This window comes from Hirsutella rhossiliensis (assembly GCF_020360975.1).
Source record: "Hirsutella rhossiliensis strain HR02 chromosome Unknown scaffold00011, whole genome shotgun sequence".
NCBI lineage: Eukaryota > Fungi > Ascomycota > Sordariomycetes > Hypocreales > Ophiocordycipitaceae > Hirsutella > Hirsutella rhossiliensis.
In genome coordinates, this window is record NW_025408677.1 from 439,365 (window position 1) to 574,681 (window position 135,317).

General features: G+C 56.1%; 28 protein-coding genes across 28 annotated transcripts; 7 read left to right on the forward strand and 21 right to left on the reverse strand.

Moving 5' to 3' along the window:
• Window positions 1–1,370: 1,370 nt before the first annotated feature.
• Window positions 1,371–3,340, reverse strand: HRG_08861 (reverse transcriptase (RNA-dependent DNA polymerase) domain-containing protein; the record flags this gene model as incomplete). Its single annotated transcript, XM_044867332.1, has 3 exons — window positions 1,371–1,654; window positions 1,738–2,467; window positions 2,534–3,340. 3 exons carry the CDS (start codon window positions 3,338–3,340, stop codon window positions 1,371–1,373), a joined length of 1,821 nt encoding a protein of 606 aa, XP_044717353.1.
• Window positions 3,341–3,388: 48 nt separating this feature from the next.
• Window positions 3,389–4,639, reverse strand: HRG_08862 (retrotransposon gag protein; the record flags this gene model as incomplete). The annotated part of the gene is made up of 1 exon (XM_044867333.1): window positions 3,389–4,639. One exon carries the CDS (start codon window positions 4,637–4,639, stop codon window positions 3,389–3,391), a length of 1,251 nt encoding a protein of 416 aa, XP_044717354.1.
• Window positions 4,640–8,110: 3,471 nt separating this feature from the next.
• On the forward strand, window positions 8,111–8,797 carry HRG_08863 (chromo (CHRromatin organization MOdifier) domain-containing protein; the record flags this gene model as incomplete). Its single annotated transcript, XM_044867334.1, has 1 exon — window positions 8,111–8,797. One exon carries the CDS (start codon window positions 8,111–8,113, stop codon window positions 8,795–8,797), a length of 687 nt encoding a protein of 228 aa, XP_044717355.1.
• Window positions 8,798–15,241: 6,444 nt separating this feature from the next.
• HRG_08864 (PIF1-like helicase domain-containing protein) lies at window positions 15,242–19,662 on the reverse strand (the record flags this gene model as incomplete). The annotated part of the gene is made up of 10 exons (XM_044867335.1): window positions 15,242–16,153; window positions 16,218–16,508; window positions 16,550–16,740; window positions 16,817–16,895; window positions 16,961–17,273; window positions 17,344–18,221; window positions 18,274–18,435; window positions 18,525–18,626; window positions 18,680–18,985; window positions 19,075–19,662. The coding sequence occupies 10 exons, from the start codon at window positions 19,660–19,662 to the stop codon at window positions 15,242–15,244; spliced, it is 3,822 nt and encodes a 1,273-aa protein (XP_044717356.1).
• Window positions 19,663–19,708: 46 nt separating this feature from the next.
• On the reverse strand, window positions 19,709–20,362 carry HRG_08865 (Arrestin-lik; the record flags this gene model as incomplete). Its single annotated transcript, XM_044867336.1, has 1 exon — window positions 19,709–20,362. One exon carries the CDS (start codon window positions 20,360–20,362, stop codon window positions 19,709–19,711), a length of 654 nt encoding a protein of 217 aa, XP_044717357.1.
• Window positions 20,363–21,049: 687 nt separating this feature from the next.
• On the reverse strand, window positions 21,050–21,601 carry HRG_08866 (uncharacterized protein; the record flags this gene model as incomplete). The annotated part of the gene is made up of 1 exon (XM_044867337.1): window positions 21,050–21,601. One exon carries the CDS (start codon window positions 21,599–21,601, stop codon window positions 21,050–21,052), a length of 552 nt encoding a protein of 183 aa, XP_044717358.1.
• Window positions 21,602–22,662: 1,061 nt separating this feature from the next.
• Window positions 22,663–23,812, forward strand: HRG_08867 (uncharacterized protein; the record flags this gene model as incomplete). The annotated part of the gene is made up of 4 exons (XM_044867338.1): window positions 22,663–22,896; window positions 22,958–23,127; window positions 23,189–23,452; window positions 23,527–23,812. 4 exons carry the CDS (start codon window positions 22,663–22,665, stop codon window positions 23,810–23,812), a joined length of 954 nt encoding a protein of 317 aa, XP_044717359.1.
• Window positions 23,813–26,143: 2,331 nt separating this feature from the next.
• On the reverse strand, window positions 26,144–30,897 carry HRG_08868 (PIF1-like helicase domain-containing protein; the record flags this gene model as incomplete). Its single annotated transcript, XM_044867339.1, has 8 exons — window positions 26,144–26,178; window positions 26,244–28,099; window positions 28,160–28,254; window positions 28,536–28,560; window positions 28,618–29,213; window positions 29,296–30,119; window positions 30,190–30,217; window positions 30,301–30,897. The coding sequence occupies 8 exons, from the start codon at window positions 30,895–30,897 to the stop codon at window positions 26,144–26,146; spliced, it is 4,056 nt and encodes a 1,351-aa protein (XP_044717360.1).
• Window positions 30,898–33,456: 2,559 nt separating this feature from the next.
• Window positions 33,457–34,733, forward strand: HRG_08869 (uncharacterized protein; the record flags this gene model as incomplete). Its single annotated transcript, XM_044867340.1, has 3 exons — window positions 33,457–33,836; window positions 33,901–34,362; window positions 34,427–34,733. 3 exons carry the CDS (start codon window positions 33,457–33,459, stop codon window positions 34,731–34,733), a joined length of 1,149 nt encoding a protein of 382 aa, XP_044717361.1.
• Window positions 34,734–36,914: 2,181 nt separating this feature from the next.
• Window positions 36,915–38,013, reverse strand: HRG_08870 (retrotransposon polyprotein; the record flags this gene model as incomplete). The annotated part of the gene is made up of 4 exons (XM_044867341.1): window positions 36,915–37,623; window positions 37,751–37,829; window positions 37,895–37,925; window positions 37,966–38,013. The coding sequence occupies 4 exons, from the start codon at window positions 38,011–38,013 to the stop codon at window positions 36,915–36,917; spliced, it is 867 nt and encodes a 288-aa protein (XP_044717362.1).
• Window positions 38,014–41,997: 3,984 nt separating this feature from the next.
• HRG_08871 (AAA domain-containing protein) lies at window positions 41,998–46,317 on the reverse strand (the record flags this gene model as incomplete). The annotated part of the gene is made up of 10 exons (XM_044867342.1): window positions 41,998–42,399; window positions 42,454–42,930; window positions 42,993–43,084; window positions 43,183–43,742; window positions 43,921–44,344; window positions 44,404–44,441; window positions 44,503–44,907; window positions 45,392–45,562; window positions 45,631–45,953; window positions 46,003–46,317. 10 exons carry the CDS (start codon window positions 46,315–46,317, stop codon window positions 41,998–42,000), a joined length of 3,207 nt encoding a protein of 1,068 aa, XP_044717363.1.
• A 510-nt stretch (window positions 46,318–46,827) lies between these two features.
• Window positions 46,828–47,226, reverse strand: HRG_08872 (ATP-dependent DNA helicase PIF1; the record flags this gene model as incomplete). The annotated part of the gene is made up of 1 exon (XM_044867343.1): window positions 46,828–47,226. One exon carries the CDS (start codon window positions 47,224–47,226, stop codon window positions 46,828–46,830), a length of 399 nt encoding a protein of 132 aa, XP_044717364.1.
• A 4,052-nt stretch (window positions 47,227–51,278) lies between these two features.
• On the reverse strand, window positions 51,279–56,943 carry HRG_08873 (PIF1-like helicase domain-containing protein; the record flags this gene model as incomplete). The annotated part of the gene is made up of 12 exons (XM_044867344.1): window positions 51,279–51,842; window positions 51,911–52,420; window positions 52,540–52,584; window positions 52,627–53,538; window positions 53,597–53,729; window positions 53,800–54,857; window positions 54,921–55,575; window positions 56,000–56,004; window positions 56,064–56,351; window positions 56,437–56,592; window positions 56,647–56,748; window positions 56,806–56,943. 12 exons carry the CDS (start codon window positions 56,941–56,943, stop codon window positions 51,279–51,281), a joined length of 4,566 nt encoding a protein of 1,521 aa, XP_044717365.1.
• A 6,020-nt stretch (window positions 56,944–62,963) lies between these two features.
• HRG_08874 (ATP-dependent DNA helicase PIF1) lies at window positions 62,964–63,817 on the reverse strand (the record flags this gene model as incomplete). Its single annotated transcript, XM_044867345.1, has 2 exons — window positions 62,964–63,637; window positions 63,697–63,817. The coding sequence occupies 2 exons, from the start codon at window positions 63,815–63,817 to the stop codon at window positions 62,964–62,966; spliced, it is 795 nt and encodes a 264-aa protein (XP_044717366.1).
• Window positions 63,818–69,116: 5,299 nt separating this feature from the next.
• HRG_08875 (reverse transcriptase (RNA-dependent DNA polymerase) domain-containing protein) lies at window positions 69,117–69,725 on the reverse strand (the record flags this gene model as incomplete). The annotated part of the gene is made up of 2 exons (XM_044867346.1): window positions 69,117–69,353; window positions 69,447–69,725. 2 exons carry the CDS (start codon window positions 69,723–69,725, stop codon window positions 69,117–69,119), a joined length of 516 nt encoding a protein of 171 aa, XP_044717367.1.
• Window positions 69,726–70,733: 1,008 nt separating this feature from the next.
• Window positions 70,734–74,195, reverse strand: HRG_08876 (reverse transcriptase (RNA-dependent DNA polymerase) domain-containing protein; the record flags this gene model as incomplete). The annotated part of the gene is made up of 7 exons (XM_044867347.1): window positions 70,734–71,799; window positions 72,335–72,761; window positions 72,845–72,980; window positions 73,073–73,339; window positions 73,501–73,572; window positions 73,639–73,884; window positions 74,076–74,195. The coding sequence occupies 7 exons, from the start codon at window positions 74,193–74,195 to the stop codon at window positions 70,734–70,736; spliced, it is 2,334 nt and encodes a 777-aa protein (XP_044717368.1).
• A 291-nt stretch (window positions 74,196–74,486) lies between these two features.
• On the reverse strand, window positions 74,487–75,740 carry HRG_08877 (retrotransposon gag protein; the record flags this gene model as incomplete). Its single annotated transcript, XM_044867348.1, has 1 exon — window positions 74,487–75,740. One exon carries the CDS (start codon window positions 75,738–75,740, stop codon window positions 74,487–74,489), a length of 1,254 nt encoding a protein of 417 aa, XP_044717369.1.
• A 400-nt stretch (window positions 75,741–76,140) lies between these two features.
• On the reverse strand, window positions 76,141–77,529 carry HRG_08878 (transposase-like protein; the record flags this gene model as incomplete). Its single annotated transcript, XM_044867349.1, has 3 exons — window positions 76,141–76,837; window positions 77,040–77,104; window positions 77,275–77,529. 3 exons carry the CDS (start codon window positions 77,527–77,529, stop codon window positions 76,141–76,143), a joined length of 1,017 nt encoding a protein of 338 aa, XP_044717370.1.
• A 1,670-nt stretch (window positions 77,530–79,199) lies between these two features.
• HRG_08879 (cysteine-rich secretory protein family domain-containing protein) lies at window positions 79,200–80,321 on the reverse strand (the record flags this gene model as incomplete). The annotated part of the gene is made up of 5 exons (XM_044867350.1): window positions 79,200–79,267; window positions 79,329–79,527; window positions 79,591–79,630; window positions 79,696–79,907; window positions 80,004–80,321. The coding sequence occupies 5 exons, from the start codon at window positions 80,319–80,321 to the stop codon at window positions 79,200–79,202; spliced, it is 837 nt and encodes a 278-aa protein (XP_044717371.1).
• A 916-nt stretch (window positions 80,322–81,237) lies between these two features.
• Window positions 81,238–82,071, forward strand: HRG_08880 (transposase-like protein; the record flags this gene model as incomplete). Its single annotated transcript, XM_044867351.1, has 2 exons — window positions 81,238–81,253; window positions 81,317–82,071. 2 exons carry the CDS (start codon window positions 81,238–81,240, stop codon window positions 82,069–82,071), a joined length of 771 nt encoding a protein of 256 aa, XP_044717372.1.
• A 1,380-nt stretch (window positions 82,072–83,451) lies between these two features.
• HRG_08881 (amidase domain-containing protein) lies at window positions 83,452–85,101 on the forward strand (the record flags this gene model as incomplete). The annotated part of the gene is made up of 1 exon (XM_044867352.1): window positions 83,452–85,101. The coding sequence occupies one exon, from the start codon at window positions 83,452–83,454 to the stop codon at window positions 85,099–85,101; it is 1,650 nt and encodes a 549-aa protein (XP_044717373.1).
• A 1,778-nt stretch (window positions 85,102–86,879) lies between these two features.
• On the reverse strand, window positions 86,880–90,783 carry HRG_08882 (PIF1-like helicase domain-containing protein; the record flags this gene model as incomplete). Its single annotated transcript, XM_044867353.1, has 5 exons — window positions 86,880–87,075; window positions 87,282–87,645; window positions 87,699–89,197; window positions 89,249–89,367; window positions 89,422–90,783. The coding sequence occupies 5 exons, from the start codon at window positions 90,781–90,783 to the stop codon at window positions 86,880–86,882; spliced, it is 3,540 nt and encodes a 1,179-aa protein (XP_044717374.1).
• A 9,427-nt stretch (window positions 90,784–100,210) lies between these two features.
• Window positions 100,211–100,896, reverse strand: HRG_08883 (reverse transcriptase (RNA-dependent DNA polymerase) domain-containing protein; the record flags this gene model as incomplete). The annotated part of the gene is made up of 3 exons (XM_044867354.1): window positions 100,211–100,238; window positions 100,307–100,484; window positions 100,533–100,896. The coding sequence occupies 3 exons, from the start codon at window positions 100,894–100,896 to the stop codon at window positions 100,211–100,213; spliced, it is 570 nt and encodes a 189-aa protein (XP_044717375.1).
• Window positions 100,897–102,745: 1,849 nt separating this feature from the next.
• HRG_08884 (uncharacterized protein) lies at window positions 102,746–103,704 on the reverse strand (the record flags this gene model as incomplete). Its single annotated transcript, XM_044867355.1, has 4 exons — window positions 102,746–102,755; window positions 102,811–103,010; window positions 103,096–103,430; window positions 103,488–103,704. 4 exons carry the CDS (start codon window positions 103,702–103,704, stop codon window positions 102,746–102,748), a joined length of 762 nt encoding a protein of 253 aa, XP_044717376.1.
• A 6,345-nt stretch (window positions 103,705–110,049) lies between these two features.
• On the forward strand, window positions 110,050–112,590 carry HRG_08885 (reverse transcriptase (RNA-dependent DNA polymerase) domain-containing protein; the record flags this gene model as incomplete). Its single annotated transcript, XM_044867356.1, has 8 exons — window positions 110,050–110,674; window positions 110,725–110,855; window positions 110,922–110,975; window positions 111,026–111,421; window positions 111,514–111,649; window positions 111,733–112,268; window positions 112,350–112,477; window positions 112,548–112,590. 8 exons carry the CDS (start codon window positions 110,050–110,052, stop codon window positions 112,588–112,590), a joined length of 2,049 nt encoding a protein of 682 aa, XP_044717377.1.
• Window positions 112,591–118,147: 5,557 nt separating this feature from the next.
• HRG_08886 (endonuclease-reverse transcriptase domain-containing protein) lies at window positions 118,148–119,128 on the reverse strand (the record flags this gene model as incomplete). The annotated part of the gene is made up of 2 exons (XM_044867357.1): window positions 118,148–118,768; window positions 118,877–119,128. 2 exons carry the CDS (start codon window positions 119,126–119,128, stop codon window positions 118,148–118,150), a joined length of 873 nt encoding a protein of 290 aa, XP_044717378.1.
• A 356-nt stretch (window positions 119,129–119,484) lies between these two features.
• On the reverse strand, window positions 119,485–120,555 carry HRG_08887 (Ribonuclease H-like protein; the record flags this gene model as incomplete). Its single annotated transcript, XM_044867358.1, has 2 exons — window positions 119,485–120,370; window positions 120,458–120,555. The coding sequence occupies 2 exons, from the start codon at window positions 120,553–120,555 to the stop codon at window positions 119,485–119,487; spliced, it is 984 nt and encodes a 327-aa protein (XP_044717379.1).
• A 10,900-nt stretch (window positions 120,556–131,455) lies between these two features.
• Window positions 131,456–132,085, forward strand: HRG_08888 (reverse transcriptase; the record flags this gene model as incomplete). The annotated part of the gene is made up of 1 exon (XM_044867359.1): window positions 131,456–132,085. The coding sequence occupies one exon, from the start codon at window positions 131,456–131,458 to the stop codon at window positions 132,083–132,085; it is 630 nt and encodes a 209-aa protein (XP_044717380.1).
• Between the last annotated feature and the right edge of the window lie 3,232 nt (window positions 132,086–135,317).

Here is a 135,317-nt window from a genome sequence, read left to right on the forward strand (position 1 = left end):
GAGTAGGTCGACGTGAAAGACTGGATGGATGCGCCCAGGCACATCCAACCTGTAGGCATGTGGGCTAACTTCCGCGAGCACTTGATATTTGGCATGTAGCCAATCGAGCTTCTTGCAGGGTCGCGATGTTTTGACATTTCTCGTTGAGGTATACCCAATCCCCAGGCTCGTATCTCGGTGCGGCTGTCCTGTGCTTGTTGGCTTGCGCTTGCTGTATTTCCTGGGCCATAGCTATCGCTGCTTGCGCAAACTCCGTGGCGTCCTGTAGTCTCTGAATAAAATCCTCCGCTGTCGCTTCCCCCTGCGTCGTGTCTTCCGTTCTTCGATGCTCAACTAACTGGATTGGCTCGTTGTGGTAGCCGTGCATGAAGAAGAACGGACTCAGTCCGGTGGAGGTTGCTTCCTCTCGTTAATAGTCGCCATCGCGATTGGAAGCAAGTCTAACCAGTTCTCCTGCAGATAATTCGTCCATATCCGAAGAATCCTCTCTACCTCTTGGTTCATTCGTTCTGTTGCACCGTCGGTTTGTGGATGGTACGCCGTCGACAACCGCTGCTCGATCCCTAGCATCTGACAGAAACTTTTCCACATACCACTGACAAACTGGGGACCCTGATCACTGGTGATAGCCGTTGGGATGCCATGGACAGGGTAGTGTCGTTCGAAGAGTCTTCTTGCAACCGCTTCTGTGGAAATATCGTTCAATCCTTCGAGTTCGACGCCTTTGGTGAGTCGGTCCGTGACCACCATGCAGTTCGTCGCGCCATCTTTCCCCGACGGTGGGAGGTCAGTAATAAAGTCAATGGTAATTTCGCTCCATATGCGTTGCGGAATAGGAGCGGCTTTAGGAGTCCTTTCTTTGTATCCTCCAGATGGTGTTTCGTCCGCAAACCTCGCAGTTGCGCACAAACCGACGTACATCGCTAGCGGCACCCGGCCAGAAGAAGCGTCTCGACAGAGTCGAGTACGTGAGGTCCCTTCCAGGATGTCCGGTGATATGAGAGTCGTGAGTTTCCTGGATGATCCTCGTACGTAGCGGCTCCGAACCGGGTATCCAGACGCGTTCTCTAAAGCACAGCAGGCCTCTATTGTCTAATGAGCATTCTGAAATGCTGACAACCTTCTCCTTCTGTAACTCTGTTGGCAAACTCTTCGCTCCATCTGCTACCAGCTTCGTGAGTTCTTGATAAAGCTTGTCTTCTTGGCGTGCGGCGTGCCACAGCTGCTGTAACTCCTCATCTTCAAATATCCTCATCTCTTTTCCGAAGTTGATTTCCTGGGCACCCTCGGTGTTGGTAGACAATGTCGATATTGGGATCCTTCTAAGGTGATCATCTTGGAATAGCCTCATAATGCGTCCCTTTAGTCGTTCATCGGAGTAGTTGGCCGGCATGTCCTGGTCCCGTCGAGAGTGCGTCAGGCAATCCGCCCTTGCGGCCCGGCCTCCATTCGAGCTCGAACTGGAACCTGGACAGGAACTCCGACCACCGCACTTGTCTCTCTGTCAACCTCCTTTCCGAGTAGAAGTATCTCAGGTTCTTGTGGTCCGTTAGGACCTTGAAGTGCTCTACTGCCCGTAGCTCCGGTTCCCACTGCTCCAAACATCTGAGAATGGCGAGTAGCTCCTTGTCATGGATAGCGTAGTTCGCTTCGGCTGCCGAATGTTTCTTCGAGAAGTATGCGACAGGTCGTACCAGTCCATCCTTATCATCTCTCTGCAAGAGCACGCCTCCCGACGCGAATCCTGAAGCGTCTGCTTCCACGATGGTCTCCTTTCTGGATGGAAGTGCGCAAGGATCGGGGCCGTGATCAACAGGTCCTTGAGCTTCTCGAAGGCTTCTTCGCACAGTCCATCCCAACGGAATGGCACGTCCTTCTTCGTTAGCCGCGTTAGCGGCTCCGCTATCACCGAGAAGTCTGGCATAAATATCCTGTAGAAGTTCGCGAATCCGATAAAACTCCTCACGGATTTAACATTCGTCGGGGTTGTCCATTCCTTCACAGCCTCAACCTTCTCTGGGTCGACTCGGATCCCACACTCCGCCTCGATGATAAACCCAAGGTATTTCACAGCCTTGACTTCGAATTCGCTCTTGTTGATGTCCAGTTGCAGCCCAGCGTCCATCAGTCGTTGGAGGACCTTGCCGACTTTGTCGCGGTGGTCTTGCAGGCTTCCAGAGGAGAAGATCAGGACGTCGTCGATGTACGCTGACACAAAATCATCTAGGTAATCCTGGAGCACGCTGTTAATGTACCGCTGAAAGGCTGCTGGTGCGCCTGTCAGGCCGAATGGAACTACCAGCCATTCGAAGGATCCATAGCGCGTTCTGAAAGCTGTCTTTTCTTCGTCGCCGGGGGCGACCCTGATCTTATGGAACGCTGCTATAACATCTACCTTGGTGAACCACCTTGCCTTGGCTATCGTTCGCAAGGTCTCGCTCAGTAAGGGCAAGGGATAGCGGTCCCTCTTCGTTATATGGTTCAAACCTCTGTAATCCACGCAGAAGCGGATGCCTCCACCGGGCTTCTTCACCATAAGGACTGGTGCTGCGGCTGGCGAGCTGCTGACTCTAATAAATCCCTTGTCGAGTAGTTCTGTGAGGGTCTTTCGTAGCACCAATAGCTCCTCGCGGGACATGCTGTAAAGCGGTCCCCAGGGTAGGGGCTTCTCTCGGCCATGCTCGTCTTTCAGCACTTCAATCTTCAGGTCCACACCTGGCCGATGAGGGGGCAGCTGGTCGGCCAGTTGCTGAGAGAAAGCTCGAGACCACTTGTGGTACTGTGGTGGCAGCTTCTCCATTACGTCAGTCTTCGGTTTCGGTCTTAGGGCCTTGTCAATATCCGCCATTGTGACCGAGTGAACTCCAAGGCCGCCTTTGCGTTTGTCACGGCGTGCTTCCGCTAAAAAGGTTGCGGCCATGACATTAGAGACGTCTAGCTGGGGAGGCTGGTAACGTCGTCGGTCTCGTACTTGAACTCCACTGGACCCGATCTCGAGATATCCTTCCTTCGCGTGGATGTGAACATCCTGGTCTTCCATCCATCGTTTACCCAGGATCATGTCCCAGTTAAGATCGTCGATGACGTACATGAAAACACGATGCTGCTGATGTCCATCGAGGTCGATCGACACATACGTGATCTTGTCGATTTTGACCTCCTTGCCGTCTCCCGCTGCATTCTCCAAGATGCGCGGCTGAACGCGTATATGTGGCAACTGGAGAGAGTGAAATGTGCGCTTGCTAACCGCGCCGTAGCAGAGGCAGCCATAGTCGACAAGAGATGGCACAAAGTCTGTGCCGTTCACCCTGACGTCTGCTATGAACGGTTCCCCGTCCATTTTTGCTTTTCCGCTCACATCCCATTCTCTCACAGCCGCCGCGTGTCCCTAGTCTGAATCTTCATCGCTATGAGACGAAGCTTCGTCTTCGGCGATCTCGGCATTAGTGACCGCTGGTCGTGTTGGAGCCACGGCATTGACCCGAGTGCGACGGGTCGCGTTTGCGGGTCGGATAGGCGCAGCCAATGGGCAGCGCTCGATCCTGCAGTTGTCTCTTCCACAACGAAGGCAACGCCCTTCACGGTAACGGGCGTCCATCTCGGTCTGATCGACCCACTTTGCACGCTTGCCCAACAGCGCTTGGTCTTCTGGTCGGTTGGATTGGTGACCATATGTGTTCTTATCACTGCGGGTGCGCGCAGCGTTCACTTTCGCGGATGCTTGTAGAGTTGGCTCCCATTCCATCATGTCCTCTCGTCTAACTTCAGTTTTCTGGCCGGACTGTTTCTGGGCGGCCTGGCCTCCATGGTTCTGGTGGTTGTCATAGTTGTCTGAACTCTTTGTGTTGCCTCGGGGCCTTTTCCACTGACCCAACAGTTCCATCTGGCTGCTCAGCGAATCGCACCTCCTCGCCAGCCCAACGTAGCTGCTGATGGCAGAGGGGTCAGAGCCTATAAGGGCTGCTTTCATTTTGTCGTTTAGTGCCTCCTGGAGGTAGGAAATCTTGCTGTCGTCTGGCCAATACTCGGCGTTGGCATTGGCGATCTCCCTCTCAAAGCGGGGGTAAAACGACGTGAATGGTTCATTCTCCCCTTGCTTAATCGAATGCAAGTTGCGTGTAGCTCTCTGCTTGCGATCCCTCTCCCCGTACAACAACTCGAGGCGGTTGAGTAGTTCAGCAACATTGAACGTTTTCTTCTCGGTTTGCATCTCCACAAATGTGGTCACGTTGTCTTTAGCCTTGCCTTCTAGGCTCATGAAGATGTACATAAAGTGGCCCTCTGCATCTCCAAGGGCTTCTTTATCGACTCGTAGTTTTCCTTCGGTTTCTAGTTTCCAGCTTCGCCACTGGGCCTTGTCGCCGCCGAATTTCGGGATGTCTCGTAATTTGGGGCGCTTGGTTGGATGAGGGCTGTGAGTGGCGACTACATGGATGTCCTCGATGGGGACAGCCGGGGTGACAGATGGCGTCGGCTCTGGGAGTTCAGACGAACGGGATTGCTGGTGTTGCTGGAGTTCCAGGGCAATAAACCGTTCTTCAAACTGGGTATTTCTTCGGGAATTCTCTTCTCTCAAACTTCGTATCTCGGCAACCAGGGCGCTGAGGACGTCCGGCTGCATGTTGTTATCTTCGGCCATCGCGACTTCGCTGAACGTTAATAGTTCCGGCGGGACTCAGTTACTTTGGTGTCTTCAGTGTCTTCAGTGTCTTCAGTGTCTTCAGTGTCTTCAGTGTCTTCAGTGTCTTCAGTGTCTTCAGTGTCTTCAGTGATCTTGATAGTATGTGAAAGGCCTCTAGTGAGTTGATACAACTAACTAGTCCCTATGCTGTTTACTATCAAGATAGAGAAGAAAGAAAGAAAGAAAAAGAATCTACTACATGAGAGCACAATAGCATTTTATAGCTTCGAGCCAATGGAAGGTTCTAGAAGCTAGGCGGCGCAGCCGCCGTTAAAGCGGCTTGCCCGTTACAACGTGAAGGAAACCAAGGGGTTGTGGTCCTTGACCCGGGGCATCAGGGCCTTCCCAATCTGGGCAAAAGACTCGCTCTTCTTTTCCGACTTGGAGCAGTATTTGGCTGCGTAATCGATCACCTGCTGTAGGCTCGTACAGGCGACACATCCGTATTGGCTAGCCACGCGACGGTAAGCAGGCGGTTATAGTGATTGATCTGACCATCATTCCGCTCCCCCCTGAAGCTCCAGTGCTTAGAATTAGGAACCTTCTCAAGGGAGGCCAGTAGGCGCTGCGCGTGAGGAAAACCAAAACGGCACTCGACCTGCTTGGTATGCTTGTTGAGCTGCATGCAGTAGTTGTTGCAGCGGTGGCGTTGCACGCGGTTGACTACCATCGACAGGAACTGAATGGAAAGAGGATGCTCCAGTAGATTATTGATCAGAGGATTCCCTTCCCCAGGCGTCTGTACCCGCCGAGGCTCTGGGTTAACAGCAGATACGTGATATCCCCAGATTCGAGCGAATTGCTCGCGAGACTGACCGTTGTCAGGATCCAAGTCTGGGTGGCCGTTTAACGGTCGGAGTACTTAGACCGCAACAGGCCAAAGGCGACACTGAAACAACACCCCACTTAGATCCACTCAGACCAACCCAGACCGACTCAGACCGACCCAGACCGACTAACCGGTCCGGTCTGTCGGTCTGATGACAATGGCCGGTCTGTCGGTCTGCAGTCTGACAGACCGACTCAGTCGGTCTGTCAGACGGTCTGTCTGTTAGCCACACTGGTTTAACCAATATAGGCCATGGTGATGGCTGGATCCCCTGCCCTGCCACTCGTAGCGGCCCCAGAAGTCCGTTAGGTTAAACTTCTGCTTCAGGACAATAGTCCTAAGGAGCGTATAACGCTTATGGAAGTGGTAAGCGGCGATGTCGGCGTTGTCTCGCAGTAGATCCCGGGATAGGGCCATCTGCACCGCCTCAGGAGCTGCTTTCCACTCTTGAAATCGAGGCATATGACGGTATAGGGATTCCCAGTGGTAATCAGCAGCGCTTACAGTAACGAAAAGGTCAGGCCTGCCCAGATTATAAGCATATGCCTCCAATTCCTTCCTCTGCTTATACCAGTACGGCCGAGTGCCCCTAACTGCGGCGGATTGGCGCGTGATCGACTGAATCAGAGCCTGAGCCTCTGGCTCGTCAGGCATAGCCATCGCTTCCTCTAGGTCAGCACGCCTAAGGGGTTGATGGCGGCCTTCGTGTTGCCTGACGAAGTATTCGCTTCGCCTTTTGACCTGCGCACGCAACAGCGTGTTGAGGGCGACGAAAGGCCATGTCTTGTGGCGGGCAAAACGTCCGTCTTGCCATCTCATTGCATGTGCAAGATAGTCCTGGTACGTGATGCTCCGCAAGCGAGGCTCCACAAAGTCCGCCTTACCGTCAGGATAGAGGGTAGGGAACGCGAGCGTTAACAACGGCTGAGAACGGTTGAATTCGTCGATAGGAGTCCTGCGAATGGAAGGGAGTGGTATTTGGTGTTGAGCCTGCGCACTGGGAGGCATAGGCTCAAGATCGGCCATGTGTTCAGGATCGGCGGCGCCATCAAGGAGTCGGGACTGTAGGGCGTTCAATTCTGTATCAGTAACCTGCAAATTCGGGATTGCTGATGCGTCGGCGTCGCTAGGATCCTCTTCCACAGCCTCCCCAACAGGGCCTTGGGGGACCTCGCCGCCAGGTATTTCAGCCACTTGGCTAGCAACTGAAGCAACTATACTGCCGTCCAGGGGAAGTCGTTGTAGGCGATCCTGCCTCACGACGATGTCGCGATAGCCCGGGTGGTGGCGCCGTAGGTAATGCAGCCAGGTAAGCAGGCATGAGCGGCGTACCCGGAAATCGCGAGCAAACTGCTGCTGGAAGCGAGGTCCTTCCTCCATATTAGGAGGCCGCAGGAGCACGATATCTAGCTCTTCAGGAAGGACTGGGAGCTCTTCAAACAGCCTGCCAACGTTGCGAAGAAAGTGGACAACATGTCCGCGGTACTTATATTGAGCGCCACGTACCTGTAGGACCTTCACGTGTACATGCACCCTAGCAATCAGCATCTCCTCAACCATAGTTAGATCAGGTAGGTTGCCGGGGACTTCCCCGAAGTCAAGGCTATTCGCGGCGCTGAAGAAGTAGGGCTCGTTGGGTCCTCTTTTCCCGTCTCGACTAATGCAGCGGCTGCAAATTTTCAAGCCATTCAACTTCATATCGAACCAACGTTCCTTGCAGCGGATGCAACTATGCATTTTGTCTTCAGTCAGGGCAGTGTGGAACTCCCGCACAAGGACCTGATCTTCTTCACTAAGGGCAGGCAGGCTAAGATCCCCTGTAAAAGGTGGATCAATTATCTGGTCAAACTGTCGCTCTGGGGCCTGTGCAACTTGACGTGCATAGCGGCCGCGACGATGACCCTGTGGCAGTAATGAAGGAGTGGTAGGAAGCGATTGCTCCGGTATAGGCGTGCCTAACACAACAGGAGCCGTAGGAAGAGAGTCTCGAGGAATCGGCGTGCCCAGAACAACTGTTGGAAGGTCAAGGGTAGGAGTGGCAAGGGGTTGTAAGTCGTTCACAGACGAGGCTGCTGGCGCAGTCCGCCTTGGAGGCGTCAGGTTAGCTACCAAACCAGTCCTCTTTGTGGCTCTATGTGGCGATAGCCTCAAGGCCATATTCCGCATTGTGGCAACGGCAGCTCGGGATTCGGCAGCTCGTTCCCTTCGGCGTGCCCTGCAGCCAGCACAGTCTCCTGTAAACTTCATAGGGTCCTTCAAGCTTCGAAATTCGACTTCAGGCAGGCTTTGCTTGCAGGTGCGGCAGTGTCGAACTGCCTGAGGTATATCGTCCTCCATCTGGCCGCATATATGTCCACCTCTTACCCAGCTATGCTGCTAGATATCGCTCGGTCGGGGAGGTTTTGCGACGGCTTACGTCTAATACCGTGACAGGTTTCGATGCGGAGGCTGTCTTTGATGTAGTTGCGGAGGTAATGTGAATATCTAGTTACCGTTAGCAACCTAATGGGTTTGATCAAACTTCTGACTGTATAGAACGCCCTTCGGGCTGAATTAACGAGCGGGAAGCAATCTCCACCGGACTGAGTCCGTTCTTCTTCATGCATGGCTACCACAATGAGCCAATCCAGTTAGTTGAGCATCGAAGAACGGAAGACACGACACAGGGAGAAGCTGCAGCGGAGGATTTCATTCAGAGACTACAGGATGCCACGGAGTTTGCGCAAGCAGCGATAGCAATGGCCCAGGAAATACAGCAAGCGCAAGCCAACAAGCACAGGACAGCCGCACCGAGATACAAGCCTGGGGATTGGGTATACCTCAACTTGAGAAATGTCAAAACATCGCGACCCTGCAAGAAGCTCGATTGGTTACATGCCAAATATCAAGTGCTCGCGGAAGTCAGCCCACATGCCTACAGGTTGGATGTGCCTGGACGCATCCATCCAGTCTTTCACGTCGATCTACTCCGGCCAGTCCCTAGAGACCCATTGCCTTCGCAGAAAATCAATCAAGAGAGTGCCCCGCCGGTGCTGGTGGACGGCCAAGAGATGTACCAGGTCGAAAGAATTCTGGATGAAAGAATGGAAGGTACGCATAAGAAGGTGCTCGTAAAATGGCATGATTACTCGCAGCCTACGTGGGAGCCCCTTGCCACTATTCGACACACTGATGCATGGAAGCAATGGAAGAAACATCAAAAGAGTGTCACCTTCTCAAGTCATCTTCACACAGATTGCCACGATCCCACGGAAGAGGAAACGTTGGAAGGGAGGGAGGTAATGTAACGGGCAAGCCGCTTTAACGGCGGCTGCGCCGCCTAGCTTCTAGAACCTTCCATTGGCTCGAAGCTATAAAATGCCGTTATGCTCTTATGTAGTAGATCCTCTTTCTTTCTTCCTTTCTTCTGTATCTTGATAGTAAACAGCATAGGGACTAGTCAGTTGAATCAACTCACTAGAGGCCTTTCACAAGTCGGAAATAGACTGTTGAGGTATGTCGTACTTTTGAGCGGCGCGATACTGCGAAAAGACGTTGTTTGTGATTTAAGATATGACAATTGCATTCTCCTCCTCAGAATAGACACGTCGAGGCCGTTTTAAGGTCATTTTGGACATGTGGTGGAGGAATAATGAGAATAATCATCGTCGGGAGGGAAAGAAAGATTACGCGGCTGAATGGCAATTTCGCGCGCAATGTTGACACAGACCACAGCGCCCTGTACAAACATCCAATCTCCTAAAAGTATAATTCGGTCAATTCTCTATCTGTTCCAAGTAACTGCTTGCGAATATCTTTACAGTTGGCTGCAATCGGTGTAAGTGAAATGGTAGACTTTTGGTGGAGTTTTTTTCAATTGCGCTACCGAAAGGGGGGTGGGGTATGGTATACGATATCGGATATCGCCAACTGGCGTATCGCGTATCAGAAACAACCCTGACTAGGTGGTATCGTCAGATCAAGAATGTGGCCCAGCTGCATTACGTCTGGCAATACATCGACCCCAACTCAAACATCATCCCCAGAAAGCCTCAAAGGCCAGTCTTCAACGAAGGAGCGGCCCTGACGGAGCATAAGGGGGGGGGTAAGCATGGTACTGCATTTTCGAGCAGCATCCTCTCCACCCCCACAGTGGGGTAGAATAACGAACCGTACCCCGTACCCCGCACGTGCTGCATGCTTGATTGAGTCGGGTGCCTGAATTCGGCCGCAGCTGACAGGACGATTAATGCACCTTAAAGCAGGAATGCGGGGGTTTCCCAAGATGTTTTATGTCGGACCCACTTATGTCACGATCATTCACAGCTTGATCTCCACTTTTCTGGGCTATGACCTACCTTGCAAAGGTTAATTAATTGTTTCGTATTCGACAGAATGCAATGCGGCCTACGGATAGAGAGAAAGGGGTTGAATGTGTGCTTATTTCTTTTTCTTCCGTTTTTCATCCCGTCTGCAGCCCTGCCTAGCTACCTGTCACAGTTATGTGGATGCGCACATTAGGAGTCTTGTGGTGTATATTGAAAGCTCTGCCCCGTCCATCTAAAGAGGGGTGCAGCCGGGACCTTAAGTAGGTACCGGCGCAGGCTAGGAAAACTCTTTTGTTTACAAAACGCGTAGGGGTCTGTTACGCGTCACGGTAAAGTGACTTGTGCAGTGTCGTGACCGTTCCTAGCGTACGTAGACTCCGCACTCCTAGGTGTGGAAGCCACATTCCTGCATCAACGCCGCAGGCTAATATTCCTACCCCTGACGCACACGTACCTCGTGACACTACCCTTTACTCCGCACCGACCTTGATGCCTGATTGGGACCTGGCTTCGCAACAAGAGGAGCATGAATGAGGCGCGGACAGCCCGACTCCGACTCGGGCCCCCTCTAGTTGGCACCAAAACCCTGTGACGCGGCCCCCCAAAGCGATTATGCTTAAATAACGGCGGTATCGCCAGCCCGTCAAACTTCTCTCTTTAGTTTCCAATTTTTTGTTCTTTCAACGAGACAACAAAACCTCTCCATCTAAAGTAAACAACTCTTCTGAGTGTGAACATAAACCAATACAACAAACAAGCAACAGTCACAATGTTGTTCACTATCTCCTTTGTTGTACTCTTGTTTACAATATACGTACGCGGCGCTACCTCTGTAGCCTGGGGTGATATTGAGGATATTAAGAACGAGTTGAAAGAAGGCTTTAAGATCGACGAAACGAACCGTCCCTATGGCATCAAGCATCAGGACAAGGTCGGAGCGTTTCGGTCCTGTGGGACCTTTCCAAGCTGGAACCCGTCGACCTGGAATTTTAACGCAAACATGCTTTACCGCGATACCCTGCTGCACGCCAACGACGTCGATATCAAATATACAACGCATAATAATTTAAAGGAGCCTATAATCAACAAACAATGTCATACAATACCATACAAATCACAAAAATCGAAGGCTACTCTAGTTTCCGTAACGGAAGGCTGGAAAATCGGGGGAACTGTCGAAGGAGAAGTAGGGGGCCATGAGGGAGCCCCTAAGGCGAAATTGACTGTCTCTGGCGAATATTCTAAGACCTTGACCACGTCGGAGACAGTTACCGAATTAGAAGAGGCCACTGGCAGCTGTGACCCTGGGCAAGAGTGTTTTATGGTGGCGCTAATATTTCACGCCGAAGTTAGGGGCACTTGCAAGAGGGAGCCGGTATTGGAATGCGCTGACAATCTGTACTCTTGCGAAAGGAAGGAGATCTGGGACAACGATCCTGATACGGCAAGATACTGGCTTGATTATTGCCCCAAAGGCGATATTGAAGTTGGATGCAACGTCACGTTTCGGATCTTCGAAAACGACACGCCAATGGTCCGGAACATACCTTACTTCAAAGATAGAACCGAAACCGGTACTAGACCGCGATGTTTAAAAAATTCACCAAGAAGATAGCCGCCTTGCCGACGAACGAAGAGTACTTGTGGGAATTGTTCAGCCGTAGGCTGGATTTACCCGTTGGTCTAAGCGTGGTGGGGCCACGGCAGCCCACTAAAGGTCTTACGCCCTTTAGTTGGCACAAAAAATCCGTGACATCACAAAAATTCCGTGACAGTCGCCTCCCTAAATTTTGGGCATGAAAATGAGTGCATCTCAACGAACTACATCACACTACCGTACACAATAAGTTATCATTCGGAATACACATTAGATTCGACTTCTGGGGCTCTTCTTTAGTCTCTGACGTGAAGAAGAAGTTAAATATAGCTTTACAGGCGACCATTCGAGCTCGCCGGCAGACTGGTTTCGAGACAGTCGGGTTATCTCAACTGCCCAAGAATGGCTACGTATACGGTAATCCCGTATGTTTCTTGCTCTATTCGGCATTTTCGCACCTCACGAAAGTCTCGTAGCATCTCTTGTATGTTATCGTAGGGCCGAGTGTGATGTTGTGGGCATGGAGTATCTGCGAGAGATTCAGCCATGACAACTGGAGGCGATGAAGGCATCCACGATTCCCCCAATGCTATGTCTTCCTCTATAGATCGCTGGAGCATTTCGTCATCATTGTACTCTTCTTCGTCGTCTTCGTCGTCGCTGTTGAAGGGGCCGAGACCGTGAAAGTGAACTGTATCCTCACTACCAGGTAAAGACGACATATCCTCTAGGGGATGCGGCCGCCTAACTGCGCGGGCGAGGATATCGCTTGCAGTGTTATTCGCCTTTGTAGTGTCTACAAAGAATGGGTCTGCTTTAGGTTCTTTCAGGGCCTTTGTGAATGTCTCGTGGGACTCTTGGAGTGTGTAGAACTCAATATCACGCCCCGTATGTTGTAGCCAAGGCTTGAAATTCATCGTCTTGAGTTTCCCGTTGACTTCCTGCTTCTTGCTAGCGCTGTAATCCGCCCTTATACCCGCCATCTCGTCGCGAATTCGTTTGAGATGCATCCGTAGCTCTCGCCGGGTTTGCCGCTTGGTATGCTGCTCGAGACTGCATTCGTATTCGCGCTGGATGTCCTCGATGTTGCAGCTCGTGATGAATTGACCGGACGGCTTAACGATCTTGCCTCGCTTCTTCCTGCTTGCCCACGCTTCTATACGGCTATTTCGGTCCTTTATAAAGGATTGGACTTGAGATTGCAGGATGAGGGCTTCTGTCACCACCTTAGCAGTCTGACGCAAACCCTCACGAGTTGGTGAACTCAGTACGTCATGGTACCGCTGCCTAATCCTGTTCGTAGTATCCGCAGCGATCTGGAAACGGGCTTCATTAGGCAAAAGTGAGTTATAAGCCGGGTTCACAAGTCTCTGCTGCCGAAGCTGCTCGTTGAGAAGCCTTGCAACAACGGGTTTTGGTGTCACGGGGTAAAGACCTGTTTTTTCGAAGCCCGCAATGATGTTATGGCGCGTGAACCCAGCCTCGTAGACTTTTTGAAAAGCGTTGAGGAAGTCAACCCGCGAGAAAGCAAGGTGGCCCTCTGCGAGCGTTTTTCGTAGAGCTTTCTGGTGTGCCGCTTTCAGTGGTTGGAAAACACCAACATCTAGCGGCTGCATGATGTGTGTGGAATGAGGGGGGAGAATGGCGATGATGATATCAAATTTGATGCAGTATTCAGCGAATTCGAGAGTCGTGCCCTGTGAAGCCATCTACAACGAGCAACCGGAAAATCCTATCTTTCTCGTCCCGTTGGGTCGGAGGTGCCTCAACCGTCGTCATCCCAAGGTTTGGAACACGAAGATGCTCATCACAGCCAAACCATTGTTCTAGTGACTTCCCAGAGCGTTGTGCTTGCGCTGAGGATTCCCAGGACCAGCGATTGAAGTGCCTCGCCCATTCGAGATGTATCTGAGCGTTGCTGAAGCCGGTTGGTGATTGAGCAAAGCGGACGCCACTATCAATAGCGATACCGGCCCAATTCGTGGTAGGAAATGCGCGAAGATGATCCAGGAGGAAGAGAGTCCCTGCAGCATTGATCGTGCCAATAACTGTACAGGATTCTCGATTCGCCGGATCGAGAACTTCCCGACTCTTCACGCGTGTGGTGCGGGTCACGAGAACGTGTACGCGTTCTCGCAAGCAGCCGATCCGAATGCCGGCTTCATCTTCATTCCAAATCTCCGATGCCCCAATGCGAAACTTCTTGATAGTCTCGTCGAGGTTAGAGAAGAAGTCATTCACTTCCTCAACACTCTGCGCTTCAAAAGACTTCCGTGCTCTCTCGACGGCCTTCAAGACTTCAAGTAAGTCTTCTTGACCTCAGGGTGACTTTGGCGCCAGCCTGCGAGCCAGTTCTGAGACATAGGTCTTGATGATGGATCTCGTCGCTGCCTGATTGTATTTGCGGCAGCCTCAAGCTGCTCCTTTCCCGCTGGAATACCAGTACGCTCCATCCACTGTATGTACGCCACAAGGGCGTTATCTTCATCCTCAGTCAACGCAGTTGGGCGCCCCTGACCTCGGGCAAATGGGCTTTCCAAAGAACGGATGGCCCTCTCGACAGCGCCTCTATTGACTTTGTACCTAGAAGCCGCTTTGCGGATAGAAAGGGGGGTTCGTTGTGGTGTTGTGGCACGACGTAGGGCCGCTCTAGGCGGCCGGCGAGAGGCGATGACGGCTCGCGCGGCGGCTAGGGCATGCCTTGAGGAACGAAAGGATTTCTATGCCTTGAGGAACGAAAGGATTTCTATGCCGCGCTTTGCCTTGAGGAACGTTAGTGCCTTGAGGAACGTTAGTGCCTTGAGGAACGAAAGGATTTCTATGCCTTGAGGAACGAAAGGATGCCTTGAGGAACGAAAGGCTTCTTCTTACCCTGCGAGCCCTCTCCCCCCCCACCAAAGTTTTGCCTTGAGGAACGAAAGGATTTGCCTTGAGGAACGAAAGGCTTCTTCTTACCCTGCGAGACCACTCTTTGCCTTGAGGAACGAGGAACGAGTGACGAAAGGTGCCTTGAGGAACGAGGAACGAGTGACGAAAGGTTCTTAGGGTTCCTCCCCGGGGAGAAAAAAAATTCGCCATCGATTTCCCCCCCGCAAATGCCGCCCTCTGATTCGCTGGCGTTCTCGCTTTTGATTCGTCGGTTGTTCTTTTCTCGCTTTTGATTCGTCGATGTTCTCGCTTTTCATTCGTTAATAAATAAAAATAATAAATAATGCCCTGCCCCTTGCTGCCTTTTTAGTTCCAGCTGCGCAGTTCGCTTCCAACGCCTCCGTAGACCATACGCCGCCGCAGACCACATAGAGGAAGGTGCCCAAGCCGGCCCGGCTTCTAACCCCGCCATAGACCACACGCCTCCACAGACCACCCCCTTCGCCCGTCCTCCTGGCCCTTAACCTACACTCCTTTTACGTCGGAAGTGTGGAAAATGCAGGGCGCCTGCGTTACCTGCGGAGCCAGTCGGCCGCCTCCTGTGTTGTCTGCCTGCTAAGCTCCTCTAGCCGGGCCTGCGCTGCCGTCATCTCCTCAGGCACCCGGTTCCCCACTAGGTCCCGCTCCCGCACCTCTGATACGAGCATGATGCCGTCGAGCGTCGGGCACCGCGACAGCTGCACGTATAGGCTATACGGGTCGCACGACGACGGCACCGCCCTCCCCTCGACCGTCGTCATCCTCGCCCCCCGCAGCTCCAGCGCCACGCGCTCTGCGTCCCGCCCTGCACCTTATAGTCGGTGCAGGCGAAGGCCGCGGCGCACGGCAGGCCCTCCGGCTGACGTCGTTGCGCTGCCATGGCCGCTTCCGCTGCGCTGTGATCTTGACGCTGATGGGCGTTAGCAGGATCGTCCCGGCAGGCATCCCGACGAAGTGGAAGTCCTTGGTCGTCTCCGAGGCCAGCACGATGCCCGCCGGCGGCCGAAGTGCATGATGAGCTCCGCCGAGACGCGGTGGCCGGGGAAGGCGCGGTCGGGGATGACGTCCACCGCCGTGTACCCGGCCCCGTTCACAAGCTTCAGCCCCTGGTGCGTGTTCTGGTTCACGACGACCGGCATGCCCGGCACGAAGAGGAAGACGGCCGGCACCGGGGTCGCGCTGTCGTCGCCCTGGCCTAGCATTAGCACCGCCTCCTCTTCCGTCGGCACGCCGTCCCTCCACTTATGCTCGGAGAGGAAGACGCGCGCCGCCGTCCGCCGCCTCTCCCGGAACGCGAGCGCCGCCTCTAGGTTGAGGTTCCAGCGGTTCCGGTTGAGCGGCGTCACCACCGTCAGGCCCGTCTCCCACGGGATCCGCCTGCCCGGCCGGTAGCATCTCGAGTTGAGCAGCTCTAGGTCCGACCGGTCCTGCTCGCCCCGGCGGATCCGCCCGAGCAGCCGCCGCAGCTCCGGGTCGCCGGCGGCCCGCATCTGCTCGTCTAGCATGACGACCGTCGTGAAGCGCCGCCACAGCGCGTGCGCCTTGTCGTGCTGCCGCCGCTGCTCGGCCGCGAACGCCCCGTCCTCGTCCCACGCCACCGCCGCGCTCGGCAGCAGGATCGACCGTTCCTGCACCGGCCGGAACTGGTGGAAGTCGCCGCAGAGGATCACTACCGGGATGCCGCCGAAGTCCCGCGCCGACCCCCGCAGCCGGCAGAGCTGCTCGTTGGCGGCGTGCAGCGTCCGCGCCCCGAGCATGCTGACCTCGTCGATCACCAGCACCTCCTTCTCCTGCCAGTCCATCCGCGACCGGCCGTCGACGAAGCGCTCGCCCTGGCCCGCCAGCCGTACGCCGTCAATGTCCTCGTCGCCCTCCCGCCCGGCCGCCCTGGCCGACCGTAAGGCCGCAGGCCGAGTGCAGCGTGATGCCGTTGATCCGCGCTGCCGCCGTCCCCGACGTCGCCGTAACCAGCAGCCGGCTCGATAGGTCCCTCCGGGCGAGCAGCTCGACGAGCGCCTCGATGACGCGCGACTTGCCGGTGCCGCCCTCGCCGCCGATGAATAGGCAGAGCTGGCCACCACCGTCGCCGCCTGCGTCGTCGCCCTGCCGGATTCGGTCGAGTTGCCGGCACACGATTAGGAGGGCGATGGCCTGCTTCTCGTTGAGCGTGAGCTGGCCCGCCAGCTCCTGCCGGCGGCGACGAACGAGCTCGACGGGCCGAGCCGCACGCGCATCCCCGCCGCCGTGCCTGCGTCTGCGTCGCCGTCGGCCGCCGTTACGTCGATGTCGTCCTCGCCGAAGCCCCCCATCACCCCGCGAAGGGCCGCGCCGCGGTCGGCCCCGACGCCCGCCGCCGCCCCGCCGCCCTGGATGCCCTGGATCGCCCGCTCCCGCCCCGCGCCGCGCTCCTCTGCTGCGACTTGATGGCCCGCACCTCTTCTTGCCGCGGCAGTGCCGCCCCGACAGCGCCGAGCCCGGTAGGTTCACCCGCCTGCCTGCCCTCTCGTCCGCCACCACCGTCGCCGCGAGCTCGGCCGCCGACCCGAGCGCCGACTGCTGGAACCGGCAGAGCTGCTGCGTCATCGCTAGCAGCTCTGTTGACTGCGCCGTGACTTGTCCCGCGCTGGCGGCGTTCCGACGACGTCGATGAGCCGAGCCGCGTCGCCCGCCCCGCCGGCGCGGTATGCCTCCTCGCCCCTTCGGCCGCCCCTGCCTTCGTCGTCGGCCTGCGGCGCCGTCATACCGCCCTCCTCGGCCGTGGCGGCCCACTGCTTGGCGTCGCGCTTCGCGTCCTCCGCCGACCGCCGGAGGAGCTGCACGTTGTCTGCGAGCCGCGCGACCCTCGGCGCCAGCGACTCCGGCGCCCGTGCCCAGATGTTGTTAATGTCGCCTGCCTCCTCGCCGAGGAAGGACTCCCACGGCACGAATAGGGCCAGGTGCTGCACCGCCGCCCTAGATGCTGTTAGCCGATGCCCCTAGCTGCTCTGCCTTCCTCTTAGGCGCCCCGTCTTATAGTACGCACCTCCGGTGGCACGACTCGTCGTCTTCCTCGCTGAACTCCTTGCTGAGGTATCCGTCGACGCATACAGTCGCCCCGCAACCCGGCCGCCTAAGCGCCTGCACCCAGCCCTTCCCCGACGCCCAGCTCTCCGCGAAGGGTACCTCACCCCAGCCCGCCATACCGTCGGCGCCGCTGCCGTTTTGCTTTAACCTTACAAGCGATGCGTAGTCATAAAGGCAGAGGCCCCGCAGGAGCTCGCCCCGGTGCCGGTAGGCCTCGACGAGAGGGATCCTCAGGCCAGCCTCCTCGACGACGACCGTCTCGTCCGGCGCGTCGCCCGTCGCCTCGGCGCCGCTCGCCCGTCGGAGGTGCCGCCACCGGCGGAAGACGGCCCAGTAGAGCTGGTTTGCGTTTATATACGCCCACGCTGAGCCGCTGCTAAACTCCGCCGGGTACCCTAGGAGGTGCGCGATCACCTCGACCTGCGACAGCGGCCGCTCCGTAAAGACTCGATTCGCCGCCTTAAGCAGGAACGTTCTCGTCTTATTCCCCCCTACGGGGTCCGCCGCCGTCGCTACCCCTTCGGCCCCGCCCTCCCGGCCGGCGTCGCGGTCGGCGCCACTTCTGTTGCCCTCTCCCGTCGGCTCTAGCACAGGAAGGAACTCGGCCGCGGCGGCCACACGCTTCCACACCGGGTCCTCTACCTTCGTCGCATAGTTAGTAATATAGTAGATTAGGGCCATGGTCTTGCGCTGCGTCGCGATGAACGAGATGTCGTGGTTGTGTCGTAGCCCCACTGCCATCGCCCTGTTCCACCGGTTCACCATGCTATGCGTCCGCCGGATCTCGAGCACCCCGTCCGCCGTCAGCGCCGTCCTCTCCACCAACCTCCACGGCGCCTTAAACCGGCAGAGGTCCCCTTCCGCGCCCCACGCCGAGCGAGTATTTTACGCAGGTCGCGCTATGCGTATGGATCTGCGTCGCGCCCGCGCAGAAGTTGGCCTCCTCGTCGAAGGTGTCCGTGAAGCGCGCGACGTCGTCGAGCCGCGACGATATGTCCGCCGTGGCCGACCGCTCTGCCTGCATGGCACAGTAACCTTCTGCGTCTAGCTCCTGCGGCCTCGGTTCAGCTTAGGCCCCTCAGCCTGCCCCAGATAGGGGGCATCGGGGGGGGGGGGTTTGTGTTAAGGCGGCCGCCTTACCTCAGAGAAGACGCTATCTACGTAGCGGACGATGCGCTCCCGGTACGCCGCCTGCTCCTCCGCGTCCGGGCCGGCGAGCGCGTCGCCAATGCCCGCGTTGCCCTTAGCCAGAGGAGCCCGTGGATGTGGAGGGCGCCTCGCTCGTTGGTCTCTACCGCCCCGTAGTATGCGCCGACGTGGCCGAACACCGACTCCTCCCCGACGTTGACGTAGTGCTCGAAGAAGAGCGTCATCTCCCGGTGGAAGAAGACGGCCGAGCTCATCGGGTCCGATATGGCCAGCCGCGTCCGCTTATACGCGGTCCCTAGGTCACTTAGGAAGGCCTCGGCCTCGTCGGGGTCGCGGCCGCGGTGCGCCGCTAGCCGTAACTTTACTAGGTTCGTAATGTCGTTCGGGTTCAGCGTGAACCAGATAGCCGGCACCCCGTACCTAACGATGAGGATAGTATCTTCTTCCGCATACTAAGGCGGCTCTCCTCGACATTGGCTGCCGGTAGCCGAACACGGAGAGGGACCGGAGGAGCTCTTTACCCCGTCGTCGCTAGTCTTACCTGTGGCCTCGAGCTCGGCCTGGCCGCCTCGAGCCTCTGCGCCGTTAACGACTTTAGTAGGCCCTCGACCCTTGCGAAGTTCTTCCTCGCTACGCCTAGCATGCTGGCCTGGCGGTTCTTAGACCGCACGCCCATGTTAAAGACAAGGAAGGCGAAGATAGGGTGCGTCGCGAACCGGCCGCCGTGACGCCGCAGCACGACGTCGGCCCATGCCTGGAGCTTCATGTTCCGCGTCGACATAAGGCCCTCTGCAACCCGCTCCGCCTGGGCGCCCTGGTTCCCGACGCTAGGGCCCGCGCTCTCTCCCGCGGCGTCCTCGTCGGCGAGCCTCGGCCCGCCTAAGCCAAAGGGGAACAGGGTCGGAAAGGCCTTTGCAAAGAAGGAGGCGTCCGCCGAGTCGGCGAAATCCTCGCCGCGTCGCACCTGTATGTACGGCTCGCCGTCGCCGCCGTCGCCCGCCGCCCCTCTGGCCGCCGTCCCTACCCACGTCCTCGGGCCGGCGCGCGCTCCCTCGGGCCCGACCGCGTCGCGGGCGAAGCGAATCTTCTCGGCGTCGGCCACATCTGGCGCCCCATCTAACGGGAACATGCCGGAAGACGTTACCTCATTGATTACGTCCCCGTCCTCTTCGGGCCTAGCGCCGTCCCTGTCGTCGTCCTCGCACGTGAGCCCGACGTCGCGGCTCCTCGGCGGGGTCCTGGCCCTGCCTTAGCATCGCGAGGATTTCCTCGATCTCGGCCGCGCCTCCGTCGTCCATGGCCCGCTCCGACGGCGGCACCACCTGCGCCGTCTGCGTCCTCTCCCGCGCCGACGGCTCGTTTCGCTCCGGCCGCTCGCACACCACCGGCGGCACCCCGTGCGGCGGCGCCCCCCAGCTGGCTATCTCCGCCGCGTCGATCTCGACCTCGCCGTAGAGCGGGTTGTTCTCCTTGAGCCAGGCCAGCGCCCTCTCGACCGCCGACCGCCTTACCGACAGCAGGCCTGATAGGTCCCGCGGCCCGGGCCTCTCAGCGCCCTGCCACGAGACGTGGATCTCGTCCATGACCCGGACCAGCGGGTGCGGGAGCACCTTGGCAGCCAGGCCCTGCACGTCGTTCGGGAACACCGTGATATGGCCCTTGACGTGCCTCGGGTACCTCACGCTCTGCCTCTGGCCGCCGGGGATGCTATACTTCGTCACGAAGCCGTAGCACGAGTTGAGCGAGATGAGCTTCTCCTCGAGCGGCGTGAGGTCCTTTAGCTCGTCGGGGTACGCGTGCTCGCAGCCGAGCCGCCCATGGAGGTGCATGGCCGGCGACGCCCCCTCACGCCCGGCCCATCGCGCGCACTCTGCGCAGACCGCCACCGGCCTGCCCTCCGGGAAGCAGGCTTGGCACCCGAACGGGGACCGCCCGCCCCCCGCAACACCGCTCCGCGACCACCCCTCCCACCCCTCCCACGCCATCTCCCTCAGCTCCCCCTTGGCCCGCTTCCGGTAGCATAGCGTGCAGGTCGCGATCGGCAGCGTGCCAGCGTCGTGGAACGCCCGGTAGAACTTCCGCACCGTCCTCACCTGCCTCTCGCGCGGCACCGGCGCACACCACGTCTGCTCGTTAGCCAGCCTCTCGCCCGCCTCGAACTCCTCGTCGAGGTGCCGCAGCGCGCTGGCTAGGTCCTCGGCCTGCAGCTCCCTTGGTCTCGGCACCTTTCACCGACCCGGCGCGTTTCCGCTCGGCCTGCCCACTACTAAGATGGCGTTTCCTCTTCTGCTCTTCCCTCGCCTGCCGTCTTATCGCCGATCTACCTGCGTCCGGTTAGCTATCACCGCTACACGCCTTTACCTCGCTCTACGACCGTACCTGCCGAGGCGCTATCTCTGCCGCCAACAAGCAGCCCGGCTGCGGCCGGAGTTGTGGCGGGGATCTCGGCCCTGCTGGCCGGCCGGGACTGGATGGCTCGCGGCGAGTGCTGGCTTCCGATCGAGACTACGGCCGAGCTAGTCCCGCTTGACGGCGGCGAAGGGCCGGCGGCCCTCCAAGTCGGTTGTGGCCGAATATCCCGCGGAACGTCCGAACTTCTCGTCGGCGGCGGCGAGGCCCGGCGGCCTCCACCGTCGGCAGAGGCCGGATTTCCCTCGGTGCGCGCTGGCTTTTCCTGAGGCCGAGACGGCGCTAGGCCCGCCTTGCGGCAGCCGGCGCCCTGCCGCCGTCGGTGTCGACAGAGCCTGGATATCCCGCGGCGCGTCCGAACTTCTCGTCGGCGGCGAAGGGCCGGCGGCCCTCCATGTCGGCTGTGGCCGAATGTCCCGCGGAACGTCCGAACTTCTCGTCGGCGGCGGCGAAGGACCGGCGGCCTCTACTGTCGGCAGAGGCCGGATTTCTCTTGGTGCGCGCTGGCTTTTCCTGAGGCCGAGACGGCGCTGGGCACGCCTTGCGGCAGCCAGTGCCCTGCCGCCCTCGGTGTCGGCGGCAGCCAAGTTGCCGCCGCGCTTGGTGTCGGCCGAGGCTGGATATCCCGCGGCATGACTCGGCCTGCGCTGATCCTCCATCTCCTAGTCCTGGCGGTCTTCCCGCCCTCGCCTCGGAGGCGCCTCCCTTGACGCCTCTTCTTGCTCTCTCCGAGGGGCGCCGCTAGCAAGTGCCGGCGCTGCTGTGGTCGGCTGGAACTCTGGTCCTGTGTACGGCGCTGCGCAGGCTTCTGGCGCCGGGCTTGCCCCGTCCCCCGCTCCGGACTGGTCCCTTCCGTTGGCTGGCTTCATTGCGACACCGGTCTACCAAAGCCCCCACGGACGTCTTGTCTTCCTCTTTTGCACCTGCCCTCTTTGGCCCTGCCTACTTATGGTGCCACTAGGCCCCTGGCGTAAATCCTCGTAAGTGTAATAACAGCGTATAAATCCTTGCCTCGATTATTCGCCCTGCACTTATCTTGCTGACTGGCACCCTCTTGCGCATATAGGATCCTCTACAAAAGTCTATATATCTTACTCGTAGCTCTCTACTATGTCTATATGCGTGCTGCTGCTCTTGCATTATACCGGCGCCGCCTTTCTATTAAGCCCGCCCGCCATTGCCTGCTGCCATATGCGATAGGCTAGACGGCCTCGGCCGATCCTTATATGTACGTCGCCGCGACGGCTTCTTCTTGCCTATGCTTTGCATGCTACGCTTTTCCTTCTTGTCATCCAGCTCTTATCAGTCAAAGCTTCCGTATGCCCCTAGACACTTGCCCGCTGAAGTTTAAAACCATGTCTTACACGTGTTGCGAATAGGGCTGCCTGCTTCTCCTCGAATATAGCTTCGCGCGTCCTGCTTGTCTTAAAACTCTCAACATCTTACTAGACCGCCTTTAAAGTTCTCCTTCTCTTATTGCACTCTCCTCTATACGCATCTTATAACCCTCTTTACAAAGGCTCCTTATATAACCTACCACTAACGCCATGTTGCGTCTTTGTTTAGAATCCTTTGACTTCTCTTACACACCATCGCCACTGGCCCTTCTCTTTACACTAAACTCGTAAGACGGTATATAGGTAGGGAGCACTCCTGCCTATCTTTCTCGCCGCTTTTAGCTTTGCCCCAGCAACGTTGCTCTTTACTACACGGCCGAGCCATGTCTTCGTCTCCGTCGGCGGACAGCTCTGCCCCGCACCTCCGCAAGCCCCTTGGCTCTAGCAAGGGCGCGGGCAGCGATATGTCCATGATGTTCTTCGCCCAGCCCGACTGCCCCGCGAGGTTCGCCCACCACGACGAGCACCGCATTAGGGGCCTCAACGCTGAGGCTATCGCCCGCGTCCTCCTGCCGGTGCCCTCGTGGCTGCTCGAGGCCGACTACGCACCCCTCCGGGCCGAGGGCGACGACCTGGGCCCTCTCTCTCTTTAGCCTAAACCTCTCTATCTACGGCCAGCCAATCGTCGACACGGACTGGTCCGAGCAATGGTTCCTTATGAGCGGCCGCGTTCACCCCTACGCCCTCGCCTGGGAGGTGGAGCGCCGCGACGGTCTTGAGGCCGGCCCAGACGATACCGTCCTCTACACAGTGCCCGCCCTTATCGTCCGCGACCAAGGCTACCAGCCGTGCGCCCCCTTCTTTTTTTTTTGCCCCTTCACCGGCCGCCTCGCTGACTTCTCTCCCTAGCGTCCTCCCACGCTCCTTGGCCTCTGGCGGCCAGTTCCCGTCTACGCCTCCTGTTGTCTCCTTCCATGGCGTCATCGCCGGGCCTGGCCTTGACCTCCTGCGTGGAGACTTCCTGCCAGGTCTCGGGCCCGACCAGCTCCGCTGCTGCGGCTTCGTCCGGCTCACTACCTACATCACCCCTGGCCTGCCGGACCGGATTCCCTTTAAGGGCTACCACCCTTCCAGGTCTTTGTTATCTTTCCCATCTATGCTAACCCTTGGGCCGTGCTATGCAAGAAAATTGCTGAAAGGCCTAACTCTTCCTTCCTGCCCGGCGTCCCTTTACCTGCACTGGAAAGGTCGTCGGCCTTCTCGACCACCGTCTTATGCTCTGCCCCGGGCTCAGAGCGCGATTACGTCTTTATCGTCGTCCCGGACAGCTGGAACTTTGTCGACAGGCCCTCGGCGGCCGCCTCCGCCTCGGCTTCCCCCCTTGCTACGCCCCTTAAACGTCAGACCCTATCCGCCTCCTCTACCTTTGATTCCGTCCGCGCCGCCTTGTACTCCGTTGCTGCGCCGGCCTCGGCTGCGTCGGCTCCCCCCCTCGGCCCCGACCGCCCTCGACCCCGTCACACCACCGCCTAAGCGCTCCCACCCGGCCCTTGCCGATACGCCCATGAAGAGGGCGCGCTTGCTGCAGCAGCAGAATTCGCCGCCTTCCTCGTCTTCGGACACCGTCAGCTCCGCCGCCCCCTCCTCCTCTCCCCGCCGGCCGCTTCTTCGTCTCGACCGAGCGGCGTCCCGCCCGTTCCGCTCCGGCAGCCAAGCCGGGTTCCTCTTGACTCTATTGTCGCGAGCACCTCCGACCCGCCCGCTCGACCTATCCGCTATCGCATGCAGAAATGAGCTGCCTACTATAAACCTATCGCTCTCTTACGCCTCTTGCCTTTACCAAAATAAACCGTTCTCCTCTCGAGACGCTATTCCTAACGAAACTTATCGCTGCAAAATTACCATTACTCTACACATTACAACGTTTATCTCTTTTTGAAACAACAACTTTAGCTTGCGACCTATTTCTTACGATAGTGCCTGCCTCTATTTGTTCTCCGTGACCTTGTTTATGTCCTGCGCGTTATGCCTTGTCCCTTTACTTTCCTTCCTCCTCTCCCTAGCTCCTAGCTTGCCTTTGGCTTGCATCCCTTCTTGTGCACCTTCCAGTCCTCCTTTGGTGTTGCCTGCTGCAGTACGCCACCGTCAGGCATCGGCTGCACCTCCTCGCCCCGCCATCTCTCCACAAACCCGGCAGACCTTCCTCTGTGCTCTGCGCATCCTGCCCTTGCATTTGCGTCGCGCCCTTGTTTCCGCCCGCCTGCCCCGCCTCTGCCATCGTGTCCTGCATTTCCTGCCTCGTCCTAATTTCGCATCCTTCTTTGCCGCAGAACGACGACACGACCACGAGCACAAACGGCCTCTCTGCGTGTAGGTACGATATCGGGCTCTGTAGAATCTCCTTTGCGAGTCCGCCGCAGCTCTCGCAGCGCACCCTGCTGCCTTCCGACACGCTGCCTCGTGCTCCCGTAGGATCGGCCTTATCCACTGTAGGAACAGTGCACTGGCTGCGTGGTTCGGCCTCGCCTGGCCTACCTGCGTCACGAGCGTCTTCGGGATGCTATGCTTGTACTTCAGCTCCGTGGCCCGAATTCGCACCAGAACTCCACGGAAACGTTGCAAGTGGCCATGCTGTAGTTGTTTTCCTAACTGCTCGATCGGTAGCTAGGGTAGACGCTTCTGCTCTCCTATTCGTGCCTTGGTGCCTCTCTTATACTCCTTCCTCTCTCTTACCCCGCAACCGTTATCATCGCTGTATTTGCCTTCTTGCTTTTGTCTCCTCTTCCCGCTGCGGGATGGTGCCCGAATGGCCGATTTATTTGCCTACCTTCTTGCATGCATTAGTTCCTGGCGCTACCGCCTGCTTGCGTTCTTTGCTCTCGCCCTCTGTCTTCGTCTTGTTTGTCTCAATCCTCAGTCTTCGTTCCTCAAGGCTTTTTGCGCAACCCATGAGGGGTTGCCTTACCTGTTGCCTTGAGGAACGAAAGGCTTCTTCTTGCCTTGAGGAACGATGCCTTGAGGAACGAAAGGATTTCTATGCCGCGCTTTTTTGCCCCCCGAATCCGCGCCTCTGATTCGCTAGCTTTCTCGGCTTCCCGTTGGCTAGAAAAATTGCCTCTTTGCCTTGAGGAACGAAAGGCTCTTCTGGACGCGAAAAAAAAACCCAAAAACTTCAAAACTCATTCACCCTCGAAAACCTCGGCTTCTAATTGGCCCAAGATTTCCTTCTTTCGTCTTAGCCCCTCCTTGCAAGCTTCCTTCTTTTATTGGTTGTTTGGTTGTGCTGCTTTAGCACGTTGGCCGAGGTCCGAACCGCGACCTCTCCCGCATCCCTACTTAATACGAGCACGATGCTGTCGAGCGTCCGGCATCACCATGGCTGCACATATATGCCCCTGGAGCTTAAAGAGTCGACGTCTAGCCATCCCGAGGCCTCGCGAACAGTCTTGTCGCTCAGCTCACCCAGTCTCGCTTGTGCGGCGGTCATCTCCTCTGGAACTCTATTGCCCACCAAATCTCTATCCCGCACTTTAGAGACGAGCATGATGCCATCCAACGTCGGGCAGCGGGACAGCTGCACGTACAGGCTGTACGGGTCGCACTGCGAGGATACGGCGCGTCCATCGATGTTTGACGTCCGCGTCCCCCGCAGCTCCAGAGCTACACGCTCGAGCGTCCTGCCCTGCACTTTATAGTCTGTGCACGCGAAGGCCGCCGTACAGGGCAGACCCTTTCGGCTGACGTCGTTCTGCTGCCACGGCCTCTTTCGCTGGCATTGTATCTTGACGGTCATGGGCGTCAACAAGATCGTTCCTGGCGGCATCCCGACGGAGTGAATGTCTTTCGTTGTCTCGGACTCCAGCATTATCCCGCCGGCGGCCCGAAATGGACCGTCATGTCTGCCGAGATGCGATGCCCGGGTACGACTTGTCGAGGATAACCTCCAGCGCCGTGTAGCTGGCACCGTTCACCAGCTTTAGCCCCTGATGGGTGTTGTGGTTCACGACGACCGGCATCCCCGGCACGAACATGAAGACGGCCGGCACCGGTATTGCGCTATCGTCGCCCTGGTTCAGCATCATGATGGCCTCCTCCTCCGTCGGCAAGCCCTCCTTCCATTTATGGCCGGATATGAAGATGCGCAGCGTCGACCGGTGCTGGATCTGGAACGCCAAGCTGGCCTCCATGTTGAGGTTCCACCGGTTCCTATTCAGCGGCGTCACCACAGTGATGCCTGATGCCCACGGGATCCGCCTACCTTCCTGGTAGCATCTTGAGTTGAGGAGGTCCAGATCCGTGCGGTCCTGCGCGCCCAGTCGGATTCGCTTTAACAGCCTCTGCAGCTCTGGGTCGCCAGCGGCGCGCACTTGCTCGTCGAGCATGACGACGGTCGTGAACCTCTTCCACAGCGCGTGCGCCTTGTCGTGCTGGTGCCGTTGCTCGGCCTTGAAAGAGTTGTCCATGTCCCACGAGACGGCCGTGCTGGGGAGGAGGATCGACCGCTCTTGGACCGGGCGGAACTGGTGGAAGTCTCCGCAGAAGAGGACAATGGGGATCCCTCCAAAATCCTGGTGCGACCCGCGCAGCCGGCAGAGCTGCTCGTTGACCGCGTGGAGCGTCCGCGCACCGAGCATGCTAACCTCGTCGACGACAAGCACGTCCTTCTCCTGCCAGTCCATCCGGGATTGCCCGTGGACGAACCGCTCCGCCTGGTTCGGCATTCGCAACCCGTCGAGATCCCTGGCCATATTTGCGACTGCCGCGAGATCTTTGGAGAACCCGCAGGCGGAGTGGATCGTGATGCCATTGATCCGTGCTGCTGCCGTCCCTGACGTCGCCGTTATTATCAGGCGATTCGATTGATCCTTGGACGCGAAGAGTTCGACGAGCGCCTCGATGACTCGCGACTTGCCCGTTCCGCCCTCTCCGCCGACGAATTGGCATAGCTGACACCCGTTGCCTTTCTCCCTGCGCCGTATGAGGTCAAGCTGACGGCATATGATTAGGAAGGCAATCGCCTGCTTCTTGTTCAGCGTGAACCTCGCTACCAGGGCCTTACCCGCCTCGATAAAGGAGGTTGAGGCGCCGAGCCGGATCTCCATTCCCGCGCTGGCCTCTACCGTTTCCTCGAGGTCCGCCGCCGTCATCAGGATATCGTCATCCCCGAAACCCGTGAGCACGCTGCGCACCGCCGCCCGACGATCAGTCACCTCTGCCGGGGGCACGCTTTGTATTCCCCGGATCATCTTCTCCCTCTCCCTGGACGCACAGGTTTGCTGCGACTTTATGGCCCTAACCTGACTCTGCGGCGGTATGGTGGCTCCGGAGGATGCCCGCCCCGGGATGTTGATTCGTCTCGGGCCCCGTTCGGATAGTATTGCGGCCTGGAACTCGGAAGACGACGAAAACGCCAGTTGCTGGAAGCGGCTGAGCTCCTGCATCATCGCTATGAGCTCTGGCGAGCCGGCCGTGATTTGGTTCGCCCCGATCGAGCTTCTGACAACGTCGATTAGACGCGTCGTGTTTCCGGTACTGTCGGCCTGGTATACCGATCCGGGCTCGACACCCGCCTCCGCGGTGCCATCCTCGTCTAGATAGACTGCCGTGGAGTCACCGTCACCGGATGAGGCTGCCCACTGCTTGGCGTCCCGCTTTGCATCTTCGGCCGACCGTCGCAGCAACTGCACGTTATCGACGTAACATGATATCCTCGGGACCAGAGCTGCTCGTTCCCTCCCCCATATGCGGTTGATGTCGCCGCTTTCTTCCCCTAAGAAGAGCTCCCAAGGCACGAACAGCGCAAGATGCTGCACAGCCGCTCTTCGACGTGGAAATTAGCCTCCTCGACCCGGCGCCCTGGTCCGTCAACGACAAACGCACCTTCGGTAGCATGATCCTTCGTCGTCTTCGTCGAAATCCTTGCTCAAATACCCGTCGAGGCAGACCATGGCCTGCTTGCCCGGTCGCCTGAGCACCTGCACCCAACGGCTTCCTGGAGCCCAGCCGCTCTCAAGCGGGACCTCGCCCCAGGCGGCGGGCCTCGTCCCCGTCGTTGCGCTTCAGCCTGACTAGCGAAATGTAATCGTAGAGACATAGCCCTCGAAGGACATCTCCCCGGTGACGATATGCCTCGACGCGGCAAATCCTCTGGCCTGCTTCCTCGACGAGTATTGACTCGTCCACGGAACCATCTGCAGTGGCTGCGCCGCTTTCGTCGAAGGTGCGGCCATTGTCGGAAGACGTGCCAGTAGAGCACCGAAACGTTCAGGAACGCCCAGGTACTGTTATTCGTCAGTTCAGTCGGGTATCCCAGAAGATCCGCAATAACCTCGACCTGCGATAACGGCCTCTCCGTAAACACGCGATTCGCCACCTTCATTAAGAATTTTCGTGTCTTATTTTGCCTGCCATCGTCCCCGGCACCTTCGCCTCCACGAACCTCCGCGCCGTCGGCCATTTCGTCGCCTGCTCTGGGAGGCAAGAGGTCCGCGGCCGCGACGACGCGCTTCCACACGGGGTCCTCTACCTTGGTCGCATAGTTGGTGACGTAAAAGACGAGGGCCATGGTCTTGCGCTGTGTGGCGATGAAGGATATGTCATGGTTGTGGCGAAGCCCCACGGCAATCGCCTTGTTCCACCGATTCACCATGCTGTGCGACCTCCGAATCCGCAGCACGCCGTCTCCCGTGAAGGCCGTCTCGTCGACCAGTCCCCATGGCGCCTTGAAGCGGCATAAATCACCCTTGCGCCCCTTTCCCAGCGAGTACTTGACACAGGTCGGGCTATGGGTATGGATTTGCGTCGCGCCGGCACAGAAGTTCGCTTCTTCGTCGAACGAGGCTGAGAATTGCCGTTCATCGCCTAGCAATTGCGATATATCTAACGTCACCGATCGCTCTGCCTGGATTGCGCAGAAACCTTCCTGGTCGAGATCCTGTCCCATTCGTCAGCATTCCTCTCGCTCGGGTTTAACTGAACGGGGGACATGGGCCAACACGCGGCCCCCTGCACCATACCTCGGAAAAGACGCTGTCGACGTATCTGACGATGCGTTCTCGGTATGCCGCTTGATCCTCGCCGTGGATATCGACAAGCATCGAGCTTAGATGCGCGTTTCCCTGCAGCCAGAGCAGTCCGTGAACATGAAGCGCCCCTCGCTCGTTGGTCTCAACGGCGCCGTAATAGTGGCTGATGCGCCCGAATACCGACTCCTCGCCCACTCTGACGTAATTTTCGAAGAACAACGTCATCTCTCGGTGGAAGAATTCGGCCGAGCTCAACGGGTCCGAGATGGCCAGCCGCGCACGTTTGAATGCCATGTCGAGGCTTCTCAGAAATGCCTCGGCCGCTTCAGGATCACGTGTGCGGTACGCCGCCAGTCTCAGCTTCACCGGGTTCGTGATGTCGTTCGGGTTGAGCGTGAACCATATTGCAGGCACGCCACGACACAAGATGAGTGACTGGATCTTGCGTCGCATGCTCAGACGGAGTTCCCTCGACATGGGCTGCCGGTAGCCGTATAGCGAAAGGCATCTTAGGAGCTCCTTCACGCCATCATCGGTGGTCTTGCCCAGGCTCTCCAACTCCAGCCTGGCCGCCGCCAACCTATCTGCGGTCAGCGACTGTACGATGCGCTCTACCTCGGGGAAGTTCTTCCGCGTCACGCTGAGCATGCTGACACGACGATTCCTCGACCGCACGTCCATGTTGAAAACGAGAAACGAGAAGATGGCATGCGTCGCGAATCGGCCACCATGGCGCCGCAGCACGATGCCGGCCCACGTCCGAAGGCTCATGTTCCGAGACGACAGGAGATCTCGCGCGGCCGTCTCGTCTCCGACTGCCGTAGCGCGCGAATTGACCGTCCTCCGACCCTAGGATGACTTCCTCCGCCAGCCGTGGTCCTCCACATCCGAACGGCAATAGGGTGGGAAAGGTCTTCGCGAAGAACGAGGCGTCCAGCGAGTCGGCGAATTCATCTCCACGACCGACGTGAATGTACGGCTCACGGACATCCATACCCCCTCGACCCGCCCCGCCGACCTTATCCATGCCCTCAGGCCCGGCCGGTCGTCCTCGGCCCCGTCGCCGCCCACGGCATTGCAAGCAAAGCGGACCTTCTCCGCATCCGACACGCCCGGCGGTCCGTCCAACGCAAACATGCCGGAAGAGGTTATCTCGTTGATCATTTTGGCCCCGTCTTCGGGCACGGCATCATTAGCCCCGTCCGCTCCGCCCCCCTCAAATTCTCGACTCGGCTTGTCCGATACGTCTTGTCCCTGGCGGAGCCGAGCAAGGACTTCCTCGATCTCTGCCGGACCATCGTCGTCCATGGCCCGCTCTGCGGGCGGCACAACCTGTGCCGTTCGCGTCTTCTCCCACGCAGACGGTTCGTTCCGCTCCATGCGTCCGTACACCATCGACGGCACGCCGTGCGACGGGGTTCCCCAACTATCCATTTCCGCCTTGTCGATCTCAATGTCGGCGTAATGGGGATTGTTCTTCTTCAACCAGACAAGCGCTCTCTCGACGACTTGACGCCTCACCGACAAGAGACCCGACAAATCGCTCGGTGCTGGCTTCTCCGCGCCCTGCCACGAGACATGGATCTCGTCCATTGTTTGCAAGAGCGGGTGCGGAGCACCTTCTCGCCAGCTCCTGCACGTTGTTTGGGAACACCGTGATGTGGCCTTGACGTGTCTCGGATACCTCACGGCCTGCCGCTGCCCGCCCGGAATGCTATACCTCGTCACAAAGCCATAACACGAGTTCAGCGAGATGAGCTTTTCTTCGACCGGCGTCAGGCCCTTGAGCTCGTCGGGGAACATGTGCTCACAGCCGAGGCGACTGTGAAGGTGGACCGCCGGCGACAGGCTCCCGCGCCCCAAACATCGAGCGCACTCCACACAAACCGAGACGGCCTCGCCTCGGGAAAGCAACTTCGACACCCAAATGGCGACCGGCCGCCTTTGGAACGCTGCTTGACCTCCATTGGTCCCATGTGCTCTCCCTCAACTCCTTCCTTGTGCACTTGCGGTAGCACAGCATGCAGGTCATTATCGGCAAGGTGCTCACATCGTGGAACGCCCGATAGAACTTTCCCACCGTCGATACCTTCCTCTCATGCGGTACTGGTGTGCACCAAGTTTGCTCGTTGGACAGCCTCTCCTTCACGGCGAATTCCTCTTCAAGGTACCGCAAGGCACTGGCCAAATCCTCCGCCTGCAATTCCTTCCTCCTCTGTCCCGGATGGCCGCCCCGTATGCGTTTCGTCAGAGACCCGTCACGGCCGGGGTGGCGCCTCCTCTTTCTCTGCTCCACGGGCCGCGAAGGTCTCGCCGCCTCGTCTCGTCTCGGCCGACCCTGTTCTCCACCTGTGGTCTGGCGTGATGGCCGCGCTGACAACAGTCCGAATGACTGCCCATCTCCTGCTGCCTCGCCCTCTCTTTGGGCTGGATTGGCCGAACCGGGTACTCCTGATATTCCCAGACGGACGCCTGACAGCGGTTGCTGGCCGACCTTCTCTTCCGGGCTACCTTGGTCTCCTCCGGCCCTTCCGCATTCTCCATTTCTTTAGGTCTGATTGGCCTTGGCGAATGCTGACTCCCGTTTCCAGCCGAAATCTCATCATCATTGTTGATCCTCCATCCTGGCGCTTTCTCCCCACACCAAGTGTCCGCTCAATAGGACCGTTCGGCCTCACCAGTACGTCCCCGCTAGATTGCCTAGGCCCAACGGTCTCAGGTCCACTTACGGCCACGACAGACGCTCTCCCACTGTCTAGGTCGTCGTCTCGCCCGACCAAGGCCTTCGGGGGACTTGGTGCTTGCATACCAACGGTGGCCGCTGCGCTCCTCCCATCACCCCCAATCCTCCTCCTCTTGGGCAAAATGTGCCGGTACGAGATCGAGTCGTTACCCTCGCACTGCAATACACCGCCGACGGGTGGCTCCAGACTCCCTCCACACGGCTTCGTACCCAGCCCCGGCATCGCAGCGTCCGTGTCCATACTCACGGGCTCGTCACGCACGTTTATCGGTGCTAAACGTCGTGCTGGCCGCACCTTCGAAATGCCATCGTTCAGATCTGATGTTCCCCTTCGCCGCCGACCGCCTCGCCGACTGCCCCTGGGCGACGCTCCTTTGAGTGCTTCCGCTTGTTCTCCCCGGGAGACCTCCTCGGCCGGCGCCTGCTTGGCCTGGATAGGCTGAAACCTGGATACCACGTTCGCCTGTCTTTCATATTCCGGCACCCGCTTCAACCCTTCATCCATTGCACTCAATCTCGCCTCCGCGGTACCCCCCGTTGCAGCAACGGCCGCTGCTGCCGTCACTATCTCGCCTTCTCCCCCCACCGATTGAACCTTGCGCCTAGGATTCTCCCCCATGATGATGCTGTCTTAACGCCGAAGATCTGCAAACGGACGATGGATCGCAAAGCTTTCGCCCGGAAGATTCTCCCAGGTTGTCTCGCTTTCTGGTAATGGTGCGCTCCGCCGTATCTGGCATTCTTCCTACCAGCGGTTTCCCAAAGCCCTATTGTCTTTATATCACCGAGGCAACACGGTAATGCTTGTCTGAGAGGGCCCCCTTCCCCCTTTTCGGACGGCCTCGACCAGCCCATGCGCAGGAACTGACACCGCAACCTATCCTGAGCGACCTTCAACCGCTCTGCCCCCGCTTCCTCCGATTCCATCGTCGCAAGTGCGCGTTTGAACAAACGTCGTATTAGACTTTCTTTTTCTCCACTGTCCATGCTGCAGCAGGCAAAGGGGTAACCCTGCCATTTGGCTCAGCTCACCCGGACGATAGCTTCCAACACCGTCATCCCCAGCTTTCCCCTCAATCCTAACAGCAACGTTCCCCAGGCCGCCTCTTCGTTTCACTCATTCGTGGCGTTGAGCACCATGTGCACCATTCTTCTCCTCATGCTTGTCATGACAAAGTTGCTCGCCCCTCCCGTCCTTTCCGTAATCCCTTCAAAATACAATAAGCTCGTTCACTCTCCGCTTCCTACTTTCCTGCTCCACGGTTGCAACAGTCGTTTGCGTGCGGGACAAAACACTGATCAACCCCACGTAGATGCAGTGATACACCATGTCTTCCTCTTCACCTCTGCCCCCACCACACCTTCGAAGGCCGCTCGACAGCCAGAGAGACGCTGGCGGTGAAATGTCCATGATGTTCTTCGTCCAGCCGGATTGCCCCTCCAGATTCGCCCACCAAGACGAGCATCGCATCAGAGGCCTCAACGCCGAGACCATGGCCCGCGTCTTCCTGCCTCCTCCGTCGTGGTTGCTCACTGCGGAATATGCGCCTCTCCGATCGGATACCGACGACTCCGCGACATCCATCTTCTTCAGCCTCAATCTCTCAATTTACAATCAGCCAGTTGTCGCCTCCGAATGGACCGAAGAGTGGTTTTTCATGAATGGCCGCGTCCATCCCTACGCCCTTGCGTGGGAGGTCGAGCAACGAGACGGTCTTGAGTCTGACGCCGGAGGCATCCTTCTCTACACTATGCCCGCCCTTATCATCCGCGACCAAGGCTACCAGCCGTAAGGACTACCAATTCCTCCGCGCACACCTCGAGCACTAAATTTAGCTGAAATGGGCCTCAAGCGTTCTTCCTAGGCTCTTTGCCTCCATGGACAGCTTCCCCCGTATCCCCCCCATCGTTTCCTTCACCGGGCTCATTGTTGGCCCCGGCCACTCCCTGCTACGACAGGACCTTCTGCCAGGTCTGGACGCCACCCAGCTGAGGTGCTGCGGCTTCCTCCAGCTTTCGACCTATATCACTCCCGGGATCCCTGACAAGATCCCTCTCAGGGGCTTCCACCCGTTTCAGGTCTTCGTCATCTTCCCCATCCGCGCCAACCCGTGGGCCATCCTTTGCAAGAAGATGGCCGAGAGGCGGGACTCTCAATTTCAGACTAATATCTCCTTCACCTGCACGGGCAAGGTCGCTGGCCTCCTCGATCACCGCGTCATGGTCCACCAGCCGAGCTCCGACAGAGACTACGTCTTCATCGTCGTCCCGGATTCTTGGACTTTTCTCGACAAGACCGCCACCACCGCAGCCGCGTCGGCCTTAGCCCTCACATCGCCACCGAAGCGGCAACCGTCCTCCGCTTCGGCGGCCTTCCAGGATGCCCGCGCTGCCTCTTTCTCTGTCGCTACACCTGGCGCCCTCCGCCGAGTCCTCCGCCTTCGGCTTCGACTTCGGCTTCGGCCGATCCCGTTACACCGCTGCAGAAGCGTCCTTGTCCCGAGCCCGCCGACACGCCAACGAAGAAACCGCGCCTGTTGCAGCTGGCCTCAAAACCTTCCTCATCGGCCGCCACTGGAAGCTCTGCCACTCAATCGTTCTCGCTTTCCGCTGCCTCTTCTTCCTTCGAGCCGGAGACGATGAGACAGAGTCCTGCCTCGGGAACCGTCTTGGGACCCGCCGTTGATTCGATCGTTGCCTACACGTCAGACTCATCGGCCCGGCCGCTCAGAAACCGCCACCCAGGCAAAAGGACAATGGAAACAGAGTAACTGCTTGATATAATAGTCTACCGATATAAGTTACAACATTCACAGAAAAGTGATTCAGTTCCATGCTTTATCTTGCTTCTTAGTGTTACGGCCAGGCACATACGAGCCTTGACGGCTATAAAGATGTATTGGCACTATGAACAAAGACTCAAAGCTAAGGAGCAAGAAAGGAAGACTAGACTACACGACCGAGCGGGCCCTTATATAGACACGAGGTCGCGCGTGGGCACGTGATGCTGCTTGGGCACGTGACACTGGTGAGGTTCTGCGCTGGCTCTCTACGCCGGCGCCCAGGGTCGTGACACTACCCCCCGTCTAAGGCCTTGATATGCGTATCAAGGTAGTCAGTCGTGGCGGCGGGTTCTTGGTTTCACGGCTTTCTGCTGTGTCGTCATCGTCTCGTTCCTCGCAGCCCTCCTCCGCTGCAGCACATTCGATCCAGTATTGCAGGTTGACGGGTGGGCCTGCTGCGTCCGGATGTTCATCGTGGAAAATCTTCAATGCCATTGGTGCGTTACGGAAATTCCTAGCCGGGTACCAGGTCTCATCAGGGTCACATCCCTTCCATAAGACCTGGTATTCCAGTCGTCGACTCCTACCGGTTACTCGAGACTGCTGGACTTGATCAACCTCCCACTCGGTTCTCCGTTGATCTCCTCGGGTGGCGGAGGTGACTGGATCTGCTGGGGCAAGGGGTTATCGGCTGCTTTTCGAAGACGGTCGGCGTGGAATAGGTTCTTCATTTTGTACGACTCGGGCAGCTGCAGTACGTAGCTATGACCGCGTTCTTCCAGGATTACGAACGGACCTGACCATTGGTTATCTAGCCGAGTAGTCGGAGCGTTCGTGGCGAAGCCTTTCCTGCTGAGAAAACTCGGTCACCGATGGCAAAGTCGGTTGGTCGTCGTTTCCTATTAGCCTGTTCCTTCTGACGTTCTTGAGCGGCGGTGGCAGCATTCCTGGCGTCTTCCTGGGTTTCCTGGGCGGTCTGCACAAGTTCCCTAGCTCTGGCGGCGGGTCCGGTGGCAGCGGTCTTGTCAGTCGGGGCAGTGACAGGGGGTCCGGATATCTCGGCCTAGGGCTACTTTTAACGGTGCCATGTCGATGGAAGAGTGCCAAGACGAGTTATGGGCGAAGTCGAGGGCGGGCAGCAGGGAACTCCAGTTATCTTGATGCTTCGTCACGTAGAATCGTAGCTTTTGATCTAGGTATTGATTTGTAACTTCTACACCCCCTTGGGTCTGAGGGTGTAGGGAGCTTCCATGACGATGCTTCGTTCCCGTGAGCCGGTTAATCTCTGCGAGGAAGGCAGAAATAAACTGTCCAGCGTTGTCAGAAATCCATACGAGGGGCATACCGAAGAAACGATAGAGGTAGCGGAAGTAGCGGCTAGCTAAGACTTCTGCCGTATCGTTTTTCTTTCCTGGGAGCGTGGCGATAATCCGGCTTAGCTTGCAGACGAAGGTCCAAACATAGTCATATCCGTAACGGTCTTTCGGCATATCCTTCCCGTCACATTCGACGTGCTCCCAAACAGAGGTCGGTACGGGCAGTGGATGGAGCAGTCCAGGGGTCTTGTCTCGAGGGGTTTTGTTGCGGCGGCAGTCGTGGCAGTTCCGAATATAACGACGGATATCCTCCTTCATCCTTGGCCAGTAGAAGTCTCGTTGGAGCAGCTTGATCACCTTGTTCTGTCCGGCGTGAGCGAAGATCTGGGGTTCGTGGGCTTCGCGAATGAGCGCGGTCTGAAGAAACGTCTGCTTGTCTGAGGTCTGGGCTGGTACGACCAGGTGTGTTCCATGGGTACCGAGGTCTTGGAGGAGGTTCTCTTGGCGGATCAACGAAACGAGTTCGGCTCCCTTCGGGACCGAGTTCGGGTCTAGTTCTGGGCGGTCTTGATCGGGCGTCTGCTGTATCCTCGGTCTTCTGGGGTCTGTAGGGCACTCGTGGCCCTCAGAACTAATGGTCTAGTAGGCTTAGGTTCGGGACTAAAGTTCTGAGGGGCAGGTTGCCGGCGGCCGTAGGGTCTAGAGAGTCGGTCGCGAAGCCTAGCCTTTCCGGAGGGATCACCGTGCGTTCCTCGGCTTCCCGGGCCTTTACGGTAGGGAGCTCCGCTGTCTTCCTGAGAGGGCATCGGCGACTACGTTCAGTCGACCGGGGCGGTAGAGGAAACGGATGTCGAACTGGGCGAGAAAGTCGGACCATCTGATCTGTCGTACCGAGAGCAGGCGCTTCGTAGAGAAATGGACTAAGGCTTCGTGATCGGTGATCACATCGAACTTCTGGCCTAAGAGCTCTGGGTAGAAGTGCTCTAGACTCTGTACGACGGCGAGGAGCTCTCGATCTTGGATTGGGTAGGCTCGCTCGGCCGGGGTCATGGTCTTAGAGAAGAATCCAACGGGCTTCCAGGTCTGATCAGGCTGTTCCTGCCATAGAACACCAGCTGTGGCATTCCGGGAGGCATCGGTCTCCAGTCGGGTCGGCAGTTCTGGTCTAAAGAAGGCGAGGACCGGGGCTTCGATAGCCAGGCGCTTGAGTTGATCAAATGCTTCGCGTTGCTCCGGGCCCATCACAAAGGCAACATCCTTCTTAAGCAACCGGTTCAAGGGTTCTGCCACTCCGGAGGCGTGGTAGCAGAAAACACGGATGAAGTTGCATAGGCCAACGAATGATCGGATCGCGGTGCGGTCTCGGAGGTCTTCAAACTTCCAGTCTTGTATCGATCGAACTTTCCGAGGGTCGACACTAAGGCCCACACCGGCTTCAAGCAGAACGCCGAGGTAGTCAACCTTGGTCACGTTAAATCTAGACTTCTTGATGTCTCCTGAGGTTGGCCTGATGGAGTCGCCAGATCACTTCTTGACAGTCTTTCCAGTGGTCTTCTTCTTTATCCGAGTAGATCAGGACGTCATCTGCGTAGGCGCTGGCGCACCGGTCGAGGAGATCGTGAAGCTGCGCGTTGATAAACTGCTGGAACCAGGCGGGACCTACCTTCAGACCGAACGGGAGGACTTTCCAGCGGAAAGTTCCGAAACGGTGCGAAAGGCGGTCAAATACTCGGAGTCAGGGTCCATGCGGAGACGGTGGAAGGCCTGGATCACATCGATCTTCGTGAAGCGTTGAGCTTCACGGCAACCAAAGCAGTACCTTCGAGGACGGAGCGGGCGTGATGCGACTTTTAAGATGATCGTTCATCCAACGGTAGTCGATGCAGAAGCGGCGGGCGGTCGTGTTCGGTTTCGGAGCGAAGAGGACAGAAGCGGCGTGCGGACTCGGATCGGGCTCGATGAAGTCTATCTCCGGAGGTGATCGACAGTCTCTTTCTAGAGGCAGATACTTAACGGGCGTGCGGTACGATGGGGTCCTGTCGGCGAAAGAGGCTTCTCAAGCTCTAGGACTACATCGTGACCGGGTCGGCTCGAAGGTAGGTGTGGGCCTCTTTCTTCGAGAAGAATCCTCTAGATGGGTGAGCTGGGGCGGTAGACGACTACGGACACAAGCAACATGCTCAGGGTCTTCTCCTGAGGGAACGGAATGCTTTGTCCCTGGTAGGTCTTCTGATCCGGGAGACTTTAGCAACGGTTCGAGCACTAGGGACGGTCTGGTCAAGGCCGGAGCTTGGCTCGAGCTGGACTGGATCCCGGGCATCAACGGTTCGAGTTCGTTCCACTGTTCGAATCTCTCGTGAGACTCTACTTGGCAGACCAGGGCGTTAATCAGGGCTTGATCTTCGGAGGCTTGGACCGAGGCGACGGAGACGAAGTCGGTAGCAGGGGCGGTCGTGAGCTGAAAACGGACAGACTTCTTGGCAGACGGAGACTTGGACTGAAACGACGGAGACGGAGTCGGTAACGGGTCGGGACAGAGGCCGGAGGAGCTTGATCAGAGCGGCGCCAGTTCTTGTGGAGGATCCGGTAGCGTTTCTCCTCTTTCTCGAGCAGGCGGTTCCGCCTCTCAGCGTCGGCCTGGATCTTAGGGTCGATCCGACCCGAGAGCGGGGCTTGACGAGAGAGCTGGATCGTCGGGAGATTCTGGCCAGATGATCTGTCGGGCGGCGCAGTCAAGCAGGAGGCGCTTCTCCGCATCCAGAAAAGACCGATAAAGATATCATGGCCACACTCAGCTATATCAAATGTCTCGTTTGCGAACGAACGGCCATCGATGACGAAAGTGGCGACCAGCTGTTTCTGGATATAGCCGGCTGGCTTTCCACGGAAGTCTTGGAGGGGAATCCGACTCGGGAGCTCCTTAATCTGGGCTCCGAGTCTTTGGGCGGCGGACTGGGCGAAGGTTGGGCTAACCAGCAAACGGGTTTCGGCTCCGGTATCACAGAGGGAGCGGGCAGGTAAGCTCACACCATCCACTTGGACTTGACTTGGCAGAGTGAATGACTTGCTAGACCTACTCGCTATCTGTGACACCTTAGGGACCATCAAGGAGTCTTGTGATGGTCCTATTCGTTTCCGAATCTTGATCAGAGTCGTTGGCAGGGACAGGGACGGAGGCGACACGGGAGACAGCATGGGTGCGGTCGGGACAGTCGCGAGAGAGTGCCCTGTTTTCCACAAATAAAGCAGGTGCCATTATCCCAATGGACCCTTTCTCATCGTCGGTCAAGGCTCTGCCAGCATCACGCGAGGTGATAGGGTCGAGCCGGTCTTGTTCGGAGTCTTGGCGGTAGTCGGAGCAGTCTTAGTCGGCGCGCGGCGAGATCGGTCGGAAGAGCGGGAGTCCTGTGTCTGCCTCATACTCCTCTTCTGGCAGTGGACAGCGTCCTTAATGAACCCACAGAAAACCTCGTAGGTCACGGACTCGTCACGGGTCTTGGTCAAGAGGCTGTTATCTAGGTTGGCCGGGATGTGCTGCCACAAGGTATGCTTCATCTGGTCCTCGGGCACACGACCGGTCGCAGTTAAGTAGTCAAATTCCGCAAGGAAGTCCACAATGTCGGTCTTCCCATTCACGGTAAACTGGAGGCGTTGCAGGCGGTCAAGAGCCTCGGAAAGCTCATTCGGATTGCCATAGGCGGACTCGAGGGCTTGATCATCTCTGCCACTCCAGAGAAGGGTCGAGTGTCAGAGGAGAAGCGGGTTTCAAGTGCTCGGCGGGCTTTTCCTCGAGCAGGTTATACAGACAGACCATCCGGCTGTTCTCAGTCCGGAAGGTTCGTACGTCTTCGTCAAATTTGTTCTTTATGCTCAGGATGAAGGAATGGAACTCGTCCTTCTTTCCTGAGAACGTCGCGGAGGCCTTGATGCGCGATTTGGCGGCGTCGCTGTACTCGGGGTTCTTGCCCTCTGGGAAGGGGGCAAAAACAGGCCAGGCAGCTTTGCCTGTTGGTCGGAAGGCCGGGCCATTTGGGCCGGCAAAAGCAGTCGAGGGCTCCCGGTGCTGTCGATTTGATTCAACAGACAGAGAGCGTTCATTTAGACGGGCCGTTAAGGCCGCAATCTGTTCCTCATCTCGCGGATGAGAGCGTCTTGGGGCTCGGGGCAGCCATGGCTACTATTTCGGATTCAGTGGCTTGGCCAGCAAGCCGGGTGGAACGGCGAGGCTGATCAGAGGCAGGGCTTCCTCGGATATCATAGTCGCGAGGTGATAGGTGTCGGAAATGATACCACGCGGAATCACGGTCAGATGCCTGCACGAGCAGGGACGGTCGGAGGTCAGACGGGACGAATCCCTTGGTCGGAACGGTTGGTCGGACGGCTACACACACGCGTAGTCTTGGTCGGAACGGACGTGATCTCAGCCTTGAGGATCACTTGGTCGGTGGTCGGAGTCTTGGTCGGAACGGTCAGAACGGATGCGCTGGATTTACGTCAGGCGCGTGTGACGTGAAAGCTCGGTGCCTATTTGCTTAATCGCTGGCAAGCGATCTTATTGAGCTTTGAGTAGTGTTACGGCCAGGCACATACGAGCCTTGACGGCTATAAAGATGTATTGGCACTATGAACAAAGACTCAAAGCTAAGGAGCAAGAAAGGAAGACTAGACTACACGACCGAGCGGGCCCTTATATAGACACGAGGTCGCGCGTGGGCACGTGATGCTGCTTGGGCACGTGACACTGGTGAGGTTCTGCGCTGGCTCTCTACGCCGGCGCCCAGGGTCGTGACACTTAGCAAATATCTACACCGAGCTGCAATCTTACAACACTCCGTCCACAACTTCGGATCTCGTCATCATTCCCTTCCGGACCTTCCCTCTCTAGTGATCTTCTCTCGGCACGCATGCCTTTTTGTGAACCTTCCAGTCCGCCTTTTGGTGTTCTTTCCGCAGTATGCCACTGCATGACATCTGCCGCAGCGACTCACGCCCGCGGTCGTCCCGCATACTTTGCACAACGTGGCCTCCGTGCAACCAGTGCGTCCTAAGAACCCGTCGCGTGTTTCGTGCTCTTGCCGCATTTCCCATCATCAGTTGCATTTCCTGTCTCATTTCCACCTCGCACTGCCCGCTTCCGCATAAAGATGTGACCCAAACTATAATGCGAGCTTCGTCCGCGTGCAGCAAAGATATTGGACTCTGTAGGATATCTGTCGCAAACCGCCCGCAGCATTCGCAGAAAGCCCCCGACGCGCTGCGACATCTTGATTCATGCTCCTTCATGAGAGGCATCATGGCCTGTGCAAATTGTTCCTTGTATTCAGCATCCTCTCCGGCGCGGTTTGCGCCGGTGATGAGGCTCCGGGCAATGCCGTGGCTGCGTATGAATTGCTTGGCACCGATTTGGCACATGAATTCGAATCGAACCGTGGACGTTGCCATAACTGACTTGGCCGTGATTTAGATGCTATGGGTGATAATGCGTAGGTAGGTACGTGCCTTGAGGAACGAAAAGGCTCTTCTGGACGCGAAAAAAACCCCAAAAACCCCCAAACCTACTTTACCCTCGAAACCCTTGGCTTCTGATTGGAGAACCCATCTTGGCTGCTGATTGGAGAGCTTTTAAATCCCGGCTTCCCTTGGTCGCTTAATGATTACTTACCCTTTCGTCCTAGCCCCTTTGTTTCGCCTTCCGGCGCAGTTCGCCCTCCGGTCCTGCCAGCGACCTAACCTCGCGACTAGGACTCAGCTCCTCGTGAAACCGGTTTTTGGCCTTTTCCGACCAAACCCCTCTCCGCACCCCTGACACGAGCATGGTGCCGTCCAGCGCCTGCGCCCGGCATCGCGATAGCTACACGTCCAGGCCCGTGCCTTTAGAGTCCAGGGAATCAACGTCTAGCCATCCCGAGGCCTCGCGGACAGTCTTGTCGCTCAGCTGGCCCAGCCTCGCTTCTGCGTCTGTCATCTCGTCTGGCACCTTGTTGCCCACCAGGTCCCTCTCCCGCAATTTCGAGACCAGCATAATGCCGTCCAGCGTCGGGCAGCGAGACAGCTGCACGTACAGGCTGTACGGGTCGCACTGCGAGGACACGGCGCGTCCGTCGATGTTTGACGTCCGCGTTCCCCGCAGCTCCAGAGCTACACGCTCGAGCGTCCTGCCCTGCACTTTATAGTCTGTGCACGCGAAGGCTGCCGTACAGGGCAGGCCCTTTCGGCTGACGTCGTTCTGCTGCCACGGCCTCTTTCGCTGGCACTGTATTTTGACCGTCATGGGCGTCAACAGGACCGTGCCTGGCGGCATCCCGACGAAGTGAACGTCGTTCGTCGTCTCCGACTCCAGCATTATCCCCGCCGGCGGCCCGAAATGGACCGTCGTGTCTGCCGTGATACGATGCCCCGGGTACGACTTGTCGAGGACGACCTCCAGCGCCGTGTAGCCGGCGCCGTTCACCAGCTTTAGCCCCTGATGGGTGTTATGGTTCACGACGACCGGCATCCCCGGCACGAACATGAAGACGGCCGGCACCGGGATCGCGCTGTCGTCGCCCTGGTTCAGCATCATGATGGCCTCTTCCTCCGTCGGCAGGGCCTCCTTCCACGTATGATCCGAGATGAAGATGCGCATCACTGACCGCTGCTGGGCCCGGAACGCCAAGCTGGCCTCCATGTTGAGGTTCCACCGGTTCCTGTTCAGCGGCGTCACCACGGTGATGCACGTCTCCCACGGGATCCGCCTGCCTTCCCGGTAGCATCTTGAGTTGAGGAGGTCCAGATCCGAGCGGTCCTGCACGCCCAGTCGAATCCGCCTTAGCAGCCTCTGCAATTCCGGATCTCCGCGGCGCGCACCTGCTCGTCCAGCATGACCGTGGTCGTGAATCTCTTCCACAACGCGTGCGCCTTGTCGTGCTGGTGCCGTGTCTCGGCCTTGAAGGAGCTGTCTACGTCCCACGAGACGGCGGTGCTGGGAGGAGGATCGAGCGTTCTTGGACGGGGCGGAATTGGTGGAAGTCTCCGCAGAAGAGGACGATCGGAATACCTCCAAAATCCTGGTGCGACCCGCGCAGCCGGCAGAGCTGCTCGTTCACCGCGTGTAGCGTCCGCGCCCCGAGCATGCTCACCTCGTCGATGACGAGCACGTCCTTCTCCTGCCAGTCCATCCGGGATTGCCCGTCGACGAACCGCTCCGCCTGTTTCGGCAGTCGCACCCCGTCGAGATCCTTGGCCGCGTTTGCGGCTGCCGCGAGATCTTTCGAGAACCCGCAGGCGGAGTGGATCGTAATGCCGTTGATCCGCGCTGCTGCCGTCCCCGACGTCGCCGTTATCATCAGACGATTCGATTGATCCTTGGACGCGAAGAGCTCGACGAGCGCCTCGATGACTCGTGACTTGCCCGTTCCGCCCTCTCCACCGACGAACTGGCACAGCTGGCGTACGTTGCTTTTCTCCCCGCGCCGTATCAGGTCAAGCTGGCGGCATATAATTAGGAAGGCGATCGCCTGCTTCTTGTTTAGCGTGAGCCGCGCTGCCAGGGCCTTGCCCGCCTCGAGGAAGGAGGTTGAGGCACCGAACCGGATCTCCATTCCCGCGCTGGCCCCGCTACTCCTTCCTCGAGCTCCGCTGCCGTCATCTGGACGTCGTCATCCCCGAAACCCGTGAGCACGCCCCGCACGCCGCGCGGCGACCAGTCACCGGTGCCGTGGACAGGCTTTGTATGCCCCGTATCATCTTCTCCTCTCCTGGATGCGCGGATTTGCTGCGACTTTATGGCCCTAACCTCACTTTGCGGCGGTATGGTGGCTCCGGAGAATGCCCGCCCCGGATGTTGATTCGTCTTGGGCCCCGTTCGGGTAGTATTGTGGCCTGGACCTCGGAAGAAGAGGACAGCGCCGATTGCTGAAATCGGCTGAGCTCCTGCATCATCGCCGTGAGCTCCGGCGAGCCGGCCGTGATTTGGTTCGGCCCGATCGAGCTTCTGACAACGTCGATTAGGCGATTCGTGCTTCCCGCACTGTCGGCCTGGTATCCCGATCCGGGCTCGACACCCACCTCCCCGGTGCCGTCCTCGTCCGGACGTACTGCCGTGGGGTCGCCGTCACCGGACGAGGCCGCCCACTGCCGTGCGTCCCGCTTTGCATCTTCGGCCGACCGTCGCAGCAACTGCACGTTATCGACGAAACATGATATCCTCGGGGCCAGGGCTGCTCGTTGCCGCCCCCATATGCAGTTGATGTCGCCCCTTTCTTCGTCTAAGAAAGACTCCACGGCACGAACAGCGCAAGATGCTGCACAGCCGCTCTTCGCCATGGAAATTAGCCTTCTCGACCCGGCGCCTCCGGCCCGTCGACGACAAACGCACCTTCGGTAGCACGACCCTTCGTCGTCTTCGTCGAAATCCTTGCTCAAATACCCGTCGAGGCAGACCGTGGCCTGCTTGCCCGGTCGCCTGAGCACCTGCGCCCAACGGCCTCCCGGAGCCCAGCCGCTCTCGAACGGGACCTCCCCCCAGCCGGCGGGCCCCTCGTCCCTTTCGTTGCGCTTCAGCCTGACCAGCGAAACGTAGTCGTAGAGACACAGCCCTCGAAGGACGTCTCCCCGATGACGGTATGCCTCGACACGGCAAATCCTCTGGCCTGCTTCTTCGACGAGTATTGACTCGTCCACAGAGCCATCTGCAACGGCTGCGCCGCTTTCTCGTCGAAGGTGCGGCCATTGTCGGAAGACTTGCCAGTAGAGCAACGATACGTTCAGGAACGCCCAAGCACTGCCATTCGTCAGTTCAGTCGCGCATCCCAGGAGGTCCGCGACGACCTCGACCTGCGATAACGGCCTCCGTAAACACGCGATTCGCCACCTTCATCAGGAACTGCCGTGTCTTATTCTGCCTGCCATCGTCACCGGCACCACTGTCTCCACGAACCTCCGCGCCGTCGGCCATTCCGTCACCTGCCCTGGGAGGCAAGAGATCCGCGGCGGCGGCGACGCGCTTCCATACAGGGTCCTCCACCTTGGTCGCATAGTTTGTGACGTAAAGATGAGGGCCATCGTCTTACGCTGTGTGGCGATGAAAGATATGTCATGGTTGTGGCGAAGCCCCACGGCAATGGCCTTGTTCCACCGATTCACCATGCTGTGCGACCTCCGAATCCGCAGCACGCCGTCTCCCGTGAAGGCCGTCTCGTCGACCAGTCCCCACGGCGCCTTGAAACGACATAAATCGCCCTTGCGCCCCCTTGCCCAGCGAGTACTTGACGCAGGTCGGGCTGTGGGTATGGATCTGCGTCGCGCCGGCACAGAAGTTCGCTTCCTCGTCGAACGAGGCTGAAAATTGCCGTTCGTCGCCCAGAAATTGCGATATATCTGACGTCACCGATCGCTCGGCCTGCATTGCGCAGAAGCCTTCCTGGTCCAGATCCTGTCTTGTTCGTCAGCTTTCTCGGCTTTGACAGACGGAGGACGCAGGTCAACACGCCGGCCCCGCTCATACCTCGGAAAGACACTGTCGACGTATCTGACGATGCGTTCTCGGTATGCCGCTTGATCCTCGCCGTCGATATCGGCAAGCATCGAGCTTAGATGCACGTTGCCCTGCAGCCAGAGCAGTCCGTGAACATGGAGCGCTCCACGCTCGTTGGTCTCGACGGCACCGTAATAGTGGCTGATGCGCCCGAACACCGACTCCTCGCCCACTCTCACGTAATGTTCGAAGAACAACGTCATTTCTCGGTGGAAGAATTCGGCCGAGCTTAACGGGTCCGAGATGGCCAGCCGCGCACGTTTGAACGCCTTGTCGAGGCCTTGCAGGAATGCCTCGGCCGCTGCGGGATCACGTGCGGTATGCCGCCAGTCTCAGCTTCACCGGGTTCGTGATGTCGTTCGGGTTGAGCGTGAACCAGATTGCAGGCACGCCACGACATAAGATGAGTGACTGGATCTTGCGCCGCATGCTCAGACGGAGCTCCCTCGACATGGGCTGCCGATAGCCGTACAGCGAAAGGCATCTTAGAAGCTCCTTGACGCCATCGTCGGTAGTCTTGCCCGACGTCTCCAGCTCCGCCCTGGCGGCCGCTAACCTATCCGCTGTCAGCGACCGTACGATGCGCTCCACCTCGGCGAAGTTCTTCCGCGTCGCGCTGAGCATGCTGACCCGACGATTCTTCGACCGCACATCCATATTGAAAACGAGAAACGAGAAGATGGTATGCGTCGCGAATCGGCCACCATGGCGCCGCAGCACAATGCCGGCCCAGGTCCGAAGGCTTATGTTCCGAGACGACAGAAGATCTCGCGCCGCCGTCTCTTCTCCAGCAGCCGTACCCGCCAATTGACCGGCCCCTCGGGTCCTAAGATGACTTCCTCCGCGAGCCGTGGTCCTCCAAATCCGAACGGCAGTAGGGTGGGAAAGGTCTTGGCGAAGAACGAGGCGTCGAGCGAGTCGGCGAATTCGTCTCCGCGACAAACGTGGATGTATGGCTCGCGGACATCCGTGCCTTCTTGACCCGCCTCCGCCGACCTTATCCATGCCCTCGGCCCTTGCGGTCGTTCTCGGCCCCATCGCCACCCACGGCATTGCACGCAAAGCGGAGCTTCTGCGTCCGACACTTCCGGCGGTCCGTCCAATGCAAACATGCCGGAAGAGGTGATCTCGTTGATCGTTTTGGCTCTGTCATCGGGCTCAGCATCGTCAGTCCCGTCCGCTCCACTCCTCGGATTCTCGACTCCCCCTGTCCAATACGTCTTGTCCTTGGAGGAGCTGGGCGAGGACTCCTTCGATCTCCGCCGGACTATCGTCGTCCATGGCCCGCTCTGCGGGCGGCACGACCTGCGCCGTTCGCGTCTTCTCCCACGCAGACGGCTCGTTCCGCTCCATGCGGTCGTAGACCACCCGCGGCACACCGTGTGATGGTGTTCCCCAGCTATCCATTTCCGCCCTATCAATCTCAATATCGGCGTAATGGGGGTTATTCTTCTTCAACCAGATAAGCGCTCTCTCGACGACTTGACGCCTCACCGACAAGAGACCCGATAAGTCGCACGGTGCTGGCTTCTCCGCGCCCTGCCACGAGACGTGGATCTCGTCCATTGTTTGCCAGAGCGGGTGCGGGAGCACCCTTCTCGCCAGCTCCTGCACGTTGTTTGGAAACACCGTGATGTGGCCCTTGACATGTCTCGGATACCTCACTGCCTGCGTCTGCCCGCCCGGAATGTTATACCTCGTCACAAAGCCGTAACACGAGTTCAACGAGATGAGCTTCTCTTCGACCGGCGTCAGCCCTTCAGCTCGTCGGGAACATGTGCTCGCATCCGAGGCGACTGTGAAGGTGGACCGCCGACGACAGGCTCCCGCGCCCCAAGCATCGGGCACACTCCACACAAACCGAGACGGGCTCACCCCGGAAAGCAGCTTCGGCACGCAAATGGTGAGCGCTCACCCCGAGGAACGGGACTTGATAGCCACTGATCCCACGGAATCTCCCTCAACTCCTTCCTTGTACGCTTGCGGTAACACAGCCTGCAGGTCATTATCGGCAAGGTGCTCACATCGTGGAACGCCCGATAAAACTTTCGCACCGTCGATACCTTCCTCTCATGCGGTATTGGTGTGCACCAGGTTTGCTCCTTAGACAGCCTTTCCTTCGCGACGAATTCCCCTTCGAGGTAAAGCAAGACACTGGCCAAATCCTCTGCCTGCAGCTCACTCCTCCTCTGCCTCGGATGGCTTCCTCGAGTACGTTTCGTCGGGGTCTGGTCTCGGTCACGCTGGCGGTTCCTCTTTCTCTGTTCTACGGCCTGCGAGGATCTTTCCGCTGCCTCGTCTCGCCACGGCCGATCTTGTTCTCCCGCCGCCGCCTGGCGTGATGGCCGTGGTGGCAACCATCCGGATGACTGCGTATCTCCTGCCCTGCCTTGCATCTCTCTGGGTTGGGTTGGCTGAACGAGGGCTCCTGACGACTCCAGACGACATCGTGACAGCGGTTGCCGGCCAATCCTGTCCCGCCTGGCATCCGGATGACTGTATATCTCCCGCTCTATCTTCTATTGCTCTAGGTTGGATTGGCCGAATGAGGCGCTCCCTGACGGCTGTAGACGAAATCCCGACACTGTTTGCCGGCCGACCCTGTCCTTTCTGGCGTGATGGCGGCGGTGGCCACCGTCCGGATGACTGCGTATCTCCTGCGCCATCATCCATCTCTTGAGGTCGGATTGGCCGAACCAGAAGCTCCCTGACGACTCTAGGCGAGTTCCCGACAGGGCTTGCCGGCCGATCCTGTCCTCCTGGGCGGCAGGTGTCCTCGGAGCCCATTGGCCCTGTCCGCGCACCACGGCTTCGCCTTCCAGACGTGCCCTCTGGACGCCCTCCACGAGCCCTCCTTCGAGGAGGAACTATCGACGTTAGTCGTCCTTTCCGCGGCCAGCCGCCTCGCCGACTTCCCTTGGGCAACGCTCTTTTGAGTGCCTCTGCCTGCTCTCTTCGTGAGGCATCGTCGGCCGCCGCGGCCGGCTTGGCCTCAATAGGCCGGAACCTGGGTGCCGCGTTTCCTTGACTTTTGTGGCCCGACGCCCGCTTCGGCCCTTCGTCCATTGCGATCGGTCTCGCCGCCGCGATACTCCTCGTCGCAGCAGCGGCCGCTGCTGCTGTCCCCGTTTCGCACTCTCCTGCCACCGATCTTACCTCGCGGCTACGATTCTCCCCCATGCTGGTGCTGTCTTATCGGCAAGGCTCCGCAAACGAACGATAGATTAGGAAGCCTTCGCCCGGGATATACCCCGAGATTGTCTCGCTTCCTGGCAATGGCGTTCCGCCGCGTTGGCATTCTTCTTGCTAACGGTTATATCCTTCCTTGTTAATATCCCTTTCTGCATTAGACCTCTCTCTCGGACCTGCCGGGCTTCCTTTGTGCCTATCGACAGGCCTATCTGCCGACAGCCCTAGTTTTCGCCATCCTATGCCGGTAGCCCTGCCGGACACTTTAATCCGCGTCGCCCTTGCTGCCCGATCAGTACCCAGCTCCGCAACACCACGACGCATCTCTTTGACGTCTGCTTACTTACAGCGGCAAGGCTCCTCGCTCTTCCCGGCGAATCCATACCACTATTGATCTACTATAAGTGCGTCTACGCTCGACTTCTTCCCTACTCCTTTCTTGACGCTGAGAACCCGTCCTTTTAGTGCGTGCAAGTGGCCTATCGACCTGCGCAGATGCACTATGTCTTCCTCTCTACTTCGTACCGATATGCCCGCACCGCACCTTCGAAAGCCGCTCGATAGCCAAAGGGGCGCTGGCGGTGAGATGTCTATGATGTCTTTTGTCCAGCCGGACTGTCCTGCTAGATTTTCCCACCAGGACGACCACCGCATCAGGGGTCTTAACGCCGAGGCCATGGCCCGCGTCTTCCTGCCTCCTCCCGCCTGGCTGCTCGCGACGGAATATGCGCCCTCCGATCGGATGCCGATGATTCCCCGACATCCGTCTTTTAGCCTCAACCTCTCCATCTACGGCCAGCCTATTGATCCTCCGACTGGACCGAAGAGTGGTTTTCATGCATGCCCGCGTCCACCCCTACGCGCTCGCATGGGAGGTTGAGCAACGCGACGGCCTCGAGTCTGACACGGGCCGCACCTTTCTATACGATGCCCGCCCTTGTCGTCCGCGATCAGGGCTACCAGCCGTAAGCCGTGCCCTGACCCTTCGCGAGTGCCGACGAAACGGTATATGGCTAAGATGGGCTTGAAGTGTTCTCCTAGGCTCTTTGCCTCCATGGGCGACTTCCTGCATCCCGCCTATTGTTTCCTTTACCGGCCTTATCGTCGGCACCGGCCACTCGCTGCGGCGGGACCTACTGCCCGGTCCAGGCGCCGCCCAACTTAACTGTTGCGGATTTGTCCGCCTTTCTACCTATGTCGCTCCTGGGATGCCTAATAAGGTCCCCTTCAAGGGCTTCCACCCGTTCCAGGTCTTCGTTATCTTCCCTGTTCGCGCTAACCCCTGGGCCATCTTGTGTAGGAAGATGGCCGAGAGGCAGGACTCTCAATTTCAGCCTAACGTCCCCTTTACCTGCACAGGCAAGGTCGCTGGCCTGCTCCGTCATGATGTCATGCTCTACCCCCCGGGCTCGGACCGGGACAACGTCTTTATCGTCGTCCCGGATTCCTGGACTTTTCTCGACAAGGCCGCCGCCGCCGTCACCACGATGGCACCGCTTCTCTCTACGCCACAGAGGCAACAAGCTTCCTCCGCTTCCGCGGCCTTCCGGGACGTGCGCGCTGCCTCTTTGTCTTTGATCACCCCTGGCACCCTCCCGCTCAGTCCTCCACCCTTGGCTTCGGCTTCGCCTCGACCGGCCACCTTACGCCGCCCGAAACGATATTGCCCTGAGCCTGCCGATCCGCCGACGAAGCGACCGTGTCTGCTGCATAAGGCCCCGGTGATCTCGTCTTCCCTAAGCCCGCCTCCTCTGCTACCCACTCGTTCTCTGTTTCGGCTGCCTCCGCCGCTCATGAGCCGGACAACCTAAGCCGGGTCCTGACTTACGGGACTCTTCCCTCGATTCCATTGTCGCCCATGGCTTGGGCTCGCCGGCCCGTCCGCTTCGAAACCGCCACCTATCTAAGAAAGCTACGGAAATGGAATAGCGTACGCTGCTATAACTCCTTAAATGGGAAGTGTTTTTCGTCCAGCCTGGCTGCCCCTTGGTCGTCGTTACCTTTCTGCCTCTGTACATCTGTCTGCCCCTTGTCTAGACGTTTTTTTCGTTCCTCAAGGCTCTTTGCGCAACCCTGTTGGGTTGCCTCTCCCGTATGCCCCACCCCCGGTTTTGCCCCTCGAAATCCCCGCTTCTGATTCGCTCGGTCGATTGGCTACGGTCATTTCGCCTTCGGTTGGGCCTTTCGCCTTCTGTTTGTCATGTCCTGGGGCATCTGATTCGCTTGTCCGTGCCCTGAGACTTCTGATTGCCCAGAATAATAAACCGCTTTCGCTTCTGGCCCGTTGAAAACCCCTTCCCATTCGCTTGTGCCGCCTGCTCCACCGGTCGCCCCGACCCAATTTTTCCCATTAGTAATGAAGTCCTTGCAAGGGTCGGGGGTGGGGCATAGCTAAGTTATTGGTGTCGCGCCCTCTTGGGTTAAGTTACCTACTGCTCACCGTCTCTGTCCCCCGCGCTCTCACCGAGCCTGTTGCACATCGCTTCCCGAACAGTTCTATCGCTCAGTTCCTCCAGCCTCGCTTGTGCGGCGGTCATCTCCCCGGGGACCCGGTTTCCCACTAGGTCTCTCTCTCGCACTTTCGACACGAGCATGATGCCGTCCAGCGTCGGGCACCGTGACAGCTGCACGTATAGGCTGTACGGGTCGCACTGCGACGGGACGGCGCGTCCGCCGACGTTTGTCGTCCTCGTCCCCCGCAGCTCGAGCGCCACGCGCTCCAGCGTCCCCCCCTGCACCTTGTAATCCGTGCACGCGAAAGCGGCGGCGCACGGCAGGCCCTTTCGGCTGACGTCGTTCTGCTGCCACGGTCGCTTCCGTTGACACTGGATCCTGACGCTCATGGGCGTCAGCAGGATCGTGCCGGGCGGCATCCCGACGAAGTGGAAGTCCTTGGTCGTCTTCGACCCCAGTATTATCGCCGCCGGCGGCCCGAAGTGGATCGTCATGTCGGCCGAGATCCGATGCCCCGGGTGCGCCTTGTCGACGATGACCTCCACCGCCGTGTAGCTAGCACCGTTCACCAGCTTCAGCCCCTGGTGGTGTTGTGGTTCACGACGACCGGCATCCCCGGCACGAACATGAAGACGGCCGGCACCGGGATCGCGCTGTCGTCGCCCTGGTTCAGCATCATGATGGCCTCTTCCTCGGTCGGCAGGCCGTCCTTCCACTTGTGCTCGGAGAGGAAGATGCGCACCGTCGACCGCTGCTGGATCTGGAACGCCAGGCTCGCCTCCATGTTGAGGTTCCACCGATTCCTGTTGAGCGGCGTCACCACGGTGATGCCCGTCTCCCACGGGATCCGCCTGCCTTCCCGGTGGCACCTCGAGTTGAGGAGATCCAGGTCCGTGTGGTCCTGCACGCCCCCGCGGATCCGCTTCAGCAGCCGCTGCAGCTCCGGGTCGCCGGCGGCGCGCATCTGCTCGTCCAGCATGACGGCCGTCGTGAACCGCCTCCACAGCGCGTGCGCCTTGTCGTGCTGGTGGCGCTGCTCGGCCCTGAACGAGTTGTCCTCGTCCCACGAGACGGCCGCGCTCGGCAGCAGGATCGACCTCTCCTGGACCGGGCGGAACTGGTGGAAGTCCCCGCAGAAGAGGACGATGGGGATCCGCCGAAGTCCCGCTGCGATCCCCGCAGCTGGCAGATCCGCTCGTTGACGGCGTGCAGCGTCCGCGCGCCGAGCATGCTCACCTCGTCGATGACGAGCATGTCCTTATCCTGCCAGTCCATCCGAGACTGGCCGTTGACGAACCGCTCCGCCTGCCTCGGCAACCGCACGCCGTCGACGTCCCTCGCCGTGTTCGCGCCCGGCCCTTGGTCCTGGGTGAAGCCGCAGGCCGAGTGGATGGTGATGCCGTTGACCCGCGCGGCGGCGGTCCCCGACGTCGCCGTGATCAGCAGGCGATGCGAGAGGTCCTTCGCGGCGAAGAGGCCCACGAGTGCTTCGATGACGCGCGACTTGCCGGTGCCGCCCTCGCCGCCGACGAACTGACAGAGCTGGCTGACGTCGCCTCCGTCTCCTTGCCGCATCGAGTCCAGGTGGCGGCATATTATGGAGAAGGCAATCGCCTGCTTCTTGTTTAGCGTCAATCGTCTTGTCAAGTCTTTCCCGGCCTCGTGAAAGGAGGTGGATGGGCCGAGGCGGACTTCCATGCCGGCCTCCGCGTTACCTGCCCTCTCCTCGGTTTCCACTCGCGTCACCTGGATGTCTTCCTCCCCGAAGCCGGCGAGCACGCTCCGCTCCGCTGCGCCGCGATCGGTACCGTGGGCCGGGGCCATGCTTTGTATGCCCTGGATCATCTTCACCCTCTCTCTGGAGGCGCATGTCTGCTGCGACTTGATGGCCTTGACCTGATCCTGCGGCGGCACTGCAGCCCCGAGAACACCTGCCCGGGCATGTTGATGTGCCCCACCCCGTTCGGTCACGACGGTGGCCCGGAGCTCGGCCGTCGAGGCTAGCGCTGATTGCTGGAAGCGGGAGAGCTGCTGCATCATTCCCGAAAGCTCCCGCGACCCCGCCGTGATCTGGTTCGCGCCGGTCGCGCTTCTAACGACATCGATCAGTCGCGTTGCGTTTCCGACGTTGTCGGACTGGTACGCGGATCCCGCCTCGCGGTCCGCCTCGCCCGGCCCTCCCCATCCTCCCCCAATCGCCAGGTGCGCCGGCCGGATCCCCGTCGCCGGACGACGCTGCCCATTGCTTGGCGTCTCGCTTTGCGTCCTCGGCGGACCGCCGGAGTAGTTGAACGTTATCGACGAGGCACGAGGTTCTTGGCGGAAGCCGCTCTCGTGCGCGCCTCCATATCTCGTTGATGTCGCCTCGCTCTTCGCTAAGAAAGGTCTCCCACGGCGCGAATAGGGCAAGATGCTGCACGGCTGCTCTGTAGCGGCACGGTTAGTCACCGCGCGTTGGGACCGCTTTTCGACCGGCCATCCACCGCACCTACTTACCGGCGGTGGCATTGTTCCTCGTCGTCTTGCTCGAAATCCTTGCTAAGGTGGCCGTCAAGGCAGACGACGGCGTGCTTTCCTGGCCGCCTCAATACCTGCACCCAGTCTTTGCCGGCCACCCAGCCGCTCTCGAGGCACCTCTCCCAGGCACCGGAGCACCCGTCCTTGCCGACGCGTTGGAGCCTGACGAGCGAAACATAGTCATATAGGCACAAGCCTCGTAGGACGTGTCCGCGATGATGGTACGCCTCGGCGAAGCTGATCCTCTCGCCTGCTTCCTCCACGGCGACCGACTCGTCCACGGACACGTCTGCGACCGCGGTGCCGCTCTCCTGCCGAAGGTGTCGCCAGCGCCTGGAGACGTGCCAGTAGAGCACCGACACGTTCAGGTACGCCCAGGCGCTGCTGCTCGTGAACTCGCTCGGGTATCCCAGGAGATGGGCGACGACCTCGACTTGCGACAGGGCGCGCTCCGTGAATATCCTGTTCGCCACTCTCATCAGAAACTGCCGCGTCTTATTATTCTTGGTTCCGTCGTCGCCGCCGACGACGCCATTTCCGGCATCCTCCCTGGCACCCGGCTGGCCACCTGCTGCGACGACGGGCAGCAGTTCCGCGGCCGCGGCGACGCGCTTCCACGTCGGGTCCTCTACCTTGGTCGCGTAATTCGTCACGTAATAGACGAGAGCCATGGTCTTCCGCTGCGTCGCTATGAAGGAGATGTCGTGGTTGTGGCGGAGCCCCACGGCGATGGCCTTGTTCCACCGATTCACCATGGGATGCGTCCTGCGGATCCGCAGCACGCCGTCCTGTGAGCGTCGTCTCCTCGACCAGCTTCCATGGCGCCTTGAAGCGACAGAGGTCGCCCTTCGCCCCTTGTTGCCCAGGGAGTACTTGACGCATGTCGGGCTGTGGGTGTGGATCTGCGTCGCGCCGGCGCAGAAGTTGGCTTCTTCGAATCCGGCCGAGAACTGCTCGGCACTGTCCAGCAGGGATGAGACGTCAGACGTCACCGAACGCTCCGCCTGCACGGCGCAGAAGCCTTCCTGGTCCAAGTCCTGCCTTCCGCGTCAGCCTGCGTCTTCTCGGCCCATGACAGCAACGCCCTTGCTGTTACCTACCTCACAGAAGACGCTATCGACATAGCGGATGATTCGCTCACGGTACGCCGCCTGCTCCTCCCCGTGGGCGTCGGAAAGCATGGAGCTCAGGTGCGCGTTTCCGTGTAACCAGAGCAGCCCGTGGACGTGAAGGGATCCTCGTTCGTTGGTCTCCACGGCACCGTAGTAGTGGCCGATGCGCCCGAACACCGACTCCCCTGCATTTACGTAATGCTCGAAGAACAGCGTCATCTCCCGGTGGAAGAACATGGCTGAGCTCATCGGGTCGGAGACGGACAGCCTCACCCGTTTGAACGACATATCGAGGCTCCGCAGGAACTCCTCGGCCGCCTCAGGGTCGCGCGTGCGGTACGCTGCCAGTCGGAGCTTCACCGGGTTCGTGATGTCGTTTGGGTTGATCGTGAACCAGATCGCAGGCACGCCGTAGCGGACGATGAGCGCCAGGATCTTGTGCCGCATACTGAGACGGAGCTCTCTCGACATGGGCTGACGATAGCCATAGAGCGAGAGGCTCCTGAGAAGCTCTTTCACGCCGTCGTCGGTCGTCTTGCCTGTGCTCTCCAGCTCGGCTCTAGCTGCCGCTAACCCGTCTGCGGTCAGCGACCGTACGATGCGCTCCACCTTGCGGAAGTTCTTCCTCGTCACGCTCAGCATGCTGACGCGGCGGTTCCTCGACCGCACGCCCATGTTGAAGACGAGGAATGCGAAGATGTGGTGCGTCGCGAACCGGCCGCCGTGGCGTCGCAACACCGTGTCGGCCCACGTACGAAGGCTCATGTTCCGGGATGACAGGAGGTCCTGCGCCCCGCCTCCGCCGCCGCGCGCGTGTTGACCGAGCCTCTGCCCAACTGCGAGCTTGCTTCCTCGACCGGCCGCGGCCCTCCGACACCGAATGGTAATAGCGTGGAAAGGTCTTTGCGAAGAAAGAAGCTTCGAACGAGTCGGCGAATTCATCCCCGCGGCGGACATGGATGAATGGTTCAGGACCATCGACGTGCCCCCTTGCCGAGGATTCGACCCACGTCCTCGGGCCCGTACCGTCGTCGGCTGCGCCTTGGCGAACGGAATCGCATGCGAACCGCAGCTTGTCGACGTCGGCCACGTCGGGCGGTCCGTCCAACGCAAACATCCTGACGAGGTCACCTCGTTGACCGTCTTCGCATTATCATCGGCCTCGCCGCAGCTCTGACCACGCACCTCGTCCACCTCGCTTGCCTCTGGCTCGCCGGCCTCGCGACTCGTCGTGCTTTCCCCTTGGTTGAGCATGGCGAGGACTTCTTCGATCTCCACCGCCCCTCGTCGTCCATGGCCCGCTCCGTGGGCGGCACGACGCGCCGTCCGCGTCTTCTCCCACGCCGACGGCTCGTTCCGCTCCAGGCGCTCGTACACCAACGGCGGCACCCGTGGGCCGGGTCTCCCAGCTCTCCATCTCTGCCGCGTCGATCTCGATCGCGGCGTAGTGGGGGTTGTTCCTCTTCAACCAGACAAGGGCTCTCTCGACGACTCGCCGCCTCACCGATAGGAGACTCGACAGATCGCTCGGTGTCGGCCTTAGCGCCCCCTGCCACGAGACGTGGATCTCGTCCATTACCTGGAAGAGAGGGTGCGGCAGCACGTCCGTCGCCAGCTCTTGTACGTTGTTTGGGAACACCGTGATGTGGCCCTTGACGTGCTTGGGATACCTTAGCGTCTGCTTCTGGCCGCCTGAGACGTTGTACCTGGTTACGAATCCGTAGCACGAGTTCAGCGCGATCAGCTTCTCCTCCACCGGCGTCAGGCCCTTGAGCTCATCCGGGAACGTGTGCTCACAACCGAGACGTCTATGAAGCTGCGCCGCTGGCGACAGCACACCGCACGCCAAGCGTCGAGAACACTCTGCGCAAACCGGGACAGGCTCGCCCTCGCGGAAGCAACTCCGGCACGCAAATGGCGACCACCCAGCCTTAGGGATAGGACTTGACAACCACTGGTCCCATGCCACCTCCCTCAGCTCTTTTCTCGTGCGCTTCCGGTAGCACAGCATGCACGTCCGTATCGGCAGCGTGTCCACGTCGTGGAACGCCCGGTAGAAGCTCCGCACCGTTGATACCTTCCTCTCGTGCGGCACTGGTGTGCACCACGTTTGCTCGTTGGACAGCCTCTCCTTCGCGGCGAATTCCTCCCCAAGGTGACGTAAGACGCCGGCCAAATCCTCCGCCTGTGACTCACGGCTCCTCTGCCTCCGATGGCCGCCTCGACTACGTTTCGCCTGGGGCTGGTCTCGGTCGGGCAGGCGGTTCCTCTTTCTCTGTTCCACGGGCTGCGCAGATATTGCCGCTGCCTCGTCTCGCCTCGGCCGATCTTGTTCTCCCGCCGCCGCCTGACGTGATGGCCGTGGTGTCAACTGTCCGGATGACTGCAAATATCCGGCTCCATCCTCCATCTCTCTAGCTTCGATTGGCTGGAGGATGCCCTGACGACTCGGGCCAAGTCCCGACACTGGTTGCCGGCCGACCCGGTCCCGCCTGGCGTCCGCATCGCTGCAAATCTCCTGTCCCATCTTCTATTTCTCTAGGTTGGATTGGCCGAACGAGGACTCCCCGACAACTCGAGACGAGATCCCGACCCTGGTTGCCGGCCGATTCCGTCCTGCCTGGCGTGGTGGCCGTGGTGGCAGCCGTCCGGATGACTGCACATCTCCTGCTCCATCCCCACCTCCTAGATTGGCCGCCTCGAGTACGTTTCGTCAGTGGCTCGTCTCGGTCGGGTTGCCGGTTCCTCTTTCTCTGTTCCGCTGGCCGCGAAGATCTTGCCGCAGCCTCGTCTCGCCTCGGCCGGTCTTGTTCTCCCGCCGCTGCCTCCCCTGATGGCCGTGGTGGCAACCGTCCGGATGAGTGTGTATCTCCGGCTCCCTCTTCCATCTCTTTCGGTTGGATCGGCTGAACGACGTACTCCCTGACGACTACTCTGGGCGAGGTCCCGACCCTGATTGCCGGCCGACCCTGTCCCGCCTGGCGTCCGGGTGACTGCAAATCTCCGCTCTGTATTTTATTTCTTTAGGTTGGATTGGCCTAATGAGGCGCTCCTGACAACTCGAGACGAAACCCCGACACTGGTTGCCGGCCGATCCTGTGCTCCTGGGCGGCTTGAGTGTCCGTCGGGGCCCTTGGGCCTCGTCTGCGCACCACCCCTTCGCTTTCTAGTCGTGCCCCTCTGGACGCCCTCCACGACCCGGACGCACGATCCGCCCTCGTCCGAGGGAGGTATGTGTCCGGCCGCGCCCCTGATCCCTTTCGGCTGGATGGGTTGTTGCGGCAAGCGCTGGCTTACGTCCTCTGGCCGAGATCTTGTTAAACGTCGCGCTGCCTCTCCCTTTGCAGAGGCACCATCAACGCGCGCCGTATTTTTCGCGACCGACTGCCTCGCCGACTTCCCTGAGGCGACGCTCTTTCGGGTGCTTCCGCGCTCTCCTCCTGAGACCTCCCCGGACATCGGCGCTTGCTTCGCCTCGATAGGCCGCAACCCAGGTGCCGGGCCCGCTTGACTTTCGCGGCCCAACGCCCGCTTCGGTCCTTCGTCCGTCGCGCTCGGTCTCGCCTTCGCAGTATTCCTCCTCGTAGCAGCGGCCGCTGCCCGATGCACGACCCGGCCTCGCCAGAAGGACGATTGTGCCCGGCCACGTCCTGATCCCTTTGGGCTGGATGGGCCGGGGCGACTGCAGGCTCGCCTCTCCCAGCCGAAATCCCATCCTGCTTGTCGGTCTCCCCCTCCTCTGTTCCCCCCCGGCACCAGTTGTCCGCCTAACAAGACCCTTCAGAGTCATCCGTACGCCACCGATGAGTTGCCCAGGCCGAACGATCTCGTGGCCACCTCCGGCCGCGACGGAAGATCCCCTGCCGCTTAGGCATTCGTTTCGCCCAACCAAGACCCCTGGGGCGGGTGGTGCTTGCAGAGCAACTATGCCTGGTGCGCCTCTCGCCACTCCTAGCCCTCATCTCCTTCGCCAACGTGTGCCGCTGCGGTACGAGGTTGTCGGCCGCTCCCTCCAACACAGCGCCAACGGACGGCGTAAGACCCCGCCTAGCCGGCTCAGCAACTACCGACCCTATTGTGGCAGCGTCTGCTTCTATGCTTGGACACCTATCACGCGCGTTTATCGCTTCTGAGCGTCGCGCCCGCCCTCCCTTCGAGGAGGCGCCATTGACGTGCGTCGTCTTTTCCGCGGCCAACCGCCTCGCCGACTTCCCTTGGGCAACGCTCTTTTGAGTGCCTCTGCTTGTTCTCTTCGTGAGGCCTCCTCAGCCAGCGTTGCCTGCTTGGCTTCGATAGGCCGGAACCTAGGTACCGTATTAGCTTGGCTTTCATGGTCCGAGGCCCGCTTCGGCCCTTCGTCCGTTGCACTCAGTCTCCCCGCCGTAATGCTCCTCGTCGCAGCAGCGGCCGCTGCCACCGTCGCTATTTCGCACCCTCTTGCCACCAACCTAGCCTCGCGGCTAGGATTCTCCCCCATGCTGGTGCTTTCTTGACGGCTAGGCTCTGCAACCGTACGATGGATAGGGAAGCTTTCGCTCGCGATATACGCTGGGATTGCCTTGCTTCCCGGCGATGGCGTTCCGCCGTATCGCCATTCTTCCTACCAGCGGTCTGTCTCCAGCAACCTTATAGTCTTTATAACTCGGGGACAACGCGGCAGTGCTTGTCCGGGACAGACCCCCTCCCTTCTCCCCCGCGGTTCCTAACTCCGCCGCCACGCGTCTTCCCGGCGGACGGCCTCGACTAGCCCATGCGCAGGAGCTGACACCATAAAAATCTGCCTGGCGAGGTCTTCTCCTCCCTCCTCGGTTCTCCTCCGCATCTTTCTATTTGGCCGTTGCAAATAGGCGGCCAAAGGAACATTGTGCTAATCTTTCTTTTTCCTCGGTATCTCTTAGTATTCCTGCTGCACCGAAAGTAGGAATGGCCCTCCCTTCAGCTCGCCCTCACCTATAACGGTTGCTTCCGGTCCCCTCTTTCCCGACCTTCCCTATCAAGTGTAACCACGACCTTCCCTGCAACACCTCCCGTGCGCTTTGTACGTGTTATATATTAGGTCGGTCTCTACCCCGCGAGGAGGGCAAACTAATTGGTGTACAACAGGGCGTGGAAAGGTATGACAAGGTTCCTGTGCTGATCTTGCCTGCTTCATCCCCGCCCCTTATCTTCAGCCTTCTAAAACGCCCCCTGTTTATGTCCTTCCTTATTGATGTCCTCCTTTTGCATCAGGCCTCTGCTCTCCCAGGCCTGCTGGGCTTCCTCTGGACCTATCGGCAGGCTTATCTGCCGACAGCCCTAGCTTTCGGCCTCCCATGCCGCCAGCCCTGCCGGACACTTTAGTCCGCGCCGCCCTTGGTGCCTGATCGGAACCCAGCTACACGACACCACTACGCATCTCTTCAACGTCCGTTTACTTACAGCGGCAAGGCTCCTCGCCCTTCCCGGCGAATCTATGTCACCATTGATCTATCCCAAGTGCTTTCACGCTCGACTTCTTCCCTACTCCTTTCTTTCTTGACACTGAGCACTGGTCATTTTCGTGCGCGCGACTGGCCTATCGACCTGCGTTGCTGCACCATGTCTTCCTCTCTACCTCCCATCGATGTGCCCGCACCACACCTTCGAAAGCCGCTCGATAGCCAGAGGGCGCTGGCGGCGAGATGTCCATGGTGTTTTTCGTCCAGCCGGATTGCCCGTTAGATTTGCCCACCAGGACGAGCACCGCATCAAGGGTCTTAACGCCGAGGCCATGGCCCGCGTCTTGCTGCCTCCGCCCGCCTGGCTGCTCGCGATGGGATATGCGCCCTCCGATCGGAGGCCGACGATTCCCCGACATCCGTCTTCTTTAGTCTCAATCTCTCGATTTACGGCCAGCCTATTGATGCCTCAAAATGGACGGAAGAGTGGTTTTCATGAATGGCCGCGTCCACCCTACGCCCTTGCGTGGAGATTGAGCAGCGCGACGGCCTGGAGTCCGACACGGGCGGCACCCTTCTATACGATGCCCGCCCTTGTCGTCCGCGACCAAGGCTACCAGCCGTAAGCCGTGCCCTGTTCCTCGCAAGTGCCAACGAAAGATACATAGCTAAGGTGGGCCTGAAGCGTTCTTCCTGAGGCTCTTGGCCCCTATGGACGACTTCCCCTGCGTCCCGCCTATTGTTTCCTTTACCGGCCTTATCGTCGGCACCGGCCACTCCTTGCTCCGGCGGGACCTCCTGCCGGGTCTAGACGCCGCCCAGCTTAACTGTTGCGGCTTTGTCCGCCTTTCTACCTACGTCGCTCCTGGGATGCCCAATAAACTCCCCTTCAAGGGCTTCCACCCTTCCAGGTCTTCGTCATCTTCCTATTCGCGCTAACCCCTGGGCCATCTTGTGTAAGAAGATGGCCGAGAGGCGGACTCTCAATTCCAACCCAACGTCCCCTTTACTTGCACAGCCAAGGTCGCCGGCCTGCTCCGTCATGACGTTATGCTCTATCCCCCAGGCTCCGACCGGGACAACGTCTTTATTGTCGTCCCGGATTCTTGGACATTTCTCGACAAGGCCGCCGCCGCCGTCACCCCAATGACACCACTTCTCTCTACACCACAGAGGCAGCAGGCGTCCTCCCCTTCCGCGGCCTTTCAGGACATGCGCGCTGCCTCTTTGTCTTTGGCCACCCCTGGCACCCTCCCGCTCAGCCCTCCACCTTTGGCTTCGGCTTCGCCTCGACCGGCCCCTGGGCCGCCCGGGAAGCGATGTTGCCCCGAGCCTGCCGATACGCCGACGAAACGACCGCGGCTGCTGCATAAGGCCCCGGTGCCTTCGTCTTCCCCTAACCCTGGCTCATCTGCCACCCAGTCGTTCTCTGTTTCGGCTGCCTCCTTGACATCTAAGCCGGATAGCCCTAAACGGGGTCATGTCTTAGGGGACTCTTCCCTCCATTCCATTGTCGCGCATGGCTTGGACTCGCCGGCCCGTCCACTCCGAAACCGTCCCCTATCTAAGAAAGCTACCGAAACGGAATAACGATGCGAAACCATAAACTGCTACAGTTTCCTAAACGAGTAAGACAGTTAAATCTTATACTTTAAGTTAACCTACTCCTTAACCCTACCCTGGTTCTATCACTCTTTTTCACTCCGTCCTTAAGTCCCCCCTGTTCTTACTCCATCCTCAATCCTCACGTCTGCCCCTTTTTTTTCTTCCTTAAGTTTTTTTCCCTGTAGTCTTTCGTTCCTCAAGGCTCTTTGCGCAACCCCCGTTGGGTTGCCTCTCCTGTGCCTTGAGGAACGAGAAGCTCTTCTGGACGCGAAAAAAAAACCCAAAACTTCAAAACTCATTCACCCTCGAAAACCTCGGCTTCTAATTGGCCCAAGATTTCCTTCTTTCGTCTTAGCCCCTCCTTGCAAGCTTCCTTCTTTTATTGGTTGTTTGGTTGTGTTGCTTTAGCACTTCGGCCGAGGTCCGAACCGCGACCTCTCCCGCATCCCTACTTAATACGAGCACGATGCTGTCGAGCGTCCGGCATCACCATGGCTGCACATATATGCCCCTGGAGCTTAAAGAGTCGACGTCTAGCCATCCCGAGGCCTCGCGAACAGTCTTGTCGCTCAGCTCACCCGGTCTCGCTTGTGCGGCGGTCATCTCCTCTGGAACTCTATTGCCCACCAAATCTCTATCCCGCACTTTAGAGACGAGCATGATGCCATCCAACGTCGGGCAGCGGGACAGCTGCACGTACAGGCTGTACGGGTCGCACTGCGAGGATACGGCGCGTCCATCGATGTTTGACGTCCGCGTCCCCCGCAGCTCCAGAGCTACACGCTCGAGCGTCCTGCCCTGCACTTTATAGTCTGTGCACGCGAAGGCCGCCGTACAGGGCAGACCCTTTCGGCTGACGTCGTTCTGCTGCCACGGCCTCTTTCGCTGGCATTGTATCTTGACGGTCATGGGCGTCAACAAGATCGTTCCTGGCGGCATCCCGACGGAGTGAATGTCTTTCGTTGTCTCGGACTCCAGCATTATCCCCGCCGGCGGCCGAAATGGACCGTCATGTCTGCCGAGATGCGATGCCCGGGTACGACTTGTCGAGGATAACCTCCAGCGCCGTGTAGCTGGCACCGTTCACCAGCTTTAGCCCCTGATGGGTGTTGTGGTTCACGACGACCGGCATCCCCGGCACGAACATGAAGACGGCCGGCACCGGTATTGCGCTATCGTCGCCCTGGTTCAGCATCATGATGGCCTCCTCCTCCGTCGGCAAGCCCTCCTTCCATTTATGGCCGGATATGAAGATGCGCAGCGTCGACCGGTGCTGGATCTGGAACGCCAAGCTGGCCTCCATGTTGAGGTTCCACCGGTTCCTATTCAGCGGCGTCACCACAGTGATGCCTGATGCCCACGGGATCCGCCTACCTTCCTGGTAGCATCTTGAGTTGAGGAGGTCCAGATCCGTACGGTCCTGCGCGCCCAGTCGGATTCGCTTTAACAGCCTCTGCAGCTCTGGGTCGCCAGCGGCGCGCATTTGCTCGTCGAGCATGACGACGGTCGTGAACCTCTTCCACAGCGCGTGCGCCTTGTCGTGCTGGTGCCGTTGCTCGGCCTTGAAAGAGTTGTCCATGTCCCACGAGACGGCCGTGCTGGGGAGGAGGATCGACCGCTCTTGGACCGGGCGGAACTGGTGGAAGTCTCCGCAGAAGAGGACAATGGGGATCCTCCAAAATCCTGGTGCGACCCGCGCAGCCGGCAGAGCTGCTCGTTGACCGCGTGGAGCGTCCGCGCACCGAGCATGCTAACCTCGTCGACGACAAGCACGTCCTTCTCCTGCCAGTCCATCCGGGATTGCCCGTGGACGAACCGCTCCGCCTGGTTCGGCATTCGCAACCCGTCGAGATCCCTGGCCATATTTGCGACTGCCGCGAGATCTTTGGAGAACCCGCAGGCGGGTGGATCGTGATGCCATTGATCCGTGCTGCTGCCGTCCCTGACGTCGCCGTTATTATCAGGCGATTCGATTGATCCTTGGACGCGAAGAGTTCGACGAGCGCCTCGATGACTCGCGACTTGCCCGTTCCGCCCTCTCCGCCGACGAATTGGCATAGCTGACACCCGTTGGCTTTCTCCCTGCGCCGTATGAGGTCAAGCTGACGGCATATGATTAGGAAGGCAATCGCCTGCTTCTTGTTCAGCGTGAACCTCGCTACCAGGGCCTTACCCGCCTCGATAAAGGAGGTTGAGGCGCCGAGCCGGATCTCCATTCCCGCGCTGGCCTCTACCGTTTCCTCGAGGTCCGCCGCCGTCATCAGGATATCGTCATCCCCAAAACCCGTGAGCACGCTGCGCACCGCCGCCCGAATCGTTGGCCGTGTTTATTATAAAAGGCCTAGCAAATTCTTTGTACTGATATGAGCTTACCTGTTTATTTCCAAGATATATTCCTCGATAGTATTTATTCTCGCTCTCTGAGTATCTTGTTCTCTCCCACGATGCTCTTCCTGTGAAAGGCCTCTAGTGAGTTGATACAACTAACTAGTCCCTATGCTGTTTACTGTCAAGATAGAAAAGAAAGAAAGAAAGAAAGAGAATCTACTACATAAGAGCATAACGGCATTTTATAGCTTCGAGCCAATGAAGGTTCTAGAAGCTAGGCGGCGCAGCCGCCGTTAAAGCAACTTGCCCGTTACATTACCTCCCTCCCGTCCAACGTTTCCTCTTCCTTGGGATCGTGGCAATCTGTGTCAAGATGACTTGAGAAGGTGACACTCTTTTATGTTTCTTCCATTGCTTCCATGCATCAGTGTGTCGAATAGTGGGAAGGGCTCCACGTAGGCTGCGAGTAATCATGCCATTTTACGAGCACCTTCTTATGCGTACCTTCCATTCTTTCATCCAGAATCCTTTCGACGAGGTACATTTCTTGGCCGTCCACCAGCACCGGTGGGGCACTCTCTTGATCGATTTTCTGCGAAGGCAATGGGTCTCCGGGTACTGGCCGAAGTAGATCGACGTGAAAGACTGGATGGATACGTCCAGGCACATCCAACCTATAGGCATGTGGGCTGACTTCGGCGAGCACTTGATATTTGGCATGTAACCAATCGAGCTTCTTGCAGGGTCGCGATGTTTTGACATTTCTCAAGTTGAGGTATACCCAATCCCCAGGCTTGTATCTCGGTGCGGCTGTCCTGTGCTTGTTGGCTTGCGCTTGCTGTATTTCCTGGGCCATAGCTATCGCTGCTTGCGCAAACTCCGTGGCATCCTGTAGTCTCTGAATAAAATTCTCCGCTGCAGCTTCTTCCTGTGTTGTGTCTTCCGTGCTTCGATGCTCAACTAACTGGATTGGCTCATTGTGGTAGCCGTGCATGAAGAAGAACGGACTCAGTCCGGTGGAGGTTGCTTCCCGCTCGTTAATTGTCGCCATCGCGACTGGAAGCAAGTCCAACCAGTTCTCCTGCAGATAGTTTGTCCATATCCGAAGAATCCTCTCTACCTCTTGGTTCATTCGTTCTGTTGCACCGTCGGTTTGTGGATGGTACTGTGATGGGTTCTAATAGTGTAAATTACAGCTATGTAGTCCTCGTGCGTTTTACATTCGAGCTGAGGAAAGAAGAAGGAAAGGAAAATAGAAGGACAGAAATCCTCCAACAAAATAGACTAAGCCGTTACTGGAGCAACAGTGCTTAGACCGACAAGGCACTGCCTTGTCCAGCAGAACCTAGCCCGTTACAGGTACGCCGTTGACAACCGCTGCTCGATCCCTAGCAGCTGACAGAAGTGTTTCCACATACCACTGACAAACTGGGGACCCGATCACTGGTAATAGCCGTTGGGATGCCATGGACAGGGTAGTGTCGTTCGAAGAGTCTTCTTGCAACCGCTTCTGAAGAAATATCGTGTAATCCTTCGAGTTCGACGCCTTTGGTGAGTCGGTCCGTGACCACCATGCAGTTCGTCGCGCCATCTTTCCCCGACGGTGGGAGGTCAGTAATAAAGTCAATGGTAATTTCGCTCCATATGCGTTGCGGAATAGGGAGCGGCTTTAGGAGTCCTTTCTTTGTATCCCTCCAGATGGTGTTTCGTCCGCAAACCTCGCAGTTGCGCACAAACCGACGTACATCGCTAGCGGCACCCGGCCAGAAGAAGCGTCTCGACAGAGTCGAGTACGTGAGGTCCCTTCCAGGATGTCCGGTGATATGAGAGTCGTGAGTTTCCTGGATGATCTTCGTACGTAGCGGCTCCGAACCGGGTATCCAGACGCGTTCTCTAAAGCACAGCAGGCCCCTATTGTCTAACGAGCATTCTGAAATGCTGACAACCTTCTCCTTCTGTAATCCTGTTGGCAAACTCTTCGCTCCATCTGCTACCAGCTTCGTGAGTTCTTGATAGAGCTTGTCTTCTTGGCGTGCGGCGTGCCACAGCTGCTGTAACTCCTCATCTTCAAATATTGTAAGGCGCACACACAACTAAACAGAGAGTGAGGAACGGGGGTCAATCATTCAATTCATTGATCTCTGACGAGCTCCATCAGGTGCTATGCAACCCTACTTTTATAACCACGAGAGGCCTCCCAGCCCCGTGCTTTTCCCTGGAAAAGTCACTCCAGCCAGTGGTTGGAATCAACCAGCCATCTACCGTGGTCAAGCACTTTAGGCGCGTGACAGGTTGCCCTTCCTCCTGAAGAGTTCGTCCCGAACTCTTAAGTTTCAAGACAGACTGGTCGTAGTCCGCCAGAAACGCTTTATCCACAAAGTCGCTTCTGGACACCCAAGAGTTCTCTTCATCTCCATGTCTTTTCCATTTCACAAGATACCTCCGACGACTTTTCGGCCCTTGATGATCGAGAATCTTTTCAACGTCATAGGTAGACTCGGGTATAAACGGATGATCCTCAGGCTCAATAGGCTCTTGATTTCGAGTCCGATAGAGCTCCAAGCTGCTGACAGGCAAGACATTGTGAATCTTGACTGTTGAAGGCAGGCGTAGGCGGTAGGCTGGTTTATGACCCCAACGACTTGGTCAATCTGGTATGGCCCGACGTACTTGTCAGTCAGCTTTTGGTCGGACGTCTCAACGGAAGGTTCTTGGTGGAAATAAGGACCCAATCACCCTCCTCGAAGGACATTTGCTGTCGAGTCTTGTTATAGTGTCGCGCTTGTCGCTCCTGGGCTCTCGTGATAAGGAGGGCCGTACGTTCGTGAAGTTCTCTGAGGCCTCGGACTCGGTCCATGGCGCGAATGCTGAAGGTTTCGAGTTGTCCCTTGACATGACCCTTAGACCGTGGCTGATAGCCCATCAAAACCTCGGCTGGAGCTCCTTTCACCGTGTCATGGTATGAGGTGTTATACGTAAACTCCGCCAATGGCAACTTGTCCATCAATCTGACTGCTCTTTGTTGCAGAAAGTCCGTAAGTACTGTTCGATCGTCTGGTTGACCCGCTCGGTTTGACCATCAGTCTGAGGATGAAAAGACGTGCTGAGGCGTCGCTTGCAATGAAGCAAATGGCAAAACGTGGCCCAGAAGTGCCCCGTAAATAGGCTCCCTCGATCGCTGACAATGCCATCAGGCATTCCATAATGCTTGAAGATTTCAGGAACACATCTGCCAAGCCATCACTGGATATGCGCGACGACACCGGAATGTATCGTGCGTAGCGGGTCAGGCGGTCGACCACGACCAGGATACTGGAGTAAATCTTCTTCTCACATCGGACCGGCGGGAGGTCCGTGATGAAGTCCATCGAAATCTCTTGCCACGGACGGCTTGGCGCTGGCAGTGGCGCTAGCAGCCCGTACGGCTTGTCACGACCCTGCGCGCCAGCGTAGAGACACCAGCGCAGAACCTCACCAGTGTCACGTGCCCAAGCAGCATCACGTGCCCACGTGCGACCTCGTGCTTACCTGAGCGCTGCTGAGGTAACCTCGTGCATATGCACATAAGGGCCAGCTCGGTCGTGTAGTCTAGTCTTTCTTTCTTGCTCCTTAGCTTTGAGTCTTTGTTCATAGTGCCAATACATCTTTATAGCCGTCAAGGCTCGTATGTGCCTGGCCGTAACACGGCTTATGATGCCTCGGCTTTGCGAGCTGACATTCGCGGCAGGTAGAGACATAACGACGCACGTCTCGACGTAATCCGGGCCAGTAGTACTGCACCTGGATCCGCTTGCAAGTCTTGGTTCCGCCTTGATGGCCGGCAACCTCATCGTCGTGAAACAACACTAGGATCTCGTTTCTCAAACCCAGAGGCACGAAGATCTTCTTGCGGTAACACAACAGCCCCTCGTCATTGGTGCTCCAGACTTCTGACGATAGCCCACCGGCGGTAACGCTACCAGGGACAGTGACAAGCTGCTTCTGTTGGGCAACAAAGGCGTCCCTGCCGCTAGCAGGGCCTCTTGCAGTGACTCTTGTAACGTTGATGCCGTTACAGCGGTGCCCTCCTCCTGAGACGTCGTCCTCGACGTCCTCAAGACTCGTGCAACACGCCTGAGACGGTCGAGCTTAGCTCTTCCATCAGCGACAGGGACAGCCAGGGGCGACCTGGTCTGATCGCGTAATTCGACAGCCTGTCTAGAGTGCATACGGTCCCTACCCGCAGACTCACAGGGAAACAGCCGATCAATCTTTTCGAGGGCGACGGGGACAGCCGGTCGCGAACCGGACTGCTCGCCAAATCCGACAGCCTGTCTTGAACACACACGGTCCCCTTCCGCGGGTTCACAGGGAAACAGCCGGTCAACATGTGCATGGGCGACAGGGACAGCCGGTCGCGAACCGGACTGATCGCCAATACCAGCAGCCTGTCTTGAACACGTACGGTCCCCTTCCGCAGGTTCACAGGGAAACAGCTGGGCAAACTTTTCAAGGAATGACGGAACGCACGGATCTCGCAGCCCGGCTGTTCTCATCACCTTCTCATGGTCCGGCCGTCTTGATAATCCATCCGCAGGATTCTTCAAGCCCGGTCGGTAGACGATTTCAAAGTCAAAGCTGCACAACTGGTCTAGTGCATTCATCTGTCGATTGGTCAGCTTAGCTTTGGACATGAAGTACTTATGGTTCAGGTGGTCCGTCAAAACGGTGATCTTCTGCTCCGTATACGCAAGGTAGTGGCGCCAATGGCGGAAAGCTTCGGTGATAGCTAGCAGTTCGCAGTCCGGGATTGCGTATCTTGTCTCTGCGTCCTGAAGCTTCCGCGAAAGGAACGCTACGGGTGCCATCGATCGGCGTGCAGTTGAGAGATTATTGCTCCGATAGCGAACTGGGACGCATCTGTTTCGATTCGTATTGTCTTGGAAGGATCGAAGTGTCTGAGAACAGGCCCACATGTGAAGGCCGTCTTGAGATCCTCAAAAGCCCTCATTGCTTTTGGATCCAGCTTGAAAGGCTTCGATGCCCCCTTGCGGAGACGATCCGTGAGCGGAGACACGATCTTGCTGTAGTTCTTGATAAAGCGGCGGTAGAACCCAGTAAACCCTAAGAAAACCTGTATGTCTTTTACAGAACGGGGTGCTGGCCATTCTGTGATAGCATGGACCCGTTCCTCTTCCATGTGGATTCCTTCCTCATCGACCACGAACCCCAGGAAGGAGACTTTCTTCACCGAGAATTCGCATTTGCTCAGATTGGCGTAAAGTCCGGCTTTTCGTAACCTTTGCAGGACGTCCTTGACATGGCCTTCATGCTGTTCCGGGTCTTCACTGAAGATAAGGATGTCGTCCAGATAGACAACACAGATGATGTCAACCAGGCCTTCTAGTGCATCGTTGATATATTGCTGGAACGAGGCGGGAGCATTGACCAGCCCAAATGGCATCACCTGGTATTCGTAATGGCCATAGTGGCACCTAAATGCTGTTTTCCACTCGTCCCCTTCGCGAATCCGGAGTCGGTGATATGCGTCCTTTAGGTCGAGCTTGGTGAAGACTTTAGCTCTACCCAGTCGGTCCAAGATCCCCGAGATCAATGGCAAAGCCGCTCGGTTCTTCTTGGTCACCTTATTCAACCCACGGTAGTCGACACATAACCGTAGTTTCCCTCCCTTTTTAGGAACGAAGAGAATCGGAGAGCCTGCAGGACTGATTGATCGTCGAATCCATCCTTTCGCCTGGGCCGAAGCGATGTATTCGCGTAATACCGCGAGCTCATGTTCTGACAGATTATAGATGGGTCCTGGAGGGGGTATTTGCCCATCCTCGAGGTCGATTGGATGGGAACGCCCTGAAAGAGGGGGTAACCTAGCAGCCTCTTCCTCTGAGAAGACGTCTGCCCAATCTCGGTATGCTAAGGGAACTTCTGATAGGGCTGCGTCTTCTAAAGGAGCCACCGCTTCGTTGTTGTTCTCGTGGGTAAGGGGTATACCAAAGTGAGATTTCGCGAGACGCCTGATCTGTTTCGCGCCGCGAACGAACGATGTCCTTTGCGGGGGCGCAGCGAAAGCCCAGGTAAGGTGATCTGCCCTCTCCAGCAACAGACTGATATGTTTTAGCCAGGGTTTGCCCAGCCAAAGTCCTTCCTTGTCAGCTACAGATGAGACGAAGCAGAAGACCCGAAGAATTTTCTCGGTTCCCCAGCTATCCCTTGCCTTGAGCAAGACGTGGATAGTTCCTTTTGTGTCAATCCGGCTATGGTCTGCCGTTTCGGGTTGCTCCATCGTTGGTTCCACTCGCTGCCAATCACGTTGAGTGAGCAGCCTTGGAGAGATCAGGTTGTAGTGGCTGCCTTGATCAAGCAAAGCCAAACATGTCTTGGACCACCGGCCATCCTGTCGCAACTGGTAGGGTATCCAGTTCTCACCGCTCTGAGACAGGAGCCGGTGTGGTTCCTAATCCTCATCCTCCGGTTCTTGTTGGACCCTGCGTATCCCATTGGGACCCGTAGCCGGGTCGGAGTGACGGGCCGTAGTGTGTCTGCCGTCACCGCATCGTTTGCAATCAGGCTCGGTGCACTTTGGTCGTATGTGACCGGGCTTCCCGCATTTGAAACAGGCGCCGGGCTTCTCCTTCCTTGTTGATGTATCCTCTTCGCCATTCGTTTCTGTCGACCTCGGATCACCGGCGCTGCGGTAGGGTTGGTAACCCTTGTCATGGAAATCGTCGTCATACTCATGGCCCTTTTCTACCAAGTCGGTCCACGATTTGGGGTAGTTTTGGGATCGAAAGAGATCCTTGATATCTTTGTTACAGCAGAAGAGAAACATCTCAATGCGTAGCCAGTCGGGAACAGTTTGAGGGAACTCGCTTTCAATCGCACGATATTGCCGAAAGAAGTCCCGGAATGACTGGCCGGGCTTTTGCTTAAGCTTGGTCAGGCTGGTGTATGCATTCCGGGTACGACCTCGGGGATTGTTGATATTGCTCCAGAGCCAGTCCTCCATATCTCCCCACGTCATGTTTTCTTCACTTCCATCGAATTTGAGTCGCAGATTGTCTAGGAAATCCCTTCTCAACGTCTGGCTGAGATGGCCCGCCGCTAGCCTGATTCTCCTCTGCTCATCCTGGTAGTGGCGGGGGTGCTCCCGAAACACCCACTGAAGGGTTCCGACAAAGGTAGAAAGCTCGGCTGCCGAAGTGCCCCGGAACTGTTGAATCTGTACCTGGTTTTTGTTCTTGGGCTCGTAAATGGGAGAGCGTTCCCGAATCCTTTGCCGCGGTGGTGGGCTATACTCTGGCGACCTGGACCGTCGTCGTGAGCCACGTTCGCCCGATTTTTCTAAGAGGGCGCTCAGGAGCTGCTGTATCTGCTCCCCTTGCCGCCGCGAATAGTCGATCTGCTGATCCAGCTGTTGCCGGATCTCTCCTAGTTCGGTTTGCGTTCCCTGAGCTCCATTGAAGGCCACGTTGGAGGTGGTGGGTTCAGCCTGTTGCCCCACATTCTCACCCCGCTGGAGCCTACCATGCGACTCTTTTCTTTTCTTCGCAGCTCTAGCCGCTGCGAGCTGATCTAGCCGTTTTTGTGTCATGATTTTTCTTCTGTTCGTCGTCGGCGAAGGTCTTGGTTCAGCCTCGCCGCTATCTGATGGAGATTCCGTTGCATCCGATTCCTCCACAGGGGGAACCTGCGCCGAAGATGGGAATGCTGTCTGTGATGCAGATTCCGCCACCTGAGATTGGTGCATGTGGCGCTCCACTGCTCTGGCCAGTTCTGGAGGAAGCTGCGATAAGTCCATGATTCAAGCCGGTCCCGTTCAACGGTCTCTGTGCCCTAAAGGGGAGAGAGATCAAACTGTAAGGCGCACACACAACTAAACAGAGAGTGAGGAACGGGGGTCAATCATTCAATTCATTGATCTCTGACGAGCTCCATCAGGTGCTATGCAACCCTACTTTTATAACCACGAGAGGCCTCCCAGCCCCGTGCTTTTCCCTGGAAAAGTCACTCCAGCCAGTGGTTGGAATCAACCAGCCATCTACCGTGGTCAAGCACTTTAGGCGCGTGACAAATATCCTGATCTCTTTTCCGACGTTGATTTCCTGGGCACCCTCGGTGTTGGTAGACAATGTCGATATTGGGACCCTTCTAAGGTGGTCGTCTTGGAATAGCCTCATAATGCGTCCCTTTAGTCGTTCATCGGAGTAGTTGGCCGGCATATCCTGGTCCCGTCGAGAGAGCGCGTCAGGCAATCCACCCTTGCGGCCTGGCCTCCATTCGAGCTTGAATTGGAACTTGGACAGGAACTCCGACCACCGCACTTGTCTCTCTGTCAACCTCCTTTCCGAGTAGAAGTATCTCAGGTTCTTGTGGTCCGTTAGGATCTTGAAGTGCTCTACTGCCCGTAGCTCTGGTTCCCACTGCTCCAAACATCTGAGAATGGCGAGTAGCTCCTTGTCATGGATAGCGTAGTTCGCTTCGGCTGCCGAATGTTTCTTCGAGAAGTATGCGACAGGTCGTACCAGTCCATCCTTATCATCTCTCTGCAGGAGCACGCCTCCCGACGCGAATCCTGAAGCGTCCGCTTCCACGATAGTCTCCCTTTCTGGATGGAAGTGTGCAGGATCGGGGCCGTGATCAACAGGTCCTTGAGCTTCTCGAAGGCTTCTTCGCACAATCCATCCCAACGGAATGGCACGTCCTTCTTCGTTAGCCGCGTTAGCGCTCCGCTATCACCGAGAACTCTGGCATAAACACCCTGTAGAAGTTCGCGAATCCGATAAAACTCCTCACGGATTTAATATTCGTCGGGGTTGCCCATCCCTTCACAGCCTCAACCTTCTCTGGGTCGACTCGGATCCCACACTCCGCCTCGATGATGAACCCAAGGTATTTCACAGCCTTGACTTCGAATTCGCTCTTGTTGATGTCCAGTTGCAGCCCAGCGTCCATCAGTCGTTGGAGGACCTTGCCGACTTTGTCGCGGTGGTCTTGCAGGCTTCCAGAGGAGAAGATCAGGACATCGTCGATATACGCTGACACAAAATCATCGAGGTAATCCTGGAGCACGCTGTTAATATACCGCTGAAAGGCTGCTGGTGCGCCTGTCAGGCCGAATGGAACTACCAGCCATTCGAAGGATCCATAGCGCGTTCTGAAGGCTGTCTTTTCTTCGTCGCCAGGGCGACCCTGATCTTATGGAACGCTGCTATAACATCTACCTTGGTGAACCACCTTGCCTTGGCTATCGTTCGCAAGGTCTCGCTCAGTAAAGGCAAGGGATAGCGGTCCCTCTTCGTTATGTGATTCAAACCTCTGTAATCCACGCAGAAGCGGATGCCTCCGCCGGGCTTCTTCACCATAAGGACTGGTGCTGCGGCTGGCGAACTGCTGACTCTAATAAATCCCTTGTCGAGTAGTTCTGTGAGGGTCTTTCGTAGCACCAATAGCTCCTCGCGGGACATGCTGTAAAGCGGTCCCCAAGGTAGGGGCTTCTCTCGGCCATGCTCGTCTTTCAGCACTTCGATCCTCAGGTCCACACCTGGCCGATGAGGGGGCAGCTGGTCGGCCAGTTGCTGAGAGAAAGCTCGAGACCACTTGTGGTACTGTGGTGGCAGCTTCTCCATTACGTCAGTCTTCGGTTTCGGTCTTAGGGCCTTGTCAATATCCGCCATCGTGACCGAGTGAACTCCAATGCCGCCTTTTCGTTTGTCACGGCGTGCCTCTGCTAAAAAGGTTGCGGCCATGACGTTAGAGACGTCTAGATGGGAGGCTGGTAACGTCGTCGGTCTCGTACTTGAACTCCATTGGACCCAATCTCGAGATATCCTTCCTTTGCGTGGGTGTGAACATCCTGGTCTTCCATCCATCGTTTACCCAGGATCATGTCCCAGTTAAGATCGTCGATGACGTACATGAAAACACGATGCTGCTGATGTCCATCGAGGTCGATCGACACATACGTGTGTCGATTTTGACCTCTTTGCCGTCTCCCGCTGCATTCTCCAAGATGCGCGGCTGGACGCGTATATGTGGCAACTGGAGAGTGAAATGTGCGCTTGCTAACCGCGCCGTAGCAGAGGCAGCCATAGTCGACAAGAGATGGCACGAAGTCTGTGCCGTTCACCCTGACGTCTGCTATGAACGGTTCTCCGTCCATTTTTGCTTTTCCGCTCACATCCCATTCTCTCACAGCCGCCGCGTGTCCCTAGTCTGAATCTTCATCGCTATGAGAAGAAGTATCGTCTTCGGTGACCTCGGCTTTAGTGACCGCTGGTCGTGACGGGGTCACGGCATTGACCTGAGTGCGTCGGGTCGTGTTTGCGGGTCGGATAGGCGCAGCCAATGGACAGCGCTCGATTCTGCAGTTGTCTCTTCCACAACGGAGGCAACGCCCTTCACGGTAACGGGCGTCCATCTCGGCCTGGTCGACCCACTTGGCACGCTTGCCCAACAGCGCTTGGTCTTCTGGTCGCTTGGATTGGTAACCATATGTGTTCTTATCACTGCGGGTGCGCGTAGCGTTCACTTTCGCGGATGCTTGTAGAGTTGGTTCCCATTCCATCATATCCTCTCGTCTAACTTCGGTTTTCTGGCCAGACTGTTTCTGGGCAGCCTGGCCTCCATGATTCTGGTGGTTGTCATAGTTGTCCGAACTCTTTGTGTTGCCTCGAGGCCTTTTCCACTGACCCAACAATTCCATCTGGCTGCTCAGCGAATCGCACCTCCTCGCCAGCCCAACATAGCTGCTGATGGCAGAGGGGTCAGAGCCTATGAGGGCTGCTTTCATTTTATCGTTTAGGGCCTCCTGGAGGTAGGAAATCTTGCTGTCATCTGGCCAATACTCGGCGTTGGCGTTGGCGATCTCCCTCTCAAAGCGGGGGTAAAAGGACGTGAACGGTTCATTCTCTCCTTGCTTAATCGAATGCAGGTTGCGTGTAGCTCTCTGCTTGCGATCCCTCTCCCCGTACAGCAATTCGAGGCGGTTGAGTAGTTCAGCAACATTGAACGTTTTCTTCTCGGTTTGCATCTCCACAAATGTGGTCACGTTGTCTTTAGCCTTGCCTTCTAGGCTCATGAAGATGTACATAAAGTGGCCTTCTGCATCTCCAAGGGCTTCTTTGTCGACTCGTAGCTTTCCTTCGGTTTCTAGTTTCCAGCTTCGCCACTGGGCCTTGTCGCCGCCGAATTTCGGTATGTCTCGTAATTTGGGGCGCTTGGTTGGGTGAGGGTTGTGAGTGGCGACCACACGGGTGTCCTCAATGGGGACAGCCGGGGTGACAGATGGCGTTGGCTCTAGGAGTTCAGACGAACGGGCTTGCTGGTGTTGTTGGAGTTCCAGGGCAATAAAACGTTCTTCAAACTGGGTGTTTCTTCGGGAACTCTCTTCTCTCAGACTTCGTATCTCGGCAACCAGGGCGCTGAGGACGTCCGGCTGCATGTTGTTGTTATCTTCGGCCATCGCGACTTCGCTGAACGCTAATAGTTCGACGGGACTCAGTTTGGTGTCTTCAGTGTCTTCGGTGTCTTCGGTGTCTTCAGTGTCTTCGGTGTCTTCAGTGTCTTCAATGTCTTCAGTGATCTTGATAGTATGTGAAAGGCCTCTAGTGAGTTGATACAACCAGTGTGTCCATCAACCAAGTAAAGCAGAAAATGACACCCTTACTTGACTTGGTTGAAGGATCCGTTTACTCGACTTGGTTTACTCGAAGAAATGGCTGTGCTTTACTTGGTTGGTTGACATTACTTGACTCCGGGAGCCGATTTGCTTGACTCCGGGAGCCGATTTGCTTGAGTGATCTCTATATCTTGTCCGCCTGTGACCTTGGGACGAGGGGAAAAAAAGTGCTCCTCGAGCATGACTACGATAGCATGCCAGATCGAAGTAGGTGCTTTTGGCATTCGATAGCTGCCACGGTGTTGGAGCTGAGGCGATTCCGCTCATCCGTGATGACCTTTTGGTCTGAGAAAACCCGCTCACATTCAGCACTCATTGCTGGACAAGTGAACAAGTCGAAAGCCATTTGCGACAGAACTGGGTAGTCTGCCGCATGACAGATCCACCATTGCAAGGGATCTTCGACTTCCGAATCAGCCTTGTTATTCCTAGCCATGAACTCGTCGAGCTCAGAAGTTAGTCTCGCTCTTTTCCTCCTTCCCTTGCCGGACGCCGCAAGCTCAGCCAGCATCTGTCGGCGTTTGCGAGCTTCCTGGAGTGGGTCAAGGGCGACGAGATCATCGCCAGCCTTATCAGCGACGACTTCTCCTAGGGCCAGCGACGAAGCCTCCTCATGGTCCGCAGCGTCCGCTTCCATGTATGCGTCTTCGTATTCTGCGAAAACTTCTTGAACCACGCTCTTTGCCTCACTGATCCACTGCTTGTTGTGACTCCACTCAAGTTCGAAGTAAGCAAACTTATTCGCCGGATGCAATGCGACAGCGCACCGATAAGCTGGGGTGGCATCGGTAAGGCCAAAGTACTCTTCTAGCTTGATGCGAGCAGCATCGATTGCGTGGGAATAATACGTTGAAACCACGTCGGGATGGTCATCGGCAAATCTTCCGGCCTCTTGGAGCTTTTGAAGAGGACATCGAATGATTCAATTGTTTCATGAAGGAGCCATGTGATCCTTCCAGGCCAGCTTTATTGGCTCGGCCCTCCATGCGTTTTGTCAGATCTTTGAAAGGCTTCAAGATGTCGAGAAAATGGTGCAAGTCAATCCAATCTTGTAGGGTTAGTACGTCTTGCGAAATGTCGTACCCTACGCCACCGTAGCAATAGTTGAGGAAGAACAGATCAATCGCATGACGGAGCTTGACCGCCCTCTGAATCATTGCATATGCAGAGTTCCAGCGGATTCCGCCGTCGACCAGGACTCTAGTGTAGAGCAGTTCAATGCTGCCTTCCTCGTAAGCCTGCAAAATATACCGTTTCAGCTGTTCCGCCTTTGGTCACTTCTGTTTACCCAAACACAGAAATTGTGAAGTTTACTGACGAAGCTATGCTTTCTCCAGATTTCAAAACGCTCCACTTCAGACGCGCCGCAAAGCTGTTTCTCCAACTTGCCGACACCCTGCCCAAAGAGAAGGGCTTTGACGATTAGGTTGAGCATATGGCCGACGCAGCGCAGGCGACTCTGAGGCTTGATGACAGGATAGCGCTTCGCCAGCTCTCGAATGCAAGTGTCGTTACTACTTGCGTTGTCCATCATGAAGAAACCAACGTTCTGACCGATCTCGTATGACCCCATGACCGCTGCAAGGACTTTGGCGATATTCTCGCCAGTGTGGGGGCCCTTCAAAACTGGCAAATCCAGCAAAGCCGTTTGCAGCTTGTATGCAGCGTCTAGAAAGTGAGAAACTATAGCCAAATAGTTGGTACCTTCTTCAGATGTCCAAGCATCTGTCGAGACGTGGATCTTGCTTTTGGACAGGCGGAGCTGTTCTTTCAGCCAGGCGCGCCTGCCGTTGTCACCGAACCATTTTTCGCTGACCCAACTGCTCAGCGCTGACGGGCTTTTCGGCAAAACTTTGTCGATGTCTTCCAGGCACAATGCAAATATTTCATTTGTTCGTCGGTGAGTCGCTTGGCGGAAAGTCAAATCAAGATCAATGACCCAGTCGGCAAAATGACTTCGAAACTGGAGGTCATTGAACACCATGCGTCGGCTCCCCAAGTACGACGCGGCCTTGGTGGCTCCTTGAGAGATACTGAAGGGGTCGGACCCTGCCACTTTGTAACCGAACTCGGCAAGTTTGTGGTGGTGCCTAAGGTGATAGATGATGCTCGTCGTACTCTCGCTGGCAAAGAGCGCTGTGTCGTGACGTCCGCTCACATGGCAATATTTGCAGAGCCAGTACTTGTTGTCGCCGTCTGTCGTGAGTTGCGCACCGTGTTTGTAGATTATCGATGGTTGCGCCTTCGAGTTCATTGCGCGCTTGTGAGGCTGACGATATCGTATGGTGGCCAACTGGTGGCCAACGGTTTTCTGTCGTAACGAATCTTCTCCCAAGATATAGGGAAAACGCATTGCGATGCCTTTGGCAAGTCCCTTTCATGGGAGATGCTTGGCTCGTCGGGGACCGACTGGGAAGGCGTCTTGGGAGGCGTGACGTGCCGAGATGATTGCAAGGATCGAAAGCTGAGTGAGAGGGCATTGCTGGCTTCCTCAGCGTTGAACAGTTTCTGCAGGATGTTGATGAATCAGGCACGAAGAAAGTAACTGTAATCACCAAGCTCAATCGGCGAGAGGAAAGGGGTTCGTCCACTTTCATGACATGGGTATCACGAAATTGCCTGAAATCAACGCTAGTCAGGTAACTCGGAGTAAACCCGAGTAATGCAGAAAGCTTTACTTTTGCTTGGTCGGAGAGATCGTTACTCGTGATTGACTGTTATGTAATCAACCAACTTCAAGCAACCAAGTCAAGTTACTTGATTGATGGACACACTGGATACAACTAACTAGTCCCTATGCTGTTTACTATCAAGATAGAAAAGAAAGAAAGAAAGAAAGAGAATCTACTACATAAGAGCATAACGGCATTTTATAGCTTCGAGCCAATGGAAGGTTCTAGAAGCTAGGCGGCGCAGCCGCCGTTAAAGCGGCTTGCCCGTTACAAATAGCGGAGTTAAACTCTTAGGCGGTTAGAGAGTTAGAGCTAAAACTTAGAGATAAATTAAGCACCGCGGTCGGAGATAATATTATCGGGTATACTATAGAGGCAATCAAGGCATCCTTTCGTTCCTCACCTCAAGGCATCCTTTCGTTCCTCAAGGCATCAAGTGGCGCGAGCTCTTGATCGTGTGGATCTTGATCTCGGCTCCGCTCTCGACCCCCACGGGCCTAGCCAACGACACGAACGGACAAGGCCTAGGCCCTAAACGGCTCACCATGCGCTCGAATCACCGGGCATCATCCTAGACAGTGACCATCTTCTCGCCCAGGGGGTTGAGGACATTGCTGCCGTACTTGTCGCCGATGTTGCCTGTAATCATCGCGTCAGTACACATCGAACCAAATTTCGAAGGCGAGGGAGAAGTACTTACCTTGAGGGTTGTAGTTGCAGACCGTGTACCAAGAGTCGAAGGGCGACACAGTGCCAGCGGCGCATTTGACGGTGGCGCATCCAACCTTGGTAGTGTCCTTCCAGACCAACTGGGTAAAATGAGCCAATCCCCCCGAGGAGCTCGAGGGAGGCTTGTCCTGGCCATAGAACTGCCAGTTGGCCATCTCGCTGTTGTACCACTGCATGGTGACAGCGGAAGCAGCAGTCTTGACTTTGATGCTGTCAATGTCGCCGCTACCCGCAAAGGCGAGGTTCTGGCCGTAGCCGCCGCCGCCTTGCTTCCTACCAGGGAGTCAGTCTTAGCACCGTAACAAAGTGTCTGCAGTTTCTGAAGAGTGGTGTCTTACATATCATGCTGGAAGATGCAGCTCTTGGCTGTTTTCTCGGCGTACTGAGCCAGAGTGTTGTCCCATGCCAGGTCAGAGGCAGAATGGTTGTGGCGGTGGATGTTGTGCTGCTCGAGCATCGTCTGCTTGTAGTCGCCAAAGTTGTCAGTGGGAGGCTGTGAGCCGGCGCCGGGCTGCGAGGTCGGCGGAGTTGGCTTAGGAGGGGGAGGAGCCTGCTTGGTGGGCCTTGGCTTGTTGATTCGAGGCAGTGGAGGAGAACCAGGGTTGGTCTGGCCGTCCCGACAACCAACAGGATTGGCCGGGCCGACCTTAGTGGGAGGAGCGGTCTCGACTTCGACAGCCGGAATGTTGGTCCGGTTGCTGAGTGGCACGGGTACCAGCTCAACCGGCTGTGCGTCCACTGAACTGCCCGGGGAAGGCTTCCAGCCGTTTTTGACGGCCTTTTTGTGCGGCAAATTGTGCCATTCGGAGCTACCCATCTCCTGGGATGGGCCATTCCACTTGAGCCGGTCCACCTCGCCTTTGGAAGGAGCCGAGTACGTGATGTTTTGTTTGGACACCGCCTCTCCAAGAGGCAAGGCCGCAATGGGTGGCAGCGCCACGCTAAGGAGCATAATCAATCGCATCTTTGCGGATGATCAAATAAGTGTCCAAGCAAACAATGAACGGACAAAATGAACAAAAGACAAGGAGTATAATAGTTGGACAACTACGAGGAAAGAAATGATGAAATTCAGCGCAGTGGCTTTGTACAGTTGGACAAATTCCCCAATGGAAATGGAAGAGGGAATGAAGCTCTCTTATCACCAATCAGGTCGGTCCAGTGATTGTTGGTCGGTTTGCCGCAAGGTCTTGGTGGGCAAACACACGGCTCCGCACGGTTCATTTCAAAATACCATCTCCGTGATTCGTTCTCGTTCGATGCATTCTAGAAGCTTTGCAACTTCATCTCCAGGGGTAACTTTAATATGGAGAGGAAATAGGCCGCTATTGGCCGAGGTACCAAGCCAGCTCAACAGGCGCGAGGATGCGGGTGGGAGGGAGGGATGGGCTTGTAGGAAATCTGGGCTGCCAATCCTAGATGGAGTTGCTCTCTCAGCTGCCTTGGACAGGAAATTACCGCAGCAGACATTGCGTACGCGGGCGAGTGGGCTGGATTGCCGATTCGTGGAATGCTCCCCACATAAGTAGGGGAAAATTTCAGGAGAGTTCGTTTCTGACTGGTCCCATCCCAGGTATTCGGGGGGGCAGGAGCAAGGGGGGAGCCTAGAGGTCCCTTGCTAGTCAACCCCCCGAGTACACTCTGATCATGTTGAGTCCACCTGCATGGTGTAAATATCATCTGAAACTCGCTTCTATCTTGTAGATTAAGGACGGGACGAAAGCTTGGCATGTGATTCCAAGAACTCATAGCGTACCTCCGCAGTCATTACTCGTGCGTGCGGGAACGCTGCTGGGTCGAAAGCCCCATCGGCCGGGGCCCGTTTCAAGTGGCACCGATATCATGTCCTGGCGGGCGGTTAATAAGGCCCAAATGTTATTATGTTCATGCAACTCAGTTGGACTTTTGCTCTCATTGGAGGCTTCCTTCGGGCCAGAGCAGCTGATGAGTGAGGGGCAGTGCGCAATAAGGCAGCGGCGTCCAATGACTCCAATCCGTTCACCGTGGGCAAGGCCAAAGGAACAACAAACCCCACATCATATCACAGGGGCCGGCGCCTGGTATTCAACGACCTGCAATTTAAAGACGACTTTACCGACTGGGTGATCGATCTTGATCTCACCTTTCGTCAAGCAACCCATCAACGCACCCATGAGATATTTACCAACTACCTGGAAGACATCGACAAGATTCTGCCTAAAAGTCCGTCAACTCTTAGTAGCTGGGTTAAAGAGAAATGGGTTGGTGATGCTGGGAGACGTGCTTGGCTAAGGGAAAAGCTCCATCTCGCCATAAGCAAGATTCACGTCTCGACAGATGCGTGGACATCTGAGGAAGGGACAAACGATCTAGCTGTTGTTGCTCACTTCTTGGACGAAGGACATAAGATACAAACATCGCTTCTGGATCTTCCCCCTCTGAAAGGCCCTCACTCCGGCGAGAATATTGCCAAGGTGCTGTCAACAGCTATCGACTTCTACGATATCTCCCAAGACATTGGCTTCTTTATGATGGACAACGCTAGCAATAATGACACATGCATTCAGGAGCTAGCAAAGCAGTACCCTACAATCAACCGTCAGAGTCGCCTTCGGTGCGTCGGTCACATGCTGAATCTCATAGCCAAAGCTCTCCTCTTTGGGCGGGGCGTTAGAAAGCTGGAGAAACGGCTCCGCGGCGCATCTGATGTCCAGGGCGGCTGCCTCGACCTGTGACTTAGTCGCTGGAAAGCCACTGCGTTGTAGCCAAATCACATAGGCGGCGATAGCATCGTCTTCTTCCTCTGTGATAAGCCTTGGCCGCCCAGAGCCTCGAATGCGGCCTTGGTATCGTTGAACACCCTTCTGGACCGTGGATTTGGGCACACTGAAGATTTGGGCTGCCTGGCGTATAGAGACGGCCTTTGGGGGCGGCCCGCGGGTCTGTCGGCGTCGATCCTGTGCGAGGTCATTGCGAGACTCAATAACTAGCTTCACAGCCCTTGACGCGGCGGTTGACTCGAACATCATAGGTTAGGACAGTGAAACACGTCTTGAGCATCACGCGTTCTCGTGTTTTGGTGGGAAAACACACTAACTACGAGGGAGCTACGATAGTGGGGTGGTGGCCACGCGTCCACACCTTTTGGGGCTGTCCACGCTTTTTGCAGCCAACTAAGGGGCTCCCCTTAGTTGGCTGCCAGAGGCCCCGCCAACGGGTAAGTCCTTTCGTTCCTCAAGGCATTTCGAGGGGGAAAAAGTCTGGCGGGGGTGGGCCGGGCGCGGGGCATAATCCTTTCGTTCCTCAAGGCATCGTTCCTCAAGGCAAAGTGGTGCCCACCTTTGGGGGGGTTGACTTAATCCGATTACTGATGGTAGGCACCTATGTGCCTACAGATACGCATGCGCACAAGCTGTAGGCTGAGTCACAGTCACGACAGGTAGGGTAACCGGTGATGACTTCAATTGTAACTAACTAGGGAAGAGGAAGCTATTCACAAGAAACGGAATGTGCACCCGGTAATGGGGGCATGCAGCCGGGGCTGCGTGCCCTGATCGCGGGGTAGGGTGTCACGTGGGAGTCGTGCATGAACCGTGATGGTATCCCGATTGCACGGGTTACTCAGCAGGTTAGTATTCCAACAATTACCGGATTATTTACCGGTCAGCCTGCCCCTGGACCAGTGACACGACTGTGGGCCTTCTGCACAGCCTCCACCCTTGATTCTTACTAGACACACTAGGACGATTTTCATGCCAAGAACATTTTATACAAGCAAGACGCGGCTCAGCTCGTCCAGCATTGCCACACGTGTGTTTATGCGGTGCCGGCGGAGTCGCCTATGGAAGCCGTAACTCTGTGTATAGGAACTTTTGCGGCCAGGCGCAGTCATATATATATGTTGACGTGCTGGACTGCGCCCAGGCCCTGCCGTCTCCCTCAAAGAGGCAACTCCCGCTCGGCAACCAGCTAAGTTCAATTGCCAAAACTTCTATTATTCATATATTTATGTAGAACATCAAGGTCGTTCACAAGCGCGAATATTATTATCTTATACCCAACTCCTCCGAGGTACGCCAACTTATAAGTAGGACCTTTGCAAACATCTACCCAACATGCGAGCTTCCATATTAGCAAGCCAGGTTATCTACATTGCTTACACAACTCTCTCGGTATATGCAGCACCGCCAGATGCCTCAAGCAAGTTTCCCCCACTTCTGGATGCAACGCTCGACCAGCTTCGGCAGGGGCTCGACGGCGGTGCATTTACAAGCGTCGACCTCGTCAACGCCTACGTCGCCCGCATTAACGAGGTGAATTCTGCGCTCCGTCCCGTTGCCGAGATCAACCCCGAGGCTCTTGCCATCGCCACGCAGCTCGACTCAGAGAGACGCAGCAACGGACAGGCCACAGCCTCGAAGCCTCTTCACGGCATCCCCATCCTCATCAAAGACAACATCGCAACTTGCGACTTGATGAACAACACAGCTGGCTCGTACGCGCTGCTTGGAGCCAAAGTGCCTGAGGACAGCACCGTAGCTGCAAAGTTGCGCAAAGCAGGTGCCATAATCTTGGGGAAAGCAAACCTATCACAGTGGGCGAATCACCGAAGCCTCAACACGTCAAATGGCTGGTCAGCTTATGGCGGACAGACTGTCGCCGCCTACTACCCAGGCCAGGACCCGTCGGGCTCGTCTTCGGGTAGCGGCGTCGCTTCCTCCATTGGCCTGGCATGGGCATCTCTGGGCACCGAAACCGATGGGTCTATCCTATCGCCCGCTCAGATTAGCAACATAGTCGGAATAAAGCCATCGGTTGGTCTGACTTCGCGCTACTTGGTAATCCCTATTTCAGAGCATCAAGATACGATCGGTCCTATGGCAAGAACCGTCAAAGATGCGGCCCATCTCCTTTCAGCAATCGCAGGACCGGACGGCAAGGATAACTACACCTCTGCATTTCCCTTCCGCAGTGTTCCGGATTACGCCAAAGCCTGTACCAATGATGGTCTCAAGGGGAAGCGCCTCGGAATCCCTCGGAAACTCACAGACGGAAACGGGACGGATCCAACAGCGGCCGCTTTCCAGTCGGCCCTAAAGGTATTGCGCGAGGCTGGCGCTGAGATTGTCGACAACTTGACGTTTCCTGGCCTTGATGTTCTCAATGAGAAGTACCCTAACGCTGAGGATGTGGTACTCCGTACCGACTTCGTCTCTAACCTCAAAGAGTATCTGTCACATTTGGTCTCAAATCCTAATAATATCACGTCCCTCGAGGACTTGCAAGCATTTACGCAAGCCTCTCCCAAGGAATATTGGCCAGAGCGCGATACTGGCATTTGGAATGAGACGCTGGCCCGAGGCTTGAACAAAACCTCTCCTGAGGCCTATAGCAACGAGACGACTATACGCTATCTAGCGGGCCAACTCGGGTTGACGGGCGCACTCAAGAACTATACTCTTGACGCAATTGTGCTCCCTACCGACTTCATCATCAACGTTGCTGCTCTTCTGGGTACCCCGGTTGTGACGGTTCCTCTAGGAAAGATGCCAGCCAACACATCATTTACCAAGAATTCGGTTGGAAACTTGAATGAAACGGGACCGAACAAGCCGTTCGGGATTGGGTTCGCGGGCGACAAGTGGACCGAGGAAGCGCTAATTGGAATGGCGTATGCCTTTGAGCAGAGGATGCAGGTTCGGACGACCATCAAGCTGTTTATCCAGCCTCGAACGGAGCTGAAGGATGTCGTGAAGAAGCAATAAGAAAACACCGTAGTTGGAATAAGTTGTTATCCGAACAAAGGTACTACGAAGCATTATCGGTAGCCGATCACATGGCGTTATAGCCAGTTTACTGTACCTAGTTCAAGATTTTCATGACCTATCTCCCCAAGCCCGTGACAGAAAAACAGAGACCTCAAAATAAAAACACATATATCATTAGAGTAAAGCTCAATATATATGTACCTGTTGGTGGAACGTTATGCCAATACACATCGGAATAAGAAGGGGGTCATACACGAAGGTTCAAGATGCATGTTCTATGTCTAAAGGGGCAGTCTGAAGGGGCTATTTATACAGGAGGTCTTAGGGACTTCTGGGGACCTCCTGAGTAATGGGCTCTACCCACGCATACGTGGCTGTGCTCACGCATAAAGGGGTTGCCTTCCTTACTCAGGGAGTCCTCATGCGTTCCTGCTACATGGGCCAGGAATCCCTTCTCCGGGTCCCTCCCTAACAGGGCTACCCTGGTCCACCGACAGTACCTAATAACGGCCTTTATAGGGCCCGACTAACCAGCAAACCCCTCTGACTAGAGAGCAAACTTAAAGTGGAGAAGGTGTGGCTTGTCAAGACGCAGCGCCGATACCGCACACAGGAGACCGGCCCTGCGGGGCCGCCAATGCCTTGAGGAACGAAAGGAGAGGAAAGGAGAAGTGGCGCACAGGTGGCGCAAGAGGAGCACGGATCGCTTGGTGGTCTGTGCGTCCAGGGGAAGGGGGCGGAAGGAAGAGCCTTTCGTTCCTCAAGGCACAGGAGACCGGCCCCTTGCAGGGTCCGCCAATGCCTTGAGGAACGGGACTGAATTTGGTTCCACACTGGCAGGTCTGCTGAGACGATGAGGCTTGCTCCCGGTAGTGTGGCTGCTTGGACGCCATTTTACCCCGCCACAACAAGGTGGGTTGAGGGCGGGCGGGGTAAGAACGCGGAGGTAACTTGTAGGCCATCATCTCGAAGGGCAAAGGAGTCTGAACTGTTCGCGAATCATGCAGTAAAGTGTAACAGTTTGTTAAGAATCGACTCAATGCCTCCGATTGATTACTCAAAGTGGGACAACATCGACACCGATTCGGAGCCAGAGGCATCGCCCCAGCAAGCGCCAGCAGCAAAACCCACCCGCCGCCCACGCATGCCTCCCCGCCGATGGGTACATCAGGTTTGAAAACGCACAGCAAGTCGGGGCATGTCGAAGCTGTCATTGTCCGATGTGAGGCCGAGAAACGCAAGTTTCCCCTTTGGTCTGCCACTACAATCCCTGCGAATCATGTCGTGTTTTCGCAGTCGGTGCCGTCCGTCCCAGGGCTCATCGAGGTCCCGCTGGTCCTGGATCGGACGGGGACTCAGTCCGTCAACGAGGCAGACCTCGACAACCAGATTGCTACGTACCTCAATATTGATGCCAACTCCGGGTTTGCACCTCCAGACTGGCAGTCACAAGTTGGCACCGTCGTGGTCGCGCGCAAGGACAGGAAGCCATTTTATCCGCAGCATCTCGAAGGAGTGTGGATGTTCTGCGACCATATCCTGGACCTGTTCGGGGAAGGAGACGGGCCGCCGAGGTGGCTTTACAGCCGCCAGGCGTTCGAGGAATGGTGGGTAAATTATTGTGAGGAGCAAAAGCGCTTACGTCCTGGGAAGGGAGGGGAGCGAGATCCGGACGACTGGCGTGCGGTCCGGTCACCTTATGAAGTGTAGGACGTCTACGTGCCGCGTTACGACGTGCGAAAGGTCAAACTATAAGGATGGTTAGTATACTAGCACTACTTTTCGAAACCTTGGTCCTTGTATAACCGTCTCGTTTCCGCGGCCAAGTTCTTGAGTCTCTGCATTCCATCAAGAATGGCCTGATCGAGCCCATTGCCAATGAAGTCATGGTGTCTCACGGGATTAAGAAGCTTGATGCCCCGAAGCGAGGTGCACCTGGATAGTTGCACATAGAGGCTCGTAAAATCGCACCTGGAGGGTTCACCATTGGTCACACGATTTCCACGCAGCTCCAACAGTACTTCGACGAATGTTTTACCCTGGGCTTTGTAATCAGTGAGAACGAACGCTGGTACAGCGGGCAGTCCACGTCGCGTGCATCTTGCGGATAAGAACTTGAAGTGAGAGTTAGTCGAATCAAGTGTATGCGACATGGGCCGGATAAGTACTGTCCCCACCGGGAGGACGGTATCGCCAAGGTCTTCGTCTCCTCGGACTGCAGAAGAATGCCGAGCGGCGGCCCGAAGTGGATGGTCACGTCATCTGCCAAGCAGTATCCCGGGTGATTGGGATCGATTATCACGTCCACGGCAGTAAAGTCAGCCCCATTCACCACCTTCAGGCCAGTGTAGATGTTCTTGTTCACAACCACGGGCATGCCCTGGGCGTAGAAGAAGACGCCGGGGACTTTGCAGGCAGAGTCGTCGCCTTGTCCGATGGTTCGCGCTATGAGGTTTGGAGACAGCGTGCCGTTGCGCCAGGTGTGAGTCGAGACAAAGATACGGATGTGCCGCTTGTTGAAGCGCGCCCAGCCCACAACAGCTTCCATGTTGAGGCCCACCGGGTGCGGTTCAGCGGCGTTATAGCGCGCAAACCATCGTGGAAGGTGATTTGCGAGCGTCCTACAATGTTGGCATTGAGCAAGCTCAGATCTTCATGGGTCTGGCGCCCGTTACGAACTCGATCCAGGAGTGCACGGAGCTGGGGATCGTTGCGTGCGCGGACTTGGTCTTCGAGGAGCACCACGGTTTTGAACAGATGCCACAATCTGCAGCCGCTGTGGTGAGATATGGTCGCTTGTCGCAAGGGGGTCTCTGTTCGGTCCGGCGGTCTGATGATCAGTAGGCTTGTCTCCCGCACGGGGGCGAACTGGTAGAAGTCTCCCATCAGTAGAACGACGGGCATGCCGCCAAACGGTTCGTCCGGACAGTCACGGAGTGCCTGCAGGTAATGACTGACGTTGTGCAGAGTGGCTCCTCCCAGCATACTGACCTCGTCAATCACGAGTACCAGCTTCTGTTTCCAGATCCACTTCTTCGCCTCCGAGAAGGGGGGAGGCGGTTTGTTTGGATCGCGATGGGAATCTAACCCACAGGCCGAGTGGATCGTCGTGCCGCCAATCTGGGCCGCCGAACTGCCCGACGTGCCGGTTATCTGCAGAAGATGCGGCTGGTTCCTCGCCGCGAACACGTCCTTCAGGGCATCGATAATCCTCGACTTTCCCGTGCCACCCGGCCCGCCGGTGTATTGAAGATGCTGACCCGCTGAGTCCGGATTAGCAGTATACTTGTCCAGAAACAGGCAAACGAGTTGAAGGGCCATGGTCTGTAGATAGTTCAGTGTAAAGCTGGCCGCGGCGGTGTGTCCCATCTCCGCGAAGCTAGTTGCCGGACTGACGTCGACAAGCATCCGAGGGCCTCGTTCATTGAGGTCGCTGCCCGGGAGCGCAGCAGGGGACTCCGTATCGCCGTAGCGAGCTAGCGTATCGTCGATGTCGGCGCCATCCGCGGAAAGCATGGTCCCCTGGGAACCACCCTCAATGTCGTCTAGCATCCGAAGATGCAATAGTTGTTGGGCCTTGGCCGCTGCCTGGACATCGTCTCGAGATATGGGGAGTTGACACAAGGCGTCACCTTGATCATGGGGCATATTCCGGTACAGATCCTCTTGACGTTGGACAAAAGGTTGCTCTTCTCCAGCCGGGTTCTCTTCGCACAGATCGTGTATTAAACCTCCAAGGACGGGTGAGTCTTTTGTGGCGTCCGTGTCCTGCACGGCATTTCGCAAAATCTGGAGTAGAGCTCTGTAGGCCTGACGATGAGCCATCGCTGGAGGCTCTTCTTCGTATCGGCCATCGTCAAGCGGGTACTCAACGTCAATTGTGTCGTCGCCCTCCGACCGACTGGCCCAGAGCTTCGCGTCCTTACGCGCGTCTTCGGCAGACTTTCTCAAAAGACAAATGTTAGAGACGTAGAAACGGAGGCGGGGACAAAGGCCCGCTCGATGCGTCGTCCATATGTCGGTTATATCACCTAGGCTCTCAGAAGTGAAGTTTTCCCAAGGGACGAATAACGCCAAATGTAGGACAGAGTTTCTACACAGAGTGTCAGACGGAGCCAAAACGGTGCCGGGGGTTAGAGCGTACCGCTTAATATAGACTGGGTGATCGTCCTCGTGGTCGTCGCTGATGTATCCTTGGAAGATCGGGACGGCGTACTGGTCGGGCCGTCGAAGCTTTTGCATCCAGCCTTCACAGTCTGAATCCTGGCCATCGAGAAAAATGTGAGAGTCATCTTCACTCCGACCATTTCGACGCACCAAGTGAATCATTGACATGTAGTCATACAGGCATAAGTCTTGTAGAACATGACCGCGGTAGGCGTACGCCTCCAGGCATAATAGGGTTCGCCCTCCTTGCCTCAGAGGGATTGTCTCTGGGGGCTGTTCGGCGTCCGTGAGCTCGCCGGCCTGATGGCGGAGATGCGCCCATAGCCGAAAGATTGTCCAGTATAGGGCCGTCAAGTTCAAGAAGGACCAATGCGGCACGTTGGTAAAGTCGGTGTCATATCCAAGGAGGTGGTAACAAACCTCGACAGCCGAGAGTTGTCGCTCGGAGAAGATGCGATTTGCCGTTCTCATCAGGAATTGACGGCTTTCGTTCAATACCGCCTGCTGCCTGCCGTCGGGCAGGGCGGGACCTGGCGCGCGAGACGTCGGACGACCGGCCTCGCGAAGTTGGCGGGCAACCTCGGTGGCGAGAGCAATGCGCTTCCACATCGGCGTATCCAGTTTGGTGGCGTAGTTCGTGATGTAGTACACCATGGCCAGGCCCTTGGTCTTGGTCAAGATCATCGAGACGTCGTGATTGTGGCGAAGGCCGACCGCCAACGACTTGTTGTACCGGTTGACGAGTGGATGGTTGCGCTGAATCTGAAGCAAGCCATCCTCTGTGAACCCTGTCTCCTCGACGATTTTCCACGGTGCCTTGAAGCGGCAGGCTGTCCGTCTCTGTTGATCTGCCCCCCGGTCGATGACCCCCTTCAGAGAATACTTGAGGCAGGTGTATGTGTGGGAGTGCGCTTGGCAACAGTATGCGATGAAATTGGATTCGTCTTCAAAGGCCGCAGTGAGAGCCGAGGTGCTAGTCATGACCTCCTCCACGGGATCGATGGGCTTCCTCTGCTGTCGCACGGCTTTTCCGGCATCTTCATCTAGACACTCATGAAAGACGGAGTCTGCGTATCGGATCACCTGGGCACGATATGATTCTTCCGCGGGATTGGCCATGTCGTCCATCAGGTTCGGCAGTCGCATGTTGCCGTCCAGCCAGAGGAGTCCATGCAAGTGGAGGCTGCCTCGCTCGTTCGTTTCCACGGTGGCGTAGTAGTGGCTGATCTTCCCGAAGATCGATTCCCGGCCTGTATTCACATACTTTTCAAAGAATAGGGATATTTCTCGGTGGAAGAAGATGGCCGAGCTGACCGAATCCATGGTGCTCAGGGCGATCCTGTCGTACTTTTCACGGAGATCGGCCAAAAGCTCCTTCGCAGACTCATAATCGTGGAGCCTATGAATGGCAAGCTTCATCTTTACCGGGTTATTGATGTCGTTGGGACTGATGGTAATCCAGATTGCAGGCATACCGGCGCGGATGTCCAGAGCTTGTATCTTCCTCCGCATAAGCAAACGGGATTCGTTCGAGAGCGGCTGTGCATGGCCAAAGATCGACAGCTCGCGAAGCAAGAGCGATATGTCGGGGTCCGACCAGTGTGGCTAACAGACAGACCGTCTGACAGACCGTCTGAAGGTGGTCTGACAGACCGCAGACCGACCGACCGCCAATTCTCATCAGACCGACCGACCGGAGCAGTCAGTCGGTCTGGGTGGTCTGAGTCGGTCTGACTGGACTGGTGTTCCCGTGATGCCATTGGTCCGTTCCGCCTTAAGGTAGCACCTACCTAATGTCAACAAGTTACGCGTCTGCCCTGCCAATTTTCGCGTCTTCCCATCCATCTACGAGCTACAGTGTATCATACCGCGTCATTATGTCTTCTAGTAGGGATACGAGCCCCGTGTCGTCTGTACCGCAGTCATTTGCATCCCGTCCACATCCCACCCCAGTTAATGACAGTCATGAGGCTACGCCTGCCACGTCCGAGGCCAGAGCAGACGAGACAGATGCTTCACAATGCGAATTTGACATTGATTGGGAGAACATCTGGCACGGCGGCAAACGACTTTGGGTGCCAAATGAGACCCCGTCACAAAAGGGTGGTCGGCACAAAGATCAAAGAGTCGTGGATCTACAGATACGGCGCGAACTTGGAGCATAGCGGAGTACGTTACTGGCTTTGCAGAATCTGTCACGGGAAGAAGAACTATTCGACAGCGTTATACGCCTCCTCAGGGACGTCTCACGCCGCGAAGCACCTGCGTCGTCAGCACCAAATCACGGAATTCGGCGAGAGTCGTCCCGGATTGAAGACTCCGTTTACCTTGGCGGCTACGTCACCATCCTCTTCGTCCCTACCTTTATCTCGACAGGCCAGCCTAGGCTACCAGCTCGCCTCCCATTTCGACGAGAGGACATGGAAAGCTCGCTTTGTGGACTGGGTCATAGTGGAAGATGTCACCTTTCGACAAGCATCCAGCGAGCGGCTTGGGTGGCTCGTATCGAATGGAGGAGAGCTTGCAAGTCGGCTACTTCCGGAGCATCACACCACGATCTGCTCATGGATTCGTCAAGCCTTTGAACGCCGACAGCAAATTGTCTTTGATCTCGTCAAGAACGCGAAGAGCTCGGTTCACACCAGCTTTGATCTATGGACTGCTTCAAATGCGTTTAACTACGTCGGAATTGTCGGACATTTTGTTGGCAGTGAAGGCCAAAAACGCGATGTCCTTCTTGGACTTCCGCGCTTAGTCGGTCCACACTCCGGTGAGAATATCGCCGCCTATCTCAAGGAGGTAATCGATCGATACGAGTTGGGGTCCAAGCTTGGATACTTCATGCTTGATAACGCCAAGAGCAACGATACCTGCCTAGAGACGCTTGCTAGGTGGTTTCCAATGGATGTCAGCCGACGCCGCCTACGCTGTATAGGCCACGTTATCAACCTGGTTGTCCGAGCAGTTATTTTGGCTCCAACGTCAGTAAATTCGAGGCTGAGCTTCGTGGAGCTACAGATGAGTTCAAGTTCGACATTTGGGCCAAGAAAGGAGCTATCGGCAGACTCCACAACATTGCCACCTACATTCGACGGACAGATCAGCGACGACAGGGTCTTCGGCATTTGCAGACCTGAGCTCGCTGGTGACGATCCTATTTTTACCCTGGAGATTGTTGTTGACGGCAAGACTCGCTGGAACTCTATATACATGATGATCAAACGCGGTACGTTTCTCGTCCGAGGTTGCTTCCGTATTCTGAGTACTGACAACTTGTCGGCTTACACCAGCACTCGAACTGCGCTGCGCCATTGAGCTCTATCAATCTCGCTGGCAAAAGCCTAAGAATGACCCTGATCACCGTGACCTACCGGTAACTAACGACTTCCTCAACGCTGGGGACTGGGTTGAATTAGAGCGTTTCTACGAGTTCTTGAAGCCGTTTTATATCCTGACGAAGACTATAGAGGGCAACGCCAGTAAGCCGGGGGCGGAGGGCGGCCACGGCGCTCAGGCGCTGTGTGGGAGACACTTAAAACCATGGACTACCTGTTCATGAAATTCAAGCAGGCCGCGGAGGATACTCAGTTCGAGGAGGCCTCCCATTTTAAGTCGGGAATTGACTGTGGATGGGCGAAGCTTGAAGACTATTACGTCAAAACCGATAGGACACCTGTTTATCGGGCAGCTCTAGCACTGCACCCGTCGTATGGGTACGACTACTTCGAACGACACTGGAAGAAGGCGATGAACAAGCCGCAATGGTATAGCGACATGCAGTCGGCTGTTGGTAGCCTATTCGATGAATACCGGAGGCAGACTGAAGTTGAAACTCAGGCTCAAGCTGGGTTTTTGGAAGACGAATCCGAGGAAGTCGACGCTGACAATGACTACAGCTCGTTTGGAAAGAGATCGATTAGCTCGTTAAACACACAGCGGAAGAAGGTCAAGGCAGTGAGTGAGCTTGACTTATTCCAGACCAGGCCAATTTACGCCCAAGATCTTGACGTTGCAAACCCTCTTGAATGGTGGAGCCGGCATCAACTGGAATACCCAGTCTTGTATCGAATGGCGCTAGATCTGTTCTCAATTCCTGGCATGAGTGCTGAATGTGAGAGTGTTTAGCCAGACAAAGAAGATGATCACAGACGAGCGCAATCAGCTATCGCCTGAAATAGTCGAGGCTGATCAGCTTCAAAAGCAGTGGCTAATGAGAGGGTTGGTAGCTTAGTAGGTGTCTATAATGAAAGAAAAGGTATTTTTGGTCTGTGGTTATTTGATAATACCCCATACCGTAGCACCACGGAATCAGTCAATCAGACCATCAGACCATCAGACCGACCGGCCCTCCAACCCAGACAGACCTAGACCGACAGACCGACAGCCACGGCAAACCCAGACCGACAGACCGAAGGGGCCGGTCTAGGTCTGTCGGTTTGTTAGCCACACTGGGTCCGACGTAGTCCTCGTCTCCCGCATCTCCGCCTCGGCCCTCTTCAGTCGGTCCTCGGTCAAGTTCGCATAGGCCTGCTCAAGTCTGTGGAAGGAATCTTTAGCGACACGGACCATGCTGATGCGGCGGTTGGAGGAGCGAAGGAGGGTGTTGAATACTAAGAAACAAAAGACAGGATGGGTGGCGAATCGGCCACCATGCCGTTGCAATACGTATCTGGCCCAGTATTGAAGAGAGTGATTCGGACGACGGTCGGCAGCGTCGCTTTGTCGGCCATGACTCGAGTCGCCCTTCGATTTCGGGCCGCCCCTTCCCCACGGGAAAAGCTTCGGAAATGTTCGAGGGAAGAAATCTTCGTGCAGGTTGTCTGCAAAATCCGCACCACGCTCTACTCGGACAAACGGCTGGTCTCCTGTAGTTCGGACCTGCATAACGCATGGCACAGAGGTACCCTGTTGGTCCGGATTGGCGTTGACGATGTCGGCCAGAAACGACAGTTTATCGGTCTCGGCGAAGGCAGCCGGACCATCGAGAGGAAACATGCCGGACGTAGACGTCTCGTAGACAGGATCAACTTCCTGGCCGATGGCGGCCGAGTCGGGGACAAGAGTCGCCGGCTCACCAGGGGAAGGTTGAGTCTGCTCAGTCGACAGAGCACAGTCCAAATCGCAAGATTCAGCGATGAAGATAGGATCGATGGAGTTTACGAGTTCATCGATGCTTGTAAAGCTGTTTTCCGCCAAGCCTCGGCCCTCGATCAGTGTTCGGGACTATATGGTCCGTTTGTGTCCTCTCAACGGTCGACGGTTCCTCTCTTTGCATGCGGTCCATGATGACGGTCGGAACACTGGACCCATCGGCATACTGCCAGCCGTCCATCTCTGCTTGGTTGATTGAGATATTCTCGTAAAGCGGGTTGTTCCTCTGGAGCCATGCCAGGGCGGCTGCCACTCGAGATTTGCGCACCCGAAGCAGGTGTCCGACGTCTGCGGAGCCAGGCTTAGCCGAGCCGCTCCAAGAGACGTGGATATTCTCAATGGCTTGCAGCAAGGGATGGGGAAGAACGGTGGCAACAAGATCGTCCACCTTGTTCGGAAAGACGACAATATGTCCTTTCACGTGCTTGCGGTAGCTGATTCCCGAACGGGTCTTGTTGTCCACTGTGAACTTGGTGATATAGCCAAAAGGCGCATGTAGGGCAATGAGTCTCTCTTCGACGGGAGAGGTCATCAAGCTCGTCGGGGTACCGATGCTCACAACCGATGGCCATGTTGTTGACAGAGCAGGCCTTGGGCAGCCGTCCACTGTCGAAGCTGACGCGACACTCGCGGCACACGTCAGCTCCGGCGCCCTGGTGTGACGGAAGGCACGCACCACACTCTTGGATGGTCCTGGTCGCCCACATCATGGAGGGCGACAAGCGATCCCTCCACTGCATGGTGGCGAGTTCGCAAGGCGGTGTCTTCCTGTAGCAGAAGACGCAGTGGGACACCGGCAACGTCCGTTCCTCGGTAAACGCTTGGTAGAAAGATTTAGCAGCTTCTACCTGGAGGGCAACTGGAACTTCGTTGCACCAGGATCTTGTCGATGATGCCTGCTCTTTAGAGCGGAAACAGGCGTCATAGTGATGTAGCGTAGACTTGACGGAGTCTCGTTGGAGCTGAACGGTTTCTCGCGTAGGCCCGGGCCTCGTGGGGAAGCGCCCCGCCCGTGTGAGCGATGAAGGGCGAAGCGGTTGTTCCGCACTGGATCGACTCGGTGATGGAGAGGCCGGCGTCTGCGTGTGTCTTTTGGAGGAGCGCCTTGGCTGCGTGGGGGGTGGAGTGGGAGGTGTCTCCTCTTCTCTGTGTCGTTTCGGTGATGGAGCGGCCGGCGGCTGCGTGTGTCTTTTGAAGGAGCGCCTTAGCTGCGTGGGAGGTGGAGGGGGGGGTGATTGCCCCTCTCTAGGTCGTCTCGGTGATGCAGTCGCTGGCAGCTGCGTGTGACTTGTACGGGAGTGTTTTGGCTGCGTTGGGGTGGAGGAGGGCGCTTGCTCTTCTCGGGGTCGTCTCGGGATGGGTTGTTCGGCTGTTGCGTGTGTGCGGTATATTGGAATTGAGCTTCACGGCGGCGGGTTCGTTCTTCGGCGCGCTGGCGGTCCATATCGTGCAAGACGCGGAGGATCTCGTCGTGGGGAACCCTAATAAGCGGTGAAGGTCGTTGACAGGAACGGCGCTGCTGGGATCTCTGCGATTCAAGATCACCCAAAGTGCGGCGAACTTCCTCGGGCGAGACCGTGACGGGGTGTTCTCGTGGCATGGTGCACGGTGATGGCTGTAAAAGGTGAGTTGGCCCCGGGGAGTGGGACCGGAGCAGGAGCGGGACGGGAACGGGACGGGAACGGGCAGCAGGAACAGGAAGTTGGTGGGGAAAGAAACAGGTGGCGGTGAAGAGTGGCTGGTGGGCACGGAGCGGCATGCGGACCGTGCGTAAGGGGTAGAGGATGTGGAGGTGTGGCGAAGGGCGCGGAAGAAGGATCCTTTCGTCTCTTCGTTCCTCAAGGCAAAGAGGCGGAAGGAAGAACCTTTCGTTCCTCAAGGCAAGGCAAAGATCCTTTCGTCACGTCGTTCCTCGTTCCTCAAGGCAAAGCCATGCTTGTTTAGAAGCTCCCGTAGCTGCTTGTTCTCCTCGGCTACTGTCCTCGCGGCCATCTGGATCTCGGTCGAAGCCTCGATGCCCTGGAGCTCGTATACCCTCAGTCGCTGTTCGAGCTCCTGGACATACTCTCTCCGTCGGGCGCGCGATCTCCTTTGGTTGTCTCGAATTCGGACTAAGCTATTCTTCTGCTAGAGCAGAGAAAGAGACGGAGTTTCGTGTTAGAAAAGGCCATTCCTGTCGATGGCATCACCTGGGTTTATGTCACTTACTGCGGGGGCCGACATTTACCTTGCAGGCTCGTCTAAAGACTGTTTTTGGCTAGTGAAGGAGGAAAGTAAAATAAAAATAAAAACCAGGTGAATAGTCCCGTAAGTAGAGTATCGGCCCAATGCTGGGTGTCGGGAAAGAATGGGGGTTGGCAAAAGGAAAAAACGAGGAAATGGACAAAACTTGTTAGATCTCTGGCAAGGGAAGTATTTGGGGAAAGAACGAGTAAGATAGCTACAGCAGCTTCACGCCTTCTTTGCCTGGCTGCGTGCTGGTCATGGCGTAGCCGTTGCAGTCTTCCCAGGGGCTTGGACAAAGGACAGTCGGATTTGCATTTTACGGGTCACATTTGCCCCGTGTTGGTGGGAAATAGAACACTCGCCCCTGAGTAAACGTGATGAGTCGGTTGGTTAGCCGGACCGAGTCTTGGGAGCCGCTCGCTTTAGAGCCCCTGCCTGTTTGCCAATATTTCATAACTGTCATATCCAACCAGTATTGCAGAACATCAGTACCTCGGCAGCCGCGGACGCAGGTCTCACAGAGGCTACCTTCTTCTTCCGAGGTGGATGCCGACGTGGGCAGCCCTTCCCTTGTCACGAGGCTTCCTTCCCTGCGAGCTTCGCCACCCCCCCAGCACTTCCCATGCCAGGACGAGGGAAGAGAAATCAACAGGCAGAATCCTGCGTCACGCTCACCCCCTGACCCCCACTGCAGGGGAGCTAAGGGCCAGTCTGCATGCATGGTTCGGAAGAGGCGGTCCGCCCAGTCACCCTAGACTCTAGAGATTCGTCCCGGTGCCTATTTGGAAGTTGGCTGCTGGTGGATTTGGGATGTGATCGACGCGTAGATGCAGAAGCTGGAGGTGTCCTGGTCAGGGATACACGGACTATTTGATGCAAGGGATGGTTGAAGACTTAGGCTGACTGGTAGACGTCCCCCCTAAAGGGTGGCTCACAGGCATCAGCCAAGCAACAGCGGACCACAACCCCGAAACAAGAGGAAGGTGCATGAGCCAACCCGGCTGAAAGCTGGCACGAAGTGGCCAAGGTCACATTGCGGAGGACTGGCGGGATAATTTGCTGGAGCTTGCATCAGGGGTTACAGACAAGCTCGACCCGGGAAGCCCATTCCACACTCGTGCTGAAAGCAGATATTATTCTTCTCTATCACTCTTCTTGTTCTTGCAGCTCTCCTAGGGCCAACGAGCGGCGGACGATCTAACGAAGGCCCTTCTGCCCGCCATGTCGACTGACTCTGCCTCGACGACTCAGGAAGATGAGAGTCCCCTTGACACTAAGTCGGTTTCCTGTGGACAAACTGGTCATCTCCGTGCCCTTGATAGGTTTCTACGTCCTGTCTCGCCAACTTCGGAGGTTTGGGACACCGAAACTCAATACAACGGCGCAGGACGTCGCGATGAACAGGCGCAAGGCGAGATTGCAGAGCCACCTACAGCAGCGGCACATCCGGTGCTCGCACCTAGCCATCTTCATGACTCTTCCTCCTGCAGCGACGGGAAGGAGAATCGTCCTCCTGGACTTGTATTTCAGGTCGCCGTATCCGACACTTGCCATCGAGTAGAGGCCAACGGATCCATCGATAGCGGACAAGACGAACAAATTGAACTGAAGTTCGGCTTCCCTCTTCGCAAGCCTGTTCAAATCACCTTGAGGTTCTCCCAGTGTTCTCCTCCAGGCTCGTCACGATGCACCAGACAGCGCGAGCGGAGGAGCCATGATGAAATCACCGGGAGGAAGGATGCATGGCTTCGATCGCCTGAGCAAAGATGGCAAGCTCCTAGGCAAAGGCACAAGAGGCAGCGTGCTCAGAAATTTCGGAGGAGCAAGCGACCGGCCGTGGAAGAGTGTTGAATTTGAGTATCTTTACCAGCCTTAGAATGGGGGTGGTCCCTTGATGCCTCCTCCATGAAACATTGATTCCACAAGCTAGTATCAACATCCTCGGTCGTCTTCATACGAGACTTGTCGGGGAACTGCCTTGTATTGGCGATTCATGCGATGTGTGCTGATAGTTCAATCCGTTGTAGCCTGTAAATGCCCCCTGCTGCCTTTATTTACAGTTACCGTGCATTCAAGGAACAAGGTTCGATGACAGCATCGGCTCAAGCTCCGCATAACATGCCCCATCACTCCACGAATACTGTAGTGCCTCTAGGACACGGCTTACATACTGGACATTCGGTAAGCAAAGGTCACAGCGTAAGGTAAATCGTCCTTACCGTTAATCCGAAGCATTCCATTCCAACCAGCCGCTGACGCAAGGCATTTTGCTGGTATGGGTCGACGGTAGCAATGTGTCAAGATCAAGACGCTCATTCACGGTGCTGCCTAAAAGGCAGCAAGCAGTTCGTAATGCCATATTAGTGATGGATTCGAACCTTCTAGGTTGTCACAAGTAACTGGAAAGATGCCATGCATGTGAGGGTTATTTTGAGTCAAATTGGCCTTGACCACTGCCCAAGTCAAGGGGACAAAGGTCCCAGTTATATACACAAGAATGGTGCCCCTGTAGGTTGGGACGCCTCCTCGGCTGGGGCGGAATATCGCTTGACACTCCCACTCGTTCCAGTCCGAGGGGCCTTACCTCCGACCTCTTGGTTACACTCTGACGGTGGCTGGCTAGGACGCCTCCCCTGTGGACGCCAAGTGGTGAGGCCAGTTACGTACTCCTCCCACTCGTTTCAATCCACAGGGCCTATCCCTAGCCCTTTGCCTTGGTGTTCTGTAGACCCGGTCAGGACGCCTCCCCTATGGCCACCAAGTGGTGAGGCCCGTTACGTACTCCTCCCACTGGTTCCAAGTCCATAGGGCCTATCCCTGACCTAGTGCTGTTGCTTATAGGTGCTAGGGCACCTCCCCCTATGGCCACCATGGAAAGGGGCTGTTAGGCACTCCTTCCACTGGATCCATGTCCATGGGGGCACCTTTCCTAGCCCTCTTTGCGACTTTCCCTGTATTCTTGGCAGTGATCCTATACCATGCTCCCACTCACGCAAGGCCCAGCGCACCTCTGAACACCTCAAACCTGTCCTTTGGAAGCGCTTTTGTGAGGCCGTCTGCAACTTGTTGGTCCGTTGGGACGTACTGAAGGTCGACCTCACCACTGTGCTGCTTCTCTCGGACGAAATGGTGTTGGACATCGATGTGCTTCGTCCTTGCGTGGAACTGAGGATTTCTTGCCAGTGCAATTGCTCCCTGGTTGTCCCCATAAATGATTGTGGCTGCTGGCGCATGTCCCTCTTCTTCTGATACCTGTAGCTCTGTTAGGAGCCTTCGTAGCCAGATGGCCTCTTTTGTTGCCTGGGTTTGTCCGATATATTCGGCTTCGCAGGACGAGAGGGCTGTTGAGGACTGCCGCTTTGATGACCAGCTAATGGCACCACTCCCAAGGTTGAAAACATAGCCTGAAGTCGACCTCCGCGTCTCGCGGTCTCCAGCCCAGTCTGAGTCAGTGAACCCGGTTAAGGGTTCAATTTCCCCACCGTACACTAGGCATAGGTCGATTGTGGCCTTCAAATAACGCATGATCCGTTTTGCGGCTGCTCGGTGTGCCTCTGTTGGCTTAGCCAGGAACCTGCTGCAATACGACACTGCGTATGCAATGTCTGGCCTCGTCCCCAACATGGCATACATCAGACTTCCGATTGCCTTAGCGTACCATGTCTTGATTTCATCGTTTGGCTCGTAGTCCTCTGGGGTTTCAATCTGGTCGGTCTTCATGGGTGTGTACTGGGGCTTAGCCTCGCACATCCCGAAATCCTTGAGGACCTTTTCAATGTACCCCTTTTGACTCAGCCGAATCGTCCGGTTCCTACGGTCTCTGGTAACAGCCATGCCTAGATAGTGATTGCAAGGGCCAAGGTCTGTCATTTGAAACCGATTGCTCAGAGCGTTCTTGAGCTTCTGGATTTCCTCCTTCGAGGGTCCAGCAATCAAGAGGTCGTCCACATAAACGGCGATGTAGGTGTGGCCCTTAACAAAAATTCCCACATCTGAAGTCAGGGGGTAGAAACCAAGGCCTTCCAAGAATGTGGTAAGTGTCTGGTACCAGATCCTGGGGGCTTGTTTAAGCCCGTATAACGCCTTGTTCAGTTTGCAGACCCTTCCGGTGCCGTCGTCAAATTCGGGTGGTTGTTCCAGATAGACTTCCCCGTCTATGTTCCCATACAGAAAGGCTGTCTTCACGTCCATTTGCTCTAGCTCAAGGTCAAGAGCTGCAGCAATGGCGAATATGGCCTTGTAGCTCATGGGCTTGACCACAGATGCGAACGTCTCATTGTAATCAATTCCTTCTGTTTGCTCAAAGCCTCGGACAACCCACCGAGCCTTGTGTCGAAGAATTTCTCCGTTGGGGCCTTTCTTTAGCTTATAGACCCATTTTCCACTTAGGATCTTTTTATCGGCTGGACGTGCCACCAGTGACCATGTCTTGTTGTCTGTTAGGGACTTGTGTTCGGACCTCATAGCTTGTAACCATTTTGGCCAGGTTACGTCTCCTTTGGCGTGCTTGTAGGACGGTGGCTCTGTGGGGTTTTGTGTGTAAAGAGCTGCACCGAGGAAGGAATAGGCTAGCATTATATTCGGGTTGAGCGGAAATGGATGCCGGATCCTGCGATTCTTTTGCTGTCCTGGTTCTGTAACAACAATCGTATCGAGAATGGTCTCACTGTTGCTCCTACTAGCTGCTGGCCCGATCTCTGTAGGCACTTCTTCCGCTTCCCCCTCTGCATGCGGAGTCGGGTGGAGGCAGGTCTGATCTTCGTCAAAGGTAACATTGTTGGACACAGTTATTCCAGAGTCTGTGAGCACGATGTAGTTGGTAGAACCCTGATAGCCTAGCATTCGGCAGGGCTCTGAGACAGGGTCGAACTTCCGGTAGCCGCCTTTCTTTAGCCAGACGAATCCTTTGGCTCCAAGGGTTCGTAGGTGCGCAAGGTCAGGAGGCTGGCCATACCAAGCTTCGTACGGTGTCTTTCCAATTGGTGAACTAGGGGATCGATTCCTGAGATAGACAACTGATCGTAAGAGGATAGGCCAGTGCTTAGATGGGACGTCTTCATCGTCTAGGCTAGCAAGGACTGCTGTGAGACGTTCGAGAATAACTCCATTTAGCCTTTCCGCAATGCCGTTTTGTTCGTGTTGCTCAGTTGCTGTTGTGGATAGCGCAATCCCACGGTCCTTGCAGAAGGCTTGCACCTCAGCAGATATATTTTCTCCAGCCTTATCGACGTGAAGGTTGTAACAACGCCGTTCCGGTCGCTCTGAAGTGTCTAAGACGGACTTGAGGCAGCCGAGAAGATCAGAGCGATGTTTGATTGGGAATACCCAAGCGAATTGAGTGAAATCATCTGTGAAAACTGCCCAGTATCGTTCTCCGCCGTATCCTTCAATGTGGAAAGGCCCTGAAATGTCGGCGTGCACATATTCGAGTGGTCTTGTGCCCTTGTGAATCTTCCCCTTATGTGGAACTTGTTTAAGACGGCCTAGTGCACAGCCTTTGCATAAGCAGGTCCTCTGAATAGGCTTGATCCCTGTGGACATATCCATAAGCTGTTTGATGCCCTGCTCAGAGAGGTGTGCGAGCCTGCCGTGCCAGATTTGGAGTGTCGGATCTGAAATCGAATAGGCTGCACAAGCAGCAGATAGAAGGGTTGAATTCCGATTCTGGTCCAGGAAGTATAGACCGTTTTGCTGTATTGCAGTCATACGGAGTTTCTTCCCTGACCAGGCTGCTGCAGAACTGGCACAAAATTCGACTTTTATACCGTCTGAAGTAAGCTGTGAGATGCTGATTAAGTTGACGCCAGCTTCTGGGTTCCAGAGGGCATCTTTGAGGAGTGCAAAACTGTGTTTTCCGTTCACAAAGGTAGGAACTTTGTAGGTCCCGGTCGCCTTTGGGTGGGTGATCTGGCCTCCGACACCAAGGATCCCGTCTCCAAAATAAGACCTTAGGCTCACAAAGTTTTCTTTAGACGCGAAAGTGTGTTGTGAGGTGCCTGAGTCGAAGATGTGGGTTTTTGAGAGTTTCTCAAGTGTCCTTTGTATTTTAGAAACAGGTGTGGCCGCAAGACTTGTTTGGGCGAAGAAGGCGCCAATTTCAGACTCTGCTGGAATTCCAGCGATTTCCGACTGGTCGGCTGGTCAATCCCTTGTTTCGGTTACGGTTCGGAGGGAAGCCACAGGTAAATCTTCCTTCTGGCTATCCTGACAGTGAGAAGACAGCTCAGGGGTCCTTTGGCGGTCGTTGATTCTAGGCCGTTTTGGTCGAAGTTCTGGGTGTAGGTTCCAGCACCTGTCTTCACTATGGCCCGGTCTTTTGCAGTGGCAACACTTTTCTCGGTCGTCTCGGCGTCTCTTCGTTGCTAGGAGAGCCACTTTAGCCTGCTCCTCTGCCTTCTGATTCTTCTCGAAATGTTGCGCTTCTCGAATTGTTGTATCCCAAGAGACCCCAGGGGTCTTGACTTTCCCCTTCTTATCCATTTCTGGGATCAGTCGATGAGTCTGATAGAATGTGGTTCTGAAGGCTGAGAATTTGTCTCCTAATTCGATAAGAAACTTGTTGACGAGCTGCGGAGTATTGTAACCAAGGGTTGAATTAATCCCCAGTAGTTGATTGTTGGCTTCCTGGAGCCTTGAGGCAAAGTTCATGACACCTTTGCAATTCTCGAGGGATAACTCATGGTAGTTCCGATCCAGTTCCTGGTAGTTGGCACTCCCGGTGGGCTTGTAGTGTTCCTCAACGGTTTCTAGGACGTTGTGTAGCCGGTTGAATGGTTTCTCGTCTATCGGTTTGACGATCTCTCGAGCATTGAAGCCAAGGGTGGCACGTACGCAATTACATGCGTTATCCTGCTTCTCTTCCCACTTCTCAAGGGCATTGGCATACTCGCGTTCAGTGTCTGACTGCAACCTGAGGGGTGGCTCCTTGAGAGCGTTGAAGAGTCGGCCATAGTTGTGGGTGCTCAAGAAGTCTGTGATCTGTCTATGCCATTCGATATACTGATCTGGGGATTCAAGCTTAGTGATCTTCTGTAGTCCGGAAACAATGTTGTCCATCCTGAAGATGGTAAAGGGGCAGGGTAATTGGTAGAACTGTGGAGGATAAATCTGCCTTGTAATCGTGGGAGACTTGATTACGAATGAGTTGGTAGTTGTTCGAATATCCTCCTTTCTCTAATAATATGGCATCTTATGGCAGTGGAAAGCTCTCTTCTCCTTATTAGGGGGTTGTGTTCCTTTCTGTCGGAAGAGTGCCTCATTGTCCTCGAGGCAGACCGCTAGGCTGTGCGTGAGGCAGATCGCTGGGCTGTGCGTGAGGCAGACTCCTGGGCTGCGCGTTAGCGACGGAGATAAGCAGGACTTATCGTGGGGTCGATTTGCGGAGTAATTTCGGGAAATCGTATGCGATTACACATCTACCATCTGATAAGTGCCCGGCGGCGCGCACGCGAATATCTCCACGGCCAGCAGCCCAATCCAGGCCATTCCGGGGCCTGGGGGACTACTACACTCCGGCGGCGCGTTTGGTCGAGGACTCCGTATAGGCTACTGCCCGTCGAGATATTTGCGTTGCAGCGCCGCGAATGGGTAATGGGGGGCTAGGCTCGGCCACAGGAACTGTGAGATAGTAATGCACTGATCCTACGGCCCTTTGATCCTCAAAAATATGTCTAGTTACATGGATATAAATATGTGTAAAGACTCTACGAGGCGGCTGGCTTACGTCGACGAGGGGGCGGTCCGCTTTCCCAGCCGGGTCCTCCGCCCCCGACGGCCCTGACCTCGAGTTGGACCTGGTCCCGGGCCTGGACCTGGGTCATCGGGCACGGGGGTCCCTACCTGTACCCGTATCTGGCCCTGGCCCTGGCCCCGATCCTGGCCCCGCCGTCGGCGCTGTTTGAGTTCGTCGACGAGTCGGTTCAAGCTTGACAAAAGGACGAATCATCGATCTCGATCTCTGCGACAATGCATTAGTCGAAAATTAGCTCAAATGGCAACACTTAGCGTTTGAGAGCCAGTCCGGGCTCATAACCTGTCACAAATAACTGGAAAGATGCCATGCATGTGAGGGTTATTGAGAGTCAAATTGGCCTTGACCACTGCCCAAGTCAAGGGGACAAAGGTCCCAGTTATATACACAAGAATGGTGCCCCTGTAGGTTGGGACGCCTCCTCGGCTGGGGCGGAATATCGCTTGACACAAGGAACAGCACTGGCGCTGCGTGTTGGGACTGCGCAAAGGGTGAAGGATTTTCTGCCTGCTAAGAGTGACGAGCCATTGATCAATTTGAATCTATAGGTCTCTCTTGATGCTGTACGTGTCTTTGGGGCTAAATCGGCACCTTACCTGACGTACTGCTGCGCATCACAACAACTACGAGCTTGCTGCCGCTCCAGGACCTGTCGTGAAAACGGGTTAACGATCTAAGTCCGAAGGTCACCTAGTCGGGCTGACTCTAGCAAAGGTGACTGAGAAGGATGAATAATGTCGTTGGTAAGCGGTGGTATCGAACCTTCTAGATGACAACGTCATCTCAGTGTGGCTAACAAACCGACAGACCTAGACCGGCCCCTTCGGTCTGTCGGTCTGGGTTTGCCGTGGCTGTCGGTCTGTCGGTCTAGGTCTGTCTGGGTTGGAGGGCCGGTCGGTCTGATGGTCTGATGGTCTGATTGACTGATTCCGTGGTGCTACGGTATGGGGTATTATCAAATAACCACAGACCAAAAATACCTTTTCTTTCATTATAGACACCTACTAAGCTACCAACCCTCTCATTAGCCACTGCTTTTGAAGCTGATCAGCCTCGACTATTTCAGGCGATAGCTGATTGCGCTCGTCTGTGATCATCTTCTTTGTCTGGCTAAACACTCTCTCACATTCAGCACTCATGCCAGGAATTGAGAACAGATCTAGCGCCATTCGATACAAGACTGGGTATTCCAGTTGATGCCGGCTCCACCATTCAAGAGGGTTTGCAACGTCAAGATCTTGGGCGTAAATTGGCCTGGTCTGGAATAAGTCAAGCTCACTCACTGCCTTGACCTTCTTCCGCTGTGTGTTTAACGAGCTAATCGATCTCTTTCCAAACGAGCTGTAGTCATTGTCAGCGTCGACTTCCTCGGATTCGTCTTCCAAAACCCAGCTTGAGCCTGAGTTTCAACTTCAGTCTGCCTCCGGTATTCATCGAATAGGCTACCAACAGCCGACTGCATGTCGCTATACCATTGCGGCTTGTTCATCGCCTTCTTCCAGTGTCGTTCGAAGTAGTCGTACCCATACGACGGGTGCAGTGCTAGAGCTGCCCGATAAACAGGTGTCCTATCGGTTTTGACGTAATAGTCTTCAAGCTTCGCCCATCCACAGTCAATTCCCGACTTAAAATGGGAGGCCTCCTCGAACTGAGTATCCTCCGCGGCCTGCTTGAATTTCATGAACAGGTAGTCCATGGTTTTAAGTGTCTCCCACACAGCGCCTGAGCGCCGTGGCCGCCCTCCGCCCCCGGCTTACTGGCGTTGCCCTCTATAGTCTTCGTCAGGATATAAAACGGCTTCAAGAACTCGTAGAAACGCTCTAATTCAACCCAGTCCCCAGCGTTGAGGAAGTCGTTAGTTACCGGTAGGTCACGGTGATCAGGGTCATTCTTAGGCTTTTGCCAGCGAGATTGATAGAGCTCAATGGCGCAGCGCAGTTCGAGTGCTGGTGTAAGCCGACAAGTTGTCAGTACTCAGAATACGGAAGCAACCTCGGACGAGAAACGTACCGCGTTTGATCATCATGTATATAGAGTTCCAGCGAGTCTTGCCGTCAACAACAATCTCCAGGGTAAAAATAGGATCGTCACCAGCGAGCTCAGGTCTGCAAATGCCGAAGACCCTGTCGTCGCTGATCTGTCCGTCGAATGTAGGTGGCAATGTTGTGGAGTCTGCCGATAGCTCCTTTCTTGGCCCAAATGTCGAACTTGAACTCATCTGTAGCTCCACGAAGCTCAGCCTCGAATTTACTGACGTTGGAGCCAAAAATAACTGCTCGGACAACCAGGTTGATAACGTGGCCTATACAGCGTAGGCGGCGTCGGCTGACATCCATTGGAAACCACCTAGCAAGCGTCTCTAGGCAGGTATCGTTGCTCTTGGCGTTATCAAGCATGAAGTATCCAAGCTTGGACCCCAACTCGTATCGATCGATTACCTCCTTGAGATAGGCGGCGATATTCTCACCGGAGTGTGGACCGACTAAGCGCGGAAGTCCAAGAAGGACATCGCGTTTTGGCCTTCACTGCCAACAAAATGTCCGACAATTCCGACGTAGTTAAACGCATTTGAAGCAGTCCATAGATCAAAGCTGGTGTGAACCGAGCTCTTCGCGTTCTTGACGAGATCAAAGACAATTTGCTGTCGGCGTTCAAAGGCTTGACGAATCCATGAGCAGATCGTGGTGTGATGCTCCGGAAGTAGCCGACTTGCAAGCTCTCCTCCATTCGATACGAGCCACCCAAGCCGCTCGCTGGATGCTTGTCGAAAGGTGACATCTTCCACTATGACCCAGTCCACAAAGCGAGCTTTCCATGTCCTCTCGTCGAAATGGGAGGCGAGCTGGTAGCCTAGGCTGGCCTGTCGAGATAAAGGTAGGGACGAAGAGGATGGTGACGTAGCCGCCAAGGTAAACGGAGTCTTCAATCCGGGACGACTCTCGCCGAATTCCGTGATTTGGTGCTGACGACGCAGGTGCTTCGCGGCGTGAGACGTCCCTGAGGAGGCGTATAACGCTGTCGAATAGTTCTTCTTCCCGTGACAGATTCTGCAAAGCCAGTAACGTACTCCGCTATGCTCCAAGTTCGCGCCGTATCTGTAGATCCACGACTCTTTGATCTTTGTGCCGACCACCCTTTTGTGACGGGGTCTCATTTTGGCACCCAAAAGTCGTTTGCCGCCGTGCCAGATGTTCTCCCAATCAATGTCAAATTCGCATTGTGAAGCATCTGTCTCGTCTGCTCTGGCCTCGGACGTGGCAGGCGTAGCCTCATGACTGTCATTAACTGGGGTGGGATGTGGACGGGATGCAAATGACTGCGGTACAGACGACACGGGGCTCGTATCCCTACTAGAAGACATAATGACGCGGTATGATACACTGTAGCTCGTAGATGGATGGGAAGACGCGAAAATTGGCAGGGCAGACGCGTAACTTGTTGACATTAGGTAGGTGCTACCTTAAGGCGGAACGGACCAATGGCATCACGGGAACACCAGTCCAGTCAGACCGACTCAGACCACCCAGACCGACTGACTGCTCCGGTCGGTCGGTCTGATGAGAATTGGCGGTCGGTCGGTCTGCGGTCTGTCAGACCACCTTCAGACGGTCTGTCAGACGGTCTGTCTGTTAGCCACACTGGGTCAATGCGACCATCCAAGCTTGCGACCACTTAGACGGTGTAGAAGATGGCATATTGTCCCTACCTGGACAGTGCAACTTCGATCCGTACTCTATGGTCGGTGCAAGAGTGCTCTGCGAAAACGGAACCGTCGTTATAAGTCCAGAAGACGCGCAACTGGTACAGACGATCTGGGATGGACCAAAGCATGCGGATGGAACACCTATATGGCATGGCATGTCAAAAGGAAGCTCGTTCGAAGATTTAGCCGAGACGATCTGCCAAGGTACGAAGTGTACCGGCCATCCATTTTCAACCGGCGACGAGTGGATCAGGCTGTTCGTTCGTCAGGATAAGGACTTCGACCTCGATAATATTTCAGCTGACGACTTTGACGCCGTTGTGAATCTATCTGTAACGGGCAAGTTGCTTTAACGGCGGCTGCGCCGCCTAGCTTCTAGAACCTTCCATTGGCTCGAAGCTATAAAATGCCGTTATGCTCTTATGTAGTAGATTCTCTTTCTTTCTTTCTTTCTTTTCTATCTTGATAGTAAACAGCATAGGGACTAGTTAGTTGTATCAACTCACTAGAGGCCTTTCACATACTATCAAGATCACTGAAGACATTGAAGACACTGAAGACACCGAAGACACTGAAGACACCGAAGACACCGAAGACACTGAAGACACCAAACTGAGTCCCGTCGAACTATTAGCGTTCAGCGAAGTCGCGATGGCCGAAGATAACAACAACATGCAGCCGGACGTCCTCAGCGCCCTGGTTGCCGAGATACGAAGTCTGAGAGAAGAGAGTTCCCGAAGAAACACCCAGTTTGAAGAACGTTTTATTGCCCTGGAACTCCAACAACACCAGCAAGCCCGTTCGTCTGAACTCCTAGAGCCAACGCCATCTGTCACCCCGGCTGTCCCCATTGAGGACACCCGTGTGGTCGCCACTCACAACCCTCACCCAACCAAGCGCCCCAAATTACGAGACATACCGAAATTCGGCGGCGACAAGGCCCAGTGGCGAAGCTGGAAACTAGAAACCGAAGGAAAGCTACGAGTCGACAAAGAAGCCCTTGGAGATGCAGAAGGCCACTTTATGTACATCTTCATGAGCCTAGAAGGCAAGGCTAAAGACAACGTGACCACATTTGTGGAGATGCAAACCGAGAAGAAAACGTTCAATGTTGCTGAACTACTCAACCGCCTCGAATTGCTGTACGGGAGAGGGATCGCAAGCAGAGAGCTACACGCAACCTGCATTCGATTAAGCAAGGAGAGAATGAACCGTTCACGTCCTTTACCCCCGCTTTGAGAGGAGATCGCCAACGCCAACGCCGAGTATTGGCCAGATGACAGCAAGATTTCCTACCTCCAGGAGGCCCTAAACGATAAAATGAAAGCAGCCCTCATAGGCTCTGACCCTCTGCCATCAGCAGCTATGTTGGGCTGGCGAGGAGGTGCGATTCGCTGAGCAGCCAGATGGAATTGTTGGGTCAGTGGAAAGGCCTCGAGGCAACACAAAGAGTTCGGACAACTATGACAACCACCAGAATCATGGAGGCCAGGCTGCCCAGAAACAGTCTGGCCAGAAAACCGAAGTTAGACGAGAGGATATGATGGAATGGGAACCAACTCTACAAGCATCCGCGAAAGTGAACGCTACGCGCACCCGCAGTGATAAGAACACATATGGTTACCAATCCAAGCGACCAGAAGACCAAGCGCTGTTGGGCAAGCGTGCCAAGTGGGTCGACCAGGCCGAGATGGACGCCCGTTACCGTGAAGGGCGTTGCCTCCGTTGTGGAAGAGACAACTGCAGAATCGAGCGCTGTCCATTGGCTGCGCCTATCCGACCCGCAAACACGACCCGACGCACTCAGGTCAATGCCGTGACCCCGTCACGACCAGCGGTCACTAAAGCCGAGGTCACCGAAGACGATACTTCTTCTCATAGCGATGAAGATTCAGACTAGGGACACGCGGCGGCTGTGAGAGAATGGGATGTGAGCGGAAAAGCAAAAATGGACGGAGAACCGTTCATAGCAGACGTCAGGGTGAACGGCACAGACTTCGTGCCATCTCTTGTCGACTATGGCTGCCTCTGCTACGGCGCGGTTAGCAAGCGCACATTTCACTCTCTCCAGTTGCCACATATACGCGTTCAGCCGCGTATCTTGGAGAACGCAGCCGGAGACGGCAAGGAGGTCAAAATCGACAAGATCACGTATGTGTCGATCGACCTCGATGGACATCAGCAGCATCGTGTTTTCATGTACGTCATCGACGATCTGAACTGGGATATGATCCTGGGTAAACGATGGATGGAAGACCAGGATGTTCACATCCATGCGAAGGAAGGATATCTCGAGATCGGGTCCAATGGAGTTCAAGTACGAGACCGACGACGTTACCAGCCTCCCCAGCTAGATGTCTCTAATGTCATGGCCGCAACCTTTTTAGCAGAAGCACGCCGTGACAAACGCAAAGGCGGCATTGGAGTTCACTCGGTCACGATGGCGGATATTGACAAGGCCCTAAGACCGAAACCGAAGACTGACATAATGGAGAAGCTGCCACCACAGTACCACAAGTGGTCTCGAGCTTTCTCTCAGCAACTGGCCGACCAGCTGCCCCCTCATCGGCCAGGTGTGGACCTGAAGATCGAAGTGCTGAAAGACGAGCATGGCCGAGAGAAGCCCTCCCCTGGGGACCGCTTTACAGCATGTCCCGCGAGGAGCTATTGGTGCTACGAAAGACCCTCACAGAACTACTCGACAAGGGATTTATTAGAGTCAGCAGTTCGCCAGCCGCAGCACCAGTCCTTATGGTGAAGAAGCCCGGCGGAGGCATCCGCTTCTGCGTGGATTACAGAGGTTTGAATCACATAACGAAGAGGGACCGCTATCCCTTGCCTTTACTGAGCGAGACCTTGCGAACGATAGCCAAGGCAAGGTGGTTCACCAAGGTAGATGTTATAGCAGCGTTCCATAAGATCAGGGTCGCCCTGGCGACGAAGAAAAGACAGCCTTCAGAACGCGCTATGGATCCTTCGAATGGCTGGTAGTTCCATTCGGCCTGACAGGCGCACCAGCAGCCTTTCAGCGGTATATTAACAGCGTGCTCCAGGATTACCTCGATGATTTTGTGTCAGCGTATATCGACGATGTCCTGATCTTCTCCTCTGGAAGCCTGCAAGACCACCGCGACAAAGTCGGCAAGGTCCTCCAACGACTGATGGACGCTGGGCTGCAACTGGACATCAACAAGAGCGAATTCGAAGTCAAGGCTGTGAAATACCTTGGGTTCATCATCGAGGCGGAGTGTGGGATCCGAGTCGACCCAGAGAAGGTTGAGGCTGTGAAGGGATGGGCAACTCCGACGAATATTAAATCCGTGAGGAGTTTTATCGGATTCGCGAACTTCTACAGGGTGTTTATGCCAGAGTTCTCGGTGATAGCGGAGCGCTAACGCGGCTAACGAAGAAGGACGTGCCATTCCGTTGGGATGGATTGTGCGAAGAAGCCTTCGAGAAACTCAAGGACCTGTTGATCACGGCCCCGATCCTTGCACACTTCCATCCAGAAAGGAGACTATCGTGGAAGCGGACGCTTCAGGATTCGCGTCGGGAGGCGTGCTCCTGCAGAGAGATGATAAGGATGGACTGGTACGACCTGTCGCATACTTCTCGAAGAAACATTCGGCAGCCGAAGCGAACTACGCTATCCATGACAAGGAGCTACTCGCCATTCTCAGATGTTTGGAGCAGTGGGAACCAGAGCTACGGGCAGTAGAGCACTTCAAGATCCTAACGGACCACAAGAACCTGAGATACTTCTACTCGGAAAGGAGGTTGACAGAGAGACAAGTGCGGTGGTCGGAGTTCCTGTCCAAGTTCCAATTCAAGCTCGAATGGAGGCCAGGCCGCAAGGGTGGATTGCCTGACGCGCTCTCTCGACGGGACCAGGATATGCCGGCCAACTACTCCGATGAACGACTAAAGGGACGCATTATGAGGCTATTCCAAGATGATCACCTTAGAAGGATCCCAATATCGACATTGTCTACCAACACCGAGGGTGCCCAGGAAATCAACTTCGGAAAAGAGATTAGGATATTTGAAGATGAGGAGTTACAGCAGCTGTGGCACGCCGCACGCCAAGAAGACAAGCTCTATCAAGAACTCACGAAGCTGGTAGCAGATGGAGCGAAGAGTTTGCCAACAGGATTACAGAAGGAGAAGGTTGTCAGCATTTCAGAATGCTCGTTAGACAATAGGGGCCTGCTGTGCTTTAGAGAACGCGTCTGGATACCCGGTTCGGAGCCGCTACGTACGAGGATCATCCAGGAAACTCACGACTCTCATATCACCGGACATCCTGGAAGGGACCTCACGTACTCGACTCTGTCGAGACGCTTCTTCTGGCCGGGTGCCGCTAGCGATGTACGTCGGTTTGTGCGCAACTGCGAGGTTTGCGGACGAAACACCATCTGGAGGGATACAAAGAAAGGACTCCTAAAGCCGCTCCTATTCCGCAACGCATATGGAGCGAAATTACCATTGACTTTATTACTGACCTCCCACCGTCGGGGAAAGACGGCGCGACGAACTGCATGGTGGTCACGGACCGACTCACCAAAGGCGTCGAACTCGAAGGATTACACGATATTTCTTCAGAAGCGGTTGCAAGAAGACTCTTCGAACGACACTACCCTGTCCATGGCATCCCAACGGCTATTACCAGTGATCGGGGTCCCCAGTTTGTCAGTGGTATGTGGAAACACTTCTGTCAGCTGCTAGGGATCGAGCAGCGGTTGTCAACGGCGTACCATCCACAAACCGACGGTGCAACAGAACGAATGAACCAAGAGGTAGAGAGGATTCTTCGGATATGGACAAACTATCTGCAGGAGAACTGGTTGGACTTGCTTCCAGTCGCGATGGCGACAATTAACGAGCGGGAAGCAACCTCCACCGGACTGAGTCCGTTCTTCTTCATGCACGGCTACCACAATGAGCCAATCCAGTTAGTTGAGCATCGAAGCACGGAAGACACAACACAGGAAGAAGCTGCAGCGGAGAATTTTATTCAGAGACTACAGGATGCCACGGAGTTTGCGCAAGCAGCGATAGCTATGGCCCAGGAAATACAGCAAGCGCAAGCCAACAAGCACAGGACAGCCGCACCGAGATACAAGCCTGGGGATTGGGTATACCTCAACTTGAGAAATGTCAAAACATCGCGACCCTGCAAGAAGCTCGATTGGTTACATGCCAAATATCAAGTGCTCGCCGAAGTCAGCCCACATGCCTATAGGTTGGATGTGCCTGGACGTATCCATCCAGTCTTTCACGTCGATCTACTCCGGCCAGTACCCGGAGACCCATTGCCTTCGCAGAAAATCGATCAAGAGAGTGCCCCACCGGTGCTGGTGGACGGCCAAGAAATGTACCTCGTCGAAAGGATTCTGGATGAAAGAATGGAAGGTACGCATAAGAAGGTGCTCGTAAAATGGCATGATTACTCGCAGCCTACGTGGAGCCCCTTCCCACTATTCGACACACTGATGCATGGAAGCAATGGAAGAAACATAAAAGAGTGTCACCTTCTCAAGTCATCTTGACACAGATTGCCACGATCCCAAGGAAGAGGAAACGTTGGACGGGAGGAGGTAATGTAACGGGCAAGTTGCTTTAACGGCGGCTGCGCCGCCTAGCTTCTAGAACCTTCCATTGGCTCGAAGCTATAAAATGCCGTTATGCTCTTATGTAGTAGATTCTCTTTCTTTCTTTCTTTCTTTTCTATCTTGATAGTAAACAGCATAGGGACTAGTTAGTTGTATCAACTCACTAGAGGCCTTTCACATTATCTGTCAGCGCATATAAATACATCACCAGCACGGACAACCCTGATTTGACAGATTTCCGCCAGGCGGGCGGCAAACTACTCCACTGGCACGGGACGGCCGACCAGCAGATTTTTAGCCCAGGCTCAGAGGCTTACTATATGCGCGTTGAAGCTAGATATCCTGCCGTGCGAGATTTCTATCGCTATTTTGAAGCCCCGGGAGTCGGCCACTGTGGCGGCGGTAACGGCTTGGTTCCTGATGATCCCCTTTCCGTCCTCGTCAACTGGGTGGAACATGGCATTGCCCCCGATATCATGCCTGCGGCCACAGTAGATGGTAGGCAACGTCGCAACCTGTGTCCCTATCCACTAGTGCCAGTGTATCAAGGCGGTGACTATACTAAGGCTTCGTCTTTTACGTGCCGCGAGTCTTATGGATAGGAAGCTTCCTGTGTCATCGGTGGCTAGGATGGGGCGGCTGATATACTGGCGCCCGGGGCGGGGTCCAATAGGTGCACGGGTACCACCGCAAGCACACCGCGTCGCACAGAGACCAGCTGTCAGACAATTGGCTCCACAGGGATCACAGTTGGCATCGTTTTAATTGATGAGGATTACTTGAAGAGCTAGCTGTAGAAAGGAGAGTTCTGCTTTGTGATGCAGAAACCTTGGAAACGAGGCCGCTGGCGATGCCTGACTGTCTGTGTTTGAGCTTTGACCTCAACGGGTCCAGCACAACGCATCCAGGTGCTCGACCTTAAGCTTAATACGTGGGTTATAGCTTCGGACTTCCGCGAGCAACTACTCTGATCGCAGATGGTATGCGACATGAGGCTGGTGTCGCGTATAACCCACATATTAACCTTAAGACCGAGCACCTGGATGCCAGACATCCCAGTAGTAGTAGTAGTAGTAGTATTGATTACCGTCTGGGACATCCCTATAAGGGCAAAAGACGTGCTAGGCTAGGTATAGTACAAGATGAGGGTGCTCGCCGGAAACCCGTCGCGCCTTCCTTACTTCTACTCCCCTATCTAGCAATTCTTGGACTCTGTGGCCGCTCGGATTCTCAGGTCCCTTCCCCCGTCAGCGGGTTCCGGGCACGGCGGTAAAGCCGTAATATTAGTCAGTCTTCGGTCAGAGCCGGGTGACTGAGAAAGCCCACGCAGTCAGCTGGGCCGTAGGCCCACGGGAGCCTACGGGCAGAAAACATAGAAAGAGAGAATTGTACATATTAGGTTGGGGTTGCCTCGAGCTAGTGGCGGTGGCAAATCCGATCAAAGAATCCTGCCTCCGTTACTAGCCCGAGGAACCGGTCAAATCCCTTCCTAGTGCCTGGTTGATAGCCTTGCCCGCCGTGGGGCTAGCCTTAGGCGGTGTCGAGTACCTACCTTCCGGCAGTAGAAGGGTGTGTCGGTGATTTTCTCCTCCCGCAGGAGCATTCGATCCGGGCCTCTTCGTGGTTAAACCTCTCGTGGTAGTCGGCGAAGTCCCCGTGCCCGCTCCTCGCAGCGAGCAGGTGATGGAGGTGCTGTCGTTTGGTGTGCAGCTCGGGGGCACCCGAGCGAGGCCTTGAGCCCTAGGCTCTTGTAGCTGCTCAGGGCCCCGCGGCCCACCAGTCCTGGAAGTCGCGCCTGGCCGCAGCCTTGGCCTGTCTCTTGATGTTCGCGTACGTCGGCGGCCTGTCCGGGCCGAGGCCCGGCAGCCCTCCTTTGCTAGCTGGTCGGCCCGCTCGTTGCCGGCGATCCCCGTATGGCCGGGGCACCAGCGCGTCCTGACGTCTCCGTGCCGAGCCGCGGCCTCAGCGAACTTCTCCGCCGCCGCTTGCGACGAGATCGATGGGCTGCCTCGTATGGCTCTTATAGCCGCAGAGTTATCAAGGCAGACGACTATCCGGCACTGCTGGTCCGGGGTCCTGGGGGACCACGTGAGTGCCGCTCGAAGCCCCTCGAGGGCGCCTTCCACCTCTGCGTCGTAGACCTCAGCGAGTAGGACCCGACCGCTGCCGTAGGTCACTTCGCTGGGGCCTAGCCACACTGAGTACCCATACCCGCAGGCGCCGTCTTCGCTCTGCGAGCCGTCAGTGTAGACGATGAGGGTATCTTCAGGGCATACCCGGAGCCACGAGTTGAAGTCTCTCGCCGCCTGCGTTTTGTCTACGCCCCCTGTCGGGTCGGGCTGAGGGGGTGCTGGGGGGAGAAGTCGGGGCCTCGGAGCATGGGCCGTCATTTGGTGAAGACGCAGGAGTCTCGAGGCGTGCTGCTTCTGGGCCGCGCGAGGGGCCCGCATACCGTGCCTCTTCATTAGCTCCCGGCCAGGCGTTGGGAGGATGCTCATACGGGGTGTCAAGGGGTGCCGCTCATCTAGGGAGCGTAGACGGACCGCGGCGCGTCTCTGAGCGTCTGCGAGGAGCAGCGTGGCAGGGGGGATCCCGGTCTCTCGGTGGAGGGCCACAATGGGCATGGTACACCAGACGGGCGCGATGGCGCGCATCGCGACGTTTAAGGTCAGCTGGATCCTATTCTTCAGGTAGGTGATCCGCGACGGAACTAAGCGGGCAGTCCCCCACACAGGCCGAAGCGCCCCCGGGTACCATACATGGGCGCCGTATAAAGGATCGGGAGGACGCAGGCCGTGACCGCATGCCGTGTCGACCGGGAGGATTCCGCGCCGGGTGTTTGAGAGGTTCTGGAGGAACCCTGCGGCCGTCATCGCCTTCGCGGCCCACTTCTCCACATGCGTGCGGAATGAGAGCTTTCTGTCGTACCAGACGCCGAGCCAGCGCAGGTCCTGCTGTGGCTCCTTTCTACGGACCCGTGCCAGACCGACGGCAGGTCCCCTTTGTATCTCGGTCTCGTGAAGTGGATGACTTCTGTCTTGCCCGGGTCGAACACTACGCCATTATCGGCTCCCCACTGGATGAGCTCACCCGCGGCGCGCGCCCGGGCGGCCGTCTCCTGTAGGGACCGGCCCCGGATCAGGTGGCCACGTCATCTGCGTAGCCGAAGCGCGAGTTCGGTTCCCCTGTCGAGTAGATGGGCACTGTATAGAGGAGGAAGAGAATCGGGAGGCCGGGGAGCCCTGTGGCAGCCCGCACGTCAGGGGGGTTGTCGGCGTCGTTATATCCTCGAGCCGTATTCTGGCCGATCTCTGCTCCATAAAGCAGCCTGCCCACCGGACCAGGTTTGTTGGCCAGCCCTGTTCCCGTAGGCGTAGGAGGAGCCGGTTCCGCAGAACCGTGTCAAAGGCGCCCTGTATATCCATCGTGATTAGCGTGGCGACTTTCCCCTCGGTGAGGGCCGTCTCCGCGTCGTGGAGCAATGCTAGCGCTAGGTCGAGCGCTGAACGTTTGGGCAGGGCACCCGCATGCTGGCTGTGGATGACTCGTTGTGTGATCGCAGCCCAGGCTAGGCGCCGGGCTATTAGGCGTTCGAGTCCCTTGCCGAGGCAAGCTAGGAGAGAAATCGGCCTCCAGCCTCTCGGAATAGACAGGTCCCTCTTGCCAGGCTTAGGGATCATTACGACCTCTGCTGCGCGGAAACAGGCGGGGTGGTAGCCCAGGTGTAGGCAGCCTTCATATAGTCCCCTCACCGCCTCGCCGATGTGGTTCCAGACGCGACGCAGCATTCGGACCGTGATGCCGTCGATCCCCGGGGAGGTGTTGCCCGTAGAGGTGCAGGCGCATGCCGCATCCGCGAGCGTGACGCTGCAGTCGAGAGTCCTCCTGGGGCCAGCACCTCTGGGGCCCAGGGGTCCGGGATGTCGTCCGCGGCCCCGCGCCTTTCTAGGATCTCGACTCGGAGCGCGTTTGCCTTTTCCGTCTGGGTCTCGAAGACCTGGTCGCCTACCTGTATAGGCGGGGCCCGGAACGGGCTCGGTTTCCTCGACCACCGCATGATCTTATAGATATCCTGGTTGCTCTCGGCGCCTTCTAGAACAGTCTGCCAGAAATGTCTCTTACCCCGCCGTACCGCCCGGCGCAGCTCCCGCCGGGCAGTCTGGACCTCTCTGCCGTGCCCTGTGGGGTAGATCCGCCGCATAGCTCTTAGTTCGGCCGCTGCACCGCGCACTGATCGTTCCACCATGGGGTGCCTCTCGCGTTCTTCCTGGGCCGTCGGCCCGCTGCGTCGGCCGCCTCTTGGAGTAGGCGAGACAGCGCCTCGGCCAGCCTCTCAGGCCTCTGGGCTCAACGGCCAGCCGGGGTAGTTCTGTGGCCCCAGCCCGCACAAGTTCCTCGAATCGCTTCATTTCTTCCTCGGAGCTTACCCTTGGTCTAGCTATCGTCCTTGGGGGAATCCGCCGGGGAGCGTAATGCTGATCGTGTAATGGTCCGAGCCGGTATGAAGGTGCTCTTCGATAAGCGCGTCAGCAGAGGGATATTGGCAAAGGCTAGATCAATGGTATTTCCGCGGGCGTGTGTGGCCTCGCCTGGCGTGGTGAGCAGTCCGAGCCCCTTGTCGGCCGCCCACTGGGCGATGTCCTTTCCGTTCCTCGCACTCCGGGCTCCAGGCTGCCAGGAGAAATGACAGGCGTTGAAGTCGCCCGCGATGAGGCATCTCTCGGGGACGTCCTGCTGGTGGAGGAGGTAGTCGAGTGGCTCGGGTGTCTTCGCGTGTCGATAGAAGTTGATAATAAGGGTGCTGTTTACCCGGAGCCACAGGATATCACGCGTAGGGGCGGGGCAGAGTTGCTCTGCCCGTATATCTGGGTGGTTCCGGACATACGAGATCACTCTCGGGGCCTGATCCGGTTCCCAGGCGCGTTCTGGGGCGAATGCGTGGAAGGAGCGGTGCGTCTGGGTCCTGCAGGCTCCGCCTTCTTTTCTATCCAAACGTTCGGTTCCTGGATGAGCACGACGTCGTAGTCTTCTGCTTCCGCTAGTCGTAGGGCTATGCTATGATAGGCCCCTATTTTGGCCACGTTGGCCTGGAGAACTCGGATCGTCCTCCTGTCGCGAGTTGTTAGTGTTAGGGGCCTATTGTTCATAGGGGTCCAGGGATACGTTTCGTCGGCGCCTCTTCATAGGAGACTCGGATCTGTCTTCCTGTGGTGGAGGGAGCGTTGTGGAGTCTGGCGCCTGCGCGCTGGTGGGGGACAGCCGCTGGGGTCGACATTGCTGCTGCTGTTGCTGCTGCTGTTGCTGCTGCTGGTCTTGTTGCTTGCCTAGGCGGGCCTCGGCAGCTCTCATGCAGGGCGACGGGGTCGGTCCTTGGAGGGTTGGGGAGGCGGTCGCCGTGGCCCGTTCGAGCTCCATATTGGCTTGCCGGTATAGCTGAGAGCCGATCTTCCTTACGGCGTACTTCTCGATCTTGGAGAGCCGCACGAGTTGGCCGTGAGCGCCTGGGTCTGGCAGGGCACTCCTTATGGTCTGCCGGGAAGGGCCGGAACAGTTCGCGCACCTCTCCGGCTGCTTGCAGTCGTTATCGCGATGGTCTTTCCCGCCGCATCGTCGGCAGGCTTGTTTTCGGTCGCAGGCGTAGCGGGAGTGATAATCCCAACAGGTGTCGCACTGCGCGGGCCGGGCGGTCTTGGCGATCAGTCGGGCTAGTCGGCTGGTGCCGAAGAGCCGCCATCTCCTCTGTATCGCCGCCTGAAAGGACACAATCATTGTCACAGTGGGCTGGTCGGAGCTTTCGGGTATCTCTTAGCAATGTGCACATCAATTGGTTCGGCACCTGTCTGGAGCTTGATCTCTTCTTTGATAGCTTGGTCATAGTCCACGGCGGCCCCCCAGATATCCGTGAGCTGCCTGGGGCAGTCGGCCACAGCGTACGTGTGCCACTTCTGGAAGCCTTCAACCGCCACGGCCCCGAGGCGGGCCGCCCAGTCGTCCTGCCGTTCCACAAGCAGGTCCCTCGCCTCCCGGTCTGAGGCCCGTATAGCCCATCCAGTCTTAACCCGGGCGATCTGTGGCATGCGTTCTGTCCCTAGGTTGAGAGTCTTAGCTACGTGAGCTCTGATGGCATGCCCCTGATAGCCCCATGCTGGGGACTTGTCGTCGAGCCGCACGAAGACACGCAGGTCATCTTTAGGCGGCTGGACCGGAGGCGCCTTCCGGGGCTTCGGGCCGAGGCGTGCCGGCAGGGGAGCCCTTGTCTGTGCCATCCCCTTCTGGGCCATAGCGGCGTAGGTCGGTGCGGTCCCGTCTCTGCCGTGGCGGTTGTTGACATTCTGACCGGCGCGTGTGGGCGCGCCGTTGAGCGCGTCGTCCCAGTAGCTAATGAAGCCGCGCGAGAATTCCTTCGCGAAGCTGAGCGCGTGGCCCGAGTTGAACTGGGCAGCCGTCTTGTCGAAGGCGGTGCAGAATGCGCGGAAGACGGCCAGCTTTGCCTGTTGTGCTTCCATCTGGTTGGCGATAAGTCTCTCTGCCGCGTGGGCAACCGTTACTGCTGGGCCTTGAGCCTCGGGCAGGTCGTCCGGCTCGTCGGTCTCGGTTTCGTCTGCTGCGTCTCCCATTACAGCATCTAGCTGGTCGGTGTCGGTGTGGGCATTGTCGCTGTTCGTGGAGCCGAATGGAGAGTCGTCGGGTTGCTGTGCGCGTCGTGGCAACAGTAATTCGGCAAGACCCGCGCGTGGGGCCTGCCGGAGGAGCGCTTCTCTAGCTCCTGGGGCGTTCGTGGGAGTCATCGGCTCTTGTTCCTGGGGCGGCAGTCGCGCCTGGTCCGCGGGGTTGGGTGCCATCGCCGCCCTCAGCTTGCGCTCTGGAGGTAGTAGTAGTAGTAGTATTGATTACCGTCTGGGACATCCCTATGCCAGACATCCCAGTACTCGTCCCACAGACCCACGTAAAGTGGGTCCTCACCACCTGTCTGTGTCAACCACCTGGCTGTGTCACTTCACCGCTTCAAGCCTCTATCTTGACCTCAACAACGGCACATTATGAAGAATAAAGAGCTTACGCTTGAAAGGCGCGTAGCCGAGACTATTAAAGCCATTGAGGCAAATCCCAATATGTCCCTTCGCGCTGCGGCTAAGGAATTTGGGGTTCCACGCGATCGACTCCGCTTGCGATTTCACGGCATCCAACCTCGCAGCGGCCATAAACCAACGCATACGAGGCTATCGCCAGCTCAAGAGGACTCAATCGATCTGTATATCGATCGTCTTGAGCGTATAGGACTTGCGGTGCGGAAGGACTTATTACGCGATGCAGCAAATCGGGTTCTAAGCTCCACGGTCGGCCCTGATGGTACCCGCAACGAACCCTTCGACTCCCAATGCTTTGTTGGCAAAACTGGATATCCCGTTTTATTAAACGCAAGGGATATCATATTATGAACAAAGGCACTCGATAACCAACGCAAGCTTGCCGAATCAGTCCCGCACGTTACCGAGTACTTCAAGAAGCTCCACGAGACGATTGCCTCGTACGGGATTAACCCGGCTGATATCTGGAATATGGACGAGACGGGCTTCCGTATTGGTATTGGCAGGGACCAAGTTGTCGTCACGAAATCAAGGCGATCGCAATACTTTGGTATTGAGGAAAACAGGGAGTCGGCAACAGCCGTTGAAGCGATTTCTGCCGATGGTCGATACATCCCTGCGTTTTTGATCCTATCCGGCAAGGTCCACCTCGAACAGTGGTACGGCATCAAGGAGCTAGATGGCGATACCCTTATTGGTGTTACGGAAACGGGATTTACGAACGATCAGCTCAATCTAGCGTGGATTCAACATTTCGATAAGCATGCAAAGAGCAAAGGTGCTTGGAGGCTATTGCTCCTTGACGGCCACGGCTCCCACCATACCCTTGACCTTATCGAGTACGCTGAAGCCCATAATATTGTGCTCTTTGCATTGCCTCCGCATCTTACGCATCTCCTTCAACCGCTTGACGTCGTGGTATTTCAGCCGTATAAACATTACCACAGTCGGGCAGTCGATTTTGCTATTCGCAGTGGTGCGAGTAAAATCACCAAGCTGGAGTTCCTCGCTATGATCCAATCAATCCGCGTCAAAGCCTTCAAGGAGTCTACAATCCTCTCGGCATTCAAAAACAGGAATCCACCCATTCAATCCAAAGCCAATCCTCGAGAGACTCAAAGAGAGGGCGGGACCAGACGCCGCCGACAGAGCTACCTGCAGAGCCGTATTCATCCCCTTTGGTACCCCCATACCGTACGGAAGTTTGAATCAGTTGGCCAACGTCTCCTTGAGTTTGACCCAATTGATGATATTGAGAAGGAGGTCTTCGTACATAACCTTCAACGCTACGTTAAAGGTGCAATCTCCCAAGGCCACGAGTTAAAGCAAACGATGGTCGATCTGTACAATACCAAGCTTGCCGAGCAGCAACGCCAAGGCCGGAAGAAATACAAGAACCGCCACCTTCAAAGCGGTGGAGTACTGACTGTAGACGAAGGGAGGGCTATTGCGAAGTCAAAGGAAGATATTCGCATTGCAAAAGCAGAAAAGTTGGTACTGGCGAAGCAAAAGAGGGAGAAAAGGGCGATTGAGCTCAAGGAGCGACGGACAGCCCGGGCGGCTAAGAAAGTCGAAAAAGAAGCCCAACGATCAGCTTTATAAGCTACAAAGGTCAAAAATAGGTAGACTATTGCGGCCAGTATTCAATTATCCGTATGCATCAATTTTTAACTTTTTTTGCCGTTTTATTATTAAATTAAGTTGGCGTTGAAGCCGTAAAGTGACACAGCCAGGTGGTTGACACAGACAGGTGGTGAGGACCCACTTTACGTGGGTCTGTGGGACGAGTAGTGGATTTCCCTTTAGACTGAAAATTGGCACTTATGCCCGTTCAGGCTGTAGTCGAGGCGCGATGGCTTTTAACCCATGCTTAGCGCGATAATCCCTGCAATCTGTCTGTCCGAACCTGTCTGTCCGGAGCCATCCCGTTGACACAGACAGGTGGTGAGGACCCACTTTACGTAGGTCTGTGGGACGAGTATAGGCTGCCGTACTCAACTCTCCCCTGTAAAAATTCTTCTCTTCTGCGGGCTGTTAGCAGCCTGTTAGTGATGAAGAAATTTTTCAGGCCACCCGACCATGCTTCTGCCTCTCTAGCCCTAACGGGGCTCTAGCAGGCACCAAAGGCAGACTTTGGAGAGTTCGTCTCCTCTTGGGAAGCTGGTCTCGAATAACGGCACGCCTCGCGCTGCCTCGCCTTCTGCCGCCTCGCGGCATCGCCTTCTTCTGCCGCCTTTACTGGCTGGCCTCGACTTCTGCCGCCTCGCGGCCCTGACTTCTGCTGCCACCTCGCGGCCCCGACCTCTTCTGCCGCCCCGCGGCCCGACTTCTTCTCGCCCTCCCTGGCACGCCTCGCGCTGCCTTGCACCCTCTGCCGCCTTTACTGGCTGGCCTCGCCTTCTGCCGCCTTGCGGCCCTGACTCCTTCTGCCGTCTCGCGGCCCCGAACTTTGCCGCCTTGCGGCCACGACTTCCTCTGGACTGGTGGGCCGCGGGGCCCCGAGGAGCTACAAGAGCCTAGAGCTCAAGGCCTCACCCGGGTGTCCCCCCGGAGCTGCACACCAATCGACAACATCTTCACCACCTGCTTGCTACGAAGAGCAGGCACGGGGACTTCGCCGACTGTCATGACCACGAAGCGGTCCCGGATCGAACGCTCCTGCAGGAGAAGACAATCGCCATCGGGGCGAACCCCGACTAACATTGCTACACTCTCTGCTTCCCTTTTCCCTTCTTTTTCTTTCTGCCCCGTAGGCCCTCCTCGAGGGGGCTTGCGGCCGGCCCATGACTTCGTGGGCTTTCTCAGTCACCCGGCCTCGGCCAAAGACTGACTACTATTACGGCTTCACTGCCGTGCCTGGAACCCGCTGACGGGGAAGGGCCCTGAATTTCCGACCGGCCTCAGAGCCTCAGAATTGCTAGATGGAGTGGTTAGGTGCTACACACGGTCCTTAGTCCAGGTACTCGGGATATTCTATGTATCTAGTCTTCTCTAGCCTAGCACGTCTTTTGCCCTTATAGGGATGTCCCAGACGGTAATCAATACTACTACTACTACTGATGGTAGGCACCTATGTGCCTACAGATACGCATGCGCACAAGCTGTAGGCTGAGTCACAGTCACGACAGGTAGGGTAACCGGTGATGACTTCAATTGTAACTAACTAGGGAAGAGGAAGCTATTCACAAGAAACGGAATGTGCACCTGGTAATGGGGCATGCAGCCGGGGCTGCGTGCCCTGATCGCGGGGTAGGGTGTCACGTGGGAGTCGTGCATGAACCGTGATGGTATCCCGATTGCACGGGTTACTCAGCAGGTTAGTATTCCAACAACTACTACTATAGGCTGCCGTACTACCCGTGCCACGCCCCACTTATTTCGCGTTCGTTCCTCACCAGCTCCATGGGGCTTTAGGTGCGATGGAACCATGTACAGTAGGTACGTAGCTTAGCGTAGTGGCTCTATGGGGGAACCCTCCGGGCGCAATACAAAAAAAAAAAAACCCTGGTGCTGGACACCACAGTAGCCAGTACACCGCAATAGCCAGAATTTTCACCGTCTAACTTCAATCACCTACACTTCAACCAGATCACAATCCTTTGACTTGCAGAGATGGAAGCACGTATCCAAGAAGCTCTTCGATATATTGAACATTTTTCTGGTGCGAAGGTGGCCACGGTTGCTCGGGAATTCGGCGTACCACGCAATCGATTGCGATACCGCCTTGAAGGCCGTCCTCCCAAAACAGGCAGACCAGCCACGAATTTGAAGCTATCGCGACCAGAAGATGCGGCTTTGTGTCGTTACATCGATCGCCTTGACAATATCAACCTTGCGGTACGCCCAGAGTTCGTCACCGATGCGGCAAATCACATCTTGCATCAGCGATCTGGTCAAGCCGATCTCGCTATTGGTAGCAGGTGGACTTCTCGCTTTCTCAAACGTCACGGCTACTTCAAGAAGCTTCAAAAAGCTCCACTCAGAACGTCAAGCCTCCGAAGACCTCACCCGCGTCAATCAGTATTTCCAGAGCCTCCACAAGGTCATCCAAGAGAAGGGTATACCCCTGAAGATATCTGGAATATGGACGAGACCGGATTTCGGATCGGAGTTGGCAAAGATCAATTGGTCGTCACTAAACGAAAGAGAGCCCATTATTTTGCTATCCCTGAGAACAGGAGTCTGCCACTGCGATCGAGGCTATCTCGGCTGGTGGAGCTTTCATTCCCGCTTTAATCCTATCTGGACAGATGCACATGACCTCATGGTATCAGATACCTGGTCTAGATCCCGATACAGCTATCCGACCTACATCGACCGGCTACTCAAACGACGAAATTAGCCTGGAATGGCTTCAACATTTTGACAAGCATTCGGCAAAGACCTCGAGAAGCTTGAAGCGTCTGCTAATTCTCGATGGCCATGGCTCCCACCACGCAAGGCAATTCATTCAGTATTGCGACGAACACGGCATCATTCCATTCGGTATGCCCCCGAATCTCACGCATCTACTCCAGCCTCTGGATGTTGTGGTATTCCAGCCATTGAAGCACTACCACGCCAAAGCGCTGGAAGTTATGGTTCGAGACGGCCTTGTCAATATAACCAAACTCGAATTTCTTTCCTGCATTCAGCAAGTACGATCACAAGCCTTCAGACAAAATACTATTCGCTCTGCATTCCGAAAAACGGGAATCTGGCCACCGAATCCACAAGCGGTACTCCAGCTGCTGGAGGCTCGTCAGACGAAAAGACGCCCACTCCCCAATTTAGAACCACACTCTTCACCATTCGAGACGCCACTGACTCTTCGGCAAATAAATAAAGTAGCTGATAAACTCGAGATCGTACTCCAAGAAGACGAAGACCTAAATCCCGAATTTTCTCGCGATTTGGGTCGCTTTATTCGGGGATCGCTATCTCTGGCTACCGAACTTGTGCAGACCAAAAGAGATCTGGGAAGGACCAAAATGGCCGAACGCATCCAACAACAACGTAAGGCGATGAGAAACACGCAATTGCAATCGGGAGGGGTTTTGACGGTAGCCCAAGGGCGTGAAATGGTGCAGAAAAGGGAGGAAGACCAAATCGCTAAGGCTAGAAAGGTGATCGAAGCCGCGGAGTTGAAGGCACGCAGCGCACGCAGGCGATGGTTTGAAGAGGCAGCAAAAAAGGCTCGTAAATGGAGGGCATCTGGAAGGCTGCCCAGGGTGGAAATATGCGATTCTGAGCGCGGAACGCGAGATTAAGTGGGGCGTGGCACGGGTAGGCCCAGAGTTTAAGGGCCGAAATCGCCTTCTCTATTGCAGTCATTGTCCCCAGACAAACCCTTACAGCACTTCAGTTACCACTAACTTTCGAAAACATCTGGAGGGTAAGCACGATATTCGAGTCGTGGAAGATTTGACTCCTCTTCAATCGTCCATCTTTGAGGGGTTTGAGCAACTCTACCAGCAAGCACGGGACTTGGGCCGCACAACGGAGATTGAGTCGGAGGTCTTCAAACGCTACCTGGACCAAGACAAGATAAACAAAGCCTTAGCTTGGCTGATCGTCGCACGAAACCTTCCTTATCGAATTGTCGAATCCCGCGAATTTCACCTCTTCATTTCGACCTTGAACCCGGTCGCGAAGGACCATCTCCTTCCGCCCACTCGACTATTCCACGAATTATCGACAATCATTTCCAGTCGGCCAAGGATATCGTGCGAATGAAGCTCCAGTCAGCAAAATCCAAGGTTCACCTCTCGCTTGACATTAGGACGTCCCCAATCGGCTCCTTCTTCTCGGGTTTGCTCCCACTTTGTTGACCACGCACAAGAAGCACGACGGAAAGCTCTCCTGCACTTCGGCCTGTGGCGAACCATTCCGGGAGGAGCAATTCGTTACACTTCTTCCCATCTTGCGGGACTTTGGTATTCTGCGACGCCTTGGAAGCATCGTTGGGGATAATTCGAGCACGAATGACACCCTCTGCCGGGCAGTGAGCACGTATCTCAAGGAAGAGGGCGTCAAATGGGATCCTGAAGTTCACCGCCTCCGATGCCTAGGCCACGTTATCAACTTGGCAGTTCAAGCTTTCCTGTTCCAGAATTCTATTGACTTGAAAGAGGGCGAAATATGCGAAGACGCAGATGACCTGGCAAAAGTTCAAAGGCAGCGCACCGAATTTCGCCGCCTTGGACCACTTGGTAAGCTCCACAACCTGGTTGTCAACATCCGGAGTTCATCAGGACGCAGTGGAGAGTTTATGGAACTCGCTGAAAGGGGCATTCCACTTGACAATCGTACGAGGTGGAATAGCTGGTATCAAATGCTGCATGTTGCCACTCAGCAGGAAACTGCCAGCGCTCTGGACACCTACACCAAGAATCATTTCGAAGATCTTTCTGCGGATTTTCTATTGCCGGAAGATTGGGCCCGGCTCCGAATAATTGAGAAGACCCTTCAACCGTTCGCCCGAGCGACATTAGCAACACAAGGGGATCATGCGACCCTGGACAAAGTGCTCTTCGAGTCTTCACGATGGACGTCTTGATCCGATGCTTTGATGAAGCCCTGGTACCATGCCTTCCATTCCTCTGATCTCCTTGTGCAAGCGCTGAGATGGTGCAATAGGTCACGTACAAATCAGACACCGAGCTGTCCTTTAGGATCAAACGAGGGTGGGAAGTCTTTGACAAATATTATAGCAAGACAGAAGCATCGCCCTATTATGCAGCTGCCTTGATCCTTCATCCCAGCTATCGCACAACATACATCCAGGCAAATTGGAAGAAGAAGTGGCAAAAACCTGCGTTCAAACAGGTCAAAGACCTTTGGCTCACATACCGAGACACTGTGGATGGCGCCCTCTCGCAACATTTACTAGATGACGATGATGACGAGGACCTTGACGCGTTTGATCGCATTTCAAGGAACCTGCAGAATTGCACTCGACCGTCAAGCCAGGACGAGTACGAAGATTACATTTCATGTGATCCGTACGACATTACGCCGACGACGGCCTTGTCATGGTGGCTTCAAGAGCAACAGAGAAAACGATGGCCCAAGCTATCACAAATGGCCATAGACATCCTATCAATGCCGGCGATGAGTGATGAACCTGAGCGGGTGTTCTCAGGGCGCGTCGCACAATCTCATGGGAAAGAGCCCAATTGGACGCGAAACAAGTCGAAAAGGAGAATGCTTAAAGCATTGGCTCAAGAACGATATCTTGCAAGGGCCGAGGGTGGTGGCGGGTCCCCAGATTTTGGGTAAAATCCTGGCTCAACTTCTACGCCTGTTTCCTGCAAAAGGAGCAAATTTCTGCTTGGCATCCCCTTGACCGGTCGTCTGTCATTACGTTCACGTTAACTGTTCCTTGATTTTTTCATTGATTCATGTCGTGTTTGGCACGTTTTGCCGAGACCATGTAGGTGAGCTGTTGCGGGATGCGCACGGACCAAGAATGGAAAGGTCTATTGCAATACTTGCAATAAATGTGGGGCGATACTCCAGTATGGATTGCACACCTTTCCATATATGGAAAACCACCCTGATAGAGGGACTTTTCGTAGTAGATTCTCAAATGATCTGATAGTCCGTTTTATTCATGTGATGATTGCTCTGCTCCCGGTTGCCCTATTCCCGTCCAAACAGCCCCTTTTGTATCCCTCCAAGCTTCTCCCAAGTTGATATCCCGTTTTCAGGTAACTTATAGTATACCGTAATAGGCAGTCACACTAGCCAAGCTGCTGCCTGCAGGCAGCAGCTGCTCTTAGTCTCTCTACTCATGTATATAAGAGAGATATGTCTTTCATTTAGATAAAAACCAAGAGTCTTTCGTTGCCCGATTCACAGGATCTTCTTCCCGATCGTTGCTCAGTCACCCACACTGTCCGTGCATCCTGTTGTGTGACAAGTTCAAATGATAGACTTTTGGTGGAGATTTTTCAATTGCGCTACCCAAAGGGGGGTGTTACCCAAAGGGGGGTGGGGTATGGTACCTAGAGAGACCTAGAGACGTCAACTCGTTCATACCTTCTTCTCGACAATTATCGGATACCAAATCAAGTAGAGATCGGGAATCGAAAAACCCCGATCAATCAAGTAAAACAAGATGGAAGACCTTAGATGCCGACAACCTCAAACACAGCCAACCACCTTTGAAACCAAATATCTTCGGAACGGGATGACTTACAAGGTCAGGAATTTCACCTCTGTATTTGTCATTCAATATGGTTCAATATGGTACTGGGTACAAGTGTATATCTCACGAAGAGAGCATGCAAGTGGGCATTGATTGTTTTAATAATGGGTGTGTTTTTGTTGTATTCCGTCGTGTCTGTCCCTCTTGCAATGCCCTCTTCTAGGCCCCCTATTTATATCCCTTGGTTCCCTATTGATATCCCCTTTTCTGTGGGAATTGTAGTAATCCATTGTACCCATCTAGATAGGTCACGTGCGCTCTCACGTGTGCAGTTGAGGATAGCGGAGGACACATAGCTAGCTCCGTGCCCTTTGCCCCCTCTTCCCCCTTTCTAGAACAGACATCAACGATTACACATACCATTGCGATTTGCACGCAGGCCTGTGTAGAGACCTACCGACATTTTCAGTTGTATAGGTACAATATCTAGGAGGCTGGGCTCCTTTCCCAGCCCCCTTTGCATACTGACTTTTCCTAGTCGCCGAGGGCTCTTTCAGCTTCCCCGTATATGCAGTCTCTCTACAGCCTATGTGGCTGCCTAATGCGGTCTCCTAATAGCCTTCTGCAGCCTCAGAACTCTCTGCAGGCTGCCTCTCTGTCTAGCCTGTCGGGGCCCTTAGCTGTATACCCCTTATGGTCACCCCGAGCTCAAGATCTCAGACGTGCTTCGCGACAGTATATGTCACTTAGTTCTTCAATCCGAAATTGTCTATATAAGGAGGAGTCGCCCCTCTATCGTCCAGCTTTAGAATGATCACTTCCAACACATTCAAGCAATACAAAAATTCGAAAAAATTCCTGCCTTAATACTTTGAAGCCTTGGCTCCAAGACACCTTCTTTTTCAACAAAGAAAAATAGGCACATAACCATAAATTTGACACAGGCGTCTATTTTTCATACACACACCATCGGGACCACACTACTGGCCGCCGATCAAATTCCATATCGGTGATGCGGTCCCTACGCCCCCTCCTAGCCGTGGTTGTCTTGGCGCTCTCGCATGTCGACCCGGGTCTCTGCGGCGTGTGGGGCGGGCTGAAGCGGCCGACCATATGCCCAACGGGCGGCGGGACAGGTGGTCGCGTGAGAGTTGGTCCCGAGCGTAAGAAGTATTGGATCAAGTGGATGAAAGAGAATTCCCGTCACACCGTGATCCACCCGTGGTACCTGAAGAAGAGATGTTGTACACGGCGTGGGCCCAAGGTGTGCATACCCTGTTGTCCGGCGAATCCCGGGCCACATGGGCAGACGTAAGCGTGTCGAGAAGAAGGTCCGAACGAGTTGAGGTCTCTAGGTCTCTCTAGGTAATACAGCTTGAAACCAGGTAAGAAGGAAGTCTGCAGACTGTTGTTTCTTCTTCCTAGACCACTGAGGGTCCGGAGGATCTCCTATTCGAACGGGGACCCTTTGAGGAGTCCGGCATAACTATTACTGGCTCAGGGGACCTCGAGAGACTGAACTATCGATTTCATAGCTAGAAGAGCTATTCGATCGGGGAGATGGAGCTGATGTTGCTGACGTAGATGACTTACGTGGCCTTCAGTAAGTGGCAAGAAGTGCCCTCTTCCTGATAGAATGTATACTATACCTGAAAACGGGATATCAACTTGGGAGAAGCTTGGAGGATATAAAGGGGCTGCTTGAACGGGGAGAGAGAGCAATCAACACATGCATTCTCGCATACCATCTGATCATATGATACTCGACCTTCGAAAAGCACCTTTATCCACTTCTATGCCCACTTTTGCTCTCTCCTTCGAGAGAAAGGATCATTGAAGCTTTTCCTGCCCCTCCGACGACGCGATTGACAAGTCCGGCCAGTGATACGTTAGGTCGTGCTCCGTCCCACATAAAAGAACTCATAAAACTTGGTGTAATTAGAAGTACTTTCTAACACACACTAACACTGGCCTTACCTTCGTGCCTTCCCTGGGATAGCTACCCGGCAGCGAAGACGAAAAGCATCCGCTCGGTGCCGGATCGACCTGGCCAAGGTAGCCAGGTCAATATTGTGAGGATGATGGTTTCATGATTGAATGGAGTAGATAAACTGGCAGAAAACTGGTCAATAAGCCCAAAAGATGACATTGGAATCATCGCCGCTCGGATTCCGCCTGGTCATTCTTCGCAGTGAGCCTCTCACCTGAGCTTATTTTTAGCGTTACTGGTATGATCCGGTATACCGGTAATACCATGGTATCAAGTTTTTGTCAAACCATACCAGGTCTTGGCGGTATTTACCATACCAATACCAACTCATACCGGACCATTCCGATCACTGCGATCGAGTGCCCCCCTGCCCCCTTCTCAACGCCAGCAATATCAATGAAACATTCCAAAATGCCTTTGTTGCTAACCCAGCCGGTCTCATGAAAGAAGTCTTCCTCGTATGCAATGCCGCATACAGTATGCAAGCAGTAATCGATTCACTACGTGCCTCGGCCACGACGACAAATACGGAAATGGAGGACCTCCAAACCCGCCTAGAAAACACGCTCATTACTAAAACTGATGGAGACGCAACGATCGCCCGTCTTATGGCTGAAAATGAAGCATACCTAAAAATCATTCAGTCAAAGGGAGCTTCACACCGCACACCAGAACACCCTGATCCTGAGGCCTTCACCGGAGAGGACCCCACGCTTCTGCCGAATTTCCTTCAGCACCTCGAGTTGAAGCTCGAAATGAACAAAGATTGGTGGAATTCGGAACCTCAACGTATGGGATATGTTGTCTCATGCCTAAAAGGCAAAGCACATGACCAAGTCCGCTACAACATTAAAGATGGGGTGGTCCTCTTCGACGATGTCAATGCCATAAAAAGCACCCTTCAGTCAGCCTTCGGGGATATTGACGCTAAAGCTACCGCCCAACTCAAAATCTTTGACATGAAACAAGGCCATAGATCCCTTACGACATTCCTCCCCGAATGGTATGCCGTCGCCAAGCTCACCGAGTGGGATAGTGGGGCGCTCATCGCTCACCTCCGACGTGCCCTCCACGACAATGTCATCTGGAGACTTTCTCACGAAGGGCAAAGATACCCCTACCGAACTTGGTCAATTTATGGATCTTGTCCGTATCTGCGATAACGAGTGCCGTCAAGTCAATGCCAATTACTTCAAGAAAAACACCGACAACTCAGCAAATCACAAGGCGACTTTACAACCCTCCACTACGCCACAATTGACGACCTCTAACGGCGGGGATTCAATGGATTTGAGCGTCATCACCTGGGGGGCCAAAGATGTCGCCTCTGGTCGTAGACCCCAAACGGAAGCAGAGAGAGCGGCACGCAAAGCCTATTGCACAGCGCATGGACTCTGCCATTGGTGCAACTCGGGCAAACATCGTTCCTGTCGGTAGGTCTCTACACAGGCCTGCGTGCAAATCGCAATGGTATGTGTAATCGTTGATGTCTGTTCTAGAAAGGGGGAAGAGGGGGCAAAGGGCACGGAGCTAGCTATGTGTCCTCCGCTATCCTCAACTGCACACGTGAGAGCGCACGTGACCTATCTAGATGGGTACAATGGATTACTACAATTCCCACACTGGCAACTTTTCTTTTGTGGTTGCAATCGCTGTAACGAGCAGGAAAGAGAGGAGAGACCAGCTGCAGTGGTGGCAAAATGTCAACAGGCCCAAAAGTGGGGCCATAATGAAAAGAGGGGAAAGAGTGTATTGGGGTCAAAGAGGTGAACAGTCGAAGAAGATTTGGAAGACTTGTCGGTGACAGGAACTGTTTGATTGTGTATACCTTGAACGTAGCGCTGATGCTTGAACGTAGCGCTGGTGCTAATCAAATGCGTTGGAGTCAACCGTTGTACTTGTGGTCATCGAGGTCTTTGGCTTGGCTCGAAATTGTGCTTCCTCGAGCTTTTCTTCTTTGTGGGCATATGGCTCCTCTAGGGACTACAGGCACATATTGTTATTTGCTCTTGTGTGCCGGCCGGTCCTCGAGGCTCCGTGTGCTGCGGCTGGGGCTTGTTCTTTGATCCGGGCAGGCGTCCTCTCTTGTGGGGTGCGGGGGTTTCATGCCGGTCTGGGGGTTCTTCTTCTTCCTGGGTAGGGGTCTGAAGGATGTGGAACGTGATCCTTCCGACTGGTGTTTTGAGGGCGATGGAACCAATCGAGTGAGTGGCTTCGCCGTGTCCAAATGTGATGGTAGCCTGGCCGGAGGTTGAGCTGTCTAGGGCTACAGAGGGGTCTTCTCGTTGTAGAGCAATGTACTGAGAGTGACCGGCTGTAGAGACTTTTGCTGCACCTGTGTCAATCATGATGCCTGGGAAATTGTCCACTGAATATTGATCTTCAATGACGAATTGCTAGGCGGGAACAATGGTTTGATCCGTCCGGTAGACTTCTCCATTGTCTAGGGTGATTGTTGGTGCCATTGTCAGGTTCTTCCCATATGTCGTCGGTAGTGAGTTCATCAAGCTCATGACCTTCGTAGTCTATAAGATAGGCTATGAAGTTTGGAGGTTGTATGCCTGTGAATTGACAATGTGCGACATATTGGTCCTTGGCCTCTTGTCGTTCTTCTGCAGAGTGTTTGGTTGACCAGCAACCTTCTTGTCCACAAACAAAGCACTTTTTGGTCCAATTGCGATTGGTGTGGCTAGGGGTAGTTGCTATGGCTTGAGGGCCTGTAGCTTCCACGGTTGTAGCCTTGTCCATATCCGCGATTGGGTCGTTGTCCTGAGTATCCGTATCTTCCTCGTACGCGGTTGTTATGGTATCGGCGATCGAGGTAGTACTGATTGTTCGGATTCGTTGGTCCAAATGATCCGTCAGGGCTTTGCAAATACTGAGGGTTTGTCTGTCGGGCAAGGTGGGTCTCAACGGAAGATCGTAGATCTGCAAAGAGGGTCTCGATCTTTGCTGCAGGTTTGAAGAGGGCGTGTTCAAGTTCGGGTACACCACGGCATGCGATGATAAGCGTAGTACGCAGTGGAATGTTTCCTGCGTAGTCAGGGCCAAGGGCTCTCTGACAGAGTTGTAGCTTATCGAAGAGTAGTTGAAGGACTTCGTGGAGGGATTTGGAAGCATCTTGGGCACGAATCGAGTTGAAAGTGGTTGTGGTCCAATCTGTATAGTAATGGACATGGTTAACTTCCGTGTCAAAGTGTTGTTTGATGCTGTCGTATGCCTTCCTAAACGTGGTAGTCCATTCGATCTTGTCAATGTAGAACGTTTGTGCTCTTCCAGCGAGGATTCGGGGGAAAAGGGCGTGAAATTGTGACGGTTTCACTTGGATGTTGTAGCAGATACTCATGAAGATTCGGAGTTTCTCATCGAGGAGGTCGTACGGCTCTCCTGTGTAGTTCTGGTCCTTATCCCAGAGCTTCATGAACATATATTGGGTATCTGCGTCAACAGTGGCATTCGGGGTATCATCCGGGGGAAGTTTTGTATATGCGTCGAGATGCATATGCTCGGACGGAGGTTTAGGTGGGGGGTTTTGGGCGGATTGGACGAGTTCGGGGTGCTTGAAGTGGTGGGTTGTCGGATGGGCTGTACGAGAGTTCAAGTTAGGTGCATCTTGGGTCAGAGCGGAAGTCGTGGGAGGTGATGTTGTTATCGGTAGTGCCTCAGTGATGGGTTCCTGGGCAGGTGGCTTCGTTAAGGTCTTAATGGGCTGTTGTTCGTTAAGACTGTAACGGGGTGTTGCTACCGGTGGCGATTGGGGTTCTCGGGGAGAAGTTAGGGCATTTGATCCTGTTGCTCGTAACTTATAAGCGGTCGTCCCAATGTCAAAATCCATCTCCATGTACTCTCGTTCTGGCCATGCAGGTCGGTCCTCCACAGTTTGCAACATGATGAATTGGGGTGCAAAAGGGCCATTTTTCCGTCCTGTATAGATGCCACGTCTCCTTAGAAGTAATCTAAGGGCTCTCTTGTAGTCCATATGTACCCGGTTCCATATGTCTTGGTTCCAGCCTTCGAAGTGTTGTTGGAAGTGGTCAAGACGTCGTCTCCTTCTAGGCGTTCGAATTGGGCATTGGACATGAACCTAGCGGCGTACGTCGTAACTGCGATCTCATCTTCCTCGTCAGGTTTGATGTCTTGTCCCCAAAGGGTAACATCAACTTTATCGAATACGGATGTCTGGATAGCTAGTCCTTGCATCCGTTCGCTCAATTGTTCGAGCTGAGCGCTCTCGTTCGGAGTCGTAGCTCGGTCGGTCGGGGTCATCGTTGATCAAGTGAATGAGACGATGGAGTCGTATCTGGCTGTCGAAATACGTCTTTGTCGGGTCTAGTAACAACTGTTGATCGATGCCTTGCAGCCGATAATAGAAGTCGCTAGGCGATGTGGTCGCAC